At 49.3% G+C, this 140,808-nt stretch overlaps 1 protein-coding gene across 1 annotated transcript; it reads right to left on the bottom strand.

Annotated features, from left to right (window-relative positions):
• Positions 1–24,871: 24,871 nt before the first annotated feature.
• Positions 24,872–63,225, bottom strand: TGM3 (transglutaminase 3). The gene is made up of 13 exons (XM_042930313.1): positions 63,219–63,225; positions 51,875–52,132; positions 51,282–51,524; positions 50,534–50,652; positions 49,137–49,265; positions 46,241–46,418; positions 46,015–46,150; positions 36,423–36,526; positions 35,039–35,284; positions 31,326–31,634; positions 28,778–28,935; positions 25,490–25,623; positions 24,872–25,116 (listed from the first exon to the last, which is right to left on the bottom strand). The coding sequence occupies exons 1-13, from the start codon at positions 63,223–63,225 to the stop codon at positions 24,969–24,971; spliced, it is 2,169 nt and encodes a 722-aa protein (XP_042786247.1). The 3' UTR covers positions 24,872–24,968.
• Positions 63,226–140,808: the final 77,583 nt, after the last annotated feature.

Below are 140,808 nucleotides of genomic sequence, written 5' to 3'. Positions count from 1 at the left end.
AGCCTGGAGCCTGCTTCGATTCTGTGTCTCCCTCTCTCTCTCTGCCCCTCCTCCACTCATGCTCTCTCTCTCTCTCTCTCTCTCTCTCTCAAAAATAAACATTTAAAAAATTAAAATAACTATAATTAATATGCTAAGGGCTCTAATGGAAAAAACAGACAATATGCTTAGGATGGGCAATGTAAGCAGGGAGAAGAAAATTCTAAGAAAGAATCAAAGGGAACGCCAGAAACACTGTAACAGAAATGAAGAATGCTTTTTTTTTTTTTTAACATTTATTTTTGAGACAGAGAGAGACAGAGCATGAACGGGGGAGGGGCAGAGAGAGAGGGAGACACAGAATCCGAAGCAGGCTCCAGGCTCTGAGCCATCAGCCCAGAGCCCGAAGCGGGGCTCGAACTCATGGACCTCGGCGAGATCGTGACCTGAGCTGAAGTCGGATGCTCAACCGACTGAGCCACCCAGGCGCCCCTGGAAATGAAGAATGCTTTTGATGGGTTCATCAGAAGACTGGAAAGGGCTGACAAAGAATCAGTGGGCTTGAGGTTATGTCGATCGATAACTTCCAAAGAAGAAAAACAAAGAGAGAAAAAAATAAACAAAAACCAATTCCCCACCCAAACCAGAACAGAACATCCAGAATCGTGGGACAACTACAGAAAGTGTCACGTCTGCTTAATGGGAATGCCAGACTATAAGAGAGAGAGAAAGAAACAAGAAATACTCAAAGCAATCACAAACGAGAATTTCCCCGAGGGAATGTCAGACACCAAATCACAGATGTAGGTAGCTCAGAGATCACCAAGTAGAGTAAGTGAAAGCCTGTGGCCCTGGGAGCCAGCCCCACTCCCAGGGGGCCGCATGGGGTCCGGCACACATCACCTGTCACAGTCAAGGAGCAGACAGCCTGTCTGCGAACAGAGGACTCCATCATATAAGCCTCAGGTACAGTTCTGGAGAGAAACAGGGAGAGAAAGAGATGCGAGAGACTGGGCATTCACCCAGTAAGAGCTGGATCATCACTCTGGACCACTTGGACTAGAAGAATAAAGAATGACTGACTCACCTTTAAAATCTGTTGTTTCTGGGAGCAGCAGGACCAGGGCTCACAAAGATTAGGTCATGATATAACATTTAAGATCCTTCTTCTCTCTACCTTTTCAAGAAACTACAACAGTCACCACGTACCGTTGTGCTTCCTATGTGCCGCTGCTCAAACCTGCTCTTATGTATTATTAGTCACCAGTGTTGTGCCCCCTTTTTAGAGGAGAAAACCGAGGCTCGGAAAGGATGCGTATGTATACGTCTCAAGGTCACAAATTTGAATACTGATAGAGCCAAACTTGAACCCATGCAGCCTGAGTTTGGAGCCTATATTCTTAACCCGGGTTATGCAGCGGATCAACGTTCAGTCCGATGACAATTTTTTTTGTTTGTTTCTTCATTTCTTCAGTAAATAGCTGCTGCTACTTATAGGGCGAGGATAGACACAGCAGGAACGCAGCAGGCATACAAGGAGATTGCTATGTTCTTGCTTCTCCGGTTAGCACTATTGAAGACGCCCCATTTCTACTTGCCAGCTACTGAATGCATGTTAGTACCCACACTGGGCAAGGCACTGTGCGAGATTAAGGAGTTAGACACACTCCTGTTCCCAGGTATTATCTTGCTCAGAAGCCCTTCATTCATTCATTCATTCATTCACTCCATCATTTATAAAATGTTTATTAACACCTGCTCCTGGCAAAGCGAAAATAGGGGGGTGGGGAGAAAGAGATAAAAATGAATAAGACAGAGTCCCCAGCCTTAAAGAAACTCCGATGTTTATAAGAGAGAGAAACCAAATACCCCGCATAATTACAGCACATGTTAGAAATTGATGATTCCCAAGAAATGCATAAACAGAGAACGGGTTAGCTCAGGGCCGGGAGAGGCCATTTTAGCAAAAGTTTCCCAGGAAATGAATTAAAGGTAATCTAAAAGGTTGGGAGAATGATGGTCTTCTTGTGAGTTCTGAGTGCTTTTATTTTTTATTTTTTATTTTTTATTTTTTATTTTTCATTTTTATTAAATCTCAAATGGAACCAGTTGGGAAAAATACTCCCACAACCGAATCCCCAATCTCAGCCGCCCCAAAGCATCCTTCAAACTCTCAAGGGAGCTGAAACAGAAAGAAAATGAACGATGTGTGAGAGCCTTCTGGTCTTCTGGCTCTGGCTGTGTCCAGGATGGTCCTCAGGCCCGTCACCCCAGAAAGCCAGCCGGGAATGCTCCCGCGCGGCCTTACTGAGAACTTTGCAGAACGAGGAGGGGTGGGGGAAGAAGGACACTGGAGCAGATACGGGCAGGCCTTTCCTGAAACCTCACCAAAATGGCAGGAAGGAACTTTTCCGCAAAACGCATACATGCCCAGGAATGGGAGACCCCCGAGAGAAGGTGACAGCAGCAAAACTTAGAAAAGTGGAGAGCAGAGGGAAGCGTGGCAAATCGCTAGCAGACCTGAAAAACACTTCCCAACCTGGAATCACCAATGGAGAGAGCCAGGCAGGGGTGAAAACCAACTCAGTAGTCACTGCAGAGCTCCCCACCCCCCCCAACCTGCTGCCACCACCCCCCAAGGCTCTGGAACAGACAGCGGCAGACATCTCCATAATCGGAGGCTGGGTTGCAGGGGCTCCTGCTAATAAAATAAGAGTTGGTTGGAAGTCTGTTTATGAAGCTTTAGTCTTCGGAGAGAACACAGCAGAGACTGGTGCACAGACACAGCGTTAGGGGCTGGGGTACCGCGCTGAAAACAGGTGCTTCGAGGGGGCGGCTTGCACACGCCAGGCTGAGATGCTGGCCCACCCCTCCTCCGCCTCCCTCTCAACTTCTGACCCGTGATGCTGGCCGCCAGGAGGAAACACCTGTCGGAAGCCTGACCGGCCCCAAAGGAAAGACTTCAAGATGCGGATTTGGAGTTTCCCAACTAAACAGCCCAAAGCTGTCACGGTGCCCATGACGCTCCTGTCCCCAGGCCTCCCCCAGCACCTCCTATCAACCCTTCATGCACCCATCCTTAACTATGAGCAGAAAAGCATTACCAGACATCTGCAGAAAACTTCTCACCATGAACGAGGGGAAAAAATAAACATACTGAAACAAGAAACTTGTACGAAAGAGCCTGTTTGAGGAGAAAGTATTTCAGAAGAATAAACTACGTTTGGGAACCTCGGAACCATGGAAAGATAGTGCAGTCATGGAACAAAACCAAAAAAAAAAAAAAAAAAAGGAACGTTCAAAACAAACAAAAAGCTCTAGGAAGCTGCAGATTTGACAGCACAAACAAAAAACTGGAATGTAAGTCTTGGCAGAGAAAGTTGAAGATATTGCACAGTGAGTAGTATAAAAAGAAAAACAAGGAAGTGTGCATGGTAAAGAAAAGATGAGAAAATTTCAAGGCCAGTCCATAAAGTCCAATAAGCGAACAATGGGAGTTTCATAAGGAGATAGATGGGGACAGAGGCACCTGGCTCAGTCTGTTAAGCATCCCACTCTTGATCTCAGCTCAGGTCATGATTTGTGGGCTTGTGAGTTCGAGCCCCGCATCGGGCTCTGTTCTGTCATCGCAGGGCCCACTTGGGATTCTGTCTCTCCCTCTCTCTGCCCTCTCCTCCCCACCACGTCCCTTGCTCTCTCTCTTTCTCTCTCAAAGTAAATAATAAACTTAAAAAATATATTAAAAAAGAGATAGATGGGGGCCGACATGAATTATCAATGAAATACTTAAAATTTCCAGAACCAAAGGACATGCCTTTCCAGGTTGAAAGGACTTTTTTTTTTTTAAATTTTTTAAATGTTTATTTATTTTTGGGAGAGACAGAGTACAAGTGGGGCAGAGGCAGAGAGAGCCAGAGACACAGAATCCAAAGCAGGCTCCAGGCTTCGAGCTGTCAGCACAGAGCCTGACGCGGGGCTTGAACTCAAGAACCACGAGATCATGAACTGAGCTGGAGTTGGACGCTTAACCGACTGAGCCACCCAGGCGCCCCTGAAAGGACTTTCTGAATGACAAATAGAATGGATGACAGCTGAATCCGGGCACCCGCCAGGTCTTGTGAAATTACAGACTACTAAATACAAAGAGAAGATCCTACAAGCCCCCAGGGGAAAGGAACAGAGCACATACAAAGAATTGGGAACAGAAGTGACTTCCGTTTTCTCAAGAACACTAGGATGCGGGAAATTCTGCTGGAAAATAATTTCCGCTGCAGATTTCTCAATCCAGCCAAGCTGTAAGCCAAGTGTGAGGCTAAAATAAAGACATTTGTAGACATACAAGGTCTCAAAAGATTTTCCTCCAAGGACCCTTTCTTGGGAAATTACTGGAGCATATCTTGCAACATAAAAGAGGGAGTAAGTCAGGGAAGGAGAAAAGATCGGCGATATAAGAAACAGGAGCTCCAGCAGAGAAGAGGTACAAATTCCAGAATGAGCCGGAAGGGAGACCCCAGGACTCCTGCTGGGCACTGGCCATAAGGGGCAACCAGTCCAGGGTCCAGTAGGTCAGCAGGCTGTGAGAAGCTTCTCCAGCATGATAAAATAGAATAGCTGAGGTGTCCATAAAGCTTGAGAGGCTATTTCAGCAACGGGCAGAGTGTTTGATTTTTGAAATAGTAGTAAGTACATAAAAAATGAAGCAAGCATGGGGCGCCTGGGTGGCTCAGTCAGTTAAGCGTCCGACTTCGGCTCAGGGCATGATCTCGCGGTCTGTGAGTTCGAGCCCCGCGTCGGTCTCTGTGCTGACCGCTCGGAGCCTGGAGCCTGCTTCGGAGTCTGTGTCTCCCCCTCTCTCTGCCCCTCCCCTGCTTGCACTCTGTCTCTCTCTCTCTCTCGAAAAGAAATACATATTTAGAAAAATTAAAGAAAGAAAAGACAATGAAGCAAATATAAAGCCTAGATTTTAAATCATTAACTCCAGAGAAAACAAATTTTGTGCAGGAAAGCAAGAGTAAGCATGGTGTAACTACATAGGTATTATAATAATCTAAGCACTACATAATAATCAAACCAAAGTTATGACATAACCACCCAGGGAGGAGGAGGAGGACGGGAAGACTGTACTGGGGGTGGGGTGGGGGGTGGGAATTAAGAGGACCTGACCTTCATTTTCTGTGGTGGGAAGTCAAGGGACAATTCTTACTCTATTTCTGGAAAATAAAGAAGCAGCAATTAAATTATCCAGAGCATGTTATCTGAAGATATGGATGTAGATTTTTAAATAATCAGGTACAAGAAAGGTGTATTTTGTTTTAATTTTTAATGGTTTTTTTTTTTTTAACGTTTATTTATTCTTGAGACAGAGAGAGACAGAGCATGAACAGGGGAGGGGCAGAGAGAGAGGGAGACACAGAATCGGAAGCAGGCTCCAGGCTCTGAGCCATCAGCCCAGAGCCCGACGCGGGGCTCGAACTCACGGACCACGAGATCGTGACCTGAGCTCAAGTCAGATGCTTAACCGACTGAGCCACCCAGGCGCCCCTTTAATGTTTATTTTTGAGAGAGAGAGAGAGAGAGAGCGCGTGCGTGCACACACACACACACACACGCACACGCACGCACAAGTGGGGGAGGGGCAGAGAGAGAGGGAGACACAGAATCCAAAGCAGGCTCCAGGCTCCGAGCCGTCAGCACAGGGCCTGACACGGGGCTTGGACTCACAACCGTGTGATCATGACCTGAGCTGAAGTCGGACACTTACCCGACTGAGCCACCCAGGCGCCCCTGTGTATTTGTTTTTTAATTCTGCATAGTAAATTACCGCAAAGAGCAGCTAACACAACACGTATGGAAAAGAGTGTGGTGGCTCGGCAAGAAGTTAAACATAAAATTACCATACGAGCCAGCAATTCCACCTCGAGGTGTGTATTCAAAATAATTGAGAACAGGTCCTCAAACGGGCACATGTATACCATGTTCATGGCAGCATGATTCGCAATGGCCGAAAGGGGGAAGCAATCGAAACGTGCATCAACGGATGCATGAATGAACAAATTGCGGGGCAGGCATACAATGGAGGAGCATTCGGCCATTAAAAGAATGAAATGCTAATACGTGCTCCGGGGTGGGGTGGATGAGCCTTGAAAGCATTATGCTGAGCGGAAGAAGTCAGACACAGAGGGCCACACACTGTATGATTCCTTTTCTAGGAAATATCCAGGGAGACACGACTGACTGGCGGTTGCCAAGGGCTGAGGGGAGGGGAGATAGGGAGTGACTGCTTCATGGGTGGATGCCCAACACTGTGAATGTACTAAAGGCCACTGAATTGTTCCCTTTAAAGTGGTTAATTTTATGTTATGTGAATTTTACCACATAAAGAAAAAAAATCCCGTATAATCTAATTGTATGGTGTCATTCTGGATTAGTGTATGTAGCAACCCACTAATGTGATGAAGGGAATCTATCATGCTCCTCCTCCTCCCCCATTGGCTGTTCCATTCTGGTTTTTGATTTAATTCTATTGCAGAAAATGGAGTAGCACTTCACTTCTCTTTATTTAAAAAAAAAAAAAATTTTAAGAGAGAGGGAGAGAGCACAAGTGAATGAGAGGGGCCGAGGGAGAGAGGGAGAGAATCCCAAGCAGGCTCCAGGCTCAGCTCAGAGCCAACGTGGGGATCAGTCCCACGATCTGCGAGATCACGACCTGAACCGAAATCAGGAGTTGGACGCTTAACTGACTGAGGCACCCAGGTGCCCTGAAAAGAACCTCACTTCTCTTTATTTTTTTATTTTTTATTTTTTTAAAATTTTTTTTAATGTTTATTTCTGAGGCAGAGAGAGAGCATGAGTCAGGGAGGGGCGAAGAGAGAGGGAGACACAGAATCAGAAGCAGGCTCCAGGCTCCGAGCGGTCAGCACAGAGCCCGACGCGGGGTTCGAACTCACAGACTGCGAGATCATGACCTGAGCTGAAGTCGGACGCTCAACCGACTGAGCCACCCAGGCGCCCCCTCACTTCTCTTTAAAGGATGGAGGAAGGGGGGTGTGCTTATTAGCGTCTTTTGACAATGTTCTGAGTTCCTTAAACTTGAGTAGTAACCAAATATAACAAGTCCATATTCTCCAGCGTGGGGAGGAATACTCAGAAATTATGACCTTGCATCTGTGAAATAAAACCATTTTTGAAAAAACAAACCAAACCAAAAGAACCCCGAGCCATTTCTTAGGCCAGTTTCTGAAGGTCTAGGCTTAGTGTGACTAGATCCTCTGCTGAGGGCCTCACCTGCCTGAAATCAAGTTGTTGGCCAGGCCTTCCTTCTCATTGGTGGCTTGAGGCTCTCTTCCAGACTCATTCGGGTTGTTGACAGAACGCTGCAGGGGTAGGACTGTGGTCCTTGCCGTCTTGTTGTGGGCTGGGGACTGCTCTCGGCTGCGAGGGGCCATCCACAGTTACTTGCTAAGTGACCCCACAGTCTACCAAATTAAATGTTAATCTCATCCAAAAAACCTCACAGAAACACTCAGAACAATGTTCTACCAAAGATCCGGGCACCGTGTGGCCCCGCGAAGTTGACACATAAAATTGACCATCACGCAAAATCAACCAAGCTCGTAGATACAGAGAACAGATTGGTAGGTGGCCGAGGCGTGGGGTGGAGAGTTGGTGAAATGGGTCAAAGGCGTTCAAAAGGTACACATTTCAAGTCATAAAATAAATAAGTCCTGGGAACGTAACATACAGAATGGTGACTGTAGTTACTAATATTGTATTGCACCTTTGAAACTTGCTAAGAGGGTACCTCTTAGAAGTTCTCACCATAAGAACAAAATTTTGTTAACTACGTATGGTGACAGAGGTTAATGACTTGTGGCGATCATTTCACAATATATACAAATATAAAACCATTACATTGTATACCCGAAACTAATAAAATGTTGCACGGCAATTATACTCCAATAAAAAGAAAAAAAAATTAACGCTCACAGCGGCCATCTTAGAATTCTATTTACCACAAAAAGGGAAAGAAGTTGTCACTGGAGAGGGGGCAATTAGGGGAAAGGAAGTGGGTGACTGATGTTTTTCAGGCAAACTTTGTAGAGTTTTTTGATTTGTCCTTAAGCCTGGGTCATGCACCGTGTCCCCTCCACCGCCCCCCCGCCCCCCACCAGGGAGACAATTCTTGGAAGCCAGAGGTCATGACCACATGGAACTTGTGACGCCATCTTTAATTTTGGCCAGGCTCTAGGAATGAGGAATGCCCTGATGGAACAGCTCCACACCTGCCTCTGATTCTTTCCCCACGTTCGTCCCCAGTAGCTCTCTCCCCCCGGGTTGGTCCTCTTGCTGGTGGACTGGACACCTGCTGTGTGAACCCCTAGATCCGCGAAGAGGACCAGGGCTGGCTCTTGGCAGATGGTGCAATGAAGCTTTTAATTCCGAGATAATTGCAGAATCACACGCAGTTGTAAGACATAATGCAGAGAGAGCTCAGGTACCATTTGTCCCGTTTCTCCCAGGGGTAACATCTTACAAAACTCTAGTACAATATTACCGTCGAGATGCTGACATTAACACAGTTCATGGGCCTTATTTAGATTTCCCGTTTTACTCATATCGATGTGTGTGTATTTAGTTGCGTGCAAATTTTTATCACCCGTGTAGGTTTGTGTATCCACCACCACAGCCAAGATGCAGAGCAGCGTCATCTACATAAGGACGTCCCATGTCGCTCTTTTGTAACCACACCCACCTCCCTCCCGCATGCCCCCTCCCCTTCTGTAACCCCTGGAAACCAGTAATCTGTTCTCCATGTCTATCATGTTGATGCTTTAAGAATGTGAAAGATGCTCAGCCATAAAGAGGAACGAGACCTTGAGACGCACGACAACTTGAAGTCAATATCACCCTGGTGCCAAAGCCAGATACAGGCGGGCCGAGAAAACCTGAGAAGTGTTCTTTTGTCTATGTTCTGTAAGAGACGGCGCAAAAATCCGTGTCGATTCTTCTTTAATGTTTGGTAGAATTCTCCGATGAAACCGTCTGGGCTTGGAGATTTCTTGGTGATGGTTGTGGCGGGATGTCCCTTGCTGAGGCCACCGGGCACCTGGCATCTCTGGTTGGGGAGGGAAGCCCCAGCTGCCTGTGGGATTAGGATGGGCCCACTTGCTTGCCAGTGCTGGGGTCTGCTGGGTGGTGTTGGGAGGACTCCTGTTTGATCCAGGGGAGGAATGAGCCTGGTTGGGCCACCTTCACTTGCTATGTTGGGGTCGGGGGGCGGGTCGCCTTCTTCTGCAGGGTGACGGATGTAAGATGCCCTGCCATTGTGTCGTTCCGCTAGTCCTGGGTCTCTAACCAGCTTGTCCTCATCTTACCACCTTCCCTCTGGAAGGTTCTCTTTTGGTTGCCTCTTGAATTATTTCAAGGGTTTCTAACAGTATTGAGTGGGGACAAGCAGGGAGATCAAGTCTACGTCATCTTGTCTGCACTGGAAAGGCCGAGGTGTCCTTTTTGCACGCTGACGGGTGGCCCCGGGCCACAGGTGGGAAGGAATGTGGAGCGGATGAAGGGGCCGGGGGCTTGCTCTTTCCACACCATCGCCTGTGGCACAAAATCAGAGATTCTGAAATTAATGCCTGGTTTTCCAGGTCATTGCTTAAAAAAAAAAAAAAAAAAAAAAGGAAACATATCATCTCATGTAATTTTGTTCAGAGGCTGAAAAGTGTAATTATTTTCATGTTGCCAATGAGGAAAACTGGGGCTCAGGGAGGGCTCCTTTGGCCAAGGACCACGCTGGTGTTGGTTATGGCAAGATGGGGAGCTGTGTCTACCCCTCTCCCACTTTGCCCCCTGTCCCCGCCATCTCGGTGGCCTGGCCCTGGTTCCCCATCAGGACCACGGGTGAGGCCTCTCTTCCCAGACTTTGGTTGCTCCCCAGGGACCGGGCCTTTGGTGGAGCTGGCATCTCATCCTGAATTTACAGGTGGCACTCTTTATAGGGGAGCAGGCCGGTGGCCTATCTTGGGGAACCACCCCCTGAAACAGCCCAGGGGGACTTGGCACCTGTCAGGTATTAACTATACACAACAAATAAACGCTCTTTGCCTCCCTTGAGCAAATCTCGTGGCGTGCGGTGTTTGGGGGACCGGACAGGCCCAGCAGCATTAACAAGAGACTGGAACGAGCCTGAGCACTGAGCTGGGACGTGTGTTGGGAGCTGGACCCCTTCCTACAGGTGGGAAGCCGAGGTCAAGAGGAACATCCAGCAGGTACAAACATGGGGGTCACCATGACTCTGTCTTTGGTCCTGTTCTCTCATTCTCGACCGCTACAGACACATTTGTCTAAAATAACAAATGGAAAGTGTACTTTTGAAAAAAAGTGAACTCACAGGGACAGAAAGAATGATGGTTGCCAGGAGCCGGGGGTCTGCTGGGGGAAAGAGGGAGAGGTTGGTAAAATGGCACAAACTTGTAGCTAGAAGACGAGGAGGGTCTAAGGGTCCACGGTAGAAAATGGTGACTATAGTTGATAACACTGGATTGTGTAATTGAAATCTGCTAAGAGAGGGGAATGTAAATATTCACACACACACACACACACACACACACAGATAAATCTGGGAAAGGATGGATGTCTTAAGTAACTAGATGGAGAGGATCTTTTCACAATGTATACGTATAGCAAATTGTCAGGGTGTCCATTTTAAATATCTTACAATTTTATTTGTCCATTTCACCTCAACAAAGCTGCAAAAGAGAGGTGTTTGAAGTTAAAACAGACATTCCTTCAGAAAGAATAGAAGTACTCTTCGATAGAAATTCCTTCATTATGGCTAGAACCCCACCCTTCATGGGGTGCCTGGGTGGCTCATTCGGTTAGGTGTCTGACTTGGGCTCAGGTCATGATCTCGCGGTTCGTGAGTTCGAGCCCCACATCCGGCTCTGTGAGCACTTAGGATCCTCTGTCTCCCCCTCTCTCTGCCCCTCCCCTGCTCATTCTCCGCCCCCCCCCAAAAGTAAATAAATAAACTTAACAAAAAAGAACCCCACCCCTCAGAAATCACTAGTTAGATTGGAAAACAGTGATTCTGAAACTTCTGCTCTAAACATTCACCTTCACTGACCTCATTCAGGTCCAGGACTTTGAGTTGATCACTTATAGCTTGATATCTTTTGAACATCTGTCTCCTGAATTCCAGAAACCGATAACCAACCTTCCCCAGGATACCCCTCAGGCGCCACAAACACACATTGAAAACCAATCTTTTTATCTCTCCCCAGTCTGCTCTGATTTCCATCTTCGTCCCTGCCAGAAGCTCTGGGCTCGCTCTTCTGGTCCTCTTGGCCCCTGGACTCCTGCTTCCAGTCACCCTGGCCTGTTTATCACATTTTCATTTTACATGAAGTGTTTTCAATGTTGTATGAAGTCAAGGGCCTTGACCGTTTTCTTTTGGCTACTTTTTCCTGAGTTCAGATGGCTTCTTGGAGGTGAAGAGGGCAAGGCCACAGTAGTCGAGAAGCATGGGGTCTAGGGATGCTTAGGGCAATCAAAGGTTGTCATCCACCCAGGAGGATCCCCGGCAAGTGTCTGGGGAGGCCTGCAGGGGACAGTGTTGAGTGGTGTCTTTGGCTTCCCCTGAAAGCAGGGCTTAAGACAAGGGCTTGGGTGCGCATAGTTGATCTGGGAGATGATCCAAGGAAGCAGAAGGAGCACTCCGGCTGGTACGGAGGTGAGGAAGGTCAATCAAGCGTGTATTAGTAAGTGTCCCACCCGAAATTCATATATTGAAATCCTCACCCTCCGATGTGATGGTATTGAGAAGAGGGGCTTCTGGGAGGTCAGTAGGTCACGAGGACTGAGACTTCATGGACGGGATTAGTGCCCTTATAGAAGAGACCCCAGAGAGCTCCCTTGTCCCTCCTGCCACATGAGGACACATCGAGAAGTCAGTAGTCTGCAACCCGACAGAGGGCCCTGACCGGAACCTGAGCACACAGGTGCCCTCCTCTCAAACTTCCAGGCTTCCGAAGCGTGAGAAAGGAGTTTCGGCCACTCTGTGGGGCTTTGTTAATAGCAGCCTGGATGGACCAAGGCACTTCCTCTGGGCAACTGGGGCTTCATCCTGCCGGCCACTTTCTGAGAACTGTCTGGAATACACCTTAGGACCATCCCTCCAAAAGATGGGGGGCCCGATTCCAAAGTACGGGCCAAATGAAATCTTTCATCGGCCTACCTCATACACCAACGGTCCTTAAACATCAGTGTTCAAGAGAACCTTCCAGGGTGAAGGTAAGCGTGTGTATTTCTGGGCTTTGTCCACACAGATCCTGCACCAGGAACAGGCATTACTATGTCTCTAATGAGAATGTTTGTCTTAAAGTCTATTTTGTCTAATGTTAGAATGGACTCCCCAGCTCTTTCGGTTGTTGTTTGCGTGGTATGTATTTGTGTATCCTTTTACCTTCAACACATTTGCCTCTTTGAATCTAAAGCGTGTCTCATGTAGACAGCGTAGAGTTGGGTCACGTCCTTTTATTTTCTTTATGCATTCTGCCAACCTCTGCCTTTTGGGGTGGCGGGGGGGGGGGCTGGAATCACAGAGATAGACACTGAGAGCATTTAAGGTAATTACCGTTAGGATAGAATTTATATCTGCCGATTTGTTTTCTGTTTTGTGTCTTCCTTCCTGCATTACTGATTTCTTTTGTGTTGAGTAGGTGTTTTCCAGTATACCATTTTCATTGCCTTGTTTCTTTCACTGTAATTTTTAAACTTATTTTCTTAGTGATTGCCCTGGGCTTACAATTAGTATCTTAAAACAATCCCATTTGGATGAATACTGACTTACTGTGAATTGCGTGTAGAAACTTTACTTCAGGGACACCTGGGTGGCTCAGGCGGTTGGGCGTTGGACTTAGGCTTAGGTCATGATCTCACGGTTCGTGAGTTCAAGCCCCACAGTAGGCTTTCTGCTGTCAGTGCAGAGCCTGCTTTGGATCCTCTGTCTCCCTCTCTCTCTGCCCCTGCTCCTCTCTCTCTCTCTCTCTCTCAAAAATAAACAAAAGTTCTTTTTAAAAAGGGACGCCTGGGTGGTTCAGTCGGTTAAGCGCCTGACTTCGGCTCAGGTCACGATCTCATGGTTCATAGGTTCGAGCCCCGCGTCAGGCTCTGTGCTGACAGCTTGGAGCCTGGAGCCTGCTTTGGATTCTGTGTCTCTCTCTTTCTCCCCCTCCCCCACTCATGCTCTGTCTCTCTCTGTCTCAAAAATAAATGAACATTAAAAAATTTTTTTTAATAAAAAAAAAGAAACTTTAGGATACCTTCCTCTCCTCCCCAATCCATCGTGTAATTATTGTCATACAAATGACATTTTATGCATTATAGATTGTATACATTATACGTTTTTATACATTATAATGTATACATTATACATTTTTATACATTTGTCGGTTTTATTAATTTTTTTCAAGAAACCAATGTTTTGCTTTGTTGAGCATTTCTACCGAAGGTTTTCTGCTTTTTTTGTTTTTGTTTTTGTTTGTTTTTGTTTTGCCCTTTCTCTTATGTCCTTTATTCTATTTTTTCCCCCTTATTCCTTTATGCAATGCTGTCTGGTATTGTTTTATGCTGTTTTCTTTTTTAAAAATCCATACTAGATTAATACATGCAGCTCTAACAAGCTCCCAGTGCCGTGAATGCACTTTCTATGGTGCTGATTCTGTCTTGTGCCCATCGAAATCACCCGGTTTCCTGGGTCAGTCTTTTGCTTGTTGCTGAATTTTAGGGAGGCTGGTTGCAGGCTAGGTCTCCCTCTGTTGGTTGTCCTTAAGATTGCAGCAGGCCATCCCCAGCCTTCATCACCCTGGAGCCTTTCCTTAATATCCAGGCCACATCTCTCAGCGTCTATATCTGTGATTCTCCGGAGGAGAGGACCTCTTCTCTACTCCAGGAAAACCCTCAGAGCTGTGAGCTGAACCTCAGCCTGGGTCTTTCCCCAGTGCTGCCAGTTCAGCCCTGATTAGACCACCCTGACCAAAGGGGAGATCAAATCTCCCCTCCCAGTTACCTCCAGGCAGAATGATCGAGTCCTCCCTCCTCCCTAATACTCTCGAACCCTAGGCCTCAGATAGGGGTGGGGAGCCTCTGGCCAGGGCGATGCTTGGACCAGTGCTTGGGCCTGGCAATAATAATTAAAGCTGCCCTTTACCAAACACTTACTCTGTCAGGCACTGTTCTAAGAGCTCAACATGATTAACTCGGCTCTGTGAGGCAGGCACAGGTATTAATCTGCATCGTACAAATGAAGAAACGGAGGCACAGAGAATTTAAGTAATTTGCCAAAGTCCTACGGCCAGTTGAGAGGCAGAGCTGGGGTCCCCCAGGCAGTCTGGTACGAGAAATAATATTATGTATTAGTTTAATAACTTTAATAAGTTAATTCATTTAACCATTATTCATTTAATAATGTAATTTAATAATTTAAATACTTGGTTTGATGATTAATTTACTATTAATTTTTTAATGATACCGTTTCTGTGTCCAAGCACCGCTAAGTGCTTGATGGTCACGACCACATGTAGTTTTGCAGATGGGAAGTCGGCATTCAGAGAGGAGGACTCAGACAATGGCGTAGACTCGGGTTCGCCTGTCCCGAAGCTCCTCTGAGCCAGGGCGCCTGTGTCGGCAGAATTCATCCGCGATGCTCATCGAGCGCCTACATCAGATACATCTGGATGCCATAAAATGCATATGCCTCACGATTCTGAGCCAGTGAGTTTGGATGATGGGCTGTGAGAATGTGCATTTAACAAGAACTCCCTGTTGATCCCGATTTATTTAAAAAAAAAAAAAAAAAAAAAAGAAAAAGAAAAGAAAAAAGCGAGCAACCTTACTGCCCTGCTTCTTCCACCCATCAGAGCACATCCTATCAGTCATCTTAGACGTGAGTTACTTGAGCTCGTGTCGCTTTCCCTCGATCACAGTTAAAAAAAGTGCTTTTGCTGCCAGTAATAGGACCTCTGACAACAGTGGCTTAAGTTCTGAAGGGCTTTATTGTCGGCTTAATAAAATGGCCAGAATGAGACAGTCTCAAGGCGGGTGTAGCAGTTCGGCAGTGTCATCGAGGGCCTCGTTCTTTTCGCCTTTCCGTCACGCTCTCCTTGGCTGTTGGCTTTTCTTCTTCACACTTGTGGTTTCTTTTTTTCAAATGTTTTATTTAGTCTTGAGAGAGAGAGAGAGAGACAGAGCATGAGCGGGGGAGGGGCAGAGAGAGAGGGAGACACAGAATCCGAAGCAGGTTCCAGGCTCTGGGCTGTCAGCACAGAGCCCGATGCGGCGCTCAAACTCACGAAGCGTGAGATCGTGATCTGAACCGAAATCGGATGCTTAACCGGCGGCGCCCCCCAGGTGCCCCCCACACTTGTTTCATAGGTGGCTGCTGCAGATCCAGATATCTTGTCCAAAGTCCCCAGACTTGGATGCAGCAAGAGCATCATCATGTGACTTAGGCTCAACCAAGCACATGTGCTCACCTGGAATTTTTTTTTTTTAATTTTTTAATGTTTTTATTTATTTTTGAGACAGAGACAGAGCATGAGCAGGTAAGGGGCAGAGTGAGAGGGAAACACAGAATCCGAAACAGGCTCCAGGCTCTGAGCTGTCAGCCCAGAGCCCGATGCGGGGCTCCAACTCACGGACCTTGAGATTATGACCTGAGCAGAAGTCGGACGCTTAACCAACTGAGCCACCCAGGCGCCCCTCACCTGGAATTGTTAATTGGGAGGTGGTGGCAAGACTGGGGACAGTGAGGACTCCATTCCGGGGGACAATGGTGATGGCTCTGGGGGCCCAGATGGGTTCTTCTATATCTTATTCTTAGGTCGGCAATCATGTGCTCACTCCATGGGTTTTGTGATGCAATTCTCGCTGCAATGCTGCCTGGGTGGTCACCCTTTGGTCCTGCCACTTTCTTTTTTTTTTTTTTTTAATTTTTTATTTTTTTAACATTTATTTATTTTTGAGACAGAGAGAGACAGAGCATGAGCAGGGGAGGGTCAGAGAGAGAGGGAGACACAGAATCCAAAACAGGCTCCAGGCTCTGAGCTGTCAGCCCAGAGCCCAATGTGGGGCGCGAGATCATGACCTGAGCCGAAGTCGGACGCCCAACCGACTGAGCCACCCAGGCGCCCCGCTCCTGCCCCTTTCTAAGCCTTGTCCTCTGTCTTCTCCACCCGGTCTGGGAGTTTCCTGAGGTCCCTTTGAGATTTCCTCCTCTCCTGGGTCCAGCCAGAGTCGGCTTCCGTGGATTGCGGACAGACCCACCAAGTGTGGCCCCTTCAGGTCTGAGCTGAAAGACGACTCCTCAGAGAGACATTCGCTGGCCATGGAGGAAAGGTGGCCTGTTATTCCCCAGGACAACCCCCCTGGCTTTCTTTCACCGTGTGGATCGCAAACGGTTTGTATTTTATTTGTTCGCTTGTTCTGTCTGGCTCCGCATTACGGTATAGGCTCCAGGAGGCCACAGACCATCGTGTTCTCGTGTGTGGGGTGCAGTTCTGGACACACAGCAGGTGGTCCAGGTGGTTGCGATACAGACATGACTGGTGGATGGCGTGTTTGGGAAGGGGTTGATGTGGGAGGCACCCGATGGGCAGATAAGCCCCCCATCTCAGGTCTCATCTCTCCACTCCTCCCTCTCCCCCCAGTCTCCTCCTTCATGAAGAGCAGTCAGGTCATATTACGAGAAAGCATCATGAAGAGAAAACCCTGCTCTTAAACAGGATCACAAGGGTTGTCCCTGCCTTGGGTGAGGAGGGTGCCTGCCTCCCCAACGCACAGGCACCAGCCAAGCACGATGGGGAACAAAAGTAAAATAATATTTAGATAAAAGGCCATAATTAGCCTTAACGCCTGTGCATAAAGCCTACTCAGACATTGATAACCCTGGAAATAATATGGAGACATAAATGGCACTAGGAAATCATCCACCACGCTGACGTGTGTTGGGATGGTTCCAGTTGCTACCGATGCATAACAAACTACCCCAGGCTTAGCGGTATAAAACATCCATTAATAATTCTTATGTTCTACTGCACCCCATTTGTGAAGGCCGTCTCAAATGGCAACTCTTAGGGAGGAAGTTAGACTCCTCCTTCTGATGGAATCTGGAAGAGTATGGATGGAATTCTCATGAGCACTGTGGCCCTTTCCGGAAAAATGGAAAACATCATCCGCTGCAGGGCTCCTCCCCCTGCTCCGCCCCGTCAAACTGTAGTGGACTCTGGCCAGTCAGGGTCAGGCTTCCTCTGGTCCTTGGCCACCCGCCTCTCCAGCCTCACATTCTGACATTGAGCCAACACGGCTTCCTTCTCTTGTCTCCCCCTGCCAGGGTGAGGGAGCCCTAACATCCTTTGCAGGCCGGCTCCTCTGAGAAGTCTGCCCTGATTGCCCCAGCCTCCCAGCTGGACCTCAAGCTTTCTTCCCCGCTGGACCCTGCTCCTCCTTCCAGGACTAGCGTTGAGCTCTCAGCACCTGGGAACTTGGCTGAAGAAGATGCTTTGTGAGCTTAGGCCAGGGTCCCGGCACAGTGGCTAAGGGGGCTGGACGCAGAAAGGCGGCCGATGGGGGCGCAGGAGGGAGCCTGGAGGGGGAGGTAAAGAGCCTCCCACTTTACCGTTTCCCACGGCTCACACTGGTGGAGGAAGAGCAAAGCAGCCGTGCTGCTTGAGGTCTGTCTGGAATCATCGAACGGCTCGGACTATCAGACGATGTCATTCCGGCCTCCTTTCTTCACGCCCCACATCCAATCCCTTGGGACAGCTGGTGGGTTCTGCCTTCTCCACCACGTCTCACGCCACATTGCTGCCACCTTGGTCAGAGCCACCGGCACCCCTGCCCTGGACGGTTGGTTACGATCGCTTCCTCACTGGACTCCCGGCAACAGCCGGAGGGTTTCTTTAAAAACACGAGTCAGAGGGGCGCCTGGGTGGCTCCGTCGGTTAAGCGTCCGACTTCGGCTCAGGTCATGATCTCTCAGTCCGTGAGTTTGAGCCCCGCATCGGGCTCTGTGCTGACAGCTCAGAGCCTGGAGCCTGCTTCGGATTCTGTGTCTCCCTCTCTCTGACCCTCCCCTGTTCATGGTCTGTCTCTGTCTCAAAAATAAATAAACGTTAAAAAAAATTGAAAAAAAAAAAAAACAAACACGAGTCAGATTCTCTGCTCCTTCCCCCTCCCCTACCGCTCCTCCCGCCCTCCGTTGCTCACAGCAAGAGTGGTGCTTCCTCTGTGTCCCCTGTTACTCCTGCCTCGGGGCTTTGTCCCCACTGTTCCTGGAACCCATTCCTTTAAATCTTCACATGGCTCTCCCTCATAGTCCACACCGAGTTTCTACCCAGATACCACCCGTCAGAGGGCTTCCCCAACACATACCCACAGCCTGGATTTTGTTCATCCATTATAGTTCGTGTTTATTTGATTACTCCTTTTATTATTACCTATCTCCCCACACCCACCCCTGTACCTCTGCCTCCCCGCGATGACAAACTTCCAGAAAGCACAGATCATCCGTGCTGAATCCCTGGAACCCGCTCACGGTTGGGGCCCATGAATCATCTGTGATTCAGTGAGATCTTGGCCATGGAATTTTTAATGGCTTGGTGACCCTGGGAGGTCACAACTTCCACGATCAGGTGAGTCAGACTGCCGGTGTCATACACAAAAATACCAAAATCACTCTGTAGAGTGGTGCCCCTAGCCCCCAAGGGCATTTCAAGTTTAAATAGAAGGCTAGGCCTTCAGTCTGAAGCATTGGCCATCAGATGCTTTTAGAAAAGCCTGCAATTCCCACAGTGGAACAGTGGGAGGCACCCCACTCATCCCTCAAGGACTCAGAAAAATCAGGAAGGACGCACACTCCAATCTCAAAACTCGGGTGTCCTCTGGGGGAAAAAGTGGAAGAGAAGTGGGGAAAGGGAACCGTCTATCATTTCACTCTCACATGCTCTTGTATTTAAGCAATTTTTATATTGCGAACATATTTGCATAAAAATATTTTAATAAATGTGTGTGTATATTTTAAATTTTTTATTTCACAAGAGAGAAAGCTAATTTACTATGGAGTGGCCATAAACTCAAAATACATAAGTAATATTATTTTATTTTGTTCCAGATTGAACCCCCTCGAATACACTTTCCGAGGCATGCTAAAAGTGTGGGCTTATTCGATGGAAATCAGAGACATAGATCATCCAAGGCAGCGTGCAGGATTAATGGAATCGCTGTGTTAACACTCCAATTTTGTCGCAGTTTTGCACAGCACAACAAATTGTGCCGTGCAATAATTCAAACACGTTGAATTTATCATGCAATGTCACCGAATGTATCATATATTCTAATGTGATATCAATAACTCGTGTTTATGCATGTTTGCCAATGCTTGCACCCTGTAGATCGGCAACCATTGGCAGATAAACGGTTGCCATAAAATATTGTAGGTGATCATAAAGGCATGTGAAGGCTAGAATGAGAGCGAAGAATGGAGAGCGCTTGCTCTAAGCCTCTGCTTCCCCGTTGGTACAACGGTGGGTAAATACTGCCCCCTTTTTGAAGGTTGCCAGCGGGGAAAACAACATAATGAGGGAACCTCTCCTACTGGGCAGGCTCCGGGAGATGCTGGCTGAATCCAGTTGTCTGAGGCTGGCTTCTGAGGCACGTATGATCAAGATTGGGAGGAGGAGCGGTTGAGAGCCAGAAGCAGGGCAGATGAGGAGGCTGCTTCTGGGAAGAAGGACTCTAAGGTCCCTTGCTTATGGCACCTCCTTAGGTTGGGAATGCAAGAGCCAGGAGCCAAGCAGTCGCAGGAGAGTAGGCTGGGAGGAGGCATCCAAGAGTGGCTCTCTGGGGCTGGGTGCCACTGCACAGATACACTTCCTTAAGTTTCTGCATCCTTTAGCCCCTGTCTCTTTGCAAACCTGTGATAGAATTCATCACTGGATACCTTTTTAGAATTTGTGCATAACACCGAGGCGAGGCACTGGAGCCGGCCTGCCTGGGTACCAGCGCTGCCTTTGCTAACTCTCCCGTGACCCAATTCACTGGCTAAGTCTCGGTTCTCAGATCTGTAAAGTGATGGCAATATTATTAGCCCTTTCCTCAAAGGATTATTGGAAGGAGTAGATCAACAAATACCTATGAGACGCTTAGAACAGGCTTCCGGCTTCCAGCTTCTGGTCTGGCACAAACGAAGCTTCAAAGTCGCCACTCCATCCTAACGAGTAAAAAGCTGAACAAACCAATTTTTCACGGTGCAAACCACTCCCCGAAATTGGAGACACTGACAGGAGAATAATCATAATTTACAGGAGCAGAAACCCACGAATAGCATCTTCTGTAGAGGCCAGTGCCGGGGTAGGGAAACCTGAATGGTTATTGATGAAAGGCTAGAGGCTCGGTGTGGACAAGTCTGAGAGTTAAAATCCCGGAGGGGCCCCATCCTAGAGGGCACTCAACACGTCTGTGAGCTTTACCCCCCAGGAAGCTACCAGACTCTCACAGTGAAGATCAGAGAAAAATCTCCTCAGGCTTCAGGAAGGGAAGGGAAAAGAAACTATTTTGAAATATGCCAGAACATTCTGTTCTTCTTAGCAAGGTCGGCCCCCAGGAGAAACTAACCAGAGCTGGGCTTTTGTCAATGCCTAACTGACCCCGAGGAAGGGAAATACCCAATTTCAGCCCCTTCTAGCCTTCCATGTGGGAGAAGGGAAATACACAACTCCCACACACCCCCGCCTTTCAGTCCCAACCACCTATGGAGGAGGGGCAGGGACTGAGAAGCCTATGTAAATTTCACAGGTCAGAGGCACAGACACACTACAAACCAGACCTGACCATAGAACTATAGAATGCTTCCCCTCCTCCCACACCTGATGACCACATCACTAAAGCTTATTTACAGTAGTTCATCTTACCCGGTGCATCATGTCTTGCTCTCAAGAAACAAATTTACAAGGCATACTAAAAGGCAAAAACACAGTTTAAAGAGACAGCCCAAGCATCAAAACCAGACTTAGATATAGCAGGGATGTTGGCATGATCAGACCAAGAATTTAAGACAACTTTTAATATGCTCAGAGCACTAATGGATAAAGTAGACAGCATGTAGGAACGGACGAACAATGTAAGCAGAGAGCTGGAAATCCTAAGGAAAAATAAAAAGAGAAATGCAAGAGATCAGAAACACTGTAACAGAAATTAAGAATGTCTTTGATGGGGGGCCCCTGGGTGGCTCAGTCAGTTAAGCATCTGACTTCGGCTTTGATCATGATCTCACGGTTTGTGGGTTCAAGCCCCACATCAGGCTCTGTGCTGACAGCTCAGAGCCTGGAGCCTGCTTTGGATTCTGTCTCCCTCTCTCTCTGCCCCTCTCCTGCTCGCTCCCCCTCCTCTCTCTCTCTCTCTTTCTCTCAAAAAATAGCTAAAATAAACTTTAAAAAAATGTCTCTGATGGGCTTATTAGTAGACTGGACACTGCTGAGGAGACAACTTCTAAGCTTGCTATCTCTCAATAGAAACCTCCAAAACTGAAAAGCAAAGAGAAAAGCAAAGAGAAAGAAGGGCTGGAAAAAAAAAAAAAGAAAAAAGAAAAAAAGAAGAACAGAATACGCCAGAACTCGGGGACAACTATATATGATGTAACATCCATGTAATGAGAACACCAGAAGGAAAAGAAAGAGACAATGGAATAGAAGAGATATTTGAAACAATAATGACTGAGAATTTCCTCCAAATTAATGTCAGACCCCAAACTATGAGCTAGGAAGCACGGAGAACACCAGATAGGATAAATGCCAAAAAAAACCCCAAAAAACCCACAAAAAACAAAAACAAAAACAAACAACCCCCCCCAAAACCCTACATCTACATATATCATTCTCAAACTGCAGAAAATCAAAGAGAGAGAAAAAAATCCTGAAAGAAGCCAGAAGTGGGGCAGAAAAACAACAACAACAACAACAACAACAACAACAACAACAAAAAAATCCACCTTCTCTATATGGGAGCAAACATAAAAATTATGTCTGATTTCTCAGAAAACGTGCAAACAAGAAGAGAGTGGAGCTAAATATTTAAAGTGTCAAGAGAAAAAAAAAATCCATCAACCTAGAACTGTGAAATTATCCTTCAAAAGTGAGGAGAAATAGCGACTTTCTCAGACAAACAGAAATGAGGGAATTTGTTACCTTGCAAGAAATGTTAAAAGCAGCTCATTGGAGAGAGGAAAAAATGATCTAGTTCAAGCACTCAGCTCTACATAAAGAAAGGAAAAGCACTGGAGAAGGAATAGGTGAAGGTAAATAAAAACTTATATTTTTTTTCTTTTTTTTTGTTTTTATTTTATTTTATTTTTTATTTTTTTAAATGTACATCCAAATTAGTTAGCATCTAGTGCAACAACGATTTCTGGAGTAGATGCCTGAGTGCCCCTTACCCATGTAGCCCATCCGCCCTCCTACAACCCCTCCCGAAACCCTCAGTTTGTTCTCCAAATTTATGAGTCTCTTCTGTTTTGTCCCCCTCCCTGTTTTAAAAAAATTTTTTTTAATGTTTATTTTTGGCAGAGAGAGAGACAGAGCATGAGCAGGGGAGGGGCAGAGAGAGAGGGAGACACAGAATCCAAAGCAGGCTCCAGGCTCTGAGCTGTCAGCACAGAGCCCGACGTGGGGCTCGAACTCACGAACCGTGAGATCATGACCTGAGCTGAAGTCAGCACTTAACCGACTGAGCCACCCAGGCGCCCCTCCAGATGCATTTTTTTTTTTTTAACGTTTATTTATTTTTGAGACAGAGAGAGACTGAGCATGAATGGGGGAGGGTCAGAGAGAGGGAGACACAGAATCTGAAACAGGCTCCAGGCTCTGAGCTGTCAGCACAGAGCCCGACGCGGGGCTTGAACTCACGGACCGAGAGATCATGACCTGAGCCAAAGTCGGCCGCTTAACCGACTGAGCCACCCAGGCGCCCCATCCAGATGCATTTTTAATGTCACACCTTAGGAGTGTCACTCCAGGAGAAACCCAGGGATAGGGATCATGCTGTGGTTGATTTTTAATCTCTCTTGACCCCATGCCCAGCAGAAAGCTGGGTCCCTCCGGAAATGCTTGCTGATAAGATGGCTGTTTGTGGAAAGTAAGGTCTGGGGCAGGCCTCCCAGGGATGGCAAGATATGGATTTCCTTCTTTCTCTCAGAGACCGGAGTAGGTGTCTGTTGATTTCACCCTCTCCTACCTCACTGGGGACTGCTGCAGAATTTCCGAGGAGGAACGGAACACCCCGTCTTCAGGCCTAGTGCAGGGCCAAGGCCCCCAGAATGCTTGGAGAGGGTGGCAGAACTTTTGGGAAGAGAGACAAGCCCCTCGCTCCGCAGGGGAAGCCTCTGCTGCGTTTAGACACGGGAGCCGGGGTCTGGTGATGGTTCCTTGATGTTGGGAGCAGAGTTGGGCACGAGTGCTGGTGGCGGCTGCCTCCAGGAAACCGTGGAGGTGGGAAGCTGAGCCCGGAGCGGCTTGAGTGGCAGGAGGAGGAAAGAGGCAGCTGGGGCCGGCCAGCCCTTTTGGTGGATCAAGGAGGTTGCAAGCGTCCCATGGGCCAGGGGACCCCACTAAGGGCAAGTGGGCTCAGGAAAAAGCACAGGACCTTCCAGTGCGGTTAGAAGTAGTGGGGTGAATCTCTGGGGACTGAAATTAAGGGCCATGTTGCCCCCATCATGGAACACGTAGTGGCGAAAGCCTGCCTTCACACGCTGGCCGACATCAGTGGATCAAGCCATACGAGGGGAAGGGGGAAGGAAGGAGGAGCAGGTCGGGCCTGAGCCGAGCAGAAGGCAGACGCTTTGAGCTGGACGTTGAGGCAGAAGCTTCTGTTTAGCCCGGACTGGCCGACTCAAGAGAGCACGGTACGATTGCCAAAACGGAATCTGTCAGCACAAGGGACCGGGAAGCTATGGGCTCTGCTTGGGGTCATTTCGAGGGGCAGGGAGACCGAGGAACCACCAAAGCGTGCTCGAAGGCAGAGAAGGTTCTGGCTGAGTTAGCAGTGCTGTGGCTTCCTGGCTGCAGGAGGAGAGGTGCGGCTTTGAGGAGGGAAGAGCCCGGTGCGAGCAGAGGCTGGGCCTCTCCGGGAGTCTCCTCTGCAAAAGGGTTCCAGGGAGGACTTTGAGGTCCCTTCCCACTCGGCCCAGCAGCCACACAGAGAGCACGCAAAGCCTGCCTGGGACAAGGGGCTCCCTCTCCCGGCAACCTCGTCTATTTCTGGACATCCTATTAGAAAGTTTATTCACTGAACAGTGAATAAACAGTGATCTGTCCTACACAAGCCCACACTCCCTTTGGACACTGGCATGTGGGGAACAAGATGTCCTTGGGTCATCCCTTCTGCAAAAGAACATGGCCGCTGCCCCCCTTCCTCCTCCACCACCTTAGGCAAAGCAGCAGTCTAGTACAGCCCGTGCTGATTGTGTTCTTTTTAACTTTTATTTTGAGTGTAAAGATGTGAGTGCCACGACAGTGTGAGTGCGGGACAGTGCCTCCTGCGGTGGCCGGAAGGAGGAGCGGGAATGTCCCAACTGCATAGGCTTGGGATCAGCAAACCGTCCGCACCGTCTCCTCCCCCACAGCCATTCAGAGAGTCGCTGGGTCAGATGCCACTCTGTCCTGCAGCATTGCCGGCCTTGAGGGCCGAGCAGGGCCACGGGGCTCATGGGAACGTGCAAAAGTGAATGCGTCTCAGGGCGGGAGGTAGCCAGCCCAGCCCGGGAAAGGTGGGGGGGGGGGGCGGGGGCATGCATGTGCCGGAGGCTGGGGGTCCCGTCCGGGCTGGCTCGGGGGACGTCGTGGATTTCCCAGGCTGGACATCATGGGCGGGAGGGCTCACTCCACAGGCGAGCGCCGCCTGCCCCGTGTTACCCAAGTTTGTATGGGGCCCCCTCGCGCCCTTCATTCGGCCACATCGATGGACAGCATGGCCTTGATCGCAGGGAATTTGTTGCAGGAGAAGTCAGCGAGCAGCTGCTTGGTGCCACTCCGGGTGGGCAGGATCTCAAAACGCACCCGGGACCGCTCCTTGGGGCGCAGGGTCGGCACGCTGGTGGGGAAGCGCACCGTCAGGGTTGATGGCGAGGTTCGCGGACCTCGGGCTAGAGGGGCCCCCTGCAGCCTCAAGTCCTGCGCTGGTGGGGCTCCCTCTGGCTCCCTCCCTGAGTCATGCCCCACCCCCTGCTAGCTTGGGGCCCCTCAGCTGGGGAGGGAGGGAGCCCCATGATCTCCCACATACGGAAAGCCCTGAGGACTGGCTCCCAGCGCCGGTGATCTGGACTTCCTGGGAGTTCAAGTCTGGTCAACCCCCAAACCAGATGCAAACGTGCGTGCCTGCGTGCGGACTCTCCCAGGGGCTGCGGGGAGGCTGCCTCCGACCCCCTCCCACCGTCCCACACTGGCCCCTCAGGCCCGGGACTCACTCAATCCTGAGGCTTCCCAGCAGCAGCCCGCTGCCCTCCACCATCAGCACGCAGTCCTTCACGGGCTCATCCAGCGGGTTGGAGAAGAGCATCTGGACGTTCACGGGCTGCTGCACCCGGGCCTGGTCCAGCACCTACGAGGAGAAGGGTTGCCGGAGTCAGGACATGGGCTGGTAGCCTCACTTGCCACTTGGTGAGAGCCCACGCAGGCTGGGTGGACAGCTCAGTGATGGGCAGCCACCCCTGCAGGGGCTCCCTGGGGGACCGCTGCCAGGCCCCGTGCTTCCAACGGGACCCCAGGCTCGGAGGGAGAGGCGGCACGTTGTAGTGACTGAGAGCACTTTGTCTTCTCTGCCCCTCTTCCTGGTCGTGCTGGGAAGGGCAGCCCTGCTTCCCAGGAGGGCCCGTTCCACGTGGGCTGCTCAGAGGGCGGGGGACTGTTTCATTCTGAACTTAGAACTTTCCTGGGGCGCCTGGGTGACTCGGTCGGTTAAGCGTCCCCCAGTCTTGGTTTCAGCTCTGGTCGCGATCTCACAGTTCGTGAGTTCAAGCCCCACGTGGGATTCCGCGCTGACGGTATGGAGCCTGCTTGGGATTCCCTCTCCAGCTCTCTCTGCCCCTCCCCCACTTGTGCGTGATTTCGAGCCCCGCGAGGGGCTCTGTGCTGAGCTCCAGCTCAGAGCCAGGAGGCTGCCTTGGATTCTGTGTCTCCCTCTCTCTCTGTGCCCCTCCCCCACTCACACTCTGTCTCTCTCTCACTCTCAAAAAAAAAAAAAAAAACATTAAAAAAAAAAAAAAAAAAAAAAAAGAAAAGATAAAAGCAGTATTTTCTTTGAGGCTCCCACTCACCGGTCTTTTTCTTCCCTTCCAGCCTGGAAGCCCTCTCCCTGGGAGGCCTGAGCCCACTCAGACCCCCACTCAGAGCCTCATGCTCCTCTCCACAGGACATGGCATTGGGCCCCTCAATTCAGGCCACTCTCTGATGACACCCCGGTCTATCGATGTCCTTTGAAACTTCTGGAGCCAAAGTTTTCCCTGCGTGTCATGTGTGGTCTGGACAGGGCTCCCTCCTTGCACTGTCCTTGGCCAGAGAAGCCTCGGGTTCCCATCAGGAAAGCAACCTGGACTATTTGTTTGCTGTCGAAGAGAGAGCTGTGCTTCTGTCCCTCCTTGCCTTCCAAAGAAGGAGCCAGATGAGCTCATGGATACGTAAACACTGACGTAGTGTTCACACTGATATTTGGTTTTCGTGTTATTTGTTCTTCTTGCCTTATTGCTGCTTACCACCCTGTCCAGTTGACCCAAATCTGTATGTGCACCCAAAAGGGAGGGTAAGAGCCACCAGAAATCTGAATCTGATTATCAGTGGTTCACGGGCCAACGTGAGGGACATCACCCTTTGGGACAAAGTTCAGATTTCATGGTCTGATTCCACAGTATAACGTCCTCAATGCTTGCTGCGAATCCGTGCTGGGTTAGAGAACGGGACTTCATCCGAATGGTTACCTTTTCATACAGATTACCCTCACGGGTTTAAAAATCCGCACCCTGCTCTGAGTGAGCTGTGCACGGATTCTTTCAAATCAAGGTAAGAATGCGTGGTGCTCTGCAGGCTGATGTCAAGGCGAGATTGTGTTAGGAGCAAATTCGCACAGAGATGTCCGAAAGAAGAGAGATCAGATGCCCTTTTGAAAGATTAAGTAAGAGAGTTCTTGGTGGCACATTTCCAGCCTATTTGTATTCTGATCTCCTTTCTAAAGATATTATAGTCTCTTCAAAGACAAAGGCCACTCGATATGGAAATCCAAAAGCAACAGTGTTGCACAACAGTGTTGAATAAAAGAGAAATGATAAAGCTACAGGGGCGCCTGGGTGGCTCCGGTGGTTGAGTGTCTGACTTTGGCTCAGGTCATGATCTCACGGTTCTTAAGTTCGAGCCCTGCGTTGAGCTCTGTGCTGACGGCCCAGAGCCTGGAGCCTGCTTCTGATTCTGTTTCTCTCTCTTTCTCTCTCTGCCTCTCCCCTGCTCATGCTCTGCCTCTCTGTCTCTCAAAAATAAATGAGCTTTAAAAGTGAAAAAAATAAATACATTAAAAAATTAAAAAAAAAAAGATAAAGCTATAAGAATATTTGATGATACTGGATAAAGGAGTATAATGGGGGGAAAATTACCTTCACTTAAACACTGATCATTTTAACACAATGTTTTCATAACTGAACCAGCTGCTACCCAGCGTCCCCTCCCAGCTTCAGCTGTCCATCACGTCCATGGAGAGGATGCGTGGTTCTTGGAAATGCCTTGGGAAGCAGGAGAGGCTTTGGCACACAGGGGACAAGCACCAGCTGATGACGAGGACGCGCGGGTGGGGAAGAAGGCAAGCCGGAAGCCAAGTGCCCTGCTCTGCTCATGACTATTTTACAAAATCTGATTAGCTTCTAAGATGTGGCAGCAGGGGAGCCAGTGATGGGCCCAGAGCAGGGACAGCGCCTCCCCGGGTGGAGTTTACAGACGGGTAGGAGAATGGAGCCAAGGTCAAAGTGCACAAATACAGGTATAACTTCAACTAGAACAGATGCCATAAAGTAAGAGCACAGAGGGCTCTCAGGGACCTATAACTGGAGACCGAGCCTTATTTGGCGGGGCAGGGAGGGGACGCGTCAGGAAACGCTCGTCTGGGGAAATGGCCCCTGCAAGGGAGGTATTTTATTATCGCGATGACAGAGTTAGAGCAATGGAGCCACAGAGATCAAGGGACTTAACTCAGGGTGGCTGCTGGGAAATTGGTGGGGCCTGGGTACAAGGTCAGGCCCAAGGGCTGAACGGCTGCCCCTCTCTGTTTTCCCCTAAACTCCCTGGCCAGGACAGGGGCTGCCCTTCTGAGGTGGGGGACCACTGCCCACTCTGAAGCACAGTCTAGACGATGCTCTGCAAGCGTGGCCAGCAGCTAGGCTGTGGGCTAGACCCACCCCTTGTGAGTCTCTGTGATTCTCGAGCCTGGCCCCGCCCGGAACACAGCAGGTGCTCAGAGCTGAGGAACCCCTCCAGCGGCTTCTCAGCTGATGCCCCCAGTGCATCTGGAACCTGATCCGAAGAAGCCCAGGGGCAAATGTGTTTGTTTATTACCAGAAACAAGGATTCCGGTCTGAGCGGGAACGCTGGGCCATCCACTTGGCGGAGGCTGGACCTAGGTCCCTGACCCTCTCAGCGGGGAAGGAGCTGCTTTGCGGTTTGGGGGTATTGGTAGGGCTGGGCTGGCTGGGGAGGCGCCCATTCACCGCCCCCCTTACCTCCAGGGTCAGGCTGGGGTTGTCCAGGATGATGTCCCTTTCTACCACCACCTCTGCCTCGTCGGAGACCTGGCACACGGCGGTGGTCCGGATCATGTTGTCTGCCTTTAGGTACTTCTCGTACTGAGCGTATGTAATCTTCACGGGATGCTTTATTTCTGGAAGGAGAAGCCGGGGAGGGCAGAGTGAGAGAGAGTGGGGTGGACTTCTGGAACCTTCAGAGCTGATGATACCAAGCCAAGGCTTCGGGAGCTGGCAGGGAATGTCTGCAGCCCGGGGCTTGACTGAGCCCTCCCTGCTGGGCCCGGTGGGAAACAGGCCCCTGTTCTGTGCAGCCTCTAGAGCCGAGGCTGGGGAGAGACCAGGACTCCGGCTGGCTGGGCAGCTTCCCAGGAGGATGGGTTGGATGGGCTGGAGACACTTCCCTTCCTGGAACATGTCAGAGGGCAGGGAAGAATACAAATGTTAGCCGATTGCCTAACGATGACGACAATGGCGATGACAACAAAATCTTAACTAGGAAGGGAAGCCAGGGATCGGCTGAAGAAATCGAATAGCCTGGGATTCTATTGCGACAGGTCCCCGAGCCACCTCGCCACCGCTGGTCTCTCCTGCTTCCGAGTCCCCCCGGCCCACACACCAGGCGGACACGGCTTTGGAAGCGCTCCCCCCACCCACCCCCTCCAAAATCATGTTCCTCCTCTCCCATGCCACTTCACAAAGCTCCTTGCTGGCTCAGAAACGAACAGATGATCATAAGGGGGAAAGGATAGGAAAAATGAGGTAAAAACAGAGAGGAAGGCAAACCATAAGAGACTCTCAAACACAGAGAGCAAAGTGAGGGTTGGTGGGGGGGGGGGGGGGAATGGGGGATGGGCATTGAGGAGGGCGCTTGTTGGGATGGGCACTGGGTGTTGTATGGAAGTGATGAATCATGGGAATCCACTCCTAAAGCCAAGGGCACACTGCATACCCTGCACGTTAGCTAACTTGACGATAAATTAAACAGAAAAGAAAAGAAATCACGTTCCGATGCGTCCGTCTGGCCCTGCATCCCTGAGCCCAACTCACCTCCCCCTTGAAAGAGCCCTTAGTGATTGTCATTGTTCCTTTGACCACACAGACACATGGTGGCCAAACCACAAGGTTCCTTCGGCTAGAAATGCCTCCCCCAGCTTCTGTCCATTCACCTGGCTTTTCCCAAGTCTCAGGGCCCCTCTCCCTCCTCTGTGGTCCAGGCCATTCCCACCTCTCTCCCAGGGGTCACACTGGGTGGCCCGGGGTGCCCCGGCACCCCTATGCCCTTTGAGAGGGAAGCTGCCTCGGCTGTTCGCACTGGAGGAATGTACGAGGCCTGCCTCGACTGTACAGATGGATGTGCAGAGTTGTGGTTGTTTCAACCCTTTCTCTCATGTGAATTCTTTTTGGTCCACAAAAATAGCTCTCCCCTAGAGCCTTGAAGGGAGACAGCAGCCCGGCGGTTGCTTCTGGAGGGGGGAAGATTTCTGCTGAAATTCTGCCAGAAGACAGGTTGCTAGGGCTGCAGCCTCCTGACAGGTGTAACACCTCTCAGTGTCCTTATAGACAGAGCTCTTCTTTCAAGACGGGCTGTATAATTAATCAGTTTTTATTATGGGAAGCAAATAGCCACCCCACCCTTGTTAATCTGCTTTGTAAGTCCCAACTTTTCATAACAGCTTGGCGGATTTTGCCAACGTGGGCACGCCTGCCTTCTAATCCTCTCAGAGCGCCGGGCCTTTTTCTGCCCCGCCTCGCTCCTTTCCCATCTGCGCTACCCAGGACCGGGGAGTTTCTGCTCCTCCCAGATTCTCTGGCCTCCAAGAACACCCATCACTGCCGAGGGAAATCGGGAAGCTTCCCCCCTGGCTGCGGTGTGGGAAGGAACATTGGACAAGGGTTTGAGACCCTGCTCTGTATTGCGACCCGTCCGGGGGCAAATCTGAAAAGTGGTTCGTTGTGGGGTGGTGGTGGGGTGCGCTGGGGTGGGGGTGGGGGTGAGGCGTGTGGGAGGGGTAGGCAGACATATAATCTAGAAAATGGGGGGTGGGCCTGGATTTAGCATCAGGACGCCCAGGGCTGAGACCCCCGTACTGCCGCTAGCTGTGACGCGTAAGCTCTTAAAGCAAGGTCACAATGTCTGCAAGCCTCAGTTTCTGCCTCTGGGAAAGGGGATACTGAAATCTGCCCGTTTCAGAAGATCAAATGAGAGAGGATGTGAAGAAGCTCTCTGCACGCTGAGCGAAGTGCGTGTACCTGCAAGGGACGTCGCGGTGTGGCTATTAACTGCCAGAGCCTCCTTCCTTCCTCCCCCCAGGGGTGTAGAAGGATCTGGGTTGGCACCGCCCTGACCTGCACTGTTCTCACTGTGACAGCTTTCAAAACTTCAAAACCCAAGGCTTAACCACAGCAACCATGGGCTGCTCCTCTCTTAGTCAGCTGAATCCGTTCCAACAGGAACCCTCCAACCCCAAAAGAACATGAGCCGCCTTGGATGCATGGCGTCCCCACAAACCACAGGGCGAGTTACCTTCTTCGGGATCCAGGGATATTGTGACAGAGTCCTTCCACACTTCGTGTACCAGTGTGCCGTTGTAGACGATGGTCCAGGCCGTCATGTTCACGGTCACCGTCTTCATGTCGCTCGTCAGGTTTTTGAGTATCAGGGCCATGTTGACTTCTTTGCCCACCTCCAGGATGCCGGTGACCTTGAACTTCCCAGAGATGCTGGGCTCCCTCCCCCCTCTTTCCAAGTGTCTCGCAGACGTCGCACCAAAAGCCATGCGGGGTTTAAGTTTCCCCAAAGCCTTCTCAAACACTTGTCTCTCCTGGCTTGAACCTGTGTGGTTGGAAAAGAGGGAAACATCTCAGGGAGGGGGTGGAGCCTGGACAAAGGACAGCGCTCTACCTGGAAAGGCAGCCTGGGACTAGTTGGCTTTGCCCACTGAGCCACGATTCTCATCGAAGCAAGTGGCCACGCTCTCGGGGCCTCCATTTCATCCTCCTTAACGCGAGGCTCACAGACCCACCAGTCTGTGGCGCTTTCCCATTCAGTGGGGAAAGCTTTAGCGACACCTGCACCAAGTTACCATCTGGCTTGATATTTTGCTCAGCTTAATCAGTGTAGATTTCGTGCCCCTTTTCTTTGTTTTATTTATTTATGTTTGGATAAAAGGTCCCTGGCGAGAACAAGCAGGTACTTTAAAAATAAGTGACGGGGACATTCGTGTGGCTCAGTTGGTTAAGCGTCCGACTCTTGATTTTGGCTCAGGTCATGATCTCAAGGCTCGTGAGTTCGAGCCACACGCCAGGCTCTGCAAGGACAGCACAGAGCCTGCTTGGGATCCTCTCTCTCTGCCCCTTCCCCTCTCACGCTCGCTCTCGCGCTCTCTCACTCAAAATGAAGAAAGGAGCTTTTAAAACAGAAAAAGTAACAAAAACGGAGTAAAAAAAGGTTAGAGTGAGTTCATAAGCAAAAAGTGGGGAAAAAAGGTTATGATTTAGAATTGGCTTCATTAAAAAAAATTTTTTTTTTTTTCCAAACCACTTCACCGTGTTATTCTGCTTTGTTTCTAGAGGTACTTTGGGGTCAAAGAGTGGCACTTCTGTCCGTGTCAAAAAAGAACTTCCCGTGGTTGATTTGGTCCCGCATTATGACTGGTTTAAATTGTCGAGAGAGTTCAGGTTTTAAAACCCCAAGGATGGATTTTCTGACTCCGACTCAGATTGTGAACACTGCTAAATGTGACGGTAGAGATGTCCCCTGGAGAATGGTCATGGTGACCCTCAAGGTCGTGGCTCTTGGGCATTAAGGTGAGTAGCCACCTCCACGCCTCTGGGCCAATGGTGGCCACACAGTTCACATAAGGCTCCCTGCCTTGACCTGAAGATAGACCCAAGATCAAGGAGAAGGTGCACTGACCCTCCAGGAATGTGGGCAGACATACACAAGGAAGGATTCCCATGTTTGTATCTGCAGACCATACTTAACGGCCCCCGTCTTCCCCAACCAACTTGTGACATTTTTAAGACACCAGATGACTTATCGTAAGCACTTTACAACTTAGCGAGGCCTTTCCCGTAAGTGACATGTAACAACTGGCTGAGATCTCAGAGGCCAACCCATCCAAGGCCATCGTGTTAAAAGGAAGGCCTTAAGAGAAGACACGACCGATCCAAGCAACTGGTCTAATCATGGGGTTAGAAGCAGAGAAGAGGGCCAGTCCCCACGTGTCTATACCCATAGTCCAAGGTTCCCCCTGAACATCCTACTGAAAAGGAGACAGGCAGCCAGATTACCCAAGCTGAAAGCTCCTGGTGGGCTGGGTTCTTTCTGGTGCCTTCCCATCTTCTAGCAGAGTTGTAAGTCCACACCCAGGGCTGGTGTCTGTGCAGGGAGCTGAGCCTTCTGTCCCCAGGACCTCAAAGCAGGCGTGTTTGCACAACGAGGCGCAGAGCCCAGATACCTATATAGGTCACCTGCTGAGCTTACTCAAGACTCAGCTTCCTGCTACTGTCTTCTCCCTTGGTGTTGACGTTGTGCAAATGCTTAGCAACCCATTTTATGAGCTTTTCCTCCCCGGGGCCCTCGGAGACAGGCCGGCGGGCATCATTAGGTAAGGAGAACCGGGGACAACAGTCATCAGCTCTGCTGTCACGCAGAGGCTGGGGCACTGTCCTGCATGGACTCACCCCAACCTGGCCACGGCCCAGCCCTTCTCCATTGGTGAGGAGGTTTGGCTGGGACAGGCAGAGCCCCTCAGTAAGCAGAATCAAGGGGTGACAGCAAGGTAAGGAAATCCACAGGATATATGTCCAAGGAAGCAGTACACTTCAAAAGGCACCTTGGGAGGTCATCATTTCAGTGCAGCGACAGAAGTCCAAGTTGATAAAAATCACCACTATTTAATACATCCTCACTGTGCCAGGCACTGCTCTTGGCCCTTCCTGTGCACAAGCTCATTTACTCATTTATTTATTTTTTAACGTTTATTTATTATTGGGAGACAGAGAGACAGAGCATGAGCAGGGGAGGGGCAGAGAGAGGAGGAGACACAGAATCCGAAGCAGGCTCCAGGCTCTGAGCTGTCAGCACAGAGCCTGACGCGGGGCTCGGACTCACAAACCACGAGATCGTGACCTGAGCCGAAGTCGGGCGCTCAACCGACGGAGCCACCCAGGCGCCCCTGCACAAGCTCATTTAAATCCTACTGAAGACAGGCATTGCTGTTCTCATGTTACCTGGGAGGGAGCCAGGGATCGGAGATCCTAAGACTCCTGCGTGAGGTCTCCTGGTTATAGGTGTATGACGGGAACTGACCTCCTGCCCCCCGGCCCCTACCCTTGTTTCTACATCATGACAGTGTTGAAAATTCTTCGACATCTCCCTTCCCCCTGGCCTGTGAGCTCAGGGAGGGCAGGGCCCCCATCCGCTGTGTCGCTCATTGCCTCCCCGGAGCCGATCACGCAGCGGGCACCAGCTGGGTCTCAGTCCATGTTTATTGACTGAGAGAAGGGCTGTCTGGTCCCAGCCCTGGGGATGGCCTGCAGAGGCACCTTGGGGACCAAACTGAGGCTACCGATCTCATTACCCTAGGCCTATGCTTCCAAATGCCCATAAATACCACTACCCGGGCAGGTTCCCTGCCCTCCACCACCAGACTTGGAATCAGACCCCGTCTCCCGTGCTCAGCTTTCCTCTTTTGTGAGCTGCAGCCGACATCAACAGCCAGCATTTGTGAGAGTTTTGGGCTTCACTCCAGGGCGTGCTCTGGGTCCCTTTAGGGGAGCACCAAGGCAGAGACCCACATCTTCGGGGGCTTTGCCCATTTCGGAGTCCGGAGAGTGTTTCCTGCCTGTGTTTCTTTTAGGCTAGCAATTTCTCCTAAAGCCCCCGGGCAGCCTCCCACGGGAGTCGTGTTTCTCCCCGTGATGTCCCATCGCAGGGCTATCACCCCAGTTGTGGGAAAGGGTCCCGGCCGGAGAGGAGCCGCACTGCCAGCTGCCAGGCCCCGCGGCAACATTCCACGGGCGCCGCGTCTGCCTGTGATGGTTCCGTCCCCACTGGAAACAGTCGGAGGAACTGGGCGTTAGGCGCCAGGGAGCAGTCCTCCCATTCAGGCCGAACGGGCTGAGAGCACAGGAGGAGGAGGAGGAATTCTCTCCCTCCTCCTCCCTCAAAGCCGTCTTCCCACCGCCCAGCCCTGGGCGGCGCAGCCCCCAGGGGCCGTGCCCCCTTCCTACCTTCTGGATACTTGTACTTCTCCGTGATGTCCATGCGAGAGTTGCTGCCCACCGCCTTGGTGCTGATGTACCTGCCGATGCTGCGGGTGTCCGTGGAATTCTGCTTCTGGGTGTTGTTGCGGACGTCGTGGATCCAGGTGATGCGGTCGGCGTTCACCTCCGCGAAGACGAAGGGCATGTCGAAGTCCAGGTTCACGTCACCCTCTCGCACGGCGGTCACCGAAGCGGGGCCGCACTGGAACACCCCTGGTGGCCCAGGCGTAGAGATTGGATGCGTGCCAAAGCCAGGCCAGGCGGGCGAGAGCTCACCCCGGGGAGGCCGCCCACGGCGACGCAGCTTCTCTGCCTCTACCCTCTGAGACTCCTTTGGCCCCGGCCGCCTGCCCCACTCCTTTGGCCCTGGGCACGGGCCCTCCCGGGGGTGCTGTTATCTGCCGTGGTGACACCCCACTCAGACGGCACTTCTCCGGAAGACTGGCCAGTCCCGCAACCCGCTGGCCGCCCCGGGGGGCTGTCTCCTAAAGAGGAAAATCTTGCCGTCTTGTGCCCTTTTCTACCTTCCCAAATCCTCACCCCCTATTCCCAGAAGAATAGCCTAAACCCAGCCCGCAGGGGTCTTGCTCCTCTGAGCTCCCAAGCCCTGCCTGTCCCCTCGCGCCTCCCGCACTTGGCCGAGGTGGATCAGACAGGTAGAGACAGGTGTAGATGTGGATACACAGGATACAGTTTCATGTGACATTCAACATGAACGTAGCCCGCGACACACGGCCCGCGGGTCACAAGCGGGAAGAAGAAGACTTCCTGGAGAGTCTGGGGCCCAAGCCGCAAAGGGAGAGGCCGGAAGTGGGAGCCGAAGCCCTGGGCACCGGGACAGGGAGGGGGCCAGCCTGCATGAGGAGAGCTTGGCTTGGCAGAGGGGCACCGTGGAGGGGACAGAGGTGCTGGGGGCCCTGATCACGGAGGTCTCCAGCTGAGCGGGGGACTCTGGGCGAAATCCCTGGGCAACAGGGGACCGGAAGGTTTCTGTGCTGGGAGGGACAGGCTCCTCGAGGCAGTGTGGGGAAATCCTTGTTGGCAGAGCGTGGCGTCTTCCCCTTGTCGCCTGGCACGTGCCAGGGCCTCCACAGCAGTGACAACAGTCACGTGGGCGAAGCCACTCGTCCAAGTAGCAGCCTGAGCCAAGGAAAATTAGGATGGGAAATCTATGCTGAAAATATTTTGTCTTCGTTCCATCGAGCCTTCCTGACATCGAGCCTTCCTTTCCTTCCATCGAGCCCTCGGGTGGCTTTCCTGAGCCGCGTCCACTGCTGCACAGAATTGAGAGGCCGGGACATAGGGTGAAACCCAGAGGAGGGGGCGGTAAGCAGGGCTGCTGGAGGGTTACCTTGGCTCCTCTCCTGGGGGGTGGCGTCCAGGACCTGCCATCCACTGTACGAGGGGCCCAGGTCAGTCCGCACAAACCAGCCTTCGTTCCAGACGTGGAAATTCCTGCGGACAGAACCACAGATTGCAGAGCTGGCCAAAGGCCACGAAGCAGGAGGCGGCAAAATACCACACCTCTGCCTGACAGTGCGGCGCCCCTTAGTCACCGAGCGAGTTTCCCCTGTGCCAGCTACTGTGCTAAACCTCACCGAGCACCTAAGTCCTCACAGCGCTAGGAAACAGCGCCTTCATGCCGATCTCATAAGAAGGAGAAACTGAGGCTCAGGGAAGTTAAGCAGCTTCCAACAGTACGGTCACAGTTTGGATCCAGGCACCCCTAACCCCCAAACCTGGGTCCTCGACCACGATGCTCTACTGCCTTTCTGAGGAGCAGAATGGCCCCAGGTGGGAGCGAGCATCCAAGCAGGGAAACCCACACAGCTTTTTTTCCTGCGCGTCCTGCTGGGAAACACGTCTGTATCTCACGCCAGCTGAAAATAAATGGGGCTGCAGCAAGAGTGACAGGTCTGGCTAAGAGCCACGTGCTTCTGGGCTGAGGTCTGGCTGAAGAATGACACACGCCAGCACAAAGATGTTCTTCGTCAACCGCGTCACCTCGTCTCCCAATCTGCGGGGCTCCGTCGCGTCTCCAGGGATAGCCAATTAGCCGATGTCTCCGTCATCCCACCTGGTGGTTCTGCCCTCTCCTGTCCTCTCTACGCCCACTGCAACTACATTAGCCTTGGCTTTGGCAGCTTTGATCCAACTAGAAGAAACTGCACATCGGACACGAATCCAACTTCCATTCGACTTGGAAACACAGCGTTTTATACTCGTGAGGTGGAGAGAGTTTGAAGCCGAGTGCCCACTCAGAAACCATAAAGGAAAAAGATCGATACATTTGACTAGGCAAGGATATTAAACTTGCATATACCAGCCAAGCAAGCAAAGTGTAGTTCCATTTCCCGTATGGAAGAGGAAGCTCCTTGTACGTGGTCCCTTCCGCAGGTAACAATAAACTCGGAAAAGGAAAGCAAAACAAAACAAGCCCCCCCCCCAAAAAAAACAAAAAGAAAATAAAAACCAAAAAAACTAGACAACTACCTGAGCGTGAACAAAACAGAAGGATTTTGGAAAGGAGTCTGAACTTGGAGGAAGGAGCCAGCGTGGGGCAAATTGGACTTTTGGTGACTTTGCCCTAAGTCAGACCACATCTGGGGCGAGGTGCGGGGCAGTAAAAACTTCAACGGGTAGCCCACATGTTTCTGACCTGAGGAGCCAAGAAACAGCCTGGGTCAACCAGGGCCACTAGACAGTGAGGGGGAAGCCCTGGAGGGAAGGAGTCAGAGAAAGAAAATCCCAGATTTGTATATAAACTCTGCCCAAGCCTCTGGGCGACTCTGACCCATGCATGTATACAGCAGACAGCAAGCAGTCGGCTAAAGATAAAAGAAGTGAGCTGAGATTCGAGTTGTTTCCTCCCATAGGGTGAGATGAGGTTTGCAGTTTGGACCCAGCCCAGGCAGGCTGCTGAAATAAAATAACAGAATCCAGACATCTCAATGCCCGGGGTTACAGTCCCAGATGACTCAACATAGGAAGAACCAGAAAAACATGACCCATTCTTCAAGGGAAAAGGCAACAACAGAGAGTAACCTTAAACCAATATAGATGTGGGAATTATTGGACAAGGACTTTAAAGCAGCTCTCGGAACGAGGCTCAGTGAAATACGGGGAAATATGGCAATAACAAGTGAAAAGAGAACTTTTAGCCGAGCAAGAGAAACTATTTGAAAGAAAAAAAAAAAAGAACCAAATGGAAATTCTCAACGGAAAAAAGACGAATATCTTAAATTAAACCATTCAATGGGTGAGCTTATTTGTGGAATTGAGAGGACAGAGGAAAAGTTCTGTAAACTTGAAGATAGACCAGTGGAAATTGTCCAAGCTGAAGAAGAAAGAGAAAAGTGGTTGAAAAAAGATCAATAAAATAGGGAAAAAATACGTAACATATACATAGACAGAGATTTACTATAATTAATATTACAAAGTACTTATAAATCAGTAAGAAAAACACAAGAGGACGGGTCAAACACACCAAGAAAGGACAATGAGCAGGCAATTTTGGTAAGAAATACAAACGATTAGGGCACCTGGGTGGCTCAGTTGGTTAAGCGTCCAACTCGGTTTCAGCTCAGGACATGATCTCAGTTCGTGAGTTTGAGCCCCACATCGGGCTCTCTGCTGTCCTCGCAGAGCCCGCTTCAGATCCTCTGTCCCCTCCCCCACCCCCGACCTTCCCCTGCTCATGTGCTCTCTCTCAAAAATAAAAAAATAAAAACTTAAAAATTAAAAAAAAAATAAAAACTGTCAAGTAAACATATTAAAAAAAAAAAAGAAATACAAACGATCACTGAACATATGATTACCCTAGCATACATTTAATCCCATGACCATGGAAAGAAAATTAAAGTGACAAAGAGATACCATCACACCCATGCAAGGAAAAAGACAAAGGCCCAGGATGATGCATGTGGTTGTGTGATGCCTGTTTCCAGATGTAAGAACACAGGCACTGTCAGAGCTCACTGGTGGGAGTTTAAATTGGGGTGACATGTATGGAGGGCCATTGGGTAATGGGTACGAAAAACCTTTAAAAATCTACATACCCACTGAGCTGGTAATTCCACTTCTAGGCATTTCTTCTATAAAATAAGTCACACGGGCTCACATAGGGACACGTGGAAAGGTGCTCACCGTGGCATTGTTTGCAATAGCAAAAACAATGGAGGAGAAATTCGTCAGGAGGGAAATTGCCAGAGAAGTTGTGGCACAGCCATGCACCAGAATATCAGAAAACCGTCCAAAAGAATGAGCAAAACCAAGCTAGCATTTACGTGGAAAGACGTCTAAAATATATCAAGTAAGAAATGGTGCATGGTCCCTGATTTTTAACCACCACACGATCCTATCTGTCTCTCTAAATTTTTACTTATTAAAAAATTTTAAGAAAAGAAAATGCAACAAAAAGAAAAGAAAGAGAAAAGAAAAGAGAAGAGAAGAGAAGAAAAGAAAAGCCAAGAAAAAAGAAAAAGGGGCACCTGAGTGGCTCAGTCGGTTAAGTGCCTGACTTCAGCTCAGGTCACGATCTCATGGTCCGTGGGTTCGAGCCCTGCATCAGGCTCTGTGCTGACAGCTCAGAGCCTCGACCCTGCTTTGGATTCTGCGTCTCCCTCTCTCTCTGCTTCTCCCCAGCTCTCTCTCTCTCTCTCAAACATAAAATAAAACATAAACAAATTTAAATTTTTATTGATTGACATAGAAAGATATAAAAAATTATAAAATAGTTTAACTTGATCCTATTTGGGTCATGAAAACCACCACACATCCAATGTGTGGACAGGACAAAGGGTCTGGGAGAATCCATCTCAAAATGTTATTAGTGTTTTTCTTTGGGAAGTAATTTTGCGCATTACTTATGTACTTCTTTGTTATTATTTTATAATCAGGAAAAATTTGTTTTCATGTTGCATGTTTGGAAGAGGCTTCCTGTGGGGCCAGACGGAAATCTGTGTATGCTAGGCAGCTACCGAAGGAGTTAGAAGCACCCCGTCAGTACTTATGGGGTGCCACATGACCGTGCTAGTCCTGCAAGGAACGAGGGGAGATATAAAAAGTCAGCTCCAACACAAGGCAGAAGGGGATAAGGCCATAAGAGGTGAATAAACAGATGAGTAAGAATAATACGAAGCAAGGATACGAGTGAAGAAAAACAACGCTCTTATTCACGACTGCAGTGACCATAGGTCATCACAATCTTTCTGGAAGGCCACAGTAGTAGATGTCAGAAGCCTTAAAAATGTTCCTTCCCTTTAATCCAGGACATGCCATGTCTAGGAATCTTTCTTACGGGACTAATCACAGATTGTGCTCAAGATTTATATCTGAGAACGTCCATTAGTGTGTTATTTATAACAGGGAAATAGATAGGTAACCTAGGGAATAGGGATTATAGTAATAGCAAAGGTAGGAAAAGAAATAATGGTTCAACCATACAGTGGAATTTGACACACTCAAAACCTTATTTTGGAGATTATTTAAAGACAGGGAAAATGCTCATCATGTAATGTTTGGGCGAAAGCCCAGGACTTTAAAACAAACAAACAGGGGGCGCCTGGGTGGCTCCGGCGGTTGAGCATCCGACTTCGGCTCAGGTCATGATCTCACAGTTCGTGAGCTCGAGCCCCGCGTCGGGCTCTGTGCTGACAGCTCAGCGCCTGGAGCCTGCTTCGGATTCTGTGTCTCCCTCTCTCTCTGCCCCTCCCCTACTAGTGCTCTGTGTCCCTCTTCCTATCAGAAGTAAATAAATGTAAACAAATAAAATAGAAAACAAACAAAACAGCGAGGTTCGTTTCCAGGTGTGGAAAAAAAGGAGGATGCATCTGTGATACGCTCTGTCTTGCACCCTGCCTCGTAAAATGTATAATCCCAATTCCATAAACAACTGATGGAGGAAAGATGGGCTGGAAAACGATCAACTACTCAAAGTATGTGAACAATGGGACTACAGATGGCTTGCATTTCTTTATTCTGAAACTGCCTGTAACTGGGGGGGAAAAAGGGTCATCATAGAAAGGATTGCTAGGAAGATCCATAAGTCTTTTGGAACGGGCCTCCAAGATCAGTGAGAGTTCGCCCGGGAGAAAGCAGGGGGTGTGAGGTGATCAAGGGATGGGACAGGGATGGGAAAGCAGTAGGAACACCAAGTTTCGCGTTCGTCTACTTCCTGGCAGAGAACCCTAGGGGAAGGGCGGGTTTGTATCAAAAATTGATAAGTTGCTGGATTTTAATATTTATTTGCAGGGCGGGAATTTAAGAGCAGATAACAGATTACATCCTGGTCCCTCCCGCATTTGGAAGCCAGGACTTTACGCACGATTATTTGGGATGCATGTGCCTGTCTCTCGAGGGGTTTCAGGAGGTGGGGGGGGGCTCAAGAAAAGGACACACTGCAGGTGTTAGAACTACCTGAGGCGTTTACTAAAAGATGCAAATTCCCCTATCTACCCCCACCCCCCCACCTAAGTCGGTTCTAATATAATCTTGGAAGTTTATAAACCATTGCCTTAGAGATGGCATCTGCCTTCTGCTGAATTCATGGGGTCAGGAGACCCCATCTAGAAAGGAACCCCCAAAGCCCTCTCCCTTCCCCTGGTAGACTCCCATTTGTCCTCAAAGCAGTCCAGACACAACCTCCTCCAAAAAGTCTTTTCCTGATGCGGGGAGCCAGTGCCAGCCGCATTCTGGGCTGTCTCTGAATCTCGCTCAGGATGCGGTTATCTGGGCTTTTCTCCTCCACACCTGCCAGTCTCCTTACGCAGCCGCGAGCTCCTCTGGCCCAGTGCCTGCGTCTCGCTCCTCTTGGGGCCCTGGGCCCCGGGCAGGGCCTGGCACGGGGGACGCACGTCATCGTGTTTTCCGGGGCCCGGGCCATTCTGGGATCCTTGGTTTCCTCGCCGCAAGTGTGAGCGAGGCGCGTTGGGGCGGCCGCGTGTTCGTGGAGGCCGGTAGCCATGGAGAGATTGCATCACGAGCCAGCTAACAGGGTGAGGTGTGGTTGCCAACAGCTCTGCCCCAGAACTGGGCAACTCTACCTCCCTGTGACCGGGCAGGGCGGGCCCCACGTGCCTTCTATCTCAGAGCTATATAAAGTCTGCAAGTAGAGTCAGGTCTGTGACTCCAGAAATTGAGGAATCGAGTCAGGCGAATAAGGAAAACAGGCCAGAGATGTCAAGGGAACGATAACCTTGGCCGTACTTGTTCCAAATCTTTTGCTTAGCGTTCAGTGACAGAACAAGGCCCCACAGGCCTCCTCTACAGTGGCTCGGAAAGGAACCGAATGAAAGAAGCATCTCAAACTAAGCTCCCTGCCCCCACCCCCAGAGGAGCCTGATTCTCGAGAAGCGAATACTCCAGAACCCTGTCCCTCTTAAGCCGAACCACTGGCATGAACAGCATGGCTTGGAAGAAAACCTACCCCACTGGATGCAGTTAATGTGATTTGAAGAAAGATCTGGAAGAAATTGCTGAGGTCCCCCGGCCTAGCCCTTCGTTTTGCAGATGGGAAACTGAGGCACAAAAAAGTTAAGGAACCTATGTAAAGTCATACACTTTAATTTAGAAAGCCGTAGTGTCTCTCTTATTTCTCTCTGGGCCTTTGTTTTCTCATGTACGGAATCAGCAGGTCCCTCCCCAAGATCCTTCCAGTCTCCTAAGGTTCTCTGACTCGGGAGAGTCCTGTTGACAGGGATCTGTGTTCCACCCCTCACTTGGACCCGAATTCACAGTTTGACTTTGGGCAAGCCATTTCCCCTCACTGAGCCCATGAGATAGCGTTTAGTCTTTTTAAAAGATGTTTATTTTTTAATTTTGAGACAGAGAGAGAGAGAGAGAGAGAGACAGTGCACCAGCGGGAGAGGGGCAGAGAGAGAGGGAAAAAATCTCAAGCAGGCCCCTGGTTATCAGCGCCGAGCCGGACTCAGGGCTCGATCTCACCAACCGAACCGCGAGATCCTGACCTGAGCCGAGATCGAGAGTCAGACACTTAGCTGACTGAGTCACCCAGGTGCCCCGAGAGAGAGCGTTCAGTCTCCCAGAGAAGAGCCATCTGCCACCGAAGTGTGAATCAAAGAACCAGTCCCCTCCATCTGCACGGGTTGGACGGCACCCAACCTCACCGCAGCCCTGCTTGGCATCCAGCCAAACCGGGAAAATCTCAGAGTCAGCAGGGTTCGATTGCTCAAGGTAACATTAATCAGGAATAATAACAATGTTCTCTGGCATGTCTCTGGTACCAAGTTGCCTGGGTTCCGAATCCCACCTCCACCGTTTGCTGGTTATGTGCCCTGGGGGGGGGGGGGTGACTCTGTGTCTCAGTTTCCTTGACTACAGAATGGGGGTGATGACGATACCGCCCTACCTCATTGTTCCTGAAGACCCCGTGTGGGCCCCGAGAGAAGTGTCCGGTAAGCAGCGATTGCTCAACAGGCTATTCGTCGCTGCTGTCATTATCAGGCACTATTGGCCATTTCACCTCACTTGATCCCTACCTTCTATTTATTACCTGAGGCAGATCTGAGCAAGGTTCTCCAGGCTTTCAACATTTGCAACCCGCAGAGATTCGGATCAAGGTTTTTCTGTCCAAACCCAGACTATCCTTCTACTAAGAGGTTAGCGAAGTCCCTCCAGGCGGAGGACGACTTGTGGTTTCTCTCCCTCCCCGCCACCCCCCCCCCCGGGTGGCATCTGCACAGAAGGGACAGCACGGGTCCCTTGGGAAGGGAGACAAAAAGTGGGGTGAGCCGGAGTTGCAGGGAATCGAAACAACGAAAGCCGGTGAGAGTCTTAAGGGAGCCAACCCTCGTATGTCACTGATGGATAAGCGTGGAACCAGAAAGATGATGTAGCTTACCGAAAGTCCTCGGGCAAGATGCTAGCGGGGCTGGAACCAAGACTCAGGCCTCCCTGTCCTTCTATCAACCAGTCCCCACCTGCAACCGGTAGGGAGTGGGGTGGGGAGGGACCCCTGGTTGCCACTGCTCTCTGAAGAAACTTCAGAAAAAGCTGGTGGGGGGTGAGAGGGTGAGGGGTGAGGGGTGAGGAGACCCCCAGCAAGAATCAGAGCTTTTGGGGCCTGATACCCTCCAACAAGCCCCCCCCCCAAAAAGACAGCAGAGACACCCTGGAATGCCTCCAGGGGCCCATGCTTGTCCTAAGATGGTCGCATCTGGAATGAATTATAAAGCTAATGTGGTGTGGTAGTGTGAACCAATAACCACGAGAGCTGGATCCTAATTCCAAATTCAGCTTAAAGGCCCCACATTTCTGTTCTCAGGAAGCCTTCCTTGAGGCCTCCTTTCCCGAGCTCCCACGGTGCTTGCCGTCTGATGTGTTTCCCTGGCATACCACACACCATCCTGTGTTGCTAAATGGTCTTGACTAATGGCTTGCCCCTTCCCTGTCTTTGACAGCAGCAGAGGGACCGAGTCTCAAGCTCTCTGGTCCCTCTGAGGTTCCTAGCATGTAGGACAATCACAGAAGTGTTGTGCCCAATGGGACCTCCCCTCCCAAATGGTATTGGGCCAAGCATCAACTCTTGTGAAGGAAACCAAGGCCAGGAATGACATTGCCCCAGCGATGAAAACAGGTTGCGGTGGGATTTTGGACACAACAACAAAAAGGAGAAGAAAACCAGGGAGAAGAGACCAGGGAGAAGAAAAGGTACCCATTTACGAGAAGCTGGAAAACAAAATCTTGCTAAAGCAGCAATGCCATTAGAGAGGAAGTTGTACGTGCACAGATCAAGAAAGGACATCCTGAAATGAGCTTTCTCTCCCTCATTACTCCCTGGAATCCACGTGACCTTGGGTGAGCTACATAAGCCTTACTCTCCTTCCGAGGCGAGGGGATATTGATATCACCCAGTTCCATTGTTGGTGTGGGGGTTGTTGTTGATTTGTCTGAACAACTTTTCCCATTAGTATTTAGTCCCCTTTGACTCATTAAATCGGTTACACTAAGAGCATTTCAGAAAAGCTGGACCTCCCTCTTCTGAGAATATTAAGTAACAGGGAATATTTTATAAGACTGTCTCAGAATTGAACGTCTGGAAATAGATGGCATCAGGTTATCTAGCCATATGCATGCATGTGAGGGATGGTGTGTATGGGGGGGAGGGATAGCCTTTGAAATGGATTAAAACAGTAGATTATCGACATAGGCCTGTAGTTCTTTGCATATATCGGCACAGAGATATCTACGTGTATGTACAGATATAGACATAATTATTTTCAGTTGCCATTTGGTAATAACTTGGCTTACTGCACAATCTCAGATAGCTGTAATAATATTTATTGCATGTATATATATTGCCATATGAAGTCATAGGTCTATGTCTATAAGTTTTATATAGCCTGCCTCTGGGGGCCATCTATTATACATTACATGTGTATGTGTGTGCACATGCCATATATACGGTTAGAAATGTATATGTTCAATTACATACCAAGCTTCTTATGTTCAGCTGGAATCCAGAATAAACTAGCTTTGTATCGTATCGATCCAGGTACACGAAAAGTACATATGCATAAGAGAAAATGTGTTGCTTTCCTTTAAGAAAGCCCCTAAGTCATACGAGTCGCCTGAAATAAGGTAAATTTATATTTATCAACGGAAAATCAATAGTTTCAGCATTTACCGTTCTGAAGTACAGAGGGTCTAATGGGCCCTGTAAATTCAGGGTGATTGTGCACAGCCTGTGAGCCATTGGTTTTCACTGGTATCAGAGCCTTCATCTGAAGGCAGGGGGGTGGACTGCCAGACTTCCCAGGACCCTGGGAAGGGGTGTTTTGGATCTTCCTAGACGTCTAATCGGCACCGCCCACGTTTCCATTCTAAAGCTTGTGTCGATGCGTTAACTTGCCTCCCAGCTCCTGTTGGGAGCTGGATCCCAGAAGCCGCTCAGGGCTGGTGCTCAGAAAGGGTCAACTACTCACCACACGCTATCACTGCCCTTGTCCATGGGTCTCCCATAGGCGTCATAGTACACGTCCACACTGAGGTTTCGGTCTGTGTCATGAGCCGAGTTGAAGTTGGTGACCACCCGGGAGGGAATCCCGAAAGAGCGCAGCACTGCAAGTCAAGGGGGCCGTATGAGGACCCAGGCTGCTGTGGACATGACCCTCCTGGGGCCCCCTACTGCGGCCCACTGACGCAGAGTACCTGTGTTGAGGGTCCCAGCAAAGACCCAGCACTGGCCATATCGGACTGGCCTGAAGCCAGACCTTTTCCACTCCTTGAGGATCTCCACACTGCCATTCCAGTTCCGTGGGTCCCGGCCACCCGTGTAGCTGCCGCTCCAATTCCCAGAGATCACACCGTTGTCATCATTGCCGTTGACCTGGGCAGGAAAAACCCCACATGAATCAGCGTAGAGTTCAGGGGACAAGGCGGCGAGATGAGGAAGGAAACCGGGGACATGGTCAAGTGGTTTCTCTGTGTCTTTCTGGCTGATTTGGGGATGATCATTGTAATAGCGATCCTCTAGGGGCACGGAACAGTTTAGCAATTTAAAAGTGCTTTGGGCCATGATCGATGGCCCATGACCCATCTATCAATCCTGTGAGCGGACTCACATGACCAACTGAGGCTCCACGGCTTTTCAGTGGCAAGGCAGAGTCAGTACCCCAGCCTGCCAGAACTCAGGGACTGTCGTTGATGTCTGACTTGGAAGTCTATGAAGCAGCCAACTTCTTGGAATGCATAAAGATGGAATATTGCTTTTCATTCATTCACTTCATTCATTCATTCATTCATTCATTCAACTTAAGATGTGATTCTTGGGGAAGTAACAAGCAAGATGCAATGTGAACAGGGCACCCGATTAGGAATCAAGAGACCGGAGTTCCATTGTCTTTTAGAGACACATATTGAAGTCTTTACAAATGAAATGATATCCTCAAACAATCTGTAAAGGAGGGGGTCAGAGTGACACAAGACTGGCCTTGAGTAAAGTAACTACTGAAGCTGAGGGTGGGTCCACGGGAGTTCAGTTTACTCTTTCCTCTACTTTTGCGAAGGTCTTGGCTTTTCCATGACAGAAAAGTTAAAAGAGAAAGAAAGGAGAAACCAAGTTATAAGGCCAACTTTGCCACTTGTCAGCTGGGTGACTAGGGGCAGGCCATTCAACCTCTCTGGGCCTTGGTTCTTCACCTTCCTTCCCCTACAGGGAAAGTTAGAAACAAATGACTTCCAGCGGCTCAAGTGTTCGAAGTTTAGGAAACTTTGACAGGCATTTAACCCAACCATCGAGGCTGCGAGGCCTGCTCCCTCTCTTTGTGGGGCTCCGCGAGTGGCAAGACCGGTGAGAACAGATAGTCTGGACCCAGAAGGATCTTCACCCAGCCTCCCGCAGCCCCTCCGTATGAGGGATGTGCTCTTCTGCCCAGCTTCCGGGAAGGCCTGGGCTATAATCGTGGAATCAGGCAAGACGGGCCTCCTCCAAGATGGAAGATTGCACGGCCCAGCCCATCTCCTGAGTCACAGGTACCCCCGCCACAGCCACCGGAGTGGTAATCAGCAGGGTCATCTCCAGCTGAAAACAGAGCATCTCAAAGCACTGCACAGGCCATAATTAGCTCAAAGCCCAGCCCGACCAGGAGGTCTGGAGAGAGTGGCAGGGAGGTGCAGCTCAGGAACTTGGCACTGAGATACGGTGCTTTGTCCCCAGGGTCAGAGTGAGTCAGCAGCTGCCAGAGCCGGCTGGCCTCACCCACCCTCTCCTGGGCCTGTGAGGCTCAGCCTCCCTTAACCTAGGCCTCAGCTCCGTCCCACCCCTCCCGGGCCACTTGGTTTTCAAAGCTCAGCCCAGGCCCCACTTCCCTGGTTCTAGCCCACCGCCTCCATACTCCCTGGGCCTCCCCTCTCCTTTCCTGCAAGGCTCCGTTTTAGACTCCATGCCCTTGCAGGAAGCCCTTTGGTTAGTAAGCAGTCAGAAGATGGTTCCAATTTCTAACAACGTAACGAGCTCATTAACTCAGGCTCCAACTCAAAAGTAGAGACCAGGAATGTCTCGTCCATTAACAACATCCAGAAAGGGGGACACCTTCTGGGCAATTAGTTTCAGAGGATTAACGTTCAAGAGCTCTTTAGCTTTCAGCTTTTTTTAAAAAAAATTTTTAATGTTTATTTTTGAGAAAGAGAGAGAGAGAGAGAGAGAGGGAGACACAGAATCTGAAGCAGGCTCCAGGCTCCGAGCTGTGAGCACCGTGCCCGACATGGGGCTCGAACTCACGGACCGTGAGATCATGACCTGAGCCGAAGTCGGATGCCGCCCAGGCGCCCCAACTTTCAGCTTTTTAACTGGTAACTTTTGAGCAGATTGACTCCATGTTTGGACCCTTTCTAATGGAGGCTTTCTCTACACAGCCAGTACCTGAGAGAGAGAGAGTCCTCCAGGATCCAGCCTGTGTGTGTGTGTGTGTGTGTGTGTGTGTGTGTGTGTGTTTGGGGAGGGGGCACAGGTCTTCCACGTGGAAGAACTGAGTGAATGCCAGAGGCCGTGCAGGCAGCTTGCAGACTTGCTCTGGCTTGACTCAGGCTGTGTGCTGTGAGCAAGTCACTTCGGTTCCCCCATGGGTTCCCACTTGGGATTCCCCATCTTGATAAAGAGCGGGTGGGCCTGCTGCCTTTCCAGTCTGACATTTGAGCACTCTGCTGCACGGGATGGAGCACAGCAGAGGCGGGTTGATACCCCGGGCTCACTTGGGAACTCACCTTTTCCCCCCTAGGGGGTCTGGTGATGGAGCAAAGTTTCAGTTGTGCACCCTACTTAGCGTGGGGGACGGCAAAAGGGCAAGTGCCCTTATCATCTGAGAAAGGCTTCAGGATACAACGGAAAGGGCCTTGGGGCCCGGCCAGTTTCTGCCTCTGCCATTCACTCACCATGTGTCTTTAATTTAGAGGAGCCTCACCTCCATATGTGCCAAATGGGGTGGTTATAGCCACCAACTAGATTTTGTGAGTCTTCAATGACAGGTGTAAAGGACGCAGGTGCCTAACCCATAGCTGGGTTTGATCTATGGGAGCCACGAGTTATTATGGTTCTCCTGTCACTCACCATGGCACTCAGCACTCGGCCGACGTATTTGGGGTCGCTTCTGCGGGCCACATCGGTAGCAGGGTCCCGACGGAAATTCAGGCTGTGATCCAGGATTGAGAGGCAAATGTCCAGGATGCCTTCTTCAAACTGTTCCAAATGGGACCATCCGTTATGATGAGACAAATGACAAGCAGCGTTCACTATTGAAGGGTACAGGAGCTACATACCGGTGGGAACCACAGGAATGACTCGGGCTCTTTCGCTTCGTGGCCTCTGGGACACGGATCTCTCTAGGAGCAGCCACCTCACCCAGCCCAGCGGTTGCCGCGCTTCACCCATGCACCTGCCAGCCTGCCTGCCAGCCTGCAAACTCGTCCGGAGCCCTCGCCATGCACGAGGTCCCGTGCCGAGGTCCCGAGAGGGGACGAGACCCCCTCACTGTCATGGCCCGGGGAGCAAATCACTTAGCCTGCCTGGGCCTCGATTTCCCCATCTGTACGACAGGGGATGGGGCCAAGCTCATCCCAAAGTTTCCATCTGGCCCTGACTATGATTTTGAGCATAGTCTTTAGACTCCGGGGAACTAGTTATAAAGATAAAATATCTCACTAAAAGATTTTGAAGCCGTGTTCCCCAAATAAGACTTATTTGTTGTCACTGCTTCTCAAACAGAGAAGGCCACGCTCTCTCCTGCCTTAGGCGCTTTGTGTGTGCTGTTCTTTTGCCTCTGATGTGTTTCTCCAAGATATCTATCTGACTCCCTTCCCTTTCTCAGGTTTCTGATTAAAAGTTCCTTCCTCAGAGAGGTTTTTCCAGACCATGCCGTCAAAATCAGCCTGCCTTCCACCCCTGGGTGCACTGTATGCCCTTATACATTTTTTCCCCCTTTTGTCTTCCTTCCAATGCAATCCGACCCAAAGGGCCAACATCTAACTAGGCTGAGCACAGCTGAGAACTCTGTGGACTCAGATTGGGGGGGGGTGGAGGTGGGGGTGGTCATAGTAACGAAGGACCAAGAGGCTACGGCTTTGAGAGGCCAAATGCTCACACTAGGGAAGTTTTGTCATATTCTTACGCAGAATTACGATTAACAGAAAGTGTGTGGTTAACCCGAGCGTCTCTCCTAGGTCTTATCCTCATTCGTCTGTCATGACACCAATAATTCCTCAATGTATTGATTTAGCTGTATATTCGTTTTGCCCCCCTAGACTGTGTCCCCCTCAGAGAGACAGATAATGTGCTTTTCTCCACCTTCCGTGTCTCGAGTGTGCGGCTGGGGCCTGGCACACAGCGGCTGGTCAATAAATGTCTTCTGAACAAGTACATGTATGACTAGAAGGGCAGGCAGGTAGGCAGGTTTGGGAACTTCTGCCTTTCCGCTGGGACTGCCACAGAGCTTCTTAAGACCCTTTTACCTGCCCGAAGTTCCAGCCGACCATGCCCATTCGATTTGTGCTCCCCACATAGATGATGCCGGCATCTTCCTGAACGTACTCCTCTCTCTCCGCGTGGTTGCTCATAAAGACACCATCCTCTGTTTGATACAAAAGTCAGATCCCAGGCACTAGACTCCTACAGAGGACTATGGAGACCCGTTCTCCCATTCCTGAGGGCCGGCCTGGTGGCTGGAGCAGGCCACACCTGCAGCCCGTCCCCCAACCTCCACCGAGGAACGAAGCCTGTGAGCTCTAATGTTTCCAACTCATATTGTGGGAACTATAAACTTGTAAGAGAACCTGAAATGACCTGGAGGGCAGAAAATGAGACCCTAGGAGGGAGATACTTGCTCCTTCGGGCAAGAAGCGGCCTCCATGCTGTAGAATTATACTGTGGTCATTGTTTTTTTATAGTTACACCACGTGACGCGCTTTGTAAAAGCTCATGGGGTCCCCACAGTAGCCCCGGAGGCGACAGCAGGATTTCCACGTAATGGTAAGGAATTTGAGGCTCAGAAGGATAGAGCCACTGCCCAGACTTACAGAGCTGATTAGGTGGCGGAGCTGGGATGAAAATCTGTGACTTCTGACTTCTGGCTTCTATGCTATTTCCTTATCCCACGCACTCCTGCTACTCAAACTTGAGCCTATAAAAATCATCCCCCCATCTCCTTTCCATCGGTGTTGCTTAGCTGATGGCTAGGCGTGTGGCTGGTTGGATGCCTACCTTGCACCCATGGGTTAAAGAGCAGTATGAACGTCCCAAGTTTCTGAACGAAGTCATTGCCCTGGGAGGAGATCTGGGTGCTCAGCGTGTACCATCCGATGGGCGCATTGGCAGGACTAGAGATGGAGATGGTCAGAACATTGTCCTTGTTGGACACGAGCTGTGCGCTCCAGCCACCACGACTTATCCCACTGGAGAGCGGAAACACAGCCTTTGTCCTGGCCGACTCTGAGGGGTAAGGCCCTGTAGAAGAAGACAGAGGGCAATGAAAACAGCTGGCCAGACAGTGGGGAGCGATCAGATTCCAACCTAACCACAGGGGTGCTTTGGAGGGGGACGTCATCCCCCGAAGCACCACAGAAGAGCGCTGAAAGCGACGACAGAGAGCAGGTAGGCCAAATCTCTCTTGATTTGAAGAATAGGACTCTTGGGCTCAAAGACCAGCAGAGGCTTGCCCAAGGTTACACCAAGTATCAATGGCAGAGCGGGGTTAGGACCCAGAGCCTAGTGGCCCAGTGTGACGCCACCGAACCCTTGGAAGCACAGCCCCAAGGGCCATTCTAGGCCTGTGTGTGGGAGCGGGGAGCAGGTACCTGTGGAGGCTATGAAGCCCAGACTGTCTCCACTGTCAAGACTTCGGTTCAAGTTCATAGAGAAGCTGAAGGGTTGGCCTCTGCGCACGGTGAGCTGCTGGCCGGAGAACCTGTCTGTGCGATGTGCCTGCCGGTTGGAGGTCACCTGCCAGTTGATACTCTGGGGTTCTAAAGCTGGAAGACAGAAGAGGGGACCTAAGGTCCTGGAAGGCGAGGGAAGGTGGGGTGGGGAAAGGCGTACGTTACCACAAGGACAAGCTTTTGGGTGGGGCCGGTTGGGGAAGAGTCCAACTTCTAGGAAGCACCCCATTAAAATTCAAAGACCTTGATGGAGAGAGGTGAGCCCTTCACACCCTTCTCCCTGTTCTGTCCCTTCAGGCAGCTGAGGCTCTCTGCACACACTACCCACAAGGCTTGAGAATATCCTCTCTTCCACTCGATCAACCTTCACTGGACCCTGAAAGAACAGGCCATGCGTTCAGCATAGCCTCACCCAACCAGCCAGGAGAACCAGGTAACCAGCCCTGGGTAATCACACTCTGTGTCGCGGGAGCGTCATTGCTTTGGGGGTGGGGGGGCTCACGCAGGACCGGGAGGGGGCGCTGTCTCTCAAATCCGCCACGCTGGTTTGCCTCGCTTTGCTTTTTTCCCCTTCGCGCCTTCCCAGATACCAAGTGCCACATCCAGCAAATACTGACCCGTGTATTTCTTGCTTTCCCTAAATGTGCAGCACCCGGATGTCGGCCTGGGTCTCTGCTGCTGGCTGAGGAGGACAGCAGGACTCCTTAGTGCTCTAAGGAGCACTTCTAGGCCTAGAGATGGGGCGATCACTGGTCCGGAGGGGACTTTCAAATGCTCACCAAAAACAGTGGTAGATAGCAACAAGTCAAAGCTCCAGGAGTTCTCTGGATAAGATGCTGAGGGCAAACATCTCGGACGCCTTCTTTTTTAAAAAAAATTGTTTTTAATGTTTATTTATCTTTGAGAGAGAGAACGAGACAGAGTGGATGAGCAGGGGAGGGGCAGAGATAGAGGGGGGACACAGAATCTGAAGCAGCCTCCAGGCTCTGAGCTGTCAGCACAGAGCCCGATGCGGGGCTTGAACCCACGGACCGCGAGATCATGACCTGAACCGAGGTCGGATGCCCGACCGACTGAGCCACCCAGGCACCCCCAAACCCCTTCTTATGTGATTGTGGAACTAAACTGAGGAGGGTTTATGACCCACGCCATGATGTACAAGGAGTGTCACCTGCATAAACCTTCTGAGAAAGTTTATTCCTTCAAGCAAGAATTTGAGATGTTTTGTGATCCATTCCTCTGCAAACCAAACCGTTTTTCTGGCTTTATGATGGGAGTGTGGTGATGCATTCCCATAGACGTGCCGGGCACAACTATTTTTTTTTTATATGTGTCTGTCTCTCTCCATCAGAATATGTCTTCTTCTTTTTTTTTTTAATGTTTATTTATTGTTGAGAGAGAGAGAGCTCGTGAACAGGGGAGAGGCAGAGAGAGAGGGAGACCCAGGATCCGAAGCAGGCTCCCAGCTCCGAGCTGTCGGCGCAGAGCCTGACTCGGGGCTCGAACCCAAGAACCCGTGAGATCGTGACCTGTGTTGAAGTCAGATGCTTGACGAGCTGAGCCACCTAGAATGTGCCTTCTTGATCTTCCCATTCTGATGCCTGGCGCCTTGCTTGGTGGTGTTAGGACAAGTAGATAAACCAATGGATGAAGGAATAACTGAACAAATAAAAAAACTAGTCACGCAACGGCCATGATGACGACAGCTCAAAATTTTGTCCATAAGGAAAGGTGTGCAGGGGGCATCCAATCACCAAACACATCTAGAGTACCTAGTATTTGCAGGACATTACATTAAGCACGACGCCGGGGGTGTAAACATGTATGAAAAGCAGTTTTAACCCTCCAAGAGCTTCAGCCGTGGGTAAGACAAGCCCAAGTGGGACTGGATGATGGGAAGGGGGTGAGTCCACTCTCCTCCGATAGAAGGTGGCTAGGAGAGGCAGGCAGAAAAGAACCACTTCCGGTCGTAGAGATCAGAAAAGCCTTCGTTGGAAGTGCCAGGTCTTGGAGAGAGTTTCGTTCGATGTGAAGGGATTCCAGAAGGTGGGGAAGGGAATCCGAAGGCAGGGCAAGCAGGGGTGTCATTTGGCTAGCGCAGAGGCGCTGCGCACAAGAGGAAGGGGGGGCGGGAGAGGGTGGGCCTCCGAGGCAGGCCTGGGGCCAGGGGCTCCGGCCCAAGCAGCTGGAGAGATGGGTACAGGCTCATCAAAGACACTCCCAAGTGAAATGCAGGCTGTCCGGGCTGGTGTGAGCCAAAGACAGTGGGTCCAGGGAGGGATCTTGCCACCAGCTCAGGGTTTAAACCCCCGTGTCCTTCTCTGCATCTCCCAACACCAAGCGTGAGCCCCGGCACGAAGGAGCCAAACTCCGCAGCAGGGTGCCTGCGGGATGCACCGGGGCCTCTCTGAGCGGGGAGGTGAGGAGAGCGGGGCTCACATGTGGCCTCGGTCTCCTGCATACGCCAACTGCTGTTAACAATACACTGAGCACATGGCCGACATCGTGGGTGGAATCCTCATACGTGTTGGAAACTGACGCTCAGGGGGATAAACTTCTGAGTTGGGGTCCGTAGGCCTAGCAACTGGCAGAGCCAGGTTCTGAACTCAGGTCTTACTGGCACCGTCCTGTTGCCGGCGGCCCCTGGGTCCCTGCCTGGAAGGGGGACCCGTGCAGGACCTTCAGTTCCCAAGTTACCCAGGGGGTGAGTGGACCTCACCATGCATTTTCCTCCCCATGGGCATGTTCACTCCGACAAAGAAGAGAGAGTGAGCAGGGCAGGGAAGGGAAATGTGTTCCCAAATAGCATTCGCTCTGCACGGCGGGGGGGGGGGGGGGGGGGGGGGGTGCATAAAACGGGAGCAGCCTGTCCCTGCCGCCCGGAGTGGACAGGGCAGCTCGAGTGCCTGCTCGTGAAGCCTCCGGTGTGGTTTCTGGAAATTTTCTCCTTCCACTGGCCGCCACCTTCAGTCACTGTCCTGCCTCTGAACCCTAGGACTGGCTCTGCCAGCCCCCAAATCGAGGATCTGGTCACCCTGTCTGTGGATTTCCTCATTTCCCTCCCCCCTCCACCCCTTCATGTCCCCCTAATCACAGCCCCCTCTGCCAGAGTGGAAGGGAGAGGAAGGGCAGGGAGCGGGGGAGGGACACAACCATGTAAGGTTCTTCTCAGGTTTACGAGCCTCAGGGCAGTTTTCTGCACCAGTCTGGACAGAACAAAAGGGAGGAAGGGAGAGTTGTGTGATGTGACTCCGACAGTGGACTCATTAACACACACTCTTAAAAAAACGTCAGAGGGAAAGGAACCTTGGAGACGGATCATGTGCTCACGTCCTTATTCCGGATGCGAGCACAGGGAGGCCTCGAAGGTGGCTTGCCCACAATGGGACACTCTGGATTCTCATTCCCGTGTTCTCCTGGTCCCATGCCACCTCCCTGAGTTCTGCTCGCCTCTCGTGTCAGGCCTGGGGCCACGACTCCAGTTCCTTCTCCTGAGAATAGCATTGACACCAGCAGTCCCAATGGGGCAGAGACTGCTAAGTGTCCCTCCCGATATTTCCTCACCCCTTCTTTCTTGGTAATTAAATCCCCCATATAACTGGGCACTACATTTCCTGGGCCCCCCTGCAGCCGGGGACGGGGGCGGGGATGGGGAAGAGTAGTCACGTGAATGAATTCTGGCCAATGACCCATAGGCAGAAGTTCTATACGTTAACTGCCAGGACACCTCTTTTTTTTTTTTTTTTTTTTTTCATTGAGCTAAAATTCACAGAACATGAAATTGACCACTTTAGCCGTTTTAAAGTGGACGCTTCAGAGGCGCTTAGTACGTTCACCATGTTGTGAAACCATCACCACTATCCGGTTTCAGAACCACTCATCAATCCCCATTCCCCCTTGGCGACCACTAACCTGCTTTCTGTTCCCCATGGACTGGCCTCTTCTGGACATTTCGTATAAAAGGAACCACACAGATAGGTGGTCTTTAGGGTTGGTTTCTTTCGCTTAGCATTACGTTTTCAAGGTTCAGCCATGTGATGGCGTTTTGGGGGAGTTCATTCCTGCCTCTGGCTGCATGATATGGCTATACCATATTTCGTTCAGCCGCTCATCAGTTGAGGGACATTTGGGTTCTTTCTGCCTTTTGGCTCTTCTGGATAGTGCTGCTATGAACGTTCATATGCAAGCATTTGTTTGAATACCTGTTTTCAGTTCCTTTGAGGAAACCTCTTTTTAAAAGCAGTTGGCAGGGGCAACCCCGGGTGGCTCAGTCGGTGAAACGTCTGATTCTGGCTCAGGTCAGAATCTCGCAGTTCGTGAGTTGGAGCCCCGCGTCGGGCTCTGCACTGGTGGTGTGGAGCCTGCTTGGGATCCTCTCTCTCTCTCCCTCCTTCTCTCTCTCTCTCTGCCCCTTCCTCACTTGCATGCTCGCTCGCGCTCTCTCTCTCAAAATAAAGAAATCAACTAAAAAAATGAAAACAAATAAAAATAGTTGACAAATGCCCTTAATCTGCTTACCTCCAGAGCCCGGGCCCCCGGGGATCCGTGTGCCTGCCTTCTGCACCCAGAACTGCCTACATCAAGATCAATTGTTGAAGGAAGAAGTAAACTCCTGTCTTGTGTCTCTAAGCCATTGCTCCTTGGGAACTCGGTGTTATTCATTACCAAACTTAATCGCATACACCCGAAATGTAACTCCCACCCACTTATTCTGTGGTCTACCTTTGGCAGGGATAGCATGAGAAGCACAGAACAGATTCCAGACTGTGCTACTAGTCAGCTGTCTCCATCTTTATCAGCCTGGCTCTGTAATTGAATCACCCACCGCAGACAGGACAGCAGTAGACAGAGGTTGCCAGCTGTGTGGCTGGGGTTCTTGCTTCCTATTCCTGGGGGGGGCCACACCATGCAATTGCTGGTAGGTGATCCAACATGACATAATTGATACTCAAGTGGTTAGGTCTTCCCCACCTGCCCAGGTCCTGTCTCTAGACAAGACAGATTTTTATCTTACAGATTTCTAGACCTAATTAGGTTGATAGATAAACTAAAAACCGTCTAGCTGAGTGTCTTCAAGCATTTTGTTAGAGACCACATTAAGAAATACATTTTCCAGAGTATGGGGTGCCTGGGTGGCTCAGTTGGTTAAGTGTTCACCTCTTGATTTTGGCGCAGGTCATGATCTCACAGTTCATGAGTTTGAGCCCTGAGTCGGGCTCTGAGCTGAGTGGAGCCTGGTTGGGATTCTCTCTCTCTCTGCTCCTACCCCACTCACTCATGCTCGCTCTCTCTCTCTCTCTCTCAAAGGAAGGAAGGAAGGTAGGAAGGAAGGAATGAAGGAAAAGGAAGGAAGAAAGAAAGAAAGAAAGAAAAGAAAGAAGGAAGGAAGGAAGAAAGAAAGAAAGAAAGAAAAGAAAGGAAGGAAGAAAAGAAAGAAAGAAAAGAAAGGAAGGAATAAAGAAAGAAAGGAAGGAAGGAAGGAAGGAAGAAAGAAAAGAAAAGAAAGGAAAGAATGAAGGAAGGAAGAAAGAAAAGAAAGAAAGAAAAGGAAAGAAGGAAGGGAGAAAAGAAAGAAAAGAAAGGAAGGAAGAAAGAAAGAAAAGAAAAGAAAGGAAGGAAGGAAGGAAGGAAGAAAAGAAAGAAAGAAAAGAAAGGAAGGAAGAAAGAAAAGAAAGAAAGGAAGGAAGGAAGAAAGAAAAGAAAGAAAAGGAAGGAAGGGAGGAAGAAAAGAAAGGAAGGAAGAAAAGAAAAGAAGAAAGGAAGGAAGGAAGGAAGGAAGGAAGAAAGAAAAGAAAAGAAGGAAGGAAATAAGAAAGAAAAGAAAGAAAGGAAGAAAGAAAAGAAGAAAGAAAAGAAAGAAAGGAAGGAAGAAAGAAACAAAGAAAGAAAGAAAAGAAAGGAAGGAAGGAAGGAAGAAAGAAACAAAGAAAGAAAGAGAGAGAGAAAGAAAGGAAATTTTAGAGTGTTTAGATACATGGGTCTACAACTAAGTTTCATAAAACAATACTAACCTTTACTATGTACAATGTACCGATATTTTCTCTTCTACTTCTTCCTTTTTTTTTTGGATGGCTGGTCATAATCCACTAAACTGATTTTACAGTCTTCTAATGAGTGACAACAGGCAGCTTGAAAAACAGTGATGTAATCCCATATTCCCGTCTTACAGGAAGAACACTGAGGCCCCCAGAGGGTTATAGGGTAGTTTAGAAGCAGAGCTTGGCTCAGAAACCAGGTCTGAAATCCTGGTCACTGAGGGGCTGTGAACCACTCCCAGTTCTCCCTCTTCTCCCTGTCACTCCCCTCTAGGCACCCGGAACACCCCCTAGTTCCTGGCCAGTCTCCCACTGGCCCTGGGCACACAGGGCTTTCCTCTCAGATCTCAGGTCTCTTGAGCCTGGCCCATTTCCCTTCGTCCCCCCCCCCAACCCCCACCACGTTGGGACAAGTTCAATCCCTGTGCAGCATGGGGGAGGGGGGGGGAGGGTACTGTCCCTTGGCACCCAGCTGGTGGGGAAGACGGGGTTCTGCGGGCAGCTGAACAAGGGGCTGGTGAAGCTCCCTGGGGTTCTGGGGCATGAGCCCTGCACTGGCAGTCTGGAGGGCCTTGGGCAAGCTCCCCACATCTCCATCTGTAGAAGGGACAGTGACACCTGAACATCCTCCCTTGTAGGGTTATTACTGGGATCCAAAGTGTGCCCTTCACTAATGCCTGGGCCCCAGCGGGGGCAGGGCAGAGGGACAAATCCCTTGGGCTCCTTCCCACACATAATGGCAATAGCAACACAGGATAGAAGAGGGCTTGAGCTTTCTCATGGGCTGCCATCGAGGGCCTCGGATGCACCAGGCACCGTGCATTTTTTACCTGCGTTACGTCCTTCGATAGTTACAAAACCCCTACGATGTCGTTATGCCCATCTCACGGATGAGAGATTTGAAAATCCAGTTGGCTGACGTCATCTGCCAAGTAGCACATGCTCAGGCAGCTCCTGGACCCAAGCCCAGACTGGAAGCCAAGTTCTGCCTGACCACACGTGACTCCTAGCTGCCACCAACTTTGACACGGTGCCAGGAAGCTGCCAGAGAGAAGGGGCCCCCATGGCCTACTCCCTGCCTTGACATTACATGGTCAGGGGCACGGGGAGGAAGAAGGATTCCTTGGCCCCTTCACTTCCAAAGACAGGTGAGAACCTCTTGGCCCCGTGGGTCTCCAGCCTGGCTGCACATAAGAATAGCCTAGAGAGTCTTACTGACCTGAGCCCCTTCCTAGACCAACTAAATTAGGATCTCACGGTTAGGGTCAGCATTGGTGGGTTTTGTTGGTTGTTTTTTGCTGTTTTAAACCCTGCTGGTGATTCTAACACGCCAGCAGGACTGAGAATCACTCCCGTAGGCCTGTGCGTCATTGGACATCCATCAGAGGACTCTCACGACCAAGTGCCTCACCGGAGCCACACGGCAGCTCTGGGAAGCAGGAGGGGGAAATCGCTGCCTCCTTTTTACAGGGGGAGGAAGCTAAGGCTAAGAGCAGGGAAGGCCAGGCACCTTCTGAACCCATCCCCCAGCCCCTACCAAAAACCCTGGGGCCTTGTTCCCTCCGCTCAGAGGTGATAGGGGAAAGAATTTCCTGCCTTCAGCTCACACCCCAGGCCGGCATGTGGGCCCTGGGGAGAGGGATTGCCCCATCCGTGGAGCACAGCCCAGCAGGGTGGAGACAGACTGAGAAGTTATATGAGGTGAATAAAAACGACACAAAGACGAGAACTGGGGACTTGAGAAGGGGCTGGTGAGGGGGTCGGGGATGGGGGTCTTAGTGGGAGAGGTTCCTTGGAAAAACTCCTCCATTAAAAAAAGGGACTTCATCTCATAGCGTCTGTCTTCAGACCCCAAGGCAAGGAGGAACTAGGCTCAGGAAAAGAAGTTCCCAAGTAATAATGAGCCATGCGGCCTGAGCATCTAGAAAGGGGATATTAAAAGAGCCCCATTAAAAAAAATTTTTTTAATGTTTATTTTTGAGAGAGAGAGAGAGAGAGAGATTGAGCACGAGTGGGAGAGGGGCAGAGAGAGAGGGAGACACAGAATCTGAAGCGGGCTCCAGGCTCTGAGCTGTCAGCACAGAGCCCAACGCGGGCTCGAACCCACGAACCACGAGATCATGACCTGAGCTGGAGTTAGAGGTTTAACCAACTGAGCCACCCAGGCGCCCCTAAAAGAGCCCCATTTCAGAGAGGAGAGAGCTGAGACACATGGTTAAGTCAGCTGCCTAAGGTCACTCAGCTAGCAGAGACAGAGCTGAGACGCAACCCAGGGCCCCTCTCTGGATGTGAGCCTGTCACCCTTTGGCGATTCGACCTCCCCATACAATCTTGGGTAGCAAAAGTGGAAACGGGCAGCCTGCGTTGGAAGGGGATACAGCCGCTGGCAGGTCTGGGTCCGATGAGGGCAGGGGGACAGCAGCGGCGACCCCAGGTGAGAGGAAGCCGCTGGGCCTGAGGCAGGCAGGGGGCAGCTGTCCTCCTCCACAAGCTGAGCCTGAGGGCTGCAACCCTGAGCCCCGGAGCCTTACAGGGCGGCTCGGCCTGCAGAGAGAGCCTAGATGTTGCTCTGCTCCCAGGGGCTGAAACGCAAAGCGAGGGCCCCTGCGAGGAGAGTCCTGGACGCTTCCGGGTCTACAGACGGAGGCAGGACCCCAGCAGGAATGCCCGACTGCTTCTACAGCAGAAAGAGCCGCCGGTGTCCCAGCTCCGGGGAAAAATGCTTTGTGGCAGACCCACAGCCCAGAATGGCACGGGTCCTTTGCACATCGGGAACGAGGCCCGGAAGGTAGTGGTCTGCCCAGTAAAGCAATTGGCAAGAAAGCTGACGGCCCCAGGGGGACGGAGGGTTTCGTCCCCAGAAGGTCGGTCCTGGTCTCCCACAGGTTTGTACCCTGAGGACTCTGCCTATGACCCCAGGCCCCCAAGAGGCTCTGGGGGAGAGGGAACAAGGCTTCCCCTGCAGGTGAGCCCAATGTCCCCAGTGGGCAGCAGGCCCAGGACACCCCCTCCACCGCTGCCAGCCACACCTTCCTCTGCCACCATGGTCCCCACCGCAGCCCAGACTGCTCTCTCTGAGCCCCTGCAGATTCCAACTAGAACCTTAAGTTAGGAACGGGACACAGAGTCCTCTCAAACCTGCACACGTGGGACCCTGCTGGTCCCCTGGGTCACGCCTGCTGGCCCACCCACATTTCTTTTCCTGTTCCCTGTGCCCAGAACACTCCTCACCCCGCAAAACTCCTCGCCGTGCCCGACTCCTTGTGACCAAACGCCGTCTGCTTCGCTCCCCCGGCACCATCCCTGGTTGAGTTAATCTCCTCCCCCCCTCGGCCCCCACAGCACGGGGGTCCGATTCGCAATGCAGCCTCGTGACAGTCCACCTTGCGGGTCACTTGCCTACCAACTGGTGTTTCCAAGCGCTGTCAGGCTGAGAGCTCACGGAAGGCAGAGACCACAGTTCATTTGTCTTTGTCCCCGTCTGCACCTCCCCTTGGCTCCTTTCCCGAGGTGTCCAACAGGTAAAATTCATTCATTCGGAAAACATTTTCTGAGCACCGCCTGGCTGGGGGGCTAAACGCTGAGCTAGGAACTGCCTGTGTGACAATGTGACACGTCGAAGGGAGTGAAGATAATTCACCTGTCTCTCCCCTGCCTTTTTAAAAAATTGATTTTTTTTTCCCCCAACCGGCTATTGTCTACCTTCTGTTGTGACCTTAGGACATCTCTGGTCGATTTAGATGCTGAGCTCTTAGAGCTCAGCGTCTCCACGAGTCACAGGCACTGACACGCTGGGCCCACACGTGTGGAGCAGCCTCACGGCGGGCAGGTTTGGGGGGACGGGGCTTGCAGGGCCTGCAGAGCTATTGGGGGGGGGTACACTAGGCCCTGGGGCCCATGCTCCCCGCCCCTGGTTTTCCTCTCATGGCACAGCATTTCCTACTAGAAGGAGCCTGGAGTCTATTTACTCCAGGCCTTTCCTCTTGCAAACGGAAACCTGAGGCTCGGTGACGTTAAGGAACACAAAAGCAGCTGGGGAGGAGAGTTCAAGTTCGGTACCGCTTTTCTGCATCACAGAGGTCACACACGCTCATCTAGGAGCTCAGCTCTGGTAACAGGACAGAGTGGAAAGGGCAGTCTGGCTTCTGCTACCAACTTTCTGTGCGGCCCCGACAGTCCGCCTAGAGGGAGGGAGTCGGCCCAGGGGACCCTGACATCCCCTCGTGCTAACGTCTGCGGGATCCAGAGCTCTTCTCGGCAACCCAGCAATGCTGCAGGTGCACAGGAGGAAACGGGGGACCGTGGGGGCCGGGGGGGGGGGGGTTCGTGTTTGCAGCCCCCCCCCGCCCCCGTCCTGCTCTTTGGGATTCCGAAGTAACCGGCCTTCGCCGTTTGCATCGTGCTGAGCGATTTCTTTGGCAAAGCTTCCCCAGGTCCTAACCCCCACTCGCGATATTTTACAGGTTTGACTCATGCCTTGTTTGGGTTTGGCGTCTCTGGCAACCCACTAGGCTGAGCACCCATGACAGGCAATAATTAGCACGCTGCCTGGCAGGGGTGCTCACAAGAGCCCAGAGCCTCCACCGGCAACCGGCGACCGCAGAACTAAAAAACCTGTACTTCCTGTAGCTCCTTTTCACCTCCTTTCCCGGTGCTGCTTGCAGGGATGGCCTGTGGTACACCTGCTCCTTCCGCCCGGGGGAAGTTTCAGCTCATCAAGTCCCTTTCAAAAAAGAGCCTGCGGTGCTTCCGGATGTGTGGTTTACTTAGGAACATTCCAGCCGCGCTAATGATTTTTTTTTTTTTTTTTTTTTGAATCAACGTACACGCCATCACTCTCTCTCTCTCCCTTGGAGCTCTGAGATGTGCTTTTCTTTGCCGACATGACTGACAGCTGGGAAAACCGCACTGAGAAATACGGGAAGCAGGTCTCAGCCAGCTTGAAAGGGGCGAGACTCGTCCATCTGTCCGAGGGATGTGAGGTCCAGCTGGGTTGAATACACGGCCCATTACTCTGGACTACATTCCAAGCATGTTCTACCCCTGGAACCAAGCTGGAGGGACTAGGCAGCCACTGAGAAAGAGGCGCCTTTGAATGCCCTCCTTAAATACTAAGATCTAGCCTTCAGAGCCCCTGGGGCAGCTGTCCCGAGCTGAACACTGGCCTCTCAGGCTGGTCCAGGAGAAGCTTCCAGCAAGGACCTGTAGAGTAGACGCCATGCACTCACCCGTCATGTTCGCCTTCCTCTGCCTCTTCTCTGGGAATGGCGCGGACAGACGGACAGAAGGTGTGGGGAGACAGCTGGGGATCTCCTTACCATTTATAGCAGCCTCTCCTACACATCCAATTAGAATTCTAATGAGGTGGGCGAGGCACCAGGTCATTCCTGTCGTGCATGTAAACGTTTCACTTACGACATACTTGTCACCCAATGGAAGGTCATCCTGCTTGTGCAAGACCAGCTTAGGGAGAAGAAGGGAGATAAGAAACACCAGGCGTTCACTTTTATGATTTTTTTTTTTTTTTCCCGAAGACAAACTTCCTGGATTGTAGGGTTTAGGAAATGATGTCATGCTTTTCTCCAGGTACCTTGTCCAGAGTTGGTGCTAAGAAGTCCTCCGGGAGGTCAACTCTTTCTAAAGAAGCAGCAGGGACAGCCACAGAACGCGTAGTCGTGACACGGTGTCATGCCACTTCTGCCTCGTGCTCTCTGTAAGAGGGAGGGTAGGTCCTGCATGGTCTGTCTCGGGGCCCAGGCTCCATACCGGTTTAAAAAAGGTGGAGGGGGGCATGGGGGTGGGGGGGACTCAGACAGTCTACCTCTTGTGTGTGCTTGTTTGTCATTTATGTATTTTCCCCCAAACCCCTCTTGTGGGTATTTACAAGCACCAAGGTTTCCTGTGATCGACAAAGGAGTTTAAAAACATCATAATGCCGGAGCGCTGGGGTGGCTCAGTCCGTGAAGCATCCGACTCGTGATGTTGGGCTCAGGTCACGACCTCACAGTTCGTGGGTTCGAGCTCGGCTTCGGGCCCTGCGCCGAGAGCGAGGAGCCTGCTTGCGATTCTCTCTCTCCCTCCCTCTGTCTGCCCTCCTCCGGCTTGCTCTCTCTCTCTCAAAAACAACGAACTGAATAAATAAACAACCAAATAAACGCTAAAAAAAAAAAAAAAAAGTAGCATAATGCTTCAAAGATTCATGACAGAGCAGAGACGATTCAAGGCCTCCCCCAGAGGTGGAGGGGGAATGGAGACCTAGCACCACAAAGACAGGATTCAGTCTCTAGGGACAAGGTGGGCAGGCTGGGCCTTGAGAAAGCTGAGACGGAATAGACAGGTGGGTTGGAAAGGAGAAATCAGCATCCTCTGTCCAGCCTCTCAGCTCCCACGGGCATTTTGCGCCGTGCGTACTTTGGGACCTCGTTTACCGATGCATGTCACCACACCAGATCACCTGTTTACGTCTGCCCCCATCCCTAGATTGAGCTCTGGGAAACACGGGCTGTGTGTTACTCGCATCTTCTCAGAGCCTAGCGTCGGGCTTGGCACACGTATTTTTGGATAAGTGAATCAATCAATCACCATAAACGCGGAAGTGTTGAAAGTTTATTTGTTTATTTGGCGGGGGGGGGGGGGCGGGTAGGGGCAGAGAGAGAGGGAGACAGAATCCCGAGCAGGATCCGTGCTGTCAGTGCAGAGCCCGACTCAGGGCTCGAGCTCACGAACTTTGAGATCGCGACCTGAGTCGAAATCGGGAGTCAGATCGTAACCGGCTGAGCCACCCAGGGGCCCCAAACATGGAAATATTAACCGCCGTCAAATTAGTGCTCGCCGTGGGCAGATCAAACATCTCATATCTGTTACCTTTTCTCATCTTGATAGCAATCCTATGACATAGGATTTCTATCTCACAGCGGGAGAAACGGGGTTAACTTGAGTCTCTGCAAACCGGGAGATCACACCCATATGTGAACACCTCCAGAGCCTGTTTGAAGTCCGCTGGCCAAGCGAGGTGCCATCACACCCATGACAGGCAGAATGTGACCCCCCCCCCCCCACCTTGGCTCTGGCAAATGACCAAGAAGAGAGCAGAGGGGTGGATGACAAAGAGTGCTGGACCCTGACGAGGGGGTTTGAGTGGGGGTCTTGGCCCCCACTGGCTGTGACTCGAGACCCTAAGAACTTCGTGCATCATTTCGGCTGAATGGGTCTGATGCCCTAAGATGCACTACTTTGGGCACGTGGATTTTTTTCAAGCTGACAGCAGTCAAGGCCCAAAACACGCAGGAAGAAACGTTGACCTCCCGCCTCCCCAGTTGCCTAAAATGGTTTTTTATAGAGGACCTCCTCCAGGAAGGGAGCCATCACCACAGATAATGGCAGCGTGACATGAACTTGGCTTGGTGAATAGGGAGGAGCCCAGCAAGGCCTGTCTGATCCAAATCCTCCCTTTGTCCCGTTGTTCCTGGGTGGCCCAGCAGTGACCTGCTCACCAAACCTTGACCCTTCCCATTCTTCCAGGGGTGCACTGCTTTCCTTTGCTCGGAGGCCCCAGACCCCTACCCCATTCCCCTTAGTCCAAGAGGGCACACATACCTCATCTTGCCTGACGGTCTCGGGAATCGCTCACGTCTATGTGGATTCCCCGCATGTATGTAATTAAATTCGATCTCCTCCTGCTAATCTGTCTCGTATCAAGTTAATTCTTTTTCTTCTTTAACTTTTTCTTTTAACGTTTATTTATTTTTGAGACAGAGAGAGACAGAGCATGAACGGGGGAGGGGCAGAGAGAGAGGGAGACACAGAATCCGAAGCAGGTTCCAGGCTCCGAGCTGTCAGCAGAGAGCCCAATGTGGGGCTCGAACTCACAGACAGAGAGATCATGACCTGAGCCGAAGCCAGATGCTTAACCGACAGAGCCACCCAGGCACCCCACATATCAAGTTAATTCTTAGACAAGCCAGAAGAACCTTGAGGAGTAGAGGAAGACTTTTCCTTCTCAGTAGTTGGCGCGGCTAGCTGGGTAGACTGTCCTGGCTGGAGATGCTACAGAGGAGAGATCCTAGGACAAACAGCCGGCAGAGGTAAGAATTCTTACCACGGCAGCAGCCCGGAATCTCTGTCTGCGGCATCTGGTGGAACAAAAGTGGGGAGTCCTTTCTCTCTGTCTCTAAATTGAGATGAGCAGGGAAAAAACATATGGGGAAGTCGTTCCTCGGTTTTAATGGCTCTGGTAAATTTGATAGAGCGCTCTTGGGTTTTACTGACCCATTTCCTCTCAGAGATAGTCACCGTTTTTCTGTGTCTTCTGTGTCATTTGTCATAAGAAGGGTATGAACACAAGCGTAGGTCCTATAAGCCTACTGATGGAGCCGGCCTCACAGACCGCTGAGTTCACGGTTTTCCCAGACCAGTGTCTGTTTAGACAAGCTTGCTGTGGGCCACTATGCCCACGAGGTAAAAGCTGTTGCTAAGGGGCGCCTGGGTGGCTCAGTCGGTTAAGCGCCCGACTTCAGCTCAGGTTGTGATCTCACAGTTCGTGGGTTCGAGCCCCGCGTCGGGCTCTGTGCTGACAACTCGGAGCCTGGAGCCTGCTTCGGATTCTGTGTCTCCCTCTCTCTCCCTCTCTCTCTGGCCTTCCCCTGCTCACACTCTGTCTCTGTCTCTCTCTCTCTTTCAAAAATAAAATAAAATGAAATAAAATAAAATAAAATAAAATATAAAATAAAATTTAAATTTAAATTAAAAAAAAAAAGCTGTTGCCAAGGGACATCTTGGAAGCCAAAGTCACAAAATTGGTGGGCGTGGGTGGGGCACTTGAGAGCTGTTAGAGCACTAGCCCCCTTGCCCAGAGACTCCCGGGTTAGAATAAGTTGGCCACAGAATAGGTCAGATGGACACTAGATCCCCTGCTGACCTCAAGGAAACTTCTGTCCAACCAGGCACGCTGGACAACACACTGTCCCCCACCCCTCTGAGGTATCAGTGTGGCTCAGAGAGAACCAGGGCTTAGCTAAAGCTGTGAATGTGCATATATAAAAAACTGGGTTAGGTTTTGCTTTCATCTTGTTCTGTGTTCTCAACTGAGAGCTTAACTTTAAGCCCAGGGAGGGTACTCTCTCTGGTCCCTGCCATCTGGAGGTGCGCTAACCAGAAGTGGAAGAGACTGGGGTTCCAAGACCTCCTTTTTGCCCAACCGAGCCGGCTTCCAGGGGGCAAGGAAAAAAAAAAAGACTTTAAAGCAACGATTCTTGCTTTTGCAAGAATCTTTGAATCTGAATCTTTGGAAAGGCAAGAGGGTGACTCTGACAGAATGCAAAACCCGTTCCCTATTTGCCTCCAGGCAATTGCAGATATTGTAAGAATCTAGAACATTAAAAGAAAAATGGTGCCGCGGTTCAGAAAAAGGAAAGCTTGGGGCACCTGGGTGGCTCAGTCGGTGAAGCATCTGATTCTTGATTTTGGCTCAGGTCATGATCTCATGGTTCATGAGATTGAGCCCCGTGTCAAGCTCTGGGCCGACAGCACAGAGCCTGCTTGGGATTCTCTCTCCCTCCCTCTCTCTCTGCCCCTCCCCCGGCTCTCGCTTTCAAAGTAACTAAATAAACATTTAAAAAAGAAAAAAGAAAAAGAAAAGTTTAAGAAGCAATTTCGCTAAACCCCATCACCGTCAGAAAGTTCATTTATCTCCTCTTGAGGGACAGTTCCCCCTCAAATGACGGGTCAGCTGAACCTAGCCACACCCCAGAACCCACTATTAAGCCGAAAATAGAGGATGGGGAACATTTCTTAAATGACACTGTGTGATTTTCTCCACTATCGGCTCAAAGAATTTTCCCCACCTGTCCCCTCGGATCCCATTCAGGCTGTCGGAGAGTCTGGGCAGCCTTTCACTGCACACGTCCCAGCCCTCCCCAATATCTTTTTCTTTTTTTTCCTTCTCTTCTCTTGTCTTTTCTTTAGTTTTCTTTTCTTTTTTGAGAGACAGAGGGCGCAAGTGAGCCAGGGGCAGGGAGAGAGAGAGAGAGAGAGAGAGAGAGAGAGAGAGAGGAAGAAAATCCCACAATGCACAGAGAGAGAGAGAGAGAGAGAGAGAAAAGCGGGGCTCACCCGAAGCAGGGCTCAAACTCGTGAACCATGAGGTCATGACCTGAGCCAAAGTCAGATGGTTAACTAACTGAGCCACCCAGGTGCCCAACACCTTTCTAGTTTCAAACTGCTCACCAGCAAGTCTTTTAGGTAGAAGTATGTTATATAGATTTAATGCCACTATAAAATGCAATGAAAAGGGCATTTTTATCTCCCTTCCTTCAGGCCTAGCCCCAAATCTCTTACTTCCCTTGCTAGAAACTCATTTTGGTTTTAATTCCTCTGAAGAGGAAGGCTTTATTTGTTTAATTTTTTTTTAAGGTAGGTTCCACGCCCGGCGTGCAGCCCCATACAGGGCTTGAACTCACCACCCTGAGATTAAGACCTGAGCCAAGATTAAGAGTCAGACACTTAAATGACTGAGCCACCCAGGCACCTTTGAAGAAGATGTCTCTAAAAGATGTTCCAGTTAGGGGCACCTGAGTGCCTCAGTCGGTTAAGCATCCGACTTCGGCTCAGGTCATGATCTCACGGTTTGTGAGTTCGAGCCCCACGCGGGGGTCTCTGCTGACAGCTCGGAGCCTGGAGCCTGCTCCCGATTCTGTCTCCCTTTCTCTCTGCCCCTCCCCTGCTCACATTCTGTCTCTGTCTCTCTCAAAAATAAGTAAACATTAAAAAAAAATTTTTTTTAAGATGTCCCAATTCGTTCCTGGGCTACACATGCACATGGGGTTGGATTGAGTGCTGAGCCTGTGTGCACGGCATTAATTTGGGGAAGGAATAAACGGGTTCTAGCAGTAGCTCAGTACGGGTTTCCCTCCCTATACATAGGCAGAGCACTGCTATGAAATCTCACGTCAGCCAAGATTCAAAATTAACCTCTCTTAGGCTCTGCTGATACCTCAAGACACATCTTGCTAACCGATGCACAAAATACATCAAGACAAAGCACAGATGCTCACAGACACTTGGAAGCTCTTGGTGCTTTGACGCTGAGATGCTGAGGGTAGTTCCCGGGGAAGGAGCTTGGCGGTGGGGGGGCCACTCACCGTGCTCGGGGTGTGTGCAGCCTCTCTCTATAAGGGCTCACTACGAGACAAACGCTTTTTGCCTTTTCCCGTAAAAAAACAAAAATCCTCTTGGGATTTCTTGCAGTTAGCGAAAACAGGGACCAGTGTGGGTCTTTTGTAAAAGCCAAGTAGTGTGATGCGAATTTTTGGAAAAGCGGGGGACGCCTGAATGCTCTCTCCGACCACGCCGAGTGAGGAGTTGAATCTCTGCTAGACTTTCTCTTGCAGGAGGGCGTGCTTTTCTTTACTCCTTGACCCTGTAACACTCCAGGCTTGCCCGTAAAGAAAGAAGGTACATCTGATGCAGACTGGAATCAGATCTGTCTTTTGGTGCAAGATCGAAGGGCCGTAAGCCTTTGTACTTCTTCTGCACCCTTCAGTCCCCAGTCTGGCTATTATTCTTACCTCGATTCCCGCTGATGCTGAGGCCGCCTGGTTTATAGTGACTGATCGCTGCTCAGCTTTCCTTTCGATCTCATTGCACCCCGACTCACGATTTCTTTCCGCACTCACAATCAGAGGGAGACAATTTAGTACTGACTCGTGAACTTCAGGAACACTGGGAGTCTCCCTCAATATCTTCCGCGTACTTAAAGCAGACTTAGATTCTGTGACCTTTACCAGAGGCTCCACCGCTGGTTCAATATGTTGACGGATCTTTTGCTTTGTAATCAAACTAAGCTCTTACAGACCCTCATTCTCCTAAAGGCACTAGCTGAATGAGGCCAGAGGGTGTCCAGCTCCGACTTCAATGGGGGCAAACAAGTATTATCTGCTTAGGACATGAGATGATCCCAGGGCATTTAAAAGCTCACCCTAAAATGCCTTGAGTCAATTTTGTCCAAAATTCTTCCCCAAACGAAAGAGTAATGTTTTAGAGGCAGCTGGCTAAGGCTACCCATGCATCCCTAATTTTGCAACACTTGCTAACCTTTTGTCCCCTTTTCCCAGACATGTTCCCTCAGAGCATGTTCCCTGGCTCTCAGAGACATTAACCTCCTTTGAAGCCTTGAAATTAACATCGTCAGCACCCCCAGCTCTTGGCTTACCGAATTTAACCAATCTTTTTATCTATACTGCCATAAAAATCACGGGATTGCTGCAGGCATTTTAGGACGATCTTTTGCCTCTCAGATACATTTCGTAGTATGTTGCTCATGCCAGTTAGACCTTGTGGCATCAGGTGTGGCCCCATGTCTACATGCAGCGGCAGCGTTCGGATCGACAAAGCCGACGCTCTTACGTTAGGCTCCCACATTCCCCTCCGTGTTCCCCATGCGGTGTCTGCTCTCTTCCAAGTTCATTAGACCCAGCACTCCTCTACACAGCGACAGACCACTTGTGAACAAGCTCTTGACCAACGCTTCCATCGTCTTACGTGGTTGTTAACACTTGAAATCCAGCTACCTTACTATCCCCCGATCACGGAGAGCCCACTCTCTTCCCCTTGATTGCCTTACGAGTATCAAAATGGTCTCAAGGCCACAAGAGGATCTCTCAGACACCTCTCTCCACCCAATTTTTAAACCTGCCTTTATCCTTGACCGATATTATTAACTCTCAGGCAGAGGCCCCACCATCTGAAAAAGACAGTCGTGTACAAAGAGTGCCAAACAATTACCAGATGAATTATATATTTATCAGGCCAAACGGACCTCCTAGAGCCCCCTACCTTTTTTTTTTTTTTTTTTAATCCTTTGGCTTGTACTTTTCTTGCACCAAATGAGACATATGTGCAGACAGGGGATCATGAAGGAACTAAGAGTCAATTGGTATTGCCCTGGTATCCACAACATTTCTGAGCAAATGATTTCCCTGTGTACTCCTTGCGAATCTCACCAAATTTCTGGAAGGAAGTGATGCACCCCTCCACCCCAGGAAGTCCTCCTGGGCCCACCCTGCCCTTTCCTGTACTTCAGATGGATTTTGTACATTTGCCCTTGGCCTCGGGCTGTTCTCACTGGTTATTGTCTGCATGTTTGGTGGATGGATTGATGCTATCCAACTAGATGAGCCCATGCCACAGCAGTGGCAAAGACATTAATAACTGAGATTTTTTTCTCATTTTGGCATCCCTTTATGGATTGAATCGGACCGGGAAACTCATTTTACGGCAGAGATGAACCACTGACTTGCAAAAACTCGGGGGTACTCATTAAAATTCCATACCCTGCATCACCCTCGATCATCAGGGCAAGGGGACAGTAGCAGTCTAGACAGAAAAAGGAGTGTAGGAAAACTCTGTCAAGAAACGGGGCTTCGATGTCCAGAAGCAGTGCCCTTGCCTCTTATAAAGGTCCAGAATATTGGACAAGCCCTACCATCCCAGTCTCCTGGCCTTTAGAAGAAGGTCTTTAGAAGAAAACATGAGCTGTCACCTCGCTGGGGAAGACCTTACGAGGTAAAGCTAACCACCTACACCGTGATCAAAATAAAAGAACAAACCCTCCTGGATTCATGCAAACCACACCAAAGCAGACCCAGCTCATTGCTCTCAAGACCATTGGCGACAAGCCCTACAGCTGACCTTAAAGTGAGGATTTCCAGGGCCAATTCCCAGGCGCCAGAAGCCAGCAGCATCACGAAGCAGACAGCTTATCCCCCCTCTAAACCAGCCGGCAAGCAAACAAAAAGCACCCTACATTCACGCCGCGAGCCGACAGCAACGACAAAACCAAACTCTCCTTGTTCATACTTTCCCGCATTTATGAATCGGAGAGCCGGCTGGAGAGCCGGCTGGAGAGCACGTGTCTCTACGGGTCTACTTCCTGTCTCCCAGTTTCCTCCATGGGCGCGTTTTCAGTCTGTGTCCTCTATCAGCTTCTCTTTTTCAACAGGTGGCGTGCAGACCGCCCATCCCCTGGGCCAGGTCGCCACACCTGGCCCCACTATGGACGGCCCCACTCCTGGGATTGGGAGCCGCTTTAAGGGGCTGCGGGCACACGTGTTTCCCCTTGTTCTTCCCGGCTTGTCCTCCTTAGAATCTGTGTCTTCCCTCCCTTTGCAGCTCCCTCGCCACTCGGCTACCAGCCCGTTTTTCTCACTCCACAGTCCCGGGCTCATCTTTTAATGTGGGAAACTTCCGGGGAAGTTTCAGAGGCCGGAACCGTAGGGGTTCAGCGTGAGTCGCCCTAAGATGCACTACTCTGGGCACGTGCATTTTTTTTTCAAGCTGAAAACAATCAAGGTCAGGGAGAAATGTTGGCCTCCCGCCTCCCCAGTGGCCTAAAATGGTTTTTTACCATTTTAGTAAAATGGTAAATGGCACCCTCCTGCTCCAGGAAGGGTGCCATCACCGTAGATAATGGCAGCGTGACATGAACTTGGCTTGGTGGATAGGGAGGAGCCCAGCAAGGCCTGTCTGATCCAAATCCTCCCTTTGTCCCATTGTTCCTCGGTGACCCAACAAACCTTGGCCCTTCCCGTTCTTCCAGGGGTGCACTGCCTTCCTTCGCTCGGAGGCCCCAGACCCCTACCCCATTCCCCTTAGTCCAAGAGGGCACACATACCTCATCTTGCCTGACGGTCTTGGGAATCGCTCACGTCTATGTGGATTCCCCGCATGTATGTAATTAAATTCGATCTCCTCCTGCTAATCTGTCTCCTATCGGTTTCATTCATAGACCAGCCAGAATGAGCGTTGAGGGGCAGAGGAAATTTTTCTTCCCCAACCCTTTCAGTGACCTAGCAAGGCCACCTGCAGAGGTGACCGGGAGGCGGTACTGCCTTTGGAGAGGAACCCAGAGGTAACAGACACAGGGAACCAAATTCTGTTTCTGCCACGTCACCTCACTTCTCCGAGCCTTGGTCTCCTCGTTAGTGAAGTTGACAGGTTGAAATAGAGCAAGATCAAAGCAAACAGAAAATGAAGCACTTAGCCCATGTCTGTCTGGCATAGCCCAATGCCATCCGTTAGTATCGACGTTATTAGTATTCTGATTATCCTTACAGAACCCCCAGTCCCGAGTGGTGCAGATTCTGCACTGGGACCCACCAAGCACGACAGCCGCGCCTGGCCGCTTGGTCTTCCCTTGGAAGGGTCTGTGGCTGATCAGTCTTAACCCGGGTGTGGTAGAAAGACGCCCAGGTCAGACCCAGAAGACCCTGACGGAAAGCCGGGCTCTGTGGCTGGCCCACCGTGTGACCTTGGTAGGATCCTTTGACTTCTCTGAGCCTCAGTTTCCTCGTTGGCCTACCTACACACTTCCCAGGGTTGTAGCCAGGCTCAACGCGATGCAATCGTGGATATGACATACGACGCTCCTCCGTAGACAGGGTGGGGTGGCGCAGACATCAGGCTGGCTTCCTTCCTCCCCTCCCTGCCGCCCCAGCCCGCTCCCCTGCAGCCTGCTAACCAGGGGCAGGGCCCTGCCGGTGCCACCAGAGTCTGCCCGGAGTCGGCTTAATGTCAGGTGTTGGAGGATTGCACCACGGTTCTAGACACAGCCCCGACCTGCAGGCAGGCCATAATTTGCATGTTTATGTCACAATTCTAGCTAAATGACTTTCAGCTCGTAGGTGGAGTCACCCAGCGACACGCAGGATGAAATTCCTGCTCGGCCACACTCCGCACCGTGGCCTCGGTTAAGATGAACGTGCGAGTCTGGGCTTTGTAAAAAAAGGCAACGTTAATTCATCATTTACCCCCTTTTTTTTTATGTCTCTCTCTCTCTCCCTCCAATTATGGGATTTAGGGTTGCCGGAGATTTTGCAACCTGCGGAGAGGCAGAGTCTTATGGGGAGGTCAGCAGCCCAGGCTTTCTCTGAGCACAAGCATCCCCTTTCCTGACAAATTTCTCTTGAAAACGCCCGTGACGGGGGTGGTGGGGGACTTGCACCTGTCAAAGCAGCCTAAACTCGCGCGAGACAGCTCCGGCTGTAACATCCATTTCTGGGGCGCTTCTGTTCAAGGTGTATCTTTATAGGGGCTCCATGAAGGCAGGGCAGGACAGGGCAGGAGCTGTCCGTATCCATCACTGCCCCATCCCCAGCGCACCCCGGGGCCAGGGGCGTGCCATGAACTGTCAGTAAACTGGGGTTCAAGACCAGAAAGGACCTGGGGGAAAGGACCAGAAAGTTCTCCCTCCTTTGAGCTGAGAATTGGTCTCCCTAAAGCATCTACACTGCTGCTTCGGTCCCCCTCCAATCCCTCATTGAGCCCACGTGAACTGTCTGTTCTCCCTTCACGCAGCAATGACCCTGTTCTCCTCCAGATCTGGTAAACGGATTTTTACGCCCATCCCCTCCCGCCGCCCCCGCCGCCATGCCACGAGTTTTCTCTTTTCCAGGTTAGACATCAATTCCTTCGACCATTTCTCATGAGTCATGATTGAGAGACCCCTCCCCATCTTGGTGAGATCACGTGGGTCCCCTCCTCTGAAAGCTTCAATGGCTTTCCAGGGAACGCAGCCCACTTTCCTTAGTCTGGCATTCAAGGCCCTCCAGTGTATGTTCAACCTTAATTCCATTGTTTCCTCCTATTCAAGAAAGCACATCTCATCATGTTTCCTCGAATCCAACCTGACTGTCCCTGCCTCGATACTAAAACGCCCTTGCTTGGAACACCTTCCCCGTTCCTTCTGTCTCCAGGTCTCATCATTACCAAGGCCCGTAGCGAGCCCCTCCCCTCCTCCTGACCCAGCCAGCGTGTTGTGGAAAGAGGGTTTGCAATGAAACAAGCAAATCTACGTCGAAGCCTGAGACCCGTTTTCCCTCATCGCGAGCGTGTATTTTTATAATCACACCGACCTTGGGCGAACGGCTTAAATTCCCGGAGCCTGAAGTTTCTCCTTTGAAAAATGTAACGAGGCCTGCACCCCCTCACCCTTTAGAGCAGTCGGAGGAATGGTGACAGGACGTACTAAAAGCCCTCTGCAAATGACAAGATGCCTCGACTTCCCCACCTCCGAGCCTCTCGAACCTGGCCTGTGCCGTTCAGTGGGCACTAACAAAACACAATCTAGATGCCTCGGTGATGCCTCTTTAGGAGGGGAGTATACCAGTCCCCGTGACCAGCTGCCGTGTCCTGAGCCCCGAGCTAAGGGGTTCCACAGAAGTTAACTTCCAAGCCTCGTGACAAGCCTGTGGGGGAGACAGTCCTATTCCACTGCACAGATAAGAAACCAGAGGCTGGGAAAAGCTACGTAACGTATCAGGGTCACACGGCTCACCAGCAGTAGCACCGGGATCTAAATCCAGGCTTGTCCGACAGCAGAGGCTGTCAGTGAAGCCGGTTCAGTGAAGCCTGCGTCCGTCATCAGGAGACTGTTTCTGGTACCGGGGATGACAGTCTCAGGAACTCGGGCTGAACAGGAGGGCGAGGCCATTCCCAAGAGGAATCTCAGAGCCTTGACCTTCATAAGTTTCTGCCCAAGTTTGCCACCTCCCGCCCAAACAAACTAAAATCTTGAAGGAAGAGTGGACGCGTAAATGTCCTTATAACTCATGGTGTGCTCTTCTCGTCCAATGCCTGCTCGCGTGAAATGGGTCATCGGTGCTAAGAGACCCCCAGCCCAGGAGGAGTTAGACTGGGAGCAACAGCATTTTTTTTTAATGTTTATTTATTTATTTATTTTTTTGAGAGAGAGAGAGAGAGAGAGAGAGAGCGAGTGGGGAAGGCGCAGACAGGGAGGGAGACACAGAATCCGAAGCAGGCTCCAGGATCAAGCTGTCGGTACAGAGCCCGACACGGGGCTTGAACCCACGGACCGCGAGATCATGACCTGAGCCGAAGTCGGACACCCAACTGACCGAGCCACCCAGGCGCCCTGCATTTTTTTTTTTAAAAAGACGGAACCCAATAAGAGCTAAAAGGTGTGTAGTGCTCATGGAAAGAGTTCAGAAGCAATGATTTATAAGATGGCGGAGATAAGAGTTATTTATTGAGGAGGACGCCTTTCAGGCATGCCCTGAAGGAGATCATAGGGAGACATTCCAGGCAGGAGGGAATTCAGTGGGGGACAGCATGGGACCCTGCCGGGGAAGTCTGTGGAGTTGATCTAGAAGGAGATGATCTAGAAGGAGGTCATCTAGAAGGAGATGATCTAGAAGGAGTTCATCTAGAAGGAGATGACGTAGAAGGAGTTGATCTAGAAGGAGATGACCTAGAAGGAGTTGATCTAGAAGGAGATGACCTAGAAGGAGTTGATCTAGAAGGAGGTGACCTAGAAGGAGTTGATCTAGAAGGAGTTGATCTAGAAGGAGATGACCTAGAAGGAGCTGATCTAGAAGGAGGTGACCTAGAAGGAGATGACCTAGAAGGAGCTGATCTAGAAGGAGGTGATCTAGAAGGAGTTGATCTAGAAGGAGCTGATCTAGAAGGAGGTGATCTAGAAGGAGTTGATCTAGAAGGAGGTGATCTAGAAGGAGTTGATCTAGAAGGAGATGATCTAGAAGGAGTTGATCTAGAAGGAGGTGATCTAGAAGGAGTTCATCTAGAAGGAGATGACCTAGAAGGAGTTCATCTAGAAGGAGATGACCTAGAAGGAGTTGATCTAGAAGGAGATGACCTAGAAGGATATGACTTAGAAGGAGTTGATCTAGAAGGAGATGACCTAGAAGGAGATGACCTAGAAGGAGTTGATCTAGAAGGAGATGACCTAGAAGGAGATGACCTAGAAGATGACCTAGAAGGAGTTGATCTAGAAGGAGATGACCTAGAAGGAGTTGATCTAGGAGATGACCTAGAAGGAGCTGATCTAGAAGGAGGTGATCTAGAAGGAGTTCATCTAGAAGGAGATGATCTAGAAGGAGTTCATCTAGAAGGAGATGATCTAGAAGGAGTTCATCTAGAAAGAGATGACCTAGGAGTTCATCTAGAAGGAGATGACCTAGAAGGAGTTGATCTAGAAGGAGATGACCTAGAAGGAGTTGATCTAGAAGGAGATGACCTAGAAGGAGTTGATCTAGGAGATGACCTAGAAGGAGCTGATCTAGAAGGAGGTGATCTAGAAGGAGTTGATCTAGAAGGAGATGATCTAGAAGGAGTTGATCTAGAGCACTCAGGGCCCAAGGACAGTGGGAATGGGCTGGAGAGGCCGAGCTCCACCCTGAAACAGAATCAGGGTGCTGAATCCTGACGCATGGGGAAGGCAGAGCTGTGGGCAGCCCCGGCTCGCCCTGGGACTGACACTTCCTGATGGAAGGGGTGGTTTACCCTGCCAAGCTGTCACTCGGCTGTCAGTGAGCGAGCAGCAGCGCGAAAGCCAAAGAGCGAGGAGAGAAGAAGCCACAGCCCATGACCTGTGGGCTCCCCGAGGCCACCACCCGGAAGGCCCAGTGGTGGGTGGCACAAGAGCCCGGACACCAGAGGACAGGGTGTTGGAGGGCAGGTCACTGGGGTTGTGTAAAATCCCAGAAGGAAACGATCAGAGAGGTCACCCAGCCTGACCCCGTCATTTTCGAGAAGAGGAAACGGAGGCCTTCTGAGAAAACACCGGCCTGAAGTCACAGAATAGCTGACTGACTCTCATCTCAGAGCCAGACGGGCGTTTAGGGGTCGTGTTGTTCACTTCCTCCTCTTACCCGACACTGAAGCTCAAATCCCCCGGGACTAGAATGGGGCCTTTCTAGCCCCCTGGACCCACTTTCCTCCGCACCATGTCAGTCTGTTCCTTTCTTTCAGCGGAGAAACCCATCTTAGGAAGGCCAAGAGGAGGGAAACGTAGCAAGTGGAGGGGCAAACGTTAATAACATCTTTAAACACTTGTACAACGGTCACCCCTTTTGCTCTTGTATTCACCCCCTCATCTGATCCTAACCCAGCTCCCAGGAGGCCCATCTCAGTACAGCCGCCATGTTGCAGGCGAGCGAGTGAATGCGCAGAAGGAGCGCTGTGTCTCGGGAGAAGCCAGACTCAAATCTGAGACCCGGGATTCCAAATTCAGTACTCCTTCCCCACTTCGTGTTAGGTGCTAATAATGAATGGGGTTCAGGGGCGCCCGGGGGGCTCAGTCGGTCAAGCGTCCTACTTTTGACTTCGACTCGGGTCGTGATCTCGCCGTCCGTGAGTTCGAGCCCTGCACGGGGCTCCGTGCGGACGGTGCGATTCTCTCTGACTCTCCCCCACTTGCGTTCTCTGTCTCTCTCCCCCTCTCTCAAAATAAATAAATAGACTTAAAAAGAAAAAAATCACGTTCGGCTCAGGTCATGATCTCCCGGTTCATGAGTTTGAGCCCCGCATCGGGCTCGACGCTGATGGTTGGGAGCCTGCTTGGGATTCTCTCTCTGCTTCTGTCTGTGCTCCTGCCTTGTTCATGTTCTCATTCTCTCTCTCTCTCTCTCCCTCCATCAAAATAAGTAAGTTTTATTAAGAAAAAAAAAAATATGTTCTGTATCACACCTGTGCTGAATGCTTTATAGTAACTTGTACACGCTGTGCTTTGCTTTAATTTTTGCCATAGGACATAGCATGAGCCTGTGGAATGTAAATGTGACTTATGAAGAGGCCTAAAGCCTTGGGAAGGGGTGCAGGGTGGTCCAGGGGAGTGTGGTAGGGAGGGAGGCACAGGCTGGGCTGAGTTGGCTAGCTACAGGGAGCGGGCCCTGGCTCCAGCCCTGAGGCTCACCTACAGGCGAACTCAGAACAAGGCACGCCCTCTCAGTGTCCAAGAGACTTGAGGTGGTTATGCACGCCCTTCCTCTACTCTGGGTCCTTCCCAAGGGGACTGGGGCCTCCGTTGATCTTTCTCTGAGGTCTCAAAAGAAAAGAAAAAAGATTTGAGGGAGGGGCAAACGCCTTTGGAATCCATTCATTTATCCGCCCAACATTTATGATGTCCGTTGCGCACGGGGCTCTCTTCTGACACTCTGGGAAATCGAAAAACAAACACGTTTTATGGGAGGGTAATGCGTACCAAGACCTGTAAAAGTGTACAAGGACAAACGCCTATGAAACAATCATTGAGGGGCGCCTGGGTGGCTCCGTCGGTTGAGCGTCCGACTCCGGCTCAGGTCGTGATCTCGCGGTCCGTGAGTTCGAGCCCCGCATCGGGCTCTGTGCTGATGGCTCAGAGCCTGGAGCCTGCTTCGGATTCTGTGTCTCCCTCTCTCTCTGCCCCTGCTTTGCTTGCACTCTGTCTCGCTCTCTCTCAAAAATAAATAATAAAACATTAAAAAAAATTTTTTTAAATCATTGATAACATCTGTTAATAAGAGGAAGTAGTTTAGGGAAAAATGTGCTCGATAGTAGGAAGTTTATTAAATCGTGGCAGATCTACACAGGCCGATATTAGAAAGATGTCGATGTTTATGTATTTGACATCGAAAGATGTCCATTGATACGTTCAGTAAAAACCAAAACTGGGTGTAAGAATGAACATATTTAAAGAAACGTATGCGGGGGCGCTTGGGTGGCTCAGTCAGTTAAGCATCTGACTCTTGATCTCGGGTCAGGTCTTCAGCTCGGGGTCGTGAGGTCAAGGCCCATGTTGGGCTCCATGCTGGGCGTGAAACCGAAGAAATAAATAAATAAATAAATAAATAAATAAATAAGAAAGAAAGAAAGAATGTGATACATATACATATACTTGCTGTCACAGGAAAAAATCTAGTACATTCAGTATATTGAACACTATACTACAATGTAAACAGTGGTCTCTGTGTCGTGATTGAAAGAAAATCTTGACGCTTTATGCGACTCCATATTCTCTCAATGTTTACAAATCATATTATAAACCATATCACACATCTTTACAATAAAAAAACCAAATTTCAAATTATCATTTAAAACAAGCGACCAGATTGGGGCGCCTGGGTGGCTCAGTCGGTTAAACATCCGACTTCAGCTCAGGTCATGATCTCGCAGTCTGTGAGTTCGAGTCCCGTGACGGGCTCTGTGCTGACAGCTCAGAGCCTGGAGCCTGCTTCTCCCTCTCTCTCTGCCCCAACCCACTCACATTCTGTCTCTGTCTCTCTCAAAAATAAATAGACATTAAAAAATATTAAAAAAAAAAAAAAAAAGGTGACCAGATAATCACGGATGTTAACGATTTATTGAGATATAAAAGTAGATGGGGCACCTGGGTGACTCAGTCAGTTGAGCTTCTGACCCTTTATTTCAGCTCAGGTCACGATACCTGGGTTGTGGGATCGAGACCTGCGCTGGGCTCTGTGCTAGACGTGGAGCCTGCTTGAGATTCTGTCTCTCTCTTCCTTTGCCTCTTTCCCCCACTCGTGCACTCTCTCTCTCTCTCTCTCTCTCTCTCTCTAAAATAAAAAGTAAAAATAAATGAAAAAAAAGAAATATAAAAGTAGATTCAAAACTATGTATAGGATGATTCCATTTTGGTGCATCTTTTTTTAAATTGCTTTTTAATGTTTATTTTTGAGAGAGAGAGAGAGACAGAATGCCCCTTGGTGCATCTTTATAACAAATGTAGGAATTTTATTTTATTACTATTTTTTAATGTTTATTTATTTATTGGGGGGGAACACAAGTGGAGGAAGGGCAAAGAGAGAGAGAGGGAGACACAGCAACCGAAGCAGTTTCCAGGCTCTGAGCTGTCAGCACACTTGGCTTGAACCCGCAAACCACAAGATCATGAGCTGAGCCGAAGTCGGACACTTAACCGACTGAGCCACCCAAGCACGCGCCAGTGTAGGAATTTTAAAAGCCTAGAATGCTGTACAATACAATGCAAAGGGTTTGTATTCCTGATTTTGTTTTGCTGTATTGTCTGGTGTCCATATATATATATGTGTATATATATATATATATGTATATTATTACATATATATATGTAATATATACATATATATGTAATATATATATATGTAATAATATACATATATATATACACATATGTATATGTATATTACATATACATATACATATGTGTATATATGTATATTACATATACATATATATGTGTATATATGTATATTACATATACATATATATACATATACATACATATATACATATTACATATACATATATACATATATTATGTATATAATACACATATATAAAATATATATATTATTTATTTATATATGTATATTTTTATAGATACATATATATAAAATGTAACAAAAAAGAAAAGGAAGTTTTTATTTTTCTAAGAAAGTACTAATAAAATACTGGGGCGCCTGGGTGGCTCAGTCGGTTGAGCGTCCGACTTCGGCTCAGATCACGATCTCGCGGTCCATGAGTTCGAGCCCCGCGTCAGGCTCTGTGCTGACGGCTCCGAGCCTGGAGCCTGCTTCCGATTCTGTGTCTCTCTCTCTCTCGGCCCCTCCCCCACTCACGCTCTCTTTTTCTCTCTCTCGAAAATATATAAACATTTTTTAAAAAGTAAAACTAAAATAAACTAGAGTCCCTGCCTTTAAAGAGCTACAATTCAACAGAGGAGGTGAGAGCAGGATATACTTGACTGAAGTAGGCACCAAGGTTCTGTAGGTTTGCCTTCTGTCACAGGTGAATAACCAAAATGGGACAAGAAAGGATGTATGGAAGAGAGAACATTTGGGCCGTGGCTTCCAAGGTCCACATGAACAAACAAAAACTGGAGGAAAGGCATCCTCAGCTGCGGAAAGGCCGCACTGGATCAACTCTTCCTTATAAGCTGCCTGCCAAGCCCCCACGAACATCAGGCTTCGTCACCAAGTGAGCGTGCGTCTTTTCAGACGAGGCAGCCATGAATGAGTGTGGAGGGTCCCCTTTCCATTCTGATTTGATCTTGGTACATATTGAATAGCTAAGTAAAAATCGATTCAGCCCTAGATGGCTTACGAGCGAATTATTTCAGTTTGAGTCTCGGCTCTTGGTTGCATTTGATTGGCAGTTGGGATCTTTATGAAATTTATTCAACTTCTTTCATTCTCAAGGGCGAGGAGGGATATCCCGTGCAGTAGATTGAGATCTTAGTTTCATGCACCCGTAAAGAAAGCTGTAAGACTTGTCCTGGCATAACATGGGCCTTCATAGCAAGGAGGTTAATAACTTTGCCCTGGCAGAATGGCTTGCAAATGATGCTAGAAATCTCCGGGTCCCGGAAGAGTTGGGATAACCGGAAGGCTGGGGGGTGGGGGAGGGGGAGGTAGGAGTGGAGTTCTGAGAATGGCTTTGTTCACCTCTCTGGAACGTAAAGGTCTGGAAAGTCCAAATAAGTCTTGCTGTTAGAGATGTGGCAATATTCATACGACGCGTGCGGAGGGACAGGAAATGGAATTATTCAGTCGAGGCAGTCCCAACAGGACCCAAATACTTGGCCCCTCTTCACCTTCTGCCCTGCAGCAAAGCAGCCAGGAGGACTTCCTCAGGCTCGGAGTCTCTGTCCTCAATGCTTGCATTTGGGTGAAAAAGAAGCCTGGAATTAGATGCCTGGAAATATAGGTTCTAGTCCTGGCTCTGTCACTTATCTCACTTGGAGCCCACGGAAAATGAGGAGTTTGGTCGAAATCAGAAGTGCTCAACCTCTTCTTCTGCCCACACACTCATCAAAACGCCTCTTATTAGACACAGCGATTGTCAACCAGCGTGGCTAACTCCACTCATTCTCTGACCGCCACTGAGAATCTCTGAACAAAATCATCTTTGTATGTTTCAGGCACCCCCCCCCCACCCTTAGCTTTTAGGAATCTAGACTTAAATTATCATCAGAAGAGCCCTGAAAAAAATAGACACGTACACAATCACATCTGCATTTTCGCGCATGTCCGCAGACAGTATCTGGAAGGATCTAGAAGAAGATACTAACAGTGGTTTTTCTTTGGGGAAAGGACCTAAGAACCTGGTAGTTAAAGAAATGAAGAGGCTGACTTTTTACTGTATACTCATCGCTTGTTTGTTTTTTTTTCCTGGATACATATTCAGTTAGGAATATGTACATACATATTCAATAACTATGTATTCAATGAATACATATTCAATTGACTGTGGGTAAAGGAGGAATGGTGACTTAAGCAAACACGTGGTTTTATTTTTCCTACTAAATGAAAAGTCTGGGGCCAGGTGTCTGGAGCTGGTATAACGTAGTTAAAGATTCAGACTCTTGCAACAATCTGTCCCACCCTCCTGAGATTGTGGCCAGCATCTGGCCCCAGGCTCACGAATTGCTTCTATACCTCCAGGCAGGACCCCTGTCTTTGAGGCCACGAGGTGGAAGGGCAAAGAGCACTGCCTGCGGATTACGGCCCCTTTCAAGAGCTTTTCTGGAAGTTCATCTCAGCAACACACAGCCTCTCCCATTATCAACATCCCCCACCAAAGGGGACATTTGTTGCAATGGATGCACCCATACTAACATGTCATAATCACCCAAAGCCCATAGGGCTCACTCTTGGTGTTGTAGAGTCTATGCATTTGGAAAAATGTAGAATAACACGTATCCACCATTACGGTATCATACAGTCTTTTCACATCCCTGAAAGTCCTCTGTGCTCCATCTACTCAACTGCCTCTCCCCAAGCCCTGGCAACCACTGATCGTTTTTCTGTCTCTGTTGTTTTGTCTCTTCCAGAATGCCATGTAATTGGAATCGTACAGTATGCAGACTTTTTAGACTGACTTCTTTCACTTGCTAATATGTGTTTAAAATTCTCCCATATCTTTTCATGGCTTGACAGCTCATTTCTTTTTAGCGTGGAATAATATTCCCTTGTCTGGAGGTACCGCCATTTATTTATCCATTCACTTGTTGAAGGACGTCTTTGTTGCTTCCAAGTTTTGGTAACTATGCATAGAGTTGCTATAAACATCCCTGGGCAGGTTTTGGTGGACGTAAGTTTTCGGTTACTTTAGGTAAATACCAAGGAGAAAAAGTCACACTGTGAGGAGTGAGTGTGTAAATGGCAGAATGGGAAACTCAATCGACTCCTACCATGAGACAACCATTGCACTGTGGAAAATTATAGACCATTTAAAGTCCCTGGAAATCATTCTAAAGCCGTATGGAAAATTGAAAAACATTTATTTACAAAAATCTACTGAATTTCAGTAGGAACAGTAGAGTCTGTGACGTTTGAGCCCTCTTCTCCCCACTGGCTTCATGTGATGAGAGATCTCCTCCAGGCGGCTGATTCTTCCACCAGTGCCCATTCATTTGCATCATGGAACTACTGGGTCCTTGACCTTCAAGAGTATGGATTTGAGAAGTATTTAGTCTCGGGGCTTTTGTTTTTGTTTTGTCTTTAATAGCAGAGCCTACTTTTAAAGATGCATTTTGATTCTTCCAGGACTGTAAAGCCCAGATGTCCCAGTTTGGCAGAAAGCAAGGAAACAGGACCAGGAATCTTTTAGTGTAAGGATCTTACCTGTTTTCTTGGGCAAGTCACTTCCTCTTTCTGGATTTCCACTTCCTTGAGAGAGAGGAAAAGAAAAATGCCCATTTAGGAAACTGGAAGACAACTCAGTACCATCCCAAAGACTCAAAAGTCCTGACTGGACTCTACTGTCCCCACAACCTTCCCCTCCCCGGTTGTTCTCTCCTCCATAAGTAACTCTTCTCTCTCTCTCTCTCTCTGTCTCTCTATCTCTGTTTCTCTCATGTCTGTTACAAAGTTTATCTCTCGAAAAGCTCTGGGAGCCATTTTGGAGTGTGTTAGACATGAGTACTAAGTAGAGGTGGTTAGAGCTTTGGATACCTGAAGATATCTGAGGGCTTAAGGCAAAAAAAAATGTCCAGGTGGGAGAGCTAAGAGCCAGATCGGGGAGGAAACACAGGTAAGGGAAACAACTGTACATAAAGGCAAACTTGGAACCAGGAGAGTAGGGCTGAAGTAGAATTATAAGTTAAGTACGTAGATGAGTAAGTAGGTTTGCTCCCCCCTCATTCCTCCCTTCCTTTCTTAGTCTCTTTCCCTTCCAGTCCCCCCCCCCAAAAAAGGAGGAAATGACCCTCAGTGCTCCTGTATTAACTCCTCCGAGTTTCCCATACTTCAGCCACTCACATAGCATGTTCATGGGTCTTGCCTTATCCACACACCAGCTCTACCATTATTTACTTAATGTTTTTCTTTAGGTCAACTCTCTTTTCTTTTTTTTCTTTGACTTACATGTTTACTTTAGCCTTGTGCCTATCAATAACATCTATAAAAGGGCTTGGTTTGTTACTTTTCTAATGTATATTTATTTTTTTTTATTAAACATTTTTTTTAACGTTTTTTAATTTATTTTTGAGACAGAGAGAGACAGAGCATGAACGGGGGAGGGGCAGAGAGAGAGGGAGACACAGAATCGGAAGCAGGCTCCAGGCTCCGAGCCATCAGCCCAGAGCCCGACACGGGGCTCGAACTCATGGACCGCGAGATTGTGACCTGAGCCGAAGTCGGACGCCCAACCGACTGAGCCACCCAGGCGCCCCTCTAATGTATATTTAAATCAACACTGAACTATTAGAATTGAAAAATGTTTGTCCCCATGTCAGGGTTACATGTGCCACACTTCAGGATGCATCTAGATGAGCTCATTTGGTCTTCCCAACTATCCTAGGAAGTGGGGGTGATTGCTTATCCTACACATGAGGAAACTCATGTCCAGAAGGGTCCAGCAACATGCCCAATGTCATGAAACTAGCAAAGACGAAATTAACACTTGAAGCCACTTATGTCTCTAAGGTCCGGGTTCCACTGCCCAACAGCAGGAAAGGAGGAAGAAAGAGTGGCACAAAAACAAGACCCGTCCAAAGAGATTCCAATGCGTTTGCTACAACCAGCTTAATCAGTCTCCACAGAGCCAAGCCCCGTCGCCCATTCTTGCCTCCCTGGCAGACTCCTGGTTTCCTCCTCCACACTCAAGCCTCGTGTCTGGTACAAATCTGGTGCTTGACGTGTGTCTGTCAAGCGGTGGCTTTGTGCCAAGGGCAGGTCCTGCAATCGCTGTCCCAGTGCCAAGCCTCCTAGAAGCCATCCCGAGCCCTGCCCTTTGCACATGCCATTACTCAGGTCACCACTGTGGTTTCAGTTTCTTGCCCAGGCAAACGAGCCAAGGCTCTGCCTTCAAGTTGGGGCTTGGGCAGAGTTTGCTATTTCCAGTAGCACATTTATGACAGTGGGTGTTCATCCTGGAACAGTTTGAAAGCCTTCTTTCATTTTTTCTTTTTACCGACAGCATCTGGTCGGCCAGCACAGACAACTGGTTTGGCGAAGAAGGGCAAGATTCTCTGCCACCTCCCCCTCGGCCCCTTGGTCTTAGCCCTGCTGGGGTGCGGTACTTCCGTGAAACTGAGAGAACACGGTCAGGGTCACGGGACGAAGACCTGGACTCGGCGTGCCCATCTGCTACGTTCTCTGCCCCACTAGTGGCTGGCTCTGGGTTTGGGGGGCATGGGGTAAGAAGGTGAAAGAAGAGTGTCAGGAGTAACGGGGCAAAGGGACTAGTATTTCTTGTAGGCTTATCGTTTATCAAACACTAAACTAGGTACTTGATATCTGTTATCTCATTTGATACTTTCGACAGCCTACAAGCTATTATCGGGCTCATTTTACAAATGAGGAAATCTATGTCTGGAAAATTAAGTCACTTGTTGAAGGCCACACTGCCACTAAAAGGCAGAGCCAAGATTCGAACCCAGGGCTATCGGCCTCGAAAGCCCACAGTCTTTTCACCATACCGGGCGACATCTTCTCTAGATGAGCTATAGTTTACAAGGGATGGAAAATCATTTAGTTTACGATTCCCAAGGCTGCTGGCTTCACAATTCCAGCTCCTCAGAGAGAAGGAGGAGGCCAGATGTACTGTGGAGAAAGCTTATTTAAATAGAATTAAATAAATGTCTTTACTGTAGGACTGTGGGAGTCTTCTATTCTGAGCACACGAATCTCCAAGAGGTAGCTACAGCGTGCCGCAATTACCCAAGGAGACTGTTTATTTTCCTAAAAAATACCCAAGAAACCAGGATGTTACAGACCGGTTTGGAAATGAGTCATCAAATCAGACCCCTGTAAGTGTAAAAAAAGGAGGCAGGAGACTTGCCCAAGTAATATGACAAGCCAAAGCAAGCATCCCACAACCTCACTCCTGTCCTGCCTTCTCGTCTCCATAGAGAGATGCTCTGCCTATTTCATCAGTCGTTAGGGACGAGGTAAATACCCACCACGTGCCAGGCACTGGGGTAAACAAGACACCGTGGAGAGGCAGCCCACGGCAGTGCGGAGACAGTGCTGTGGATGGCCCTGCCCTGGAACCAAGCTTGGGGGTCTGGGAGGTTTCCTTGAAGACTGAGCAAGTCCAAGGACTCTGCTCCTGTTGGGTACCAGCATCCTACATGAGAATCTGGAGCATCTGCCCCTGACCGCCCCCCTCTTCATGGCCACACCCACACATTATGGATAGAAGGGCCATTTCAGGACTTCACCTCCTGTCACCTCCTCAAAGCTCTTCCTTCTTTGTTGACTTTAAAAGCAGCGATTGGCAAAAAAAAAATAATAAATAAAAAAGAAAACAAAAAGCAATTGGCAGAGATATAGACTCCTTATGAATTCCACTAACTCTGCAACGGAAGCTAAACAAGTCCCTGGGGTGCCTGGCCTCAGAACAACCCCAGAAAATCAGAGCTGGGAGAGATCTTGGTGTCTGGTTACTCCCCACCACGCTACAAATGCGCAAAGCGAAACCCGGAAGCTGAGGCCTCACGGCCATTGAGATCCAACATGGCGCCCCACTCTCTTTGTCAGCCCATGCTTTCCATTCAGGGTGAGGTGGGAACTCAAAATGTAGTGTTGGTGAGCCCAAGTCCCATCTGTGTCAAATGGGTGAAGGAAGGGAACCACGCACGTTAAGCACCCTCTCACAAGGGAGCCTTCATGGAAGGTCCTAGAAAAAATAAGACTGGCTGCTCCAGCTTCTAGGAGGTGGGTCCTGGGTCCTTCTCAGCCTCTGCTTCCACAACGCTGTGTGCCCTCGGGTGGGTGTCACTTCCCTTCTGCGGACCTGCTTCCTCATCTACGAGAAGGAGGAGAGGACGTTTCTTTCAGCTCTATAGTTCTGTGATTGTGCCACGGGAGGGAACTTCATGTCAAAGGCCAAAGTGTGGCTGACACCTGACTGCCTCTCAAGGCCCCTGCTCTATGGTCTCACCCTCTTTTATTTTTAATTTTTAAAAAATGTTTATTTATTTTTAAGAGAGAGAGAGAGACAAAGAGCACTAGTGGGGGAGGGACAGAGACAGAGACAGGGAGGGAGACACAGAATCCGAAGCAGGCTCCAGGCTCTGAGCTGTCAGCACGGAGCCCGACGCGGGGCTCGGACCCATGAACTGTGAGATCATGACTTGAGCTGAAGTCGGACACTTAACTGAGCCACCCAGGTGCCTGGGTCTCACCCTCTTTCTTTATGCTTATTTATTTATTTATTCTGAGAGAGAGAGTGTGTATGCGAGCAGGGGGGAGGGGCAGAGAGAGGGGGAGAGAGAATCCCAAGCAGGCTCTGCATTGTCAGTGTAGCGCCCAACGCAGGGTTCATTCTCACGAATCGTGTGATCATGACCTGAGCCAAAATCAAGAGTTGGACGCTTAAGCAACTGAACCACCCAGGCACCCCAGGCCTCACCCTTTTAATCTCTGTACATGTACTGAGCACTTTTTCTTTCTTGAGGTTATAGAACCTGGATCTGAGAGACTTAAGGCCCGGGACGGGCAGGTTGTGCTCCTGGCAGAGTATAAATGACAAGCAACTTGTTGTGACAAGAGTGGCCTGATAAGGCTGCTGCCTGAGCTGCAGGGAGGGAGGGTCTGCCTGCCCCTGAGGGATCCTTTGGAGAATGTGGTCCTACCTACCCCTCTGCTGGGCCCACAGCCAGGGGTGGCGCAAGCCAAGGCCAAGCCCCGATATGGTGCCAAGCTTTGACATGCTGATGCCTGTTGCCTTGACAACCCAGAACGGTCCTGGGCCGCGGACCCCACTCGTTCTAAAGCCCCCAGCCCCGAGATCAGGGACCATCCTTCCATCCTACACAGTCTCCCTGCTTAGTAGGCCTTTTCCTGAGGTCACAGGTAGATGTCGAGTAACTATCTTAAAGGAAGTATCCTCTGCAGTTCCGGCTACCTCTGGTATTTTCCAGAACTCAGATACAGACAAAGAGTAGATCCAGGGATCTACTGGATCCTAGTGGTTTGTCCACCACTGAAGGACACATGGAGTCTTGATGACGGGGACAGGAATGTTTTGGAGACAGTTGAAAAACCAGCCAGCGTCAAGGGCATTGTGCTAGATGGTCAGCGTAAGGTCCCTTTCAATTTGGAGGTGTGATTTCTGGAAAGCTCCTGAGAAGAAGATACTTGCCCTTCTGGGAAGAGGTTGCCCAGCCATGGCTGAATCCTTCCTGAAAGAAAACAATGTGTACACCTCTCCAAATACCTCCGGATTGATAGAAACTGCATCTTTCCCCTGACCAATAGCTCTATCATTCCTCCCTTGGGACTTCATAACAAATGCCTGGAGTTCTAAACGTCTAAGGTTTCTCTTTTATCTTGAAATTCTTGGGGAATAAATAAGCACTATCTCTCTGTTGAGACATCTGTCCCATAAGTGGGGTTTTAGTACCTGGTGCTATTTGAGGGTGTGTGTGTGTGTGTGTGTGTGTGTGTGTGTGTATTTTTCCACTTTCTTTGCCAAGCTGCCATTACTTTATACTTGTGATTGATGGCTCATCAATTAACCCTTCTGCTCTGGTTTCTTGATGAGATGATTAGAAATTTGGCTACAGTTCACTGCCGTCTTCACTCTGCCTTGGGCTGTTCGGGAGGTGGAATGTTAATTTGGTGTTTTTACTGCTGTTCCAGACGGAGTGAATGATGATTTAATTTATATAAATGTAAGTGATTAGGAATGATTGGAGAGACCTGAGGTACTCTTACATCCTTATTTCATGAAAAATATGACTGTTTTCCCCAGTGATATTCCATGATGCATGTTCAGAAACCAGATCTCAAGGGAGAATTCATGTAAGAACATGATGAGACTAAACTCAGAAGATACGGGGTGTTGGGGTGCCTGGACGGCTCAGTCAGTTAGGCGCCTGACCCTTGATTTCGGCTCAGGTCATGATCTCCCGGTTCATGAGATCGAGCCCTGTGGTGGACTCTTCACTAGCAGCATGGAGCCTGCTTGGGATTCTCTCTATACCCTCTCTCTCTCTCTCTCTCTCTCTCAAATGAATAGATAAACCTAAAAAAAAAAAACATTAAAAAAAATATTTTAAGAGGATATGGGTTTTAGTCATGGTTTCCTCACTGGGACACCACTCACTTTCATTGGATCTCATTTTTCTCATCTGCAAAATGGATATTCATTCATTCATTCATTCACTCACTCAACAAAGCACCGTATGCAAGAGATAATAACTGTTCTCCATTTGTGGAAATTGCTACACATATGAATGGATGGAGATGTCTAGGAAAAGTCTCATAAATTATAAAGTGCATTGAGAAGAGAAGGGGTTGTATCTTATATATAAGATGGGATCTAGGGTATTTTTTCCCTTCTAATAAAGCCCATTATGTTTAATTCTAGGGAAGTGTTTCTTAGGAGTGATCCTACTCCTTTTGTGGCTGATACCCCTGGAAATACAGTGGATGAGAACAGCTATTTTCCTTTCTTTCCATCCTGTCCAAAGTGAAAAGTCTTATGCATTTATGCAAGAATGCATTTCTATGCTCAGGTTCTCTTCAGTTAGCTGAAAGTCTATGGAACTGCTGGGACCCCTCTAGACACGCCCTTTTTTAAGAAGCATCACACACGTCTGAAGGCACGCAAGGCATCAGGGCCACTTTCCAGTTCTGGGGAAGCTTGGGAAGGCAGCAAGATGTGGTGATGAAAAACAAAAATAACAATTCACCACTTACAGACATCTTCGCCATGCACTGAAAGCCTCTGCCCCCTTAATCTGTAAAATAAGGATCATAACACACGGCAGAGCTGTTGTCATTCTCCAATGGGACACTGTCCCATTTCACAGCACTCCGTGAAAGCACTTTGCAAACCTAAAAGGCCATGTACCAATGTCAGGGATGATTTTTCGGTGCTTACCACCTGAACGTGCATTAACAATGGCAGCCTGGGCTGCAACCTCAAGTGATGATATCGGATTTTATGATCATTATCTCTTTAATGTTGCCCACACTTCTATTTTCTAAGAGTCATTCTCTCTCTTTCTAAATGCCTGTATAGAATCATTCGCCCAGCACAGAAGTTGAAAACTGACTTCACCCGACAGTCCAGCTCTATGGCTAACGCCGACCTGTTTCCAAGAAGTATAACTCCATTTCCTTTTTCTATTTCAGCTGCAGTCACTCCTAAGTCATGGCCGCCCACGAGTTAATGAATGTGATTTTATTTCCAAGCCTTCCAGACAGCTCCAGCAGACTCCTTGTGACACCTCCTATCTTCCCACAGTTAAATCTACTGATAGACAGGAATGATTACTTGGCATTTACGAAGCACTTGGTGTCACAGAGGAATTTATGACTTGTTTTACTAGTTCTCCCTAAGAAACTCCCTGCAAGGATGGTCAACAAGACACTGGTGAAGAAACTGGGGTCAGTATGACAAATCCGTTTCTATAGATAAGACTTGTGTGATTAATTCTTCCAGTGAAACCCTATGGGGTTGATCAAGCTGTGCCATTAATAATAAAGGGGTTGGGAGAGGTCCATCAACACTATCAATGAAAGCGATTGGTTCTGATGGCCTTTCAAAACTCCAGCAGTAAGCTCATGGCTTCCAGGTGCAGATTCCCCCCAGCTGGCACCAAGATTTCTCTCTTTCCTATAGGGGTATCTTAATTTTCTCAGAGGTGCAACAGGGAGCCTGAGGCCCTCAGAAATGACTCGTCCAAAGTCATTGAATGGGTTGGCTGTGAAGCTAAGACCGTAGCATGTGGCACAAAGTAGGTGTTCAATAAACACTTGAAGAATGAGTGACTGAATGAACCCAGATCTGGTACTCATTTTTCTCCCTTCACTATACCCTACAAGGAGCTCTTCAGAGTCCTGTCACATTTTCTACTTTTCAGAAATGAAGTTCATTTCCTCAAGCCTAACCAAGTTCTAGTTCTAGTCCTACACTGTCCAACGCGGCAGCCACAGGCCACATGCAGCTGTGGAGCCCCTGAAATGTGGTGGGCCCGCATTGAGATGGGCTATACATAAATCTCAAATTCTCAAGTTTTCACGTAAAAAAATATCGTCAGATGTCCCAAGGGTTATTTTTCATACTGACCACACATTGAAATGATAACAGTTGGGTTATGCTGGGTTAAAGAAAATGTTAAAATTACTCACTTGTTTCTTTTTACTTTCTTCAGGTGGCTACTAAAATTTTTCCCCCTTTTTTTTTATTTAAATTTTAGTCAACATACAGTGCAATATTGATTTCAGGAGTGGAATTCAGTGATTCATCCCTTTCATACAACACCCAGTGTTCATCAGAAGTGGCTCCTTAGTACCCATCACCCATCTAGCCCATTCCCCACCCACTGCCCTCTTTCAACCCATAGTTTGTTCTCTATCCTCAAGAGTCTCTTGTGGTTTGTTTCCCTCTCTTCTCTTCCCCCTTCCCCATAAGTTCTTCTGTTTTGTTTCTTAAATTCCACATATGTGTGAACTTCTGTGGTATTTGTCTTTCTCTGATGGACTTATGTCACTTAGCATAATACATTCTAGCTCCATCCACGTCATTGCAAATGGCAAGATTTCATACACACACACACACACACACACACACATACACACACACACATACATACAATGTCTTCTTTATCCTTTCATTGGTCAGTGGACATTTGGGCTCTCTCCACAGTTTGACTATTGTTGATAATGCTGTATAAACATTGGGATACACGTACCCCTTCGAACCTGTACTTTTGTATCCTTTGGGTAGATACCTAATAGTGTCATTGCTGGATCACAGGGTAGTTCTAGTTTTAGCTGTTACTAAAAACTTTTTAATTCTATTTACCGCTTACATTTGTGGCTTCCAATATAGTTCTATTGCACGACCCTGTAGTCTGCAGAACTTTTAGAAAAATAATTATGCATGAGTTTTTAACTCTTCAATAAAAATGATTTCTTCAGGCTAGCCGAGAACTTAGGAAACAAAGGGAAGGTTAATTAACTTTCTTTTGCAATAAAGAAAGACACATTCCTCCCTCTTTTTTCCCCTACCTAAAGCCTTTCCCTCAAGTTCCCATTGCATTCTCCTTAACCACACACTTGGAAACCTGGGACGCCCGGAGCTGGCTGGGCAGCTGGCCAACCAACCCAGGAAGCAAGGTGCTAATCAGAGAAGCAGCTATCTCCACCTGACTGCCACAGGCACAGTAGGTCACCCTTGGGACCGGGGACGGGTTTTTGGAGTAAACTCTTGGTGAACAAGTTTTAAGAAAAAGGACTACCATAACAATGGACACTTTGCAAATAAATTGCACTTTGCAATTTATAAAATACTTCGACATTTACCACCTCACTCGATTCTCAGAACAGATCCATTTATATGGACATGATTAAGATACCCTTTAACAGATAAAGGTGCAAACCTCAGACAGGCTGAGAGGCTCATTCACAGCCACACAGCTAGGACGTGGTAGATGTGGTTTTAAAGCCTGGTCTCCTGTGACAGGGGTTAGATCTCATCTTAGGGCTCGCCAGAACCCAGCAGGGGAGCCCTGACGGATGGACCCAGGGCTCAGTGGCCCCCAGGTTTTCTTCGGCGCCTCTCTAGCACAGACCAACAGCGGGGGAGGAAAGGAAAGATGGGCAGAAGCAGTAGAGAAGAAAGAAATCCAGGTAAGGGGATTCCACGTGTAATATCTTGAAGAGAAACTTCCCTAGTTTCACTGTAGTTCACCTTTATGCCCAGACATAAAAGGAAGTGCTGTCGTGGCTAAATCCTTATTAGCAGAAATCCTACCTACTGTCGGGCGGAAGGGGGTGTTATTATCTCCATCTGAGAGACGAGGAAGCTGAGGCTCAAACATTCAATGTCCATTCCACTGCCCTAAGTTGGCTTGTACATCAATATATAAATCACATGGGGGCGCCTGTCTGACTCGTTCGGTAGAGCATGCAACTCTTCTTTTTTTTAAAGTTTATTTATTTATTTTGAGAGAGAGAGGGGGCAGGGGTAGAGGCATAGAGGGGAGAGAGAAAATCCCAAGCAGGCTCCTCTGTGCTATCAATGCAGAGCCTGACGAGGGGCTTGATCTCACGAACCACGAGATCACGGCCTGAGCTGAAATCAAGAGACGGATGCTTAACTGACTGAGCCACCCAGGCGCCCCAGAGCATGTGACTCTTGATCTCAGGGTCATGACTTCAAGCCCCATGTTGGGTGTAGAGCCTACTTAAAAAAATAAAGTAAATGTATAAAATATGTATATAAATCATATGTATTTTTATTGTTGCCATTTATTTTTTGTCTTTATTCATTGACTATTCAATAACTATCTTGATTATTTATATCCTCGTTTCTTAGGGTTTACTTTGTTTTCTTCTCCTGGCTTTTAAAATAGAACACTTTAGGTTCTTAAAAAAAAAAAAAAAATCTTTGTGTTCTAATAAATGCACTTAAGATCATGAATTCCAACCCCCCCCAAGTACGTCTTCCATTGCATCCGGGGTTTTTGCTTACTTCCATTACGTATGATAGTATCGAAACCCATTGTATTACTGCTGTTTCCTTAATAATTTCATTATTAGCCAGATCTAAATATTTTATAATTTTCCTTGGCTTTCCTCTTTAACCCATGGATCATTGGAAGTATCTATTTTTTATATCTATGTTTTGTATCTCTTTTTTGAATAGATAGGAAAAAATGTATCTATTTTTTGAATAGATAGTATGTACCAATGGTACAAAATTTAGGAGGTACAAAAAAATGTACAGTGAAAAATCTCTCAAAAGCTACAGGTGTATGGTTCCACTTATGCAACATAACAGAAAAAGCAAAACTATAGGGACAGAAAACAGATCAGGGGTTGTCAGGGCTGAGGGTGTTTGGCTATCCAGAGACAAGAGAAAATCTGGAGGACGAAGGGGCCGTTTTATACCGGCTTTGTGTTGGTAGGTACAGGCTGTATGCATTTGTCAAAAGCTGGAGAAAGGTATAGCGAAAATAACAAATTCACTGGATGTAAATTACACCTTAATTAAAAAAAAAAAATTAAATTCTCTCTTCCCTCTCCGGAACTTAATGGTAGTTTTCCCATTTGTCTGAAATTTGCAGTCGTGGTTTTTCTCTTTATACCACAGCAGTCTCTATTGTAGTTACAAAGAAATTTCTAAAGCTATCGTTCTGAAAGCTGCTTCACAGAATAATATTCTCAGCTAGGGCATATCGTTCACAGATCTCTGCATTCTCCTGGGATTCCCTGGGAATAAATCACCTTGAATGCACTCACCCCTATACCTGGGAGCTACCATCGCTGTTAGAACCTTCCAGCACTTCCTGGAAAGCTTAGGCGTGCCGGCGAAGTTCAGTATCCACCTGTCTGGGTCACTGCTGGAAAGCTAGCTGAAAGGTCAAGTCGACATTATACTTAAAGCCTTGTCTCTGCCATGACATCTTCTGAGTTAGCGTTAAGTGGCCACAGGAGAAGCTTGCTAAGATCGCATGTTATAATTATCCATAGCCAAACTCAAACAATCTAATTGTCATTAATATTGCTGGCTTGTGATAGCCAAACATCTAGGATAAAGCAGGGAGTGGGTGAGGTACATCATCAATCATCATCACCACCATCATGTACAATAATAATCATCCCTCCCTGAAGTCTGTATATAGCAGGCAGATGGGACAAAAGAAAGCCCTAATTCGGGAGGACTGTTTATTAATGTATTTTTCACCTTGAGCCACAGGGTATATTTAAAGATGTTGAGTCCTTACTTAGCCATTATGTATAAGAGTATTGATGGAGAAGTCAATTTCTTTAAGCCTCGGCTTTCCCCCTCCATAAAAGAGAGAAAATTCTCTCCATTTTGCAAGTTACCAGAGAGACTGAGGGAGATACTAGGCAGAGATACCATCCAGAGAAGATTCTTTCAGTAACCTCTGTGTTGGGCAAACGGAGGCCCCCAATCCGCCTTCTATAATGATGAGGCTAGCCTTCCGTCTCTGTCCCTCAGAGAATGCCCAGAAGAAAGTATCAATCTGTGAATTTCCCCAAGAGAGTCATAGCAACACGAAATGAAATAATAAATGGACAGGGGCTTTAGATTTTGTAAAACACAGTAAACGGCATCGCTACCTCCCTTACCCACACACCCCTTTCTTTCTACCTGGATAATTCAAACCCGTCCTTCAAAACTCAGCTCAAGGGCCAACTCCTCCAGGAAGTCTTCCGGATGGCTCATCGGGAGCCTTAATGGCCCTCCTCTGGGCTCCCAGAGTCTCTCACACTACACCACGATTGCACATACGCTTGTCTGTCACGTCCTCTGATCTGGAGGTTACAGATCAAAGTGCACCTCCTTATCTGCATCCCGTGGGAAGGGCAGAGATGGGCACAGGCACAGGGTGGGCGTGCATAGGTGTTTGTTGGCAAATTCTCACTGACGAAATGCAAGGCGTTATTCTTTTTTTTTCACGTTTGTTTATTTTTGAGAGAGACAGAGACAGAGCACGAGTGGGGGAGGGGCAGAGAGAGGGAGACACAGAGCCCGCCGTGGGGCTCGAACCCATGAACCGCGAGATCATGACCTGAGCCCAAGTCGGACGTTCAACCAACTGAGTCACCCAGGCGCCCCCGAAAGGTAAGATGTTATTAAGGCTTATCTCATGAACTACTGCTTTCCCAAAGTCTCCCTCATTTCTTGACCGGGCATTATCTTGCTTTATTCAGAATGACCCAGAGTTATTTCCTGTTTTCTTCCCTCACAGGGCTTGGGAGGGGTCACCTCACCCCGTGGGCCAGACAAAAGCCACAGTGAGGAGCTCTGAGGAACAGACACAGGAGGCAGTTACTCTGAAGGGGCTGAGGGAGAGGTGCTAACAGTCTTCAGGCTCAAGCTGCTGCTTCCTTTCCCCTCCCTGTCCCTTTCCTGTGACCCCAGGAGCACATCTTAGGGCCTGAGTCAAGATGACCCCTCAGCCAGGCATTCACTTCCCTCCCTGCTCTGGAATGCCTGACTCCTCTGATCTCTTCTGTGGAGGCCACCGATCCTTCCCACTGGCTTCCTGTGGGTGACACCTACCTTGGTGATTTCCTAGGGTCCTCAAGACAGTGGTTCCCGGCCCTCGCTGCCCACGGGGATCACTGGAGAGTGTTCCAGGTCCTTCTCTGTCGCCCCGCACCGCAGAGTCTGACGGGACCCAGCTTAGCCAGGACCCCTGTGGGAGGGACTAGTGTATCATGTGGAAAGTCGGACTCAGCAGTCCCCAGAATGCTGGTAGCTGTGACCCTGCGTGTCTATGCACCTTCCCTGCTCCCCCGACATGAGAAAGCTCGGCAGTCAACGGGCCCAGCCCCCTCGCTCTCAGATCGGGAAGCTGAGGCCCAGAGAAGGTCTGTGAGGGGGGCAGGGCCAGGACCTGAAGCTGGCTCTCCTAACCCAGGTTAGCGATTCTTCGGTGACCCGGGCTGCCTTCTGGGACAGTGCTGAGCTCTCTGCATCAGGGGGTTGGGTGGGGGAGGTTCTTAGCACTTCTTTCAAATGAACTGCCAAGGCTCAGAATAAATCTACACCAACCCCTGCAGAAGCCTACCTCTTTTGTGCACTTTGGCCAAAGTCATTCAGGTTTACCGTCCAGACAATGACGAACAGGAAGATTCTGAAATTGAGGGAATCAGGAAGGCGTCAAACGGGGATGGGCTGAGCCCGGCCCTATCACGTATGAGCTGACTGACCTTGGGTGAGTTATTTCTGGGGGCCTCGGTTCCCTCACGTGGGCGGGCTGGGCAGACGGTGGTGGCCGTGATGGCCCGGACGAAACCTGGGAGTCACGCTGGGTTCTCCCAGCTCCCCACCCCGCACAGCCCATTGGGCATCAGGTGCTGACCACCCCCCCCCCCACCCCTGCCCTGGTACTCTCCCAGTTCAGGCTACTGTCCTCCCTGCCGTGCATCTAGCCATGGCCCCTGGCTGACCTCCCCGCTTCCCGCCCTGTGTACCCTCCACACCAAAGCCAAAGCCTTCTTTAGGACAGGGACGTTCGATGCTGTCATCCCATCTCTTGGAACCTTTCCTCCCGTCTTGGGATGATCCGGAACGTCTTACCAGGACTTCCAAGCTCTGAAATCTGCCTCCTCGGAGGGCCTGGTTTCTCATCTTCCTGCCACCCCTCCCCGGGCCCCCATTCTCACATCGCTGCCCCAGTCACCCGGGCCCTTTCACTTCCTCCAGGAAGCCCTCCCTGATCTCTCCAAGTCTGATTAGGACCCGTCTATGTGCTCCCGCACAGTCCGAACTTCCCGTTATAGCCGCAGATTGCACTGCAGTCACCCCTTTGCCTCACTCTCCTCCACAGCCCGTGCAGGGCCATGCCCGCCTGTCTTCAGTGTATCCCCAGTGCCAAGGACCGTGCTGGGCACTGGGGGAGGCTCTTTCGTCTTTATTTTTGGAAGCGTGAATGGATGTGTAAAACGATGGGATATCGATTTAACAGGATTGTCACACAGGGTAAACGAGGTAACCCCTGCACAAAACCTTCACGGTGTCTGATGTCAGGCAGCATTACAGCATCACATAGCAGTGATCGATAATCAGCTTTCCCCACCCCTGAAACCCTTCCCGTGTTTACATCCACGTTCTGGGTCTAAATTTTGCCTCTAACCAGTTACTTGGCTTCTCTGGTTCTTTGTTTTCTTCCCATTAATGTGACAATATGGTTCCAAAGAACAAAACAAAACAAAACAGGGAAGGAAGGAAGGAAGGAAGGAAGGAAGGAAAAGAAAGAAAGAAAAAAGGAAAGAAAGAAAGGGAAGAAGGAAGGAAAAAGGAAAGGAAAGGAAAGAAAAAAGAAAAGAAAGAAAAGGAAAGGAAAAAAAAGAGAAGAAAAGAAAAGGAAAGAAAATTCTAGAAGTCTGTGAGCTCTCTTTCCTTCCCCCCCTTCTGGCTCATCTTTTCTCCCTCCAAGAATCAGAAGTGGGGAAGGACACAGTCTATGCTCCTCCCCAGCCCTTCTATGTTTATTGCAAGGACTATTATCAGGCTGTTAGAAAAGATTATATTCTCGGGGAGCCTGGGTGGCTCAGTTGGTTAAGCGACTGACTCTTGATTTCTGCTCAGGTCGTGATCTCACCGTTCATGAGATCGTGCCCTGCGTCGGGCTCCACACTGACAGTGTGGAGACTGCTTGGGATTCTCTCCCTCTCCCTCTCTCTCTCTCTGTCCTTCCCCCACTCATGCTCTCTCCCCTTCTCTCAAAATAAACAAACATTAAAAAGAGAGAGAGAGAGAGAAAGATTGTATTCGTTCAAGTTCAAAGAAATTCCTTCTGAGGCCAGACCTGCTCCCTTCATGGGCATACGATCATGGGCTTGTAGATTTTGGCATTTGTCAGCCCTGGCGACATTAAGTACCTCTTTGTTCCAAGGCTGAGCCCTGCCTGAGTGATGACAGGTGAAGTTTCCCCCACACCCTGTGCCACTGTGTGATCACCCTGAGTGTCGGGAGGGTGGGGGGAGAGAGTGGGCAGGGCAGGGGCGACGGTAAGGGAAGCCTGCACACACCCTTGCAGCTCGTGTCATGCTTCTGTGGCTGCCAGCTCAGGACCTGGGGCCCTCGGGCAAGAAGCAAGAAGCAGGAAGGAAGGAAGCAGGAGAGGGGCCGCCCTTCCCCCCAGTGTACTTAGTCTCCCAGTCAACCTTCGCTCACCTGCCCTGGTGCAAGAGTCCCCAGACTTTCTTCTATAACCCTGACCTCACAGCAGCTCTGGAATCTACCCCGGCCCAACACGCAGAAGCAGAAGCAGGAGAGAGGTCGGCCACCAGCTCTGGCCGTGCTGGGGATCTGCAGTGCAGCTACCCAGGCATCCTACCAAGGAAAATCCATTCTGGGGTCTCCTCCTCTGTGTGTGACAATTCTGGGGCCTGGGAGCCCACTCCGGGTCCGGGTGCCTCAGTCGGTTAAGCGTGCGACCCCCATCTCATAGCTTCTACAACTCAACCCATGGATCAAAAGATTGATTCTGGGGGCGCCTGGGTGGCTCAGTCGGTTAAGCATCCGACTTCCGCTCAGGTCATGATCTCAAGGTTCATGAGTTCAAGCCTTGCGTCAGCCTCTGCGTTGACAGCTCAGGGCCTGGAGCCTGCTTTGGATTCTGTGTCTGCCTCTCTTTCTGCCCCATCCCCACTTGCGCACGCTCTCTCTCTCCCTCTCTCTCAAAAATAAATAAACATGAAAAAAATTAAAAAAAAAAAAAGATTGACTCTGGCTGAAAAGATCAGAAAGTTTTCACAAAAGAAACCACTCTGAGCCAGACCCTAAAGGAAGAGCTGAATTCTTATGAGCGAAGACGTTCTCATTGGCTCTGTTAAGACTGGGTTAGCTTGACGTGGAAAAAAGTCTCTGGGTTCCAGTAAAGTGTGCTCCTAGTCTCTACTGCTATGTTGGAGACTTTGGTCAAAGGACTGTTGTGCCGTGTGTCTTTAGACAATCACCTTATCTCCCTGGGCTTCAGATTCCTTTGTTTGTAAGATCGGATTCAGCTGTGTGCCCTGCTTCTCTTGCCCTCCCTCTTGTCCTCGTTACAGTCCATGCCCCACGAAAGCATCCTTTTTTTTTTTTTCCTCAATGTTTATTTTTGGAAGAAAGAGAGGGTGAGCAGGTGAGGTGCAGAGAGAGAGACGGGGACCGAGAATCCCAAGCAGGCTCCGTGCTGACCGCAGAGAGCCCGATGTGGGGCCTGATCTCTCGAACTGTGAGATTATGACCTGAGCCAAAGGCGGGCACTCAACCGACTGAGCCACCCAGGTGACGCCCCACAAAAGTATTCTTAAAAAAGAATTTATAGGGGCGCCTGGGTGGCTCAGTCGGTTAAGCGGCCGACTTCAGCTCAGGTCATGATCTCACGGTTCGTGGGTTCGAGTCCCGCGTCGGGCTCTGTGCTGACAGCTCAGAGCCTGGAGCCTGTTTCAGATTCTGTGTCTCCCTCTCTCTGACTCTCCCCCATTCATGCTCTGTCTCTCTCTCTGTCTCAAAAATAAATAAACGTTAAAAAAAATAAAAAAAAGAATTTATAATTGGAGTGTTGGGTTCCTTCTCCAGTTAACATTGCACCTTCTCCTAGGACTCCAGCACATTTCTCCTTAAAAATAATAATAATAATAGAAAAAATAATAAGGAAGCAGTGGATTTGTACCTGGAAGAAGGTTTGTTACAAAAAATGGCTTTCCATTACCATGGTGGAGAAAATTACTATTTTAAAAGCAGATCAAAATGGCGGACAACCCAACAGAGAAATGGGAAAAAGGCTTGAACAAACCTTTCATAAAAGAGATATGCCAAATGGCAAGTAAGCATATAAAAAGGTGCTCAATTTCGTTAGTCATCAGGAAATGCAAATTAAAACCCCCATGGAATACCACTCCCACCCTCCGAAATGGCTAAAATGAAAAGGACTATAGCAGATATTAGGCAACTAAACTCTCTCACACACACTGCTTGTGGGTGTGTAAAACAGAATGACTACTTGGGAATAATGTTCGGCAGCATCTAGTAAAATGAACACAGACATACCCAAAGACTTAGCAATTCCACTCCCAGATGTATACCCAACAGAATCACAGGCACATGTTCACCAGAAGATACACTAGAATGTTCACAGCAAAGACTGGAAACCACCCAGATTTCCACCGACAAGTTGTGATTCATCTACGCCACTAGAATTCCACGTAACACGCTATGCACAAATCACGGACGAATTTCGCCTGCAGCACGATGAATGAAAAGCGCCAGACACAACAGGGAACACGCAACAATTCCACCGTGTGTGAGGTCGGAGAACAGGCGAAACAAATTAGGGCGTTAGAAGTCACAAGCGTGGTCACCCTTGGGGGAGATAGATCGATGACCGGAAGGGGACACAAGTGGGGCTTTCGGAATTCCGGGAAACTTCTTTCTTTTCAGGTTCTTTCATTTATTTTTTTTTTATTAACATACAGGTGGCATGCAACGTCCCGGGAGTTTCAGGTGTACAACTTAGTGATTTGTTCTCTCTCCCTTTCTCCAGAGGTAAATCGTATCATTTATTGAGTTACAATGCACAGGCAACAAAATTCGCCAGTTTTAAATGTAGAATGTGATGAGTTTTGAAAAGTTTTCAGTAGTGTACCCGTTACCACAATGATGATCTAGAATATTTCCATTACCCCCGAAGGGTTCCCTCGCTTTCTACGGTTGATCCCTTCTCTTTACCCCTGGCCACCACTGATCTGCTTTTGAAAGAAACTTCACTGCGGGTTTTTTTTTCCCTTTTCTAGTGGAGTGTTACCATATTCTCTTTAAAATGATTTCCTCTGAACACGACAACATACAGTTGGTTGGTAAGGTCCCGCTGTCACCCTGCATTTGTCCCTTATTACCACGCCATCTACCCTGACGAAACGCACAAGGCCCTTCATGAATGTCCAATGTCAAAATGGAATTGGCTGGTTGGAATTGGCTGGCTGAAGGCTGCACAGCCTAAACCCAAAGAAGGATTATATGGGAGAGATGAGGTATACCGCAGGTAGCCCCAGAGGTCAAAGCCAAGACCCGGGGGGCGGTGGCATGGGAGGCAGTAGTCGGCAGCTTAACAAAAGGAAGATTTCTCCAAAAGCTAACGTTTATCAAACCTTGAATGTGCTGAGCCCAAGGCAAATCAGCTCCCTGTCCAGAATGGACAGAACGACAATATGGTTGGGTTAAGCGTCCAGGTGTGAGAAAGAAGATTCCGGCAGGCAATTGGACTCAGTGGCTTCTAATGCCTATTCCAAATCTTATAATCCCATTACAGCTAATTGGGCTCTAAAGCAAATCACAAAATATTTTTACATCTAGTAGGATAAAACAAAAAACTACATTTGTCATACATTCATTTTACAGCAAGACCGGACCCTTCAGCTACTGCAAGGGGACATAACTCAAGGCCAGGGAAGCTTACTGGGTGGGACAAAAACCCAAGAAATAGTTGTAATTAGAAGATAAGGAGGCCGCCTTTTTTTTTTTTTCCCATCTGTTTTATGAACAGCTTCCAGGCTCTGAAATGAAGGAGGAAGTAGAAGAGATGTTTTCCAAAGCGATGTCTCAGCGCTTTGCTAAGACTCTGATCTCCTCTGTGCAATTAACACGTGGGGCAGTTCAAAAACTAAGCAGATGCACAACACCAGTCCGGGCCAGCCCAGGAACAGCGCAAATTCCCATGAGAGCAGAAGACAAGTTAAGGCTTGTAGGGGAATCGGTTGGCTCACCTTGGACCCGGAGAACAGGCTGATGGTCCACGAGGAAATACAGCATCCTCATGGCGTGCGTGGAAGAAGGTTCCGAAAGCCAGACCACTTGCTTATTTATTTTTTGTCTCTCGTGAGAATGAGCGGCCCCATCTGGAAACGTTACGAGGCAATGTTGGCTTTCGTTCATTTTGTGCAGGAGGCGCTTAGGGGCATTTACTGAAAACAATAACGTTAGCGACAAAATGAGCTGGGACTCCAAATAAATGGGTTCTGTATCTAAGATGGCAAGACCTTGGCTGAGCCTTGCGTTTACTATCTGGAAAAATAAATGAGGTTGTCCGGAATCAGTGGTTTCCACCACGGTTTTGATTGGAATGGCAGGAGTAGGAGGGGGCAGGGAGGTGACCCCCCCCACTCACTCAGCACACAGGGCCTCCACTTCTGTGCCTTGATTGGACTTCGTTTGAATAAAGAGTTTGCTCCTCCGAAAAGTTAAAATATAGGCCTCACTAAATAAGTCATTGGGCTTGTCCTGCACCCAGAGTCTGGGCCTTGAATGGTTGATCTTCTCCAAGTAGAAGTTCAGGACATTCTGTGATTTAACACATGTCTTTCTTTTTCTTCATTATGATATTATTATACAACAGTTTGTTTTCTAGCCATTTTTCTGGCCTCAGACTTAAAGTTTTCTTCTTTTCCTCTTCTGCTCCACTCTTTTCTCCTGTCGTATTATTTTTTGCTCTCTTGTCTCTTTTATTTAACCATGCGCTTTCCTTTCTTTTTAGGTAGAAAGAAGTTCGTGTCTGAGATCACCACCTTTAGAAACACCTGCTTGAGGAGCCGGCCCTTGGCTGATGTCTGGGAACTTAGATCTGGGGAGGGGTCCCCCCATTCCCTAAATGATGAGACGCTCGCTGTGCTAAACCGTATAAACCAGGTGGTGAAAGCTTTCCTTCTGGGAGTCTGGAGTTTCGGCCCACGCTAGTGAGGGCTGCCTATGTGACCGACCCCCGCTAAAACCTTGGGCTCCTGGATGCAGGTAAGGGTCCCTGTAGACAACATTTCAGGGCTGCTGTGGCAGTCCCACGATGGAGGAATTAAACACGTCCTGCATGACTTCCCTGGGAGACTCAGAGGCTGGCACGTGGTCCCTTCTGCCCTTCCCCCACCCCACCCCACCACCCTCCCCTGCCCCCCCCCCCCCCCCGCCCCTGCATGCCTTTTCCCTTCACTGATTTTACTCTGTGTCTGTTCATGGCTGTGAGGACGGTCCTCGGGAGTCCTGCTAAGTCAGGCAGTGAACCTGCGTGGAGGGGACTTGGGGACCCCGGCCGTGGGTCAGAAAGACCCTGCTCCTGAAATACCTTTTGGGGAAAAGGATAAAAGGGCAGCAGATGAAAAGCGTAAAACAGTGGCCGAGCTGCTGCCTGTCGCGAGGAGTCGAGCCCCGGGTTGGGCTCTGTGCTTGCCACCTCGGAGCCCGGAGCCTGCTTCGGATGCTGTGTCTCCCTCTCTCTCTGCCCCTCCCCCGCTCACGCCCTGTCTCTGTCTCTCTCTCTCTCCATCAAAAAATGAATAAACACTTTAAAAACTTTAAAAAGTAAATAAATCGATCCAAGGAGAAGGAAGGGGAGGGGGGGCAGGGGCGATCCAGCCACTTCTTCAGGCCCAAGCCCATCTCGCATTGCAGCCAAGATCCCTGGCGGCTGTTACGGTTAATCTGTCAATGCTGGATTTACTGCTTAAGATTTGAATCTACTACTTGCAATGATAGAAAAAAAAAAAAAAAAAAAACAGAGAGGGGCGTTTTAAAAATGGCTTTGTATCTTGCAGTTACGGCATTTGGATGTGTGGACAAAAGTGGGGCAGGGTGTTATGGGCTGGCAATTTCATAAAGGCCGGAGGGATCATTCCAATCAGGGAAACTGAAAACAGCAACAAAAAAAGAGGTAAGACCAACGTCCTTGCTTTTTTGGTCACTGACACGCAAATTAGAATTTAAACTCTTTGGGTGTTAAAACAGAGTCAGTCCCCATACTGATGATTTTTACTATAAGTTTTGCTATTGGAGCCGCTGGGTAAATGCAACTAATATGAAAAGAGGCACTCGCCAGCTGAACGCACACTTTGGAGTTTTAAAAAGCCATTTTTAGCAGCTAATGACCTCCTGTGAATCATACCCGATCTTGGAAATGCTGCCCCTCCCAGGCTGGTGATTTTCTGGCCGGCTGTGCGTGTGTTTGAGTAGGTCAACTTGAACTCTATGAAGATAAGCCAGAAATCAAGCCTGCTTGTCACCTGGGCTGGGAACCCAGCCCTCTGGCCCTCCAGGGTCTGCCTTTTCTGCTTGCCGTAGAAATGCCTGGGGCCTGCTGGGTGTCCTCCATTCACTGATCCTAATTGCCTGGGTCAGACCGGGACCTGAAAGCTGATTCCGTCCGCTGTGGGCCATTTCGGCCTCAACCGAGCTGAACTAAACGCTGGAACAGGCCCCAAGAGCAGGACCTCACTGCTGGGGCTGCCTTGGGTAGAGGACACCCCTCTGGGACCCTAAACCATCGGGATGTCATGGATGCTGGCTGGGCTGGCTGGGTCACACACAAATGTCCCCAGGAAAGGATTTAGGCTTTGATGGGGATCATCCGAAATGGAGCTGCCGATAGGATCGGCAGGTCTGATACAGAGACCGGGCTGCATTGTAACGTGAGATTACTGCTACAAGGCGGGGGAGGGCACATCACAGGGCCTGTGACCCCTTTGCCCTCTTCTGACAGCTGGGACCCTGGACCACCTCCGGGAGAGGCCCCGCTGCTGCTGCTTATCAGACTCAGCTTGCAACCGTGCACCTGCCGCCTGACTCCTCTCCCCACCGGCCCCCGGGGCACACACCTTGTGAGGCAGTTTGATGATGAAACTGCTCCAGAAAAGTCTGCTCTCTGGAGAGAAGAGGAGGATAAGAAGGAAGGGAGGTTACAGAAACCCATTTAGAAAGTTGTTGAAAAATCCAGGATGTCGTTGCGGCCAGTCCCTGAACAGGATCATCTTTTCTGGTTCGGTTGCGCAAAAACATTTTTCCGTGAGCCGTGCGTCTGTCCCTCCTGCGTACCACCCTTCGAGGCGACGTTTCGGATGCCATAGGGGATGATTTTTAAAACGTAAAGTTGGGGCACCTGGGTGGCTCGGTCGGTTAAGCGTCCGACTTCGGCTCAGGTCACGATCTCGCGGTCCGTGAGTTCGAGCCCCGCGTCGGGCTCTGTGCTGACAGCTCAGAGCCTGGAGCCTGTTTCAGATTCTGTGTCTCCCTCTCTCTCTGGCCCTCCCCCGTTCATGCTCTGTCTCTCTCTGTCTCAAAAATAAATAAACATTAAAACGTAAAGTTGCGGTCGTTCAGCGGGACACCCTGAGTTTTGAAACGGCAGCCGAGAAAAAGAAACAAACCAAAAACCCCCCAAGAAACAAACGTCCCAGCATCCGGGGAGGTTTGGCGAGCACTCACGCTCTGTGTTTTTGGAACTGTCTCCGGAAGCTTCCCCCTCTTCCTGAAGGAGAACTCCCTGGAACTGCCTTTGCAAGCTGCCGGGAAGCTTTCAACTCACGTGGCCTGCTGAGCGTCTGATCGCAGCCGACAGCCTGACCGGGACAGCAGCGGGTGGCGGCCCGCACTTGCCGTGCTTCCAGACGCTTCCAGATGCGTCTACGCTCCAGCTGGAGTCACAGACAGCAAACCTTTGGTAACTGACAGCCTCAGGCAGTCCCTCTGAATCCAGGGACTGAACCGAATTAATTGGCTGGGGCTGGGAGCCTGTGGCCAGAGTTCCCGGGATCAGAGACCACCCTGGGGTTCCTGTTAACCGAGCTACCTGACTCATGAGTGTCCTATAATTGTCGGCTCTTTCTTTCCAGGGGGACCAGGTGCTATACCTTGGGCCAGTCCAAAAAGTTCATACTAAAACATAAGGAGAAGGCCACTTGGTTTTGAACGATAGACCTTTATGGTTTTGTCTTTTTTTTTTTTAAGTTTATTTATGTATTTTGAGAGAGACAGAGAGAACATGAGCAAGGGGAGGGGCAGAGAGGGAGAGAGAATCCCAAGCAGTCTCCTCACTGTCAGCACAGAGCCCCATGGGGGGCTCAAACCCACAAAACCGCGAGATCACGACTTGAGTCCAAATCAAGAGTCAATCGCTTCACCGACCTAACCCCCCCGGGGCGCCCCTGGTTTTGTCTTAACGAGCAAAGACCAGAACCCCTAAAGGGCACGACTGAGTTTGGTAGTGCAAGGTGGTCTCTCCCTGCTGCATGGGCTCTCGGTGAGCATAATTTTGCTGCAAAGACGCTTTGGCCAAGGGCTGAGGAGGTGAGCTGGGCAGAACAGAGTGAACAGAGCAGACGCGAGACTGCCACGTGTAGAAAGACCTCGCAAGTTTAGTCCTGGGCTGGCCCTGGAAACACGGATTTCAGGGGAACAGAGTGACCAGCACTCTCAACTCTATCCCGGGCACACAAGCAGAAACCATCATTCTTTACAGGATGCACAGGACCTGAGAGCTTCTGCGCAGGGTGCTGAACTTCCGGAACCACGGAAGACAGGACAAGCATTATCATTGCTCTGAATTCACAGAGTGTTTCAAGGCTTCCTGCTCCTAGAATCAAAACTGTCCCCACCTGATTGCACTTCTTTGACAAACCTTTCCCTGATCTGCCGTGTATGTTGGCTCCCTGTGCACATTTGTCTTTTCTCCTGGACTCTGATTTCCTTTAAAAGGGGCATCGGGGGGCGCCTGGGTGGCTCAGTCGGTTGAGCGTCCGACTTCGGCTCAGGTCATGATCTCACGGTTCGTGGGTTCGAGCCCCGCGTCGGGCTCTGTGCTGACAGCTCAGAGCCTGGAGCCTGCTTCGGATTCTGTGTCTCCCTCTCTCTCTGACCCTCCCCCGTTCATGCTCTGTCTCTCTCTGTCTCAAAAATAAATAAACGTTAAAAAAATAAAAAAATAAAAAATAAAAGGTGCATCGGTTTTTTGAGTGAGGGAGGGGATAATCTTTTCTCAGGATCAATGCATCGTGGGAAGATAATGAAAATAAAACGTAGTAAAAACCATATGCAATCTCTATTTTAGTCATGTCCGTATTCCACCCAGATTCGAGAATAACCTGGCACGAAGGAGGTGTTCAGTCAACAATTCATCGATCTATTGTTAGCTAGAAGTTCTGGTCACGACAACACCTGCCTCGTGGGGCTCTCAGGAGGATTAAATGAGATCATGGATAAAGGGGAACGTTATAAACTGCAAAGCCCTCTGTGGATCTAAAGTATTATTAGATCTAATAATAATGCATCATCAAATTTATGTTCATTTAAAAAAAAAAAAAAAACTTTGAGAAAATGCCTGCGTTTTCCAAGTACGTTGATGGTCTATACCGCTTTCCGGGGCCTGAGTCTCCCATTTATAGGTAAGGCAACGGAGGGGCGGAGAGTTCTAGAGACTTACACAAGGTCATAAGTTTGTACCTGTGTTGACCTGTGGTTTCTCCTCAGTCATGAGACTTGACTTTGCAGTTTGTTCTCACTTAATTTCCAAGTAACGTCGTAATAGTTTCAACATTATCAGTAGCCTTTTCTCTGCCCTATTGCTTCTTCTTTTTGTTTGCCAAAATTGTCACAAAGCTTTAACGCCCGGAAAAGGCATGGCGTCTCTTTATGGGGAGGTGGACAGGACGTGAGCACTGGAATCAGACTTGGGTTTGAATCCAGCCTCTCTGCTTCTTTCTAGCCCGGCAACCTTGAACAATTTGACTGAATTTCCACGAGATTTACTCATCTGCAAACTGGGATACTTACAGCCACTTTCCAAAGTGATGAAGATTAAAGACGACGTATGTGGAGCCTCTAGCTCAGGCCTGGCAGCTAAGAGACACTGCAAATACTAAGAGTTGAGTACCCGTGTCATTGTCACTGCTATTATGAATATGTTGCAACAGGAGAAAGAAGAATTACAAATTTTGGCTTCGAGAACCCTAGTGAGACTGGTCTAGCAGGTCCCTTGTGAAACTAACCTCAAAAGGTCTTCCCCCCACCCCCCGCCACCCCCCACCCCCGAGAGACCACAAAAGTAAGACGTTCAAGTCAGCAATTTCCACCTCTGAGATGAGACATTGACCGGAATCAACAGCCTCAAACAGGTGCAAAATTTCTTTCTGGCATCAGTTTCACTGCCTCCCTGTGAGTCACCCAACCTGGAGACAAGGGTAGGAATAGTAGGATTCTTCACCGCTTCGCATGAGTGAGTGTCTGTGGCAACGACAAAGAGAGGATTGGGGGTGGGGAAGGGCAAATGCAAACTCTGATGAAGGCAATGAAGACTGGGCAGAAACAAGCAACGAACGGAGGTAAGACGCGTCAGCCTGAGATCACATGTCACAATGATTCTTAACTCAATTATCTCTTTTAAAAAAATTTTTAATGTTTACTTATTTTTAACAGAGAGAGAGAGAGACAGAGAGACAGAGCATGAGCAGGGAAAGGGCAGAGAGAGAGGGAGACACAGAATCCGAAACAGGCTCCAGGCTCTGAGCTGTCAGCACAGAGCCCGACACGGGGCTCGAACTCATAGACCGCGAGATCATGACCTGAGCCGAAGTCGGATGCTCAACTGACTGAGCCACCCAGGCGCCCCGATGATCTTTTTGTCAAAACCCCAGTAGTCGGGGTTGAATTACAGTTGATGGAGAACGGGGGTGAGGGGGTAGCTGTCACCACCATCGGAAAGGGCACAGGGTCAGTGAGCAGGGAGGGAGCTCGAAGGTCACCCAGGCTGGTGATTTTCCCTACATCCACAGAAACACCTCAAATCAGGAGGTATTTCTTGCCAAGAGGATGGCTTGAGAAACCTATTCAACCCATTTTGTTCTGGTACTAAAGATCTAAAACTTAGTGATGTTGTCAGTGCCTGTCTCTTACCGGGCCTCCAAAGCCCAGAGAGGACAATTAACTTGCTCCGAGAAACACAGGGCAGACCTCGGTCTTCAACCTGTAAGTCCTACTTCCCAGCCCCCCGTAGGAATTTTAGACACACACACCGGTGACCCATTCCAGTTGACATAGGACGCCAGACACGAGGCTCTCTACCTCCCCCAAACATAAAGGAGATCTTCATGAGAGCCCTTCTCTTGCTATTAGGAGTCGGGGTGCAGAGGGCTTCAAGCTTGGGGGATTGGAGTTTCTGGCTTCCTGAAAACATGACCTCCCCAGATTGTTCTTCACTAACCTCTTACCCCAGCTTCCTTACCCAGTCTCTTTTACATTTTGCCCTCCCTGGTCCCGCCCCCTGGGCTTGGCCTGCGCCCATACTTGTGCATTGAGAGGTGCTTGGCCGCCTCTGCCCCCGGTTTTACTGGCTCTCACTGGGCCTGAATAGGCTCCACCTCCTTGCACTGCCCTAGGGCAGCTAATCAATCCCATCCCGAAGAGTCCTTGAGTTCCTAAAGCCGGAAAACGCCTTGGAGACCGTCTAAATCAATTGAGACACGGGGGTGCAAGAAGGCCTTGCAACTCCTACAAAGGAACCCAGTGAAAAGCAAGATTCAAATTCCGGCCTCCTCACCCAACACTCGCATCCAACGCCTTTCCAAGAACCACCCTACTCCTCTCCCTTGTAATTCAGCTCAGTTTAAATCAGCACACACTGGGGCGCCCGGGTGGCTCCGTCGGTTAAGCGTCCAACTCTTGATTTCAGCTCAGGTCGTGATCTCACAGGTTCGTGAGTGAGTTCGAGCCCCATGGGGGGCTGTGTGCGGACAGCCAGCGTGCGGAGCCAGCTTGGAATTCTCCCTCTCTCTCTGCCTCTCCCCCACTCACACTCTCTGCCAATCTCAAAATAAATAAATAAATAAACTCCAAAAAAAAAAAAAATCAGCATACACCGATGGACTGTCTAACCTGTGCACCTTAGGAAACGGGAGAAGGAGGAAGGACAGGTGCGGGAGGGGCGGGAATCACCAATTGATCCAAAAGCAGCTGTGAGGGAGACAGGATGTGATCCCCGAGAAGTTTATGATCCAGAAGAAAAGGGAAGGCAAGCACATGACACCAAGCAAACTGTGAGGGCTCTAAAAAGGTTCACGCGTGCTAGATAAAAGTGCAGGAAGTTTAAGATGCTTGCAAAAGGCTTCAGGGAGGAGGTAATATTTAAGAGGTCAAATCATTTGCCAGCTCATTTGAACTCCCTTCTAGCTGGCCCTTGGAGGCTAGAGAGCTAGAAAGCTTCCCTGACCCCCTCGCAGTTGACGGTGGCTAGAAGGTGACTCCTTTCCGGCCAAGAAGGCAGAAACAGGTTTCTGCAAGGGCAGCGTCTGCCTCTTCTTTCTTCTCGCCTGGAACTTGGGAAATGCTCAGACTAGAGCCGCTCTCGTGACAGCAGGTGGAGAAGGGCAGGTGGAGAGAGCTGGTTCCTGGAAGGAGCCCAGGATGAAGCTTGCATACCAGCCCCTCAGCGGCCTGCCCCTGAACTTCCTGTCGCATGAGGTGAATCCCCTGTAATTCAGCCACTGGAGCGGAACTTCTCCCAGATGGGAAGGAAAGAGCTGAACCCAAACCTGGGAGGTTCACAGGCCTTGGAAGAGTCATCAGATTTCGCCAAGCAGAGGCAGAGGCCAAGGTCGGGGTAGGCCACTGCTCCAGAATGGGGAAGGCATGGGGCAGGTTCTCCGCAAAGAAAGAGTGAGGACGGAGGGCGGTTAGAAGAGGACTAGAGAGAGGCAGCGGGCGTGGGCGAGAGAACCCACGGGGGGCTCCCGCTGTGCCCGTGGACCTCAGAAAGCAGAGAGGGGGCTGCTGAGAGAGGGGACATCTTGGGGAGTTGAGGCTGGCTCTTCGCACCAAACACCGAGTGCCTCAGTGAACGTGCCTTGGGCCCCGGTTGAGCAGGCTGGGTGGCTGGTGAGGAGCCTTGGGCGAGAGTGGGTGGCCTATTCATTCTAATCTGCAGTGCGCGTGTTACATTCCTGTTTGGTTAGTGTTTACGCGGCACATCAGGAACCACAGTACCGCAAACTCACTCCCATTCTGCAGGCACTACCCTCGCCGGGCCACTTTCCTCCCACAACCAATTGCCAGGCTGGCAAACCACAGCTGTAGCCCTCTGGCTGCAGAGCACGGAAGGCCACAGACACCTCTGCCGAGAATGGTCAAGGGTGGAAGCCACAAGACCAATACCAATAAGCCTACTTCTTAGCCAATAAGACCAACTACCAACAGCCTACTGTTGACCAGAAGCCTCACCGATAACATAAAAAGTCAACTAGCACATATTTTGTATGTTATGTATATTATATACTGTACTCTTACAATAAAGTAGGCTAGAGAAAATAAAATAAGGAAGAGAAAATACATTTTCAGTACTGTACTGTTTTGCCGGAGAAAAAACAATCCGCCTCTCAGCCGCCTCATGCCGTTCAAGCCTGTGTTGTCTAAGAATCAACTGGCTACATAAAAATAAACATCGCAGGGGTGGGGGCGCTGCCTGGGTGGCTCAGTGGGTTGGGTGTCCGACTTCGGCTCGGGTCATGGTCTGTGGGTTCCAGCCCCGCGTCGGGCTCTGTGCTGACAGCTCGGAGCCTTGAGCCCACTTCGGATTCTGTGTCTCTCTCTCTCTGCCCCTCCCCTGCATGCACTCCGTGTCTCTCTCTCAAAACCAAATAAACATTACAAAAAAAGATTTAACAGATATTGGGGCACCTTGGTGGCTTAGTCGGTTAAGCTTCTGACTCTTGATCTCACTCAGGTCTTGATCTCAGGGGTAGGAGTTCAAGCCTCACGCCCCCCAACCCCCTCTATCCACCTATACCCTGAGAGGTCTGGACCAGAGAGACTGGTTTCATCCTCGGTCCGAGCTGCCAAGCACAGCCAGCAGAGGGCCCTGCTCGTCCCCATCTTCACACCTGGCCTCTGGGCTGAGTCCCCAGTTAGCTCCCTGGCGGCCGGAGCCCTCTTTCCCCCAAGGCCAGTGCACAACAGCAGAAGCTCGGTGAATCTGTCCTGAATGGATAATTGAGCTGCCACAGTTCCTCTGTGATAAAGGTTTTAGGAGAGCAGTACAGATGCTCTATAGGCCTGGGACCACGGATGGTGGTTAAATGGCCCCCTAATCACAGCCTCCAAGCCCCAGGCTAGTCGGCGCTGGGAGAGAATGAGGCAAAGCCGGGGCAATTTTTCATCAACCACATTCCATAGAACTAGTCCCACAGCTGTTGATAACGTTCAGAGCAAAAGGTCCTCTGGTCAAAAGAGGTTAAGAAATTTGCTAATTTTATCCCGCAGTCTCTCCTTCCACCCTTACTTAGCGGAGTAAAAGAGCTGAGAAGGACTTAGGTAATGGTATCTGGTTAATTTCGTGCAAGTTAGCGTTTCCCAAACATTTATTTGTGGAAGCTGTTTCTGGAGAATAAGTATGAGCTTAACATGTGGTGGGAGGAACACTGGTTTAATGCAAAAGGTTTCTACGGTGAAGTTTTCACTTTCACAGGTGAAGTTTTCACTTTCACACCCTCCCCAGGATGTGAGAAGCCCCCCTCCGGGACAAAACAACAACAAAAAAACATCGTGGGGTGCTGCATCAATAAATTGACAGGACAAGGAAATGAGGGCGGATAGAAGAATTCTGACCATTATTATTACAATCATTATCTCCTTCGGTGAATATCTATGCAACACCAACAAATTATCTACTGTGGGTCACACACAGGGGTTATAAAGATAAACAAGGCAGGGTCCTGTCTCTCCTTGAGAGCATTGCCTAAAGGGAAGAGTAAGTAACGTACAAGTACCTGTAAAGAAGGAACCTAGAGAAATCATGGAAACTGGACCCTGAATGCTAAAAATAATAACATTAGCAGCAATACCTTTATACACTGCTTACCACGTACCCAGTGCTGTTCTAAGTAAGCACTTTACAGCTACGAACCCACTTGGACCTCACAAGAGTTTTACCAGATACCTTCAGTCCTTGCATTTTACAAATCAGTTCAACGAGGCTCAGAGAGGTTAAGTAACTTGCCCAAGGTCACACAGCTGGAAATGTGGAAAATCCACGAGGATTCCACGTTCCACACCGTAATAGAATTGTTGTCTTAATATAAAACTTTTTAATCCCTTACCAGCTCCATTTCGGTCTTTCTGGGCGGAACCCCAAGCAGACCCGTCTGCGTCTCTGGTTCCCAGCTAGGAGCATAGCTGTAAACAGCGGAAGTCATGTAAGGTGCCCGAGCCGGGGAAGGGCAGATCAGAGCTGTGTCTTCAAACAGCAAGAGCCTAGAAATCATTCAAATACCCATCAGAAGGGAACTAGTTAAATAAATCACACTCACACACTAGAACACTCTGGAACTTAAAACACAAACGAGAAAGACCAACACGGGAGGAAAAGTTTCTAAGGTGACATATGAAGCAAAAAAGAGCAAAGCCATGGGCGCCTGGGTGGCTCAGTTGGTTGAGCATCCCACTTTGGCTCCGGTCATGATCTCACAGTTCCTGAGTTAGAGCCCCGTGTCAGGCTTGTTGCTGTCGGCGCAAGGCCCGCTTTGGATCCTCTGTCTCCGTCTCTCTCTGCCCCTCCCCTGCTCGCTCTCTCTCGCTCTCAAAAATAAAACATTAAAAAAAAAAAAAAAGCAAAACCAAGTCTACAGTGAGTATAGTGTATGGGATCTCACTCGTGTGAGAGGTGTGCAAAGCCTCTGTGTTTTAAGGATGTACGAACACACGCTCGTATGGGCAGAGAACATTCTGGAAGAGTACACAACAAACTGTCAACCTCCAGGGAAGGACACTGGGAATTACCACGTGAGAGAACTTAACTTTTCGACAATGTCATACCCTTCGGGACTATTTGAATTTTTACCATGTGCCTGTGTTACCTACCCGAATTAAAGAAACAGCCTAGCAAGTCAGACTGCTTCAGGCAAAAAGCAGGAAAACACGGTTCTTAAGCAAAAGGAAAGGGGCGCCTGGGTGGCTCAGTCGGTGAAGTGTCTGACTTCTGCTGACGTCACGGTTTGTGAGTTCGAGCCCCGCATCGGGCTCTCTGCTGTCAGTGGGATTCTGCTTGGGATCTTCTGTTCCCCGCCCCCCCCCCCCCCGTCCCTCCCCTCTGGTTCTCTCTCTCTCTCTCTTGCCATGAATACAACTGTACGTTCTGAGTCCTGTGAGTCCTTCCGGCGAATTGCCAAACCCCGGGGGCTGGTCGCGGGGACCCCTGATACGCCTTCCTGCAGGTGGAGGTGCGGCGGGAGGCACACTCTAAACCTGCGTGGCCCCTGTACTCCTCGCCAACCTCTGATCTCTGTCTGCCGTGGCTCCAAATGAAGACAGAACGTTAAATAAGTGTTTATTCAAAGAAAGCCTAGAGCTTCTCAGAAAAAGAGAAAAAGGTGTAGTGCAAGTAAAGTGTGTTCCTACAGCAACATAGGTCTCGTGGCTACATCTCACTGGCTCCGGGGCGTGCCCGAAGCCAAGCTCCCTGTCTACAGGGGCTTTAACAACACGCTTGGTGGTGACTGCATCGTCTCTAAGTGCCTCTTCTTTCTCATCACCTGTGGCTCCCTCATGGCTCCATATTGGAATGGTTTGACATCGTCCTGGGGCAAAATCCCAACAGAAGGAACAAAGGCTGTAAGAGGAAGTTCACCGCGAATCTTCCACCCTTGGCCGGAATCCAAAGTAGCCCCAATTAACATGTGACGAATGGAGTGAGGCGCCACGGGCTTTTGATCTTTATTATCCCCAAGCATCTGGTCCAGGAATCTGCTCCTTCTCCCAGCCAGTCCCTGGCTCCAGGGGGTCTAAGTCATAAAGGCGTGGTCTTAGGGAGGAGCTGTTAGGACGAGCAATGGTTCCGCCAACTGGCTCCCCTCTGGAGACTGCCAAGGTCCGAAAGTACTAAGCCACGCTTCTCTGAGAAATGGGTGTGTGTGTGGGGGGGGGGGGGGTTGGCCTTTTTGTGCTACAAGTCATAGTTTTTGTTGTTGCCATGCCTGAGAGGATAATACCGTGAGCTGGAGTGAGAACAGCAGGCCCGGCCAGCCCTTCGCTGCTGATTCCCCATTTCCTTCTTAGAGCTTTAGCATTGGCCACACAGTCTTTCGAGAATACGCCTCACTCCTCCCAGGAGAACGTAACATCACCAGTCTTTCTCAACTGCAGATGGGAGGGTCTATTGGGTTACAGAGGGTGCAGCCCGGGGGCTGCTCACACACAATTTCATACCTGGCTGCGTAAGGAGGTAATTGAATCCCCTATACAGGGATTAAGACCATCTAAGCCTTTATGACAGTTACTTTGTTTATCACTGGCTTTTTAAAAGAGAATCCTCAGTCTTAATTCTTTGATGTAGGCGTCTGGGTCCAGCCTTGCCTAATGTGGGTCTTGCTCTTGGCAATTTTCTAAGAAACCTCTATCTTCTTCTTAGTTCTACCCAAGGCCCGTTTATACCCAAACCTGTCATGCATTAGTACCTTGCAGAAACACCCAGTTCTGAATAGGTAAGACCCACAAGGGCTTAGTCTCAAACATCACGTATGGACTTTGGACAGGTGACATAATCTCTCCTGGCCTCGTTTTCCTCACCTGTAAAATGGGGTAGGGGGGCTCTGAGGAGTAAACGTAATACTATGCTGTGACACACGTCGCCTTATGCCTGTCACGCAGCAAGCAAGGAATAAAAGGTGTTACTATTACTGCGTCACTTGCCCCAGCGAAGGCATTCTCCAGTTCTCCTTCAACTCAGATCTTAGAGGACCCAATGCTGACAAAAGTACTAACCTGTCCCATTTCTATCTCTTATTAACTCGTATTTGTTTGCTCTTTTCTTTTCCCCTTCGAGATTATTCTCTTGGACATGCGAGTCCTACAAGCCCCCTGCCCTGGGCTCAGCAATCCTTACCCGTTCACTGTGAGAACTTCCATATTAGTCGACATGCGAGACCTTTCCAGACTACAGCATTTTCATGTCAGACAGGACACATGAAATTTGTCCTCATATGAGGCACTAGGAGTTAACCATTAATGAGGGCTTCTAGAAAAAAGTTCATTTCTTGATTTGGTTCTGAGTGTTGAAATATCTGTTACAGGGGCGCCTGGGTGGCTCCGTAGGTTAAGCGTCCGACTTCAGCTCAGGTCATGATCTCACCGCTCGTGAGTTTGAGCCCCGCGTCGGGCTCTGTGCCGACAGCTCGGAGCCTGGAGCCTGCTTCCGATTCTGGGTCTTCCTCTCCCTCTCCGCCCCTCTCCCACTCACGCTCTCTTTCTCTCAAAAATAAATAAACGTTAAAAAAACAAAAACAAAACACGGTGAGATACCGCTTCCTACCCACCATTATAGGATGGCTATAGGCAAAGACAGGTAATAAAGATGGGTAACAACAAGGGTTGGCGACGGTGGAGAAGTTGGCATCCTGATACAATGCTGGAAGGACTGTAAATGGTGCAGGTGCTTTGGAAAATAGTGTGGAGGTTCCTTAAAAGGATAAACAGTGCTGCCATATATATGATCCAGCAAGTCCACTCTTAGGTATATACCCAAGAGAAATGAAAACATACATCCACGCAAAAACTTGTACATGAATATTCATAGCAGTGTTATTCATAAGCAAAATAAATAGAAATGAGCCGGATCTCCGTGAACTCATGAATCGGTAAGTAAAATGTGGTAAAGCCATACAATGGGATGTGTCTTGGCAACAAAAAGGAAAGAAGCACTGACAGATGCTACAACACGGATGAAACTCGAAAGCATCGTCACAAACGATGAAACCAGTCACAAAAGACCACACGTTGTACGATTCCTTTCATGTGAAGTGTGCAGAATAGGTAAATGTATAGGGACAGAGAGTAGATCCGTGGCTGCCCGGGGCTGAGGAGGGTGACACAGAAATGGGAGTGACTGCTAACGGGTACAGGATTTCTTTGAAGTGGGACGAAAATGTTCTAAAATTGATGGCGGTGAGGGTCGCTCAAATCTGAATATGTGAAAAAAAACACTAGATCGTACACTTTAACTGGGTGAATTGTATGGTATGTCAATTACATCTCGGTAAAAGGATTGTGTCATAAGCAGGTAGATAAAGAAGGGAAGGAAGGAAGGAAAGAAGGAAGGAGGAAGGAAGGCAAAGGGAAGGGAGGAAAGGAAAGAAAGAAGCAGTACAGGATCTTATCTTGACTTTAGCGACTCAAAACTGAAGGTCAAAAGATCATCTGAGTAATGGCAAACCCCTCGGCAAACCTTATCGCCAGTGCAAACCTGGTAAGGCAAGGCGCTTAAGGAAGGCGCTGCAAGAAAATCGAACCATCAGAAACAGACAAGAGTCGATCAGCGAGAAAGATACTTCAATATCACCTTCTGTTGCCAATCTGGGTGGCTCAGGAATAATATTTAGGAGATAAAAGGTAAACTATCGATGCTAGATGGCAACCGGACCAGGTAAAGATGTTGCTGACCAACTGCGTATTCCACGCCCTGCAAACAATGCCTGGCTTATTCTAATCCCTGCCTGGGAGTTGTTTACAGCATCTGATTTAGTGCCTTGTCTGTAACATGGCAACCAAAATCAGCTTAGCCATGTGTCTCAAAAGTTCTCAGTTCACCTCTTCTCATGAGTAACCAACTGAAAAAACATAATCACCAAAGCCCTACTGACAAATGCAACAAAGGAACACAAAATGTTGGGTCCTCTACAGAGGACTATAAAATTTTACTGAAGAGCACAAAACACCTGAACAGAAGGAACAATATTCCATGTTCTAGCATGGGAAGACTCCATGTTGAAATCAAACCCCTCCAGGTTCTTCGACCGGTTCAACAGAATCTCAGTGAAATTTCCAGTGGAAGCATGCGTTGTGTGAGAACGTGTACATGGCTGTGCACTAGCAGGCGTGTGTGCGCATGGGGGTAGACTAGTCCTTTGGAGGGGTTGGGATACAATTTGGACACAAATCCAGACACAAGACGTCTAGACGACAAGTCTAGATTGGCAGTTATGGAGTGGTTAATTGTGGAGGGCCGTGTTGGGAGCTGATGTATTCCCGTTATGACTTCCCACAGTACTGGCAATGAAAGCACAGAAGATACAGAAGATTCCCCTAATCCTAATCTCTGCAATCTCAGTGAGCCTCAGAGGGATAAGGGAGACCACAGGGAGCCGTGAAAACTGTGCACTGAGGTATCTTTTAGCCGAGTTAAGGAAACGCTGGTCCTCTCTGATCCCACGTCTGAATGTCCGATTTCTGCTTCGAGCTGACCCCAAAACTCACAGGGGAGTTGGCCTCCTCTGACTCTCCATTTGGAAAAGTGCAAAATTTGATCTCTCCCTTATTATAGACACAAAAAATAAATCCCAAGGAAATTAGCCTTCTTTTTTTTTTTTTTTATTTTTTTTAATGTTTATTTTGGACAGAGAGACAGAGCACAAGCAAGGGTGGGGCCGAGAGAGAGGGAGACCCAGAATCCGAAGCAGGCTCCAGGCTCCGAGCCGTCGGCACAGAGCCCGATGCGGGGCTCGAACTCACAGACCGCGAGGTCATGCCCTGAGCCGAAGTCGGACGCCCAACCGACTGAGCCACCCAAGAGCCCCAAGAAATTAACCTTCTGATGCAACAATTCAACTAGGAATCGCACCTCTTACAATATTCAGAAATGCTGTATCAAGATATTTGTGAAAGAATGTTCATTACAGCAACCCTTCAACTAACTGGTCAAAAGAGTCAGATCGTAGTTACAATCATAGCTAATATCTGTTGAGGACCTACTACGAGCGCGGCCTTGCGCGAAGCCTTTACACCGAGTCCCTCATTTGAGCTTCACAACAATCCCAGGAGACAAGTGGCATTAGAAATTCCACGTTACAGGGGCGCCTGGGTGGCTTGGTCGGTTAAGCGTCCGACTTCGGCTCAGGTCATGATCTCACAGTCTGTGAGTTCGAGCCCCGCGTGGGGCTCTGCGCTGACAGCTCAGAGCCTGGAGCCTGCTTCGGATTCTGTGTCTCCCTCTCTCTCTGGTCCTCACCTGTTCATGCTCTGTCTCTCTCTGTCTCAAAAATAAATAAACGTTAAAAAAAAAAATTAAAAAAAAAAAAAAAAAGAAATTCCACATTACAGACAGGGAAATGGTGGCACAGAGAGGTTATGGTGCTATCCGAGGCCACACAGCTGGGTTCGAGTCCAAATATCTGGCTCCAAAGCTCACCCTCTTAACCAGTACACTTTACTGCCTCAACCCAAATGTCCGTCAATTCGTTCGCTCATTCAAACATGCTTATTGAGCACCATCATGTTCTAGGCACAGTGAAAAAAAATGGATATGGTCCTACCCTCGCTGAGCTTACAGTCTAATGGCGGGCCGCAAAGACATACGAAAACACGCGTAACTAGAAACTATGATGAGTGCAAGAAAGGAAGGCTATACAGGGCTTTGCTATGAGACCAAATCACGGGTCACGTGATGGAACCCAGGGAAAGCTTCCTGGAGGAAGCGACTTCAGAGCCAAGATCTGATGCAGGCGTAAGTTGGAGGCAGATAAGTGTATGTGCGTGTAGGGCAACTTGTAGAACGATCCTGTGGCCAGAGGGCGTGTGGCGAACTCACTTATATGGTGACTAGAGGCACCATTTTTAGAGCCCTGGCCTCCGAGAAACCCATGCACGTCACACTTTTTGCAAACTCCCAACCCGAGGACCCTGGAGCCTGGCAGGGTGAAGGGTTATGGCAGTTTGAGCCATGTCAAGAGTGTGTGCCTCCGGGGGTTGGGAGGGAAGGAGGTGCCCACACATTTGAGTTGCTGGGCTGGGGCTTAACTCTGCATGCCGACAGCACCTCTGGAAATGCATACCAGCAGGATGGAGCGGCTCTCCTCCGGTCCAGAGGGAGGCCACTCCTTGTGACCAGTCAGTCCTTTGGACACGCTCCTCTCCAGAAAAGAGACACAAACACAGACGCGCACAACAAAGGACCAGGGATAGAACTCAGTGTCAAAGGCACTAGGCCGCGGCTCGGCTGGGGGGTACTGGCTGCTTCCTGAGGTCAGGGACAATCACGCATCGCTCATTCGCTCCATAAGCACTTAGTAGGATTAAGGCACAGCTTGCATGCTGCAGGCAATAGAAAGAAATTGTACTTACATATCTCACAGGGCCTCAAATCCTTTTTGGAATAAAAAGCAGTAAAAAATAAATAAATATGACAGGACAGAAAAAGCAAGGAGAACACACGTAAAAAGATCAAATTCTACACAAAATATATTGAAAATATAACCGTATAAAAAAACCAACTGGGGCACCTGGATGGCTCAGTTGGTTGGGTGTCCAACTTCGGCTCAGGTCATGATCTCACGGTTTGTGGGTTCGAGCCCCGCGTCGGGCCCTGTGCTGACAGCTCAGAGCCTGGAGCCTGCTTCGGATTCTGCGTCTCCCTCTCTCTCGGCCCCTCCCCACCCCGTCAAAAATAAAAGAAACATTAAAAAAAAAAAAAAGAAAGAAAGAGAAAACCAACTGACCAAAATACCACAAAGAGTAAAAGGCTTGGGAAGAAATATTTTTTTAAAAGAGTGTAAATTATGTTTTGCCTTTCAAATGTGGAATTGTGTAAGGGTTTCCTACACTTTTATATTCCCTAAAGTTCTAAAATAAACACAGGTTACACTTTTGATGGCAAGATAGTAAACTGTATTTAAATCCACTTAGTAATGAATTCAACAGCTCTTCATTGAATGCCTCTTGCATCGACCTGGTTCTAGGCACTGGGGATTCAACAGTGTGTGTGTGTGTGTGATGCCTCAAGGGTCAGGAAGGTCAAGGTGACTGAGGCTGAGGAAAGAGGCAGGAGGGAGGACACGGCAGGGTAGCAGGATCACGGAGACCCTTGTAGAGCATGAAAAGATTTTGGACTTTAAATGGGATTAAACAAAACACTAAGCAAGAGGTAAACGCCTTTGCAGGAGAAATAGCAAAACAATATGTAATTGTGTGGTTCTGATAATCACAGTAAGGACTTCTTTTTTTGAGAGAGAGAGAGAGAGAGAGAGAGAGAGAGAGAAAGGGTGCAAGTGAGAGAGGGACAGAGGGAGAGAATCCCAGGAGGGGCGGAAGGAGGAGAGAGTGAGAGAGAGAAGCAGGACTCACCCGATGTGGGGCTCGTGCTCACCCAAAGCGGACCTCGAGCTCACCCTATGTGGAACTTGAACTTGTGAACCGTGAGATCATGACCTGAGCCAAAGTCAATGCTTAACAACTGAGCCACCCGGGCGGCCCGGGGATGCACACACAGACATAAGAAAAGCCACGCTGTGCAAACAAAACCCATTGTGACCCAGCCCTTTTTTTAACAAAATCAAAACCCAAAGCTTACCTTGACAAGGAAACACTTTACAGGTAGGAAGCTCCCTGTTCCTAATGGACAACTAGACCTTTTGAGATGAAAATATGCCAAAACTGACAGCAGGAAATTGTCAAGATGTTGTCTGATATACTCGTATTTGTTTCCGTAAGACCTGCTGACTGCTGTGAAATAGTCACACTAGGGAGAAAAAGGAAATCCTACTCAGAGAGCAGCCCAGAACTTTTGTGAACCTATGGAACAATGAGGAAGAAGAGCTTTCAATTCCTTTTTTTTCTTCCCCCCTGCTTTCTTGGTACCTGCTAAGTGGACCTGCCTAGCCATCAAATACGGGCAGGTGACAGCACATGACAACCGTCAGCCACGTGTTCGGCCAGGCGAGTGGGGCTTGGCTCCCCGAGCCATTATACAAGGGTACAATTTCAGAGTGCTTTGGAGACAGGTAGAGTGCCAGGCACAACATCAAGTCAACTGTGCAGGTCGCCCAGCAAGCAATTATTGCACAAGGAGCCAGGGAGGAAGGGAAGGGGCGGAGGAGGCCAGGGTGCTCTCGAAAAAGTGACTGACTGAGATGGTGTTTTACATCCTCCCACCACGAGGAAGGTGACCGAGGTCCGATCTTCCCCGGGAACAGAAGGCAGCCCAGGCTAGGCTCATTCGGGGCTCCTTTCTCCCCCAGATCTAACAAGTATCTCCCCTACAACACTGGGGGAGCCGGCAGCACTGGCAAGAGGGACAGATTGGGAGACAGGCTGGGAAAAAAAAAAAAAAAAAACAAAGGCACAGCTAGAGAAAGTACGCTGCTTCTCCACTGTGCCCAAGACTTCCATCCCCACCAAGAGATACTGGGGTGGTGGGTGGGAGTGGCAGGGGGGCGACTGCCATAAGCAGTCATAAGCAGCCCAGGAAGCTTATTTGTCCCCATGGGCCTGAAACTCTATCCCCCACGCAGAGATGGGGGTAGCCAGGCAACATCAACAGGAGGGGTTGTGCCACAGCAAATGCCTGGCCAAAGAAACCTCTTTGGCCGCATGGGCCTGAGACTCCCCTCCCCGACTAAGAGACAGCCATAGGCTCCAGTCTGGGGAAACCCCTTCGCCCATGGGAGCCCCAGCATCACCAGAGAAACCCAACAGAACCAGATGACGTTGCAGAGGCTCTGAAAATGAAACTGTCATCGACACCAGAGCCGGCCGAAGTAGGCCAGTGCTTGTGTGCTAAACCTAAGCCTTAGTGAAGGCCTGCGAAAACAAAAAAATATGAACAGGACCCTCACTATCCTAACACAATAGACAGCATGTCCCGAAAACAATAAAAAGTGATCCGTTATACCCAGGACCAAGATCATCACAACATGAATGAAAAAGGACAATCGATCAACTGTTGCCAATCCAGATGCCTTAGATAATCGGAATTATCCGACAAGGATTTTGAAGCAGTTGTTGTAAAAATGCTTTCAACAACCAATGACAAATTCTCTTCAAACAAATGGAAAAATAGAGAATCTCAGCGAGAAATAGGAATTATAGAGGCTCCTGGGTGGCTCAGTCAGTTAAGCTCCGGCTCAGGTCATGATCTCACGGTTCATGAGTTTGAGCCCCACGTCGGGCTCTGTGCTGACAGCTCGGAGCCTGGAGCCTGCTTTGGATTCTGTGTCTCCCGCTCTCTCTGCCCCTCCCCTGCTCATGCTTTGTCTCTCTCTCTCTCTCTCCAAAAAAAAAAAAAAAAAAAAAAAAAGAATAACATATTAAAAAAAAAAACATTTCACAAAGAAATATAAAAAAGAACCAATGAGGGGCACTTGGGTGGCTCAGTCGGTTAAGCGTCCAACTTCGGCTCAGGTCATGATCTCACGGTTCATGAGTTTGAGCCCCATGTCAGGCTCTGTGCTGACAGCTCAGAGCCTGGAGCCTGCTTCGGCTTCTGTGTCTCCCTCTCTCTCTGCCCCTCCCCTGCTCATGCTCTGTCTCACTCTGTCTCAAAAATAAAATAAAAACATTTAAAAAATTTTTTTAAAAAAAGGAAAAGAACCAATGAAAATGGTAGAACTGAAAAATGTGCTAATGAAAATGAAAATCTCACGGGATGGTCTCCATGTTAGACTGGAAATGAGGGGCACCCGGGTGGCTCAGTCAGCTGAGCCTCCGGCTCTTGATTTGGGCTCAGGGTATGATCTCCCCAGGGTAGTTCATGAGTGAAGCCCCGCGGTGGGCTTTGCAGTGAGAGCGTGGAGCCCGCTGGGGATTTTCTTTCTAAGCCCCTCCCCCTGCCTGCGCATGCGCATTCGCATGCACATGTTCTCTCTCTCAAAATAAATCCATAAATAAACATTTTTTTAAAAATAGAGGGGAGATGAAAGAATAGAGCCAGTGAACTGGAGAGCAGACCAGTAGAATTTAACCAGTGTGATCAACAGAGAGAAAACAGACTGAAAAAAAAAAAAAAGAACAGAGCTCAATAACAAAAAAGCCGACATTCATCACTGGAATCCCAGAAGGAGAGGGCCTAAACGACTATTCAAAACAATAATGGCCGAGAACGTTCCAAATGTTACAGACGCAACCCTGCAGAGCTGAGTGAATCACAAAGAGGGTAAATCTAAAGAAATCCACACTAAGGCGCGATAATTAAACTTCCAAAAACTAAAGGCAAATACATTTTGAAATCAGCCAGGGAGGAATGATGCATAACTTGTGGGAGAATGTCAATTGGAATGACAGATTCTCACCAAATCCACAGAGCCCGCTAGAAGGCGTACCACATTTTTCAAGTGGTAACAGACAAGCTGTCCACTGGGAGTTCTCTGTCTAGCCAAATGATCCTTTGTGAATAAAAGGGAAATAAAGCCATTCTGATTCAAGGGAAAGCTAAGAGAATCCGACACCAGCAGACCTACCTTAAAACTGGCTAAAGGAAGTTCTGTCAGTAGAAAGAAAGTGATAGAAGAAAGTATCCTGGAGCGTCAGGAACCAAGAAGAAACAATGGGAAAACAGAAATATGGGCACCTACAAGACGCTTCTCCTCGTGAGTTTTACAAAGTACATTTGATGACTGAAGTAAAAATAAAACATTACCTGATTCTTATGTCAATAATGTTTAAAAGCAAGGACCTAAATGAAAGTAAAGTTTCCACACTTTACTGAAGGTGGTAAAGTCACATATGTATAATGTAATACTGAGCACCCGCTAAGAAAACCATACAAAGAGATATACTCAAAAACATGGTAAATAAATCGAGATGGAATCCTTTGTTCAGGAAACCCATAAGAAGGCAAGAAAGGAGAAACAGAAGAAACATAATAAACAACGAATAATAAAATGGCAAGCCTAAACTCTGACATATCAATAATTACCTTTCATGTAAATAGTCTAAATACATCAATCAAAGGACAAGAATTAGCAGAGTGGATTTTTTTAAAAAATGATTAAAATAAATGCTGCTTACCAGAGTCTCACTTCAAATTCAAAACACAGGTAGTCTGACCCATAGGTAGAATGTAAAAAGATATACCATGCTAGCATTAAGAAGAAAAAAAGTTGGGATGCCTGGGTGGCTCAGTCAGTTAAGTGTCTGATTTTGGCTCAGGTCACGATCCCAGGATCATGGGATCAAGCCCCGCCTCAGGCTCTGCTCTGAGCATGGAGCCTGCGTAAGATTCTCTCTCTCTCCCCCTGCCTTCTCCACTGCTGGCACACACTCCCTCTCTCTAAAAGAAATAAAAAATGGAAAAAAAAAAAAAAAAAAAGAAAAAGAAAAAAAAGCCAGAGTAGCCATATTAACTTCTGATAAAGTAGATTTCAGAGCAAAGAAAATTACTAGAGACAAAGAAGGACATTACATATTGAAAAAAGAATCAATCCCGAGACATAAAGATTCTAAATATGTATGCACCAAACAACAGGGCACCAAAATACAAGAAGCAAAACCTGAGAGCCAAAAGGAGAAATAGACAAATTCACTGTTAGAGTTGGATTCAATGCCCACCCCTCTCCGTAACCAATAGAGCTACTGGACAGAAGATCAGTAAGGATATATAAGCTTTTGGGAAAAGGCTTTGTGGAGATCATCAGATCTGTGTCTCCTGAGGGCACAGAGGAGCAACATACAGATTGGATTTCAGAATCAGCACAAAAACTTCACATGGACAACTGGCCAGAAAAATATAAGCATCATACAAAGCTCATTAACATTGGAAAGACTCTTAAAGGTCATTTACCCCAGCCCCGGAATAGCCTTCATCCCGAAAGCTCACTGCCTCCCATACTTTCTTTGGCAAGCCTGTTAGAAAGTTCTTCCTTGTAAAATGAGCACTCCCCTTCGATGCTGTCAGTAGTCCCAATTAGGCCAAAATCGCAAGGTGATAACATGCATGAATTGCCTTAAAATGTTCATAACCTCTTGGCGAGAAAATCAGAAATGTGCACTAAGATTTATGTAAGGATATTTATAGCAACACTGTACAACAGGCAAACCTTGCTTACAACCTAAAAGTCCACGACGAGACTGGTTAAATTAAACTATAGTACACCTATACGATGGAATACTAAACCATCCTAATTATTAAAATCCTATTTAAGAGAATACTTAGTGACACAGAAAAAGTTTCATAATATATTTTAAGGTGAAAAAACAGGTTATAAAATGTTACAAAAATCTTTCTTTCAATTTTTCAAAATACACATATATGTGTACCAGTATGTATATGCACACGTAAGTATAAAAACTTAATGAAACAGGGGCACCGGGGTGGCTCAGTCAGTTAAGCGTCCGACTTCGGCTCAGGTCATGATCTCACAGTTCGTGGGTTCAAGTCCGGCGTCGGGCTCTGTGCTGACAGCTCAGAGCCTGGAGCCTGCTTTGGATTTTCTCTCTCTCTCTCTTTCTGAAAAGTAAACATTAAAAAAATTTTTTTTAATTAGTAAAATGAAATATGCCATTAATAGGGACTATACCTGGCATTATAGTACCTTTTAATGACATTTTTGTTTTCCTCATAGTCTACAAAACAGAGGAAAACAGTTATACATACATATATACATATATATGTATATATACTTAATGTTTGTTTATTTTGGGGACAAAGAGAGACAGAACATGAATGGGGGAGGGTCAGAGAAAGGGACACAAAGAATCTGAAAGAGGCTCCAGGCTCTGAGCTGTCAGCACTGAGCCCGACGCGGGGCTCGAACTCACAGACTGTGAGATGATGACCTGAGCCGAAGTCGGACACTTAACCGACTGAGCCACCCAGGTGCCCCAACAGTTATATTTTGATATTGACAAGAATGTTTCTCTTTACGGCAACCAGCTTACCTCTTGTTCCCTTCCTCCCATCCGTCAACAATGCCATCAGAGATGGTTCTCAAAGTTCGGGTTCCGCCACCCTTCCCTGTATTACTTTCGTCCTAACAACAAACCCAAATCCCTTTGCTTCTTTTTCTTCAGCAGGCTGAGACAAAGTGACATTTTCCAAATTCCATTGGGAGAATTAAAAGGAAAATAATGATAGAAAATACTAGTAGGAAGGATGCCTGGGTGGTTCAGTCGGTTAAGCATCTGACTTCGGCTCAGGTCATGACCTCACGGCTCAGGAGTTCGAGCCCCACATCGGGCTCTGTGCTGACAGCTCAGAGCCTGGAGCCTGCTTTGGATTCTGTGTCTCCCTCTCTCTCTGCCCCTCCCCTGCTCATGCTCTGTCTGTCTGTCTCTCTAAAATAATAAACACTAAAAAAATTAATTTTTATATGGATTCCAGGCTGAGATGATTTCTGGATATATGGCATTAAATAAAACACGTTTTAGATATGGATTTCAGCTGGGGCTTTTTGTTAACACCTGGTTTTAAACGTGGCTGCTGGAACACTTTCAATTACACACACTGCTCGCGTGATAGTTCCATGGGACGGGGCCGCCCTGCCCGTTCCTCGCTCGTCTGCCTTTGCAAGAAAGGTGGAGAGGCTGAACCCTCGAAGGTCCAGCCGCCCTTTCAGCCTTGGGCAGCCACGTGACACAGTGTGGCCCGGAGAGAGATGCTGGGGTGGGGAGGAGGGGGGTCTGAGAAAGCTTTTGCTTTCCTGATAACAAGAAACCGACCCAGCCGGCCCTGCCCCTTTCCACTTCTCCCTGCCTTGAATGAAGATTTAACGCCAGGAGCAAGGGTAGATATTTGTGGCCAGGACATCCAAACCAACCTGCCAAGGAAGAAGGGAGAGAGAGGGCACACAAAAGCAACATTCAGCAGCTGAGCCAAGGCCAGCAACTACCCAGTTCCGATCTCTTGTAAAAACATACGCAAAAACAAAAACAAAAAAAACCTGGGGCGCCCGGGGTGGCTCAGTTGGTTAAGCGTCCGACTCTTGGTTTCGGCCTAAGCCATCATCTCAAAACTCGTGAGTCTGAGCCCCGTGTCGGGCTCTGTGCTGACAGCGCGGAGCCTGCCTGGGATTCTCTGTCTCCCTCTCTCTCTGCCCCTTCCCCACTGTCTGTCTCTCAAAAATAAAGAATCTTAAAAACAAAAACCCCGAAAAACAAAAAAGCAAAAACCTGGTTTTTAAAGGCACTTCCGGCGGTGTGGGTAATGCTGTTACTGGTACGTGTTCCCAACTGATGCAACGGTTAAGTTTCCAAAGGACAGACCTCTGGGCCTCAGCGGACAGCATGTGGCCTCCACAGCTGGCATAACTTTCTGGGCTGCATCCGGGCTCTTCTTCCCCCCAGGGGCGCCTCTCCAGCTCGTTCGGGGCCCCCACCTTATTTCACGTTCATTACAGAACAATTTCTGCTCCCTGTAGGTCAAAACCCTACAGGGAGACCCAGTTTAAAATTTTAGAGAACTCCCCCCCAGGCTAAATCAATCACAATGATTAAAATCCTATTTGAAAAGAATATTTAATAGCACAGAGAAAGGTGCATAATAGATTTTAAGGTGGAAAAAAACAGGTTCTGAAATGTTACACACATCTTTATTTCAATTTGTTTCAAACTTTTCAGTCTGGGGAACACACATCAGCTAGATGCCGGCAAAACCATGGTGACAAGGAATGTTGGCCCCGTCTCCAAGGGGAAGCAGTCAAACCTATCAAGAGCTGAGGGCAAAAAGTTTCATTACATGAAAACCACAAATGCTAGGGGCGCCGGAGCGGCTCAGTCCGTCAAGCGCCCGAGTTCAGCTCAGGTCATGATCTCATGGTTCATGGGTTCGAGCCCCGCGTCGGGCTCTGTGCTGACAGCTCGGAGCCCGGAGCCTGCTTCGGATTCTGTCTCCCTCGCTCTCTGCCCCTCCCCTCCCTGCTTGCTGTCTCTTTCTCTCTCTCTCAAAAATAAACACTAAAAAAATTTTTTTTTAAAAAAAGAAAATAAACCACAAATGCTATGTAATCAGAACCAGCAAACACAGAGCTGGGGGAAGCATGCCTCTCCCAGAGGCTCTGGTGGTCAGAGCGCTAATCCACGGAGTCCCCTCCAGATAAAGTGCCCCTGCCGGTCTTGAACGTGCTCTTCCCAGTGGGTTCCGGTCTGTCTCCTTCTCCTTCAGCATGCTCCTGGGGAAAAAGAAGAGGCTGGCCCTCTCGCCGGTCCGCATGACAGGCGCCCTTCTCACAGCACCGGACCATCTAGGCATCAAAGCCCACCTCGTGCCTCTGGTCACAGCTGCCTGAACCCAAAGTGGAGCCAGAGGAAATGAAATTCTGTTGACACTACTGGGCGCTCGGAGGCTTCAGTACTGGGATCTGTGGATCTAGCTTCTAGATCCAGCTTGTGTTACCTTGAGCAAATCACCTTTACGGGAAAACAGCTGAAACTGCGGTCTCGGAGCTTCTAATGGTGATCACCATAGGGCAATTCCTTGTCAATCCCGAGAGGCAGCGCAATTGGCAAACCGTGGTGCGTGCCTTGTCGTTCCCCCCACCTCTGCTGGCAGGAGATGGCACCTTTCACCCAGGGGCCCAGTCCCGAGCCCTGGAGTCAGTATGGACCCAACATGGAACTCACTGGCAGGACTCTGAAGCTCTGCCTTCCACATGCATCCCAACTTGTTCCTCAAAAGAGGAACGTGCAAAGACGTCACAGAGCTCACTCTGGTTTAACCAGAGGAAGGATGCCCCAAGCTCTACCTGTTCAGGTAGTTTTTCTCCCCCAAAAGCAATTCCTGGTGGGGGGGGGGGCAGAGAGGGGGATCTTTTGAACCCAAAACCCCCCACAGAACAGTATCAAAAGCCCTGGATTAGGGGCGCCTGGGTGGCTCAGTCGGTTAAGCATCTGACTTTGGCTCAGGTCGTGATCTCACAGTTCGTGGGTCCGAGCCCCACGTCAGTCTCTGTGCTGACAGCTCGGAACCCGGAGCCTGCTTCTGATTCTGTGTCTCCCTCTCTCTCTGCCCCTCCCCTGCTCGAAAGTTCTCTCTCTCTCTCTCTCTCACACACACAAATAAATAAATAAACATTAAAAAAAAAAAAAAAGAGCCCTGGATTAGATGATTCCCAAAAGTCAAATACAGTGGGGGACGGGCTTAGAAGAAGCAAAAATACCTTCCCTGGGCCTGTGCCTCCCTCAGAGCTGCTACTCCTCTGAAAGCAGCCAGAGAGGTAGAAGGGAACACCTGATGTCACGTGACGTTCTCGTTCTGATAACTAGGGCCCTTGCAAGCGGTGGGGCTGCAGTGACAAATTCTCATTGAGTCCTGCTGTCTCAGGAGTGTAATGTCAAGCAATCCACTAATAGATGAGGAAATTGCATCAAGGAAGCCAGCTCATCCTTGGGGAAATGAGAACACAGGGCCTGACGTCAGCACGACACCAGACTCCTATGTTAGCAGAGGCTACGTCGTTACAGAAACGAGGCTGCTGTCGGCCTCATTACGGAAATGACACAGAAATCCACGGCAGATGTCCCTGTCAGCTGGTGGACTGCGAATCAATGACACCAACGCGTCAGGAGTCAAATTAGAAGGCTAGACAAGGTCATTGAACTTGAGCATTAAGCACGGTAATGGGATGTAATACAGTTTCTGGAACAAGTGTTCAATAAACGCTAGCTGCTGTTAGGGCAATGTGAAATTGATTATTACTAGTTTCCTGGGTGGATTCACTCATTCATTTGCACGCATTTGCTGGGCCCCTACTATGTGCTCGGCAATAAAGAGAGGAAAAGGGCTATGAATGATGACCCTGCCTTTTGTAAGCTAACAACAGAATACAAATGCTAATGGTGACAAAAAGTGCAGCTAACAGGGGCGCCTGGGTGGCTCAGTCGGTTAAGCGTCCAACTTCCGCTCAGGTCATGATCTCACCGTTCGTGGGTTCGGGCCCCACGTCGGGCTCTATGCTGACAGCTCAGGACCTGGAACCTGCTTCTGATTCTGTGTCTCCCTCCCCTCAGTTCCTCCCCTGCTCACACTCTGTCTCTCTCTCAAAAATAAATAAAGATTAAAAAAAAATTTTTTTTTTTAAAGTGCAGCTAACATTTCATGAGCCCTTGCTCTCTGCCCCAGAGACTGCTGGACCCTTCAAGCACAATACCTTGGATCCTTGTTACTATCCTTGTTTCGAAGATGAGGAAACAGAGGCTCAGAGACTTATCTGAGGTCTCAAGGGGCTCAAGTCTCTTCTGACTTTCCAAGCCAATTCCCTCTAATAGCCACAAAACATGGCTCACCATTTAACCTAGTGGGTTCTCACTTAAGGAGGATAAATACAAGCCTGACCTCCTGGTGAGTTTCTGTAAACAAAAGAAGAAAACTATTACCAGATTCTCCTGCTTCAGCTGTGGGAGGAGGTCAGCCCCGGGTCCAAATCTGGGAATACATAGCCGCAGACAGACTAGACTGGCAAGTTGAAGTGCATTTAGCGGCATCCCTGCCAACTGAGAACAGGAGGGGGACGGGGGGCAGGCGGAGGGAGGGGGGTTCTTCCCAGATTTTTGGTTAGATGGAGGGATGGACCCATCCTCATTTTACCCCCAAACTTCCTGGCATTTCTACCTATTAGAAATACAAAGTAGAAACAGAATCTACTTCTCAGAATCCCCACAGCATCTCATCTGTAACCCTCACAGCACTTGCCACTTTCTTCCTAGAGATTCCCTGACATAGAAGGGGCTAATTTTTACTGAATACACTACCAGGAAAGGCTAAACATATACAAATACATAATACTAGGCACCCTTTGTGGAAAGAGGCCCCGAAGCGGTTGAGGAAACTGTAGATGATCTGCCCAAGGTCACATAAAGAACCAGCAGCATACCAAACAACAAAAGCCAGCTGAATCCCTGCCCAGTGGTCTTTTGAGGACACGATACCGCCTCTCCTAACCATGACAAAGGCGGAAAAACTTTGAGAGGGAAAAGGAGAAATGCAGGCAAACAGATCCCTAATGCAGCCAGAGGCTAACGGTCTTTGTGGCAGAGGGACAAAATCAGTCCTCTCCCATTCCCGAGCAACCACGGGCAAACAGATGATAACAGTGATAACAAATATAATCATGGTAATAACGGGGAGCATTTATATAGCTTTTACTATGTGCCTGGCACCGTCCTAGGGACTTTATAAATACTAACTCTTACAATCGCCGCAACTGTTACCACCTCCCTTTTTCAGTGAGGTTAAGGACAGCAAGGGTAAGTCGTCTGCCCAAGTTAGCGAGCATGTATTGCTAATAGGAATTAACATGTATTGAGCACTTGCCACGTGCCAGGAACGGAGCCCGGAAACGGGTACGAGTCCCATTATCTCGTTGAGCACTCAAAGCAACCCTAAGATAAATGCTATCATTATCCCCGCTTTCAGATGAAACCAGGGCGCTCGGGAGGGTAACTTCTCCCAGCCGGTTGAGCTCAGAGGCCCTGCTCTTAGTTCCATCGCCGCGTGCAGGGCCAGATGCTACAGGCCGGGCGCGAGGGGACCGCGCACTGGGCACAGGCCTGTTCGCTCCGGAGCAGGGAGCGTCACGCGGAATCCTCGGCCGGGGCGGCACGGGGCGGCGGGGGGGGGGGGGGTCGGATCTGAGAGCGAGGAAGGCCGTCGTCGGCGTCTCAGAGCTCGGCGCCCAGCCCGGGGACGTCCGCGCCCAATCAATCCCTCCTGCACTGCGAGCCGCTGCTGCCCCCTAGTGCCCGCCCACCCGGAGCCCAGGCCCCCGCCTGCCTCGGCCCAACCGGGGAGCCCGGCCGGCGGCCCCCGCCCCCTCGCAGCATGACCACCGCACCCCTGCGGCCACGGTTCCGCCGCCTGAGTCCACTGCTTTTCCCTCCGCCCTTCCTTTCACGCAGCCCGCCCCTCCCCTTCCCGCCCCCCTCCCCAGGACAGCCCCCACCCCTCGGCCCACACCCTGGGTTGCTATGGTGACGCGGGGCGCCAGAGAGGCGCGGGAAGGGACGGGGTCGCGAGGCCCCGGGCGCGCGCCCGGGTTTGGGCACGCCGGCGGGACGCCCCCGGTTGCCAGGGTGATGCGGGGTCGAGCGGCTGCGGGCGCGCTCCCGGCTCCAGGAAGCGCGCGGGAAAGCGCGCGTTCTTCCTCGGCCCCCGGCTGGTCTGGCACATTCGGGCTCTGAATTCCACGGCGGATCGGGCCTCGTGTTCCCGCCGTCGGTGCGGGGGAGCCTCAGTTGCCGCGGTGATGTGGCCCGCGGGGGCCGTCTCCCTCTCCCCGCACCCCATCCTCCGGCTCTGGGCAGTAGACAACGACGAAGGAGTTACACCAAGGCCCTACCTAGCCTCTTACGACCGTCGTGGGGTGGTGGTGGGGGCGCTCGCTGTGGCCTTGGACCTGCTTCCTGGGGCTCCTTGTGATGCCACCCTCTTGGCTTCGCGTGGCTGTGGGAGGGTGCGCGAGGGTGGGCTGACCGCTGTCGCTGCAAGACCAGCTGACCTTTGTGAGGCCACCTGATTTTCCTAGCATGGATGTGCCATCATGTGTTTAACCGTTCTCCCACTGGAAAACACCAATTTTTTAGCCAGTCTTTTGTTCCTACACACAGCGCAACGGTCACCTGCTTGTCTATGCCTCTGCGTACATGTGCGGTGTTCTCTGTAGCATAAACTTCCAAAAGTCACATTGCTGTCAAAAGCCAAGTGCAAGTTTAATTTTCACGGATGTGGCCAAATTGCTCTCCAAAGACATTAGCAAATTTACATCCCCACCAAAACTGGAATGCAATCATTTCAATTAGGATTATATCAACAGTGATGAACTGTTGTGAAAGAATTTTTCCAGAGCCAATGCCATTAAGCCAATTTAATTTTTTAAAGTCTTTCTTTCTTTTTTTTTTTTTTTTTCTCTTTTTTTAAAGTAATCTCTACACCCAAGCTGGGGCTAGAACTCTCAACAGCCCTCCCACCCCCTTCAAGAGTCACTGTGCTTTACTGACTGAGCCAGCCAGGTGCCCCACAAATTTAATTCTTTGATCCGTTTTTTTTGTTTTTTTTTTTTTAATATACGATATAGTCAAACAGTATCTAATCCCATTTTTATTTCATGGAAATTATCTTCCTTAAATGACTGTTACATGGAAATGTCATAATAAATTATGTGACTTAAAGGTTGGGCTCAAGGGGCGCCTGGGTGGCTCAGTCGGGTGAGCGTCCGATTTGGCGCAGGTCACGATCTCATGGTTTGTGAGTTGGAGCCCCATGTCAGGCTCTGTGCTGACAGCTCAAGGCCTGGAGCCTGCTTTGGATTCTGTGTCTCCCTCTCTCTCTGCTCCTCCCCTGCTCCCGTGCTATCTCTCTCTCAAAAATAAATAAAGGTTAAAAAAAAAAAAAGTTTGGTTCAAGAGCAAATGGCCAAGAAAGAATTCTTGAGGCCGTTTTGTTGAAAAAAGGTAATTTTATTATAGCATGGGGACAGGACCGTGGGCAGAAAGCTGTACTGGGATTGTGAAGAGTGACTGATTATATACTTTTTAATTAGTGGGGGTTAGAGATAGCATAAGTCTCTAAGAAATTTGGAAGCAAGGCTTTCAGGACCTTGAGGGGCTAGCTGCTGTGAAGATAAGGTTACTCTTAGTCTTTAATAAAACATCAACACCAAGGCAGCCATGAGTTCCTTGAGGAAGGTCACGCTCTGTGAGTTTCAGGTGTCTATCTGTGGGCTGCAAGCTGTAAGGAGATTTAATTGTGGCTACATTTCTCTTGTCTTTGTTTTCCTCATCAATAGACATTTTACTTACTTAATAATCTGTATACCGAGTTTTACTTTCATTATATCAAGGTGAAGTATCTTATGTCAACATCACTTTACTGAAACGAAACAAAACAAAACAAAACAAAAAAACTCCTGAGATCGAGAAGCTGGTCTGACATTCCGACTTGGCCATATTACTCTCCTATTGGACATAAACAAATCACAGAATATCATTCTCAAACAAGCTTACTCTGATAGCGTGATAAAATGAGACAGAGCAAGGCTACTTTACAATTTTGATTAAGCACGGACAAAAACATGGTCACTGTCACAGGTACAAAATACCAAACGTTCCCCTCTCTTGGCTAGAGTGAGTGACTGCCACTTCTTCACCAATTAGAGTTTTCCTCCCAATCTAGAGCAAACCCTGCTTTCGTAGACTCCTTGATCACTCAACCAATGCTCCATTCCTACAGATTTCTAACCCTTTGACTGAAATGCCCCATAGCTCCCCCCACGGCGTGCAACTTGTTCAAGGATGGGTGTGTTCCCAGGTCTTTGGCCAGAGGGCACTGCCGCTAGCAAGTGCAAGTTTTCCTTGGTAAAATTTTGCAAGTCTAAAATTTCCCAATGGCAGTCCTTTATCAATGTTTGATAAAGCACACATTTTACGTGCGCCGTCTAGTCTATTTCAGTTTGACTATTTCAACCTGTTAAAAAAACAAAATGCAAGCGACTGAACTTTAAGATCGCTCTGGCTTTATTAAACGATCCAAGAATCGAGGAGCATCCCGTCTAACGAGTAGAGGAGTTTTTAAATGGAAGGTTTTTTTGTAAGGAAGGAGGGTGGGACCAGCAGTTATTAGCAAGAGAAAAGAAAGGATCATTTCAGGCAAGGTTACCAGCCCTTAGGGGGACAGGCGGGAGCAGGGCAGTGGGGAGGGGGCTGGAAGGGGAGGGGAGGAGGTGGGGGGGTGGAGGAGTCTGATTAGGTGGATTACCTTGTCCTCCTTTGAAGGATGAAGAGTCCCTACAACCGATTACCTCTTTGGTGCTGACCAGAAAATTCCAGATTGATTGGTGTAAAATTCCACTACTGGAAAGGTTGAAACTGCAATTAAGTCTTGGTTTGCTGTCCTGGGGGCAAGTGACTCCACCTTGGCCATGTGGCTTTCTTTTTAACAAACCAGATCTGAGTGTTTCATTTTTTTTTCAGTTTTCAGTGTTACCCTCAAGATAGGAATCTTCTGAGTTGTTTAAAACACACACACACACAATTTTAACAGGTGCATCTTAACTGTTATCAGTTTTATTTTGTATTATTTATTTTTACCAGGCAGAGTCATTATGAATTGGACAGAAGATTGATAATTTGGATCTATTTCCTGAGTCGAGAACCATCAGTAAAGGCAGTGGGATGGGACCCGGCTACAAAGCGAAACAAGCCAAGATGTGCTTCAACTGGCAGGTTTAGCCTCTGCCACCATATCCGTACAGGCGCAGGGAACACAGACCCTGCTGTGAAGGAGCTCGTGTCCTTGTTTTTTAAAGTTTATTTATTTGATTTGACAAATTGACGGCGCGAGTAGGGGAGGGGAGAGAGAGGGAGACAGAGAATCCCAAGCAGGCTCCGCACTGTGAGTACTGGCTCGAACCCACAAAACCGTGAAATCGTGACCTGAGCCAAAACCGAGAGAGTTGGATGCTTCATGGACTGTGCCCCTCGGACGCCCTGGGTAATTCGCATTCTAATCAGAAGAAGTAGGAACTGACTGGCCTCAATTTGTCCATTGGACTCTGGAGAAAGGCCTTCCAGACAGAGGGAACAGCCAAATACAAGATGTTTATTCAGTCAGCACGTGGTCCTGGAGTGCGCCTCTATGCCAGGAATTGCGCTTGGCATCGGGATACGGGGATGGATAAGTTCCACGAGGCCCCTGCCCTCACAGAGCAATCAGTCCGGTGGGAGGGATGCACGTTAAATAATCACGCGGATGATGACTGTGTGTCGTAACTGTTGCAAAGAAAACCCCAGGATTCCTTGGGAGCTGGGATAATGGCAACCTCACCAATCAGGTCAAGGAAGTGGGGGCTGGTTCGTGGAAGGCTTCTTTGAGATAGTGACTTTAAAAAAAAATTTTTTTTTAATGTTTATCTATATCTGAGAGGAAGAGAGAGACAGTGTGTGAGCAGAGAAAGGGGCAAAGAGAGAAGGAGACCGAATCCGAAGCAGGTTCCAGGCTCTGAGCTGTCAACACAGAGTCGGACGCGGGGCTCGAACTCATGAGCCCTGAGGTCATGACCTGAGCCGACCTCGGATGCTCAAGTGGCTGAGCCACCCAGGCTCCCCGAAATAGTGACTTTTAATGTGAGATGTGAAGGATGATTTGGAACGGTGTTCCTGGGAGAGGGAACCACCGACAGCCTCAAGTGAGAGCCGCTTGGCTCTTTTGAAAGCACGAAAACAGCCAGTGGGGTTGGAGTAAAGCGGACTGGGCAGGGGGTCGGGGAAGGAAGCCAGAAGACAGGTGTAGGTCCTGCAAGGCCTTGTCCAGCATATTAAGCCATTTGCATTTTAACTGAAAAGCAACCGCTGGAAAGAGTGTCAAGATGAATGGTATGATTCGATCTGATATATATTTTTACAGTGTCGGTGCGGAGAACGGATGGGGGCAGTTGGGAGGATAATAAATGCGTGAAACCAATGAGAAGGAGACCCCTACACTTGTCCGAGGGAGCAAGGATCGTTGCCTGGCAGTCCTTGGCACAAGGAAGTATTCAGTGGGGTGCTGGGATGGCAGGAGATTGGTTTGGATGGGGGACTGTGTGAGGGGAGGAAACGTCTAGCGAAAAGTACGGAAACACCCCTGTTCATGAAATGCGTTGTTTCCCTCACACTCGTGTGTTGAGGTCCTAGTGGCCGGTCCCTTAGAACGCAGCTGGATTTGGAGAGAGGTAATTAAGGTGAAACAAAGTCATCTGAGTGGGTCCTGAGGGACATGCGACCCGTGTCCTCGTGAGAAGAGGACCAGAGACAAGGCTGTGCGAGGGCGCGGCAGGAAGGCAGCTCTCTGCAAGCCAAAGAGACAGGGGAACCCGGACCTGTCTACACCGCTCTCCGGGCCATCCCCTGCTCCGGGACTTCGAGAAAACACATTTGTCGTGTGTATGTCACTTGGGGGCTGTGCTATTTGGTTATGGCGGCCCTAGCGGATCGCTATAAACCCAAATGTCCAAAATAACAGGGCCGTTGGGAAATAAATTGTGTCCGTGTGGTGAAGAAGAGTGTCATCCCAAGATCGGCCCGTGTAAATCCAAGACTGTGACTTCACGAGGAGTTTCACTTCATACCCTCTCTTCCGGCTGGAGGAATTTCATTGCGTTTCCAAGGACCCATAGTGAGATTTAAGAGCAGCCACTGGCTGTCATTGTGACAGTGGCCTCTTGAGTGCAGGTTGTGATTAAACTGGCTACTTTGGGCAGGGCCGCGGGGGCCTGGGGCAGGAGGGAGGGCTCGGGCCTGACCCCGCCCCCAGGCCACTGCAGCCGGCCAGGGGTCCTTGACAAGTGGCGGATGGGGCTCGTGGACAGCAGGAGATTCAGTCTCAGCAGAAAAATGCCAAAAAGCAAGCTGGACAGAAGAAGTCAAGAAGGACACGACTGACGGCAGAGGTGCCTGCCAAAGCCACCTTCATATACAGCAACGGCAACATAAATGAATGAATGAATGATTTGCTACTTTCTAGAAGTAACAGTTCCAAGCTTCACTTGCATTGTTTCTTTTGCTTTTCTTTGTCTCTATTATTGCTTCTTTTTTTCAATTTATAAACTCTTGCAGTAATTGGGTGCCATCAGTTTACATAGTCCTTTTCTTTCCCACTTATGAAAATTCACCCTATGAATTTTTTTTTGAATTTTTTTTTAACGTTTTATTTATTTTTGAGACAGAGAGAGACAGAGCATGAACGGGGGAGGGGCAGTGAGAGGGAGACACAGAATCCGAAACAGGCTCCAGGCTCTGAGCTGTCAGCACAGAGCCCCACGCGGGGCTGGAACTCACAGACTGTGAGATCATGACCTGAACCGAAGTCAGACGCTTAACCGACTGAGCCACCCAGGCGCCCCCACCCTATGAATTTTTTTAAGGAAGGAAGTAACCTTGTAATGGGGGGGGGGGGGGGAGGGGAGCTATTCTATACAAATATTTAAAAGAGTAAGGCAGGGAAAACATGAGGTAGAGCCCTGTATACTGACATGAAAAGACGTCCAAACCATATGGTTAAGTGGGGGGAAAAATATGTTGATTATGAACCGATTTTTGTTTTTTAATAAAACCACTTATTACTTAGGGGAAAAAAAATCTGGAAACATATGCAGCCAACTTTATTTTATTTTTTTAATGTTTATTTATTTTTGAGAGAGAGACAGAGCATGAACAGGGCAGGGCAGAGAGAGAGAGAGGGAGACACAGAATCCGAAGCAGGCTCCAGGCTCTGAGCTGTCAGCACAGAGCCCACCGTGGGGCCTGAACTCATGAACTGCAAGATCATGACCTGAGCCGAAGTCAGATGCTCAACCAACTGAGCCACCCAGACACCCCTATGCAGCCACCTTTAAAATACCTTAGAGGCACCTGGGTGGCTCAGTCCATTAAGTGTCTGACCTTGTCTCAGGTCATGATTTCACCACGTGCTGTGCTGATGGCTCTGTGCTGATGGCTCAGAGCCTGGAGTCTGCTTCAGATTCTGTGTCTCCCTCTCTCTCTCCCCCTCCCCTGCTCATGCTCTGTCTCTCTCTGTCTCTCAAAAAAAAACAAACAAACAAACAAACAAAAAACATTGAAAAAAATACCCTACAA

The sequence above is a fragment of the Panthera leo genome, chromosome A3 (assembly GCF_018350215.1).
Source record: "Panthera leo isolate Ple1 chromosome A3, P.leo_Ple1_pat1.1, whole genome shotgun sequence".
Lineage (NCBI taxonomy): Eukaryota > Metazoa > Chordata > Mammalia > Carnivora > Felidae > Panthera > Panthera leo.
This window is presented reverse-complemented; position numbering and strand designations above follow the sequence as displayed.

Excerpts from the sequence above, each read along its gene's own strand:
- TGM3 (XM_042930313.1), bottom strand. Across the intron at positions 31,635-35,038 it reads GAAGTACAAGTATCCAGAAG|GTTCAAGCCAGGAGAGACAA; the intron begins GTAGGAAGGGGG and ends CCAACCACACAG. Across the intron at positions 25,624-28,777 it reads ACCCCAGCCTGACCCTGGAG|GTGCTGGACCAGGCCCGGGT; the intron begins GTAAGGGGGGCG and ends TTCTCCTCGTAG.